Source organism: Aythya marila (genome assembly GCF_965140915.1).
Source record: "Aythya marila genome assembly, chromosome: 17".
In the NCBI taxonomy this organism is placed as follows: Eukaryota; Metazoa; Chordata; class Aves; order Anseriformes; family Anatidae; genus Aythya; species Aythya marila.
Window position 1 is genome coordinate 10,469,908 of NC_139058.1, and position 140,906 is coordinate 10,610,813.

Here is a 140,906-nt window from a genome sequence, read left to right on the forward strand (position 1 = left end):
TAACCAAAGCAAGTTGCTGTGTTAGGGGCGCACGACTTTGGTGGGACCACCCCCCGTGTCGCCCAGCGCTGCATAAACAGACCTACTGTACAATCTGACTGACTGTGGAGCCAGCTTGCTGGGAGTACGAGCACAATGTGAATTAGCACATAATGCCAGTCTGCCTTCTGTAGCATTTGTCTCACTTCCACGTTTTCCTGTTGTGAACTGCAACCCTGTTTGCTTAACGGATGGAAATGCAAACAGAACAGAGCTGTGCTTCTTGGTATTCAAAATTGCAAGGCCAAAGATTTGCTGGTAGATCACACACACAAACTCTGCAAAATGTTTGGATGGATTGCAAAGTATTTTCCTCAATCCAGTCCTTGCAGCTACTAGGTGGGAACGAGCCTTTCCCAAACTTCTGCTATGTTTTAACTTTGCCAGCGTTGTACTGAATGCGTGAGCCACGTAAGCCCGTTTCACCGTCAGGGGATGACGTGGTTGTGTAACCTGCCTGCGGTACCACCGGCACTCCGGGTTCCCGTGTGCTGGAGACCTCCATAGCTCGGAGGGGTTGCCTGCTGTAATGCTACTTGCCCTTTCTGCAATGGTAACACCAAGGCAGAACGGCTCTCCTAACCAGAAGGAAATGCAGAGATTGAAGGGAAAATAACAACAGTGTGGGTAAAACTGGCGCATTTTTATTATGTTTTGGGCAGAAATTGCTTCATGTGTGGAAGAGCCTTTGCAAACCAGGCAGGCTTCCATCACATGGTCACAGTCAAACGCCACCAAGTCTCAGCTCGGTGTCCCGTCCCTGTGTCTGTCTATTAACCAGTAATTAACTGAGCGCGGGGGGCAGCGCGGGGAGCCCGCTGAGGGCCCTGGAGGACCGCGGCCGGGCGGGCGGAGAGGCGCTCTAGCCCGCCTCTAGCCCGCCTCTCGCTCGTCCCTCAGCCGCGCCTCGCTGCCGCCCCGGGAGGGGCGCGAACCATAGAGCGGCGCGGACCATAGAGCGGCGCGGGAGGTAGGCGGGCGCTCCGCCGCGGGGGCCCGTGGGATGCTGGAGGACCGCGCGGGTGGAGGTGGTGGCTCGCGGCCTGGCAGCCCGGCGGCGGCGGAGGTGAGCGGCGGGGGCCGGGAGGGGCCGGGAGGGGCCGGGCCCGGCCCGCAGCCGCCGGGAGGGCGGGGGGGAGGCCCCAGGCCGGCCCCGGGGCCCCGCCGCTCACGGCCCGGGCAGAGGCGGCCCGCCCAGGGGGGGCCCCGGGCCTGCCCCGGCCGCAGGGAGCCCCCTGAGGAGGGGGCTGGGGAGCGACCCCCAGGGCTGGGCCAGCAGCGGGTAACGGGAGCACAGCGCTGCACTGGGGGCTTCTCAAGGGGCCGAATTAACTGAAATAGCAATAAGGAAGTGAGTTGTCTACAGTAATGTGTTAACGTTGAAGCGCACCCCTAAATAATTTTTTTAGGATTGCAGCTCTGGGTTCATGTGTTGTGTTTTTAAGACCAGAGCTGTTGCATCGCGCCTTCCTCCTATTTGCTTAATCCTTGCCTCGGCGTGCTGGGGCTGTGCGTGCTGTGGGGTCACAGCAGTGCACCAGGCTGCATTGGCAGTGGGAAACGTGCTACAGTGCTTGTTTTAACACCAAGAGGGCCTTTAAAGACACATAAATGTTACCAGTTGTGATGAACAGTGCTGCGTTCCTAACAACAAAGATAACACTGTTGTGTGCCATTGGTTCAAAAGTTATCATAAATAAAAGTCTGTAGAACTTCTGAACACTGAATCTGAATTGCCAGGCAAAGCAGTGGCAGACACTGAAGTTTGTCTACCTGCAAGTGCTGTAGTTGGGTTTTTGGTTATTTTTCCATCTGCTGTTACATTGTGAGCTCCGTGGTTGGTGGAAGTGATACAGTCATTTTCCTGAGTAAGGGTAACGCGGAATGTAGTTAAATTGTCACTGTGTAAAAGAGGATTGATTCAGTGGGTGGCAACTGTTTCGGATGAGGACAATGGCATTGGCTGGGGTTGCTGGCAGAGAGGGAGTGAGCACTTCTTATTCCAGCTTCTGAGGGGTGGGGGGTCAGCCACAGAGGTGAGGATGTGCTGCAAACAAAGCATGACAGCGGGTGGGTTCTGCTGGACCCACAGTTGTTTGATAGAACTGGGCAATTCATGCAAGACTGGTAACTTAAGTGACAAAAAAAATAACTGTTTTGTATTGAATACTCCTGTTTGCAGTTTAGAATACAGTGAGATAGTTTTTAACTTTTGCATAACTTTTGTTTCTATGTAAGACACTTTGAGAAGTTTGAGATTCTTTATTTATTTTAAATGTGCCTCAGGAGTTGGCTGTGCCATTTCTTTTGTGGGCTTTTGTGATAAGAGAGAAACCAGCCTGTGATATTTTATTGAGATATTCCTCTTTTCCTCTGTCTGCTTTAAGTCTGAAAATGTGGCTTCAGAAGGCTGGTGGTGTTGAAGCTGTTTTCAGCACTCAGAAACCCACTGAAGTCCTTACTGCTTTCTGTGGTTCCGTATTAGGTTATTTTATACTTCCTTTGAAAAGAGAATCGAAGTTATATAATCTCGGATGAAAAGAAAGTTGACTCATTGGATGAATCAGAAAGGCTGTTCTGGTTGTGGAGATGGTTGGGGTCACTGCAGAGCGATTACTTTCAAATGTTGTTAAATAGCCTTATATGGAAGCACGCCTTGTACGGTTTTCATAGCATTTTCTTTGTGCTCCCTACTGTTAAGAAACTCCCAGACTGCCTGTTCCTAAGAGTTTACTTCTTGCATCCTGACAGGAACAAAGGAAATGACCCATTTTCCTTCCCCTTTCTTTCTCTCTCGCTGGAATATTTTTTCCTAGCAGAAGATGGTAGGAAGGCATGGCCCGGGCCTCTGTGCTTGTAGGGGAGGCAGCTGCAGCTGCACTTAGTGGCCATCTGCTTGCCCTTACTGTTGAACAACACAGTATTTAGGGTAAGAACTCACTGATCTCCAAACTGAAATGTCACTGCAATATCTGTTGTTTAAACATTGAATTTGTTGAACATTCCTGTACTCTAGCTTGGCTTTTTTTTTTTTTTTTTTTTTTCCTGCTAGAGCCGCTAAAATGGGACCTACAAGTATTTACAAACAAGTTTCACTGCTGATGAATTTGTTAATAACATTTATCTTATCTTTGCTTTTCTTTTTGAAATACTTTGTATGTGTTGCTTTGTTCTTCTTGTAGCAGTTGGGATAGTCCTTTGAAAATCTAAAAAAAGGAGAACAACTGTGACTTGTATTTCCTTAAGCATTATTTTTTACTTATTACGGAGAATTGATGAAGTATCAACCACCACAATTTATCTATCCAGAGCGTTGTCAGACACTGAACTTCCAATGTTATTTTAATACTTGACTGAGCTGTGTGTGGACAGATCTCAGCGGTCATTGATGCGTTGTGCAGTGTGATTCCTTAGAAGTTAGAACTTGTAAGTGGTGTTTTAAGTGCTGCAGGTATTTCAAGCTGCAAGAAGATGTAACATACAACATTTAATGGCTAATTCTAAGATTTGGATTTGTAATGATACAATAAGGCTGCAGAAAGACAGCTCATGGGTTTTCAGGGAAGTTGCTTGATTGAATAATATTCTAGGAAACCTCATGAGGGCAGTATTATGAATTAGAAAATGTGTTGAGGCTGGAGGATTGAGGATTCGTCCGAACTCATTTAAGCGTTGTGGAACAATGCCTCGTTTAAGCATTGTGGAACAGGTCTTTTTTTTTTTTTTTTTTTTTTTTTTTTTTTTTTAAGAATGATAGGTACCTACGGCAGTTGAATTTTTGTTCAACTTGAACTATCCTAGCCCTTTGGGTAGAAAAAAATATGCCTAGAAAGGTGGAAAGAATAAGAAGATGAGGAAAAAGACTTTTTTGAAGCTGATTCTCTGACTACAGGGAGAGCATTTCACTTTTAGTTCTGATTGATGTTCAGTGCAAGCATTAATCACAAGGAAATAGACCTTCTAACCTAAATTACTAATCAGGAAAAGTGTCCGGTGCAACAGATTACGATCTCCCAGAAGACTCTGGAGGTTCATAACATGACACAAATTCATTCTAAATCCTTTGTTGATAAAGCAGCAGCACACACAGGTGTCACGTTGCATTTGTAGGATAGGACCTGAACTGAAAATTGCTTCAATTGCCTTAAACTAATAAGTACACCATCTTTAATTTAAGCTATCTTTAATAATAGAACCATGTAAAAGAGGATGTGAAAACCTTTGAAGGGAATTTGGTAATTCCTAGTTTTACAGATTTTTTTTTTTTTTTTTTATTCAAGTTATTTTATAGCTATTTTAAAAAACACCTGTAAATTTAATTTCCAAAAGTCCTGTGTGCTCATCAGATCGCAGTATCTTAAAATTAGGAGTTGATGAAACGTGATTGTAAATGCCTCTGCATTTTGTACTTTAATTGATTCCAGAGTACTTTATGAAAGATTAGGTAGATACCATGAGGAATAGAAATTCTGTTGGCAGCTGTTGGCCAGAGGGATGCGAGGTGAATGTAACTTGTCTGGTGGGATCTGGGAAACGGCAGAGCCTCGGTAATACGGGTGCCTGGGGCAGTTTTAAGATTAAATCATTCTTGTAGGTGACTGAGTTCATGTTTTAACTATTTATTCCATTAATAATATTTATGCAAGTAAGGGCAATAGCTCATTTCATAGCTTAGGCTGTTACGTTAGGCCTACGGTTGGTAGTTTGTGGGAAAACTGATCATTTGGAAAAGCAAAGGTTCATGTGGGTTCAATTTTCAAGTATATTTATTACCTGACTTCTCTGTTTTGACTACTTCCAGAAGTGCCAGTTGCATGAAGGCTACTTTATGATGTTGATAATTGCTCTCAGAAAGGCAAACTGAGTCCATCAACTCACTGGTCTTTCCCTTACTACATAATTAGGCCATGTTTGTAACAGTGGTGCAGTTTATTAGTGAGACGAGGGAGCCTCGGATGGCTTTCAGCCATAGTTTTCAAAGGTTTAGAAAACGGAGTTAAGTCTTCTAAGCTGGAAGGAAAACAGGCAGCTGGCAAGGGGTGGAAGGGAGGAGCCGGAGGTTGCCGTGCCCAGGGGCAAGCAGCAGCTACAAGTGCCAAAGCTGGCATTGGATGGAGCAGCTTTGTTCAGGGCTCACGCAGTACTAGATAGGGGGTGGTTCAACCACAAGGCACAAAGCCCACAGGAAACGGGCTTTGTAAGTTGTTTGTGGAATAATTTCTTGTACATCTAGTGTTTGGGGAGATGACAGATGAATTCTGAAGCCAGGTGTTTCAAATGCAGTTGTCAATTTTGACTCTTCTTTCTAATCGTGTATCTTGGGTTAATGCTTCAGGGGATGTGACTGCTGTCAGCTTAAAACTGGAGTTGTCAGAGGATTTGCCATACATATCCAAATCTGAGTTGCTCCCCTCCTTCCTTTTACCTCCGGCAGCTGCTCTGGGTGGCTCCTCTGCTTCCATTGCTGTGAGCAAACTGGCCAGGTCTGCCCATGTCAGCGCTCGGTGACACCTTGGGAGCTTTTCTGAGGCTTTTGAATTACGCTGCTGATTTTTTGGACAGAGGTGGGAACAGTGAGTTCCAAATGTGGAAACAAAACTTGGACAAAGCGATGAGTTGCATCTGTCAGTGAAGCTGTGAAGCCTTCAGGGATCTGCATCACAAGTTGGCCGCAGGCCTGCACGAGCCTTACGTCATGGCCAAAGAAAAATAAACTTTTTTTTTCAAAGTTATTCTTACGGGGTGTTTGAGGCTGTTTTGAGGAATGCCTGATTAGAGGCAGTCAGAAGGTGATTAGGATCGAGACCTCCTCTTTTCCCAGTGGTGGATGTCTTAGGCTTTTGCTAGCAAGCAAATGAACTGGGAATATGGAGAAAGTAGTTGGAGGAGGAAAAAAAAAGTCCTTGCTTGCGTGGTTGCAGGTGTCTACACACGGGCAAGATTTGAAATGCCTGCTTCAGGGTGAATTAAATGCGTGTGAGCTGAAGACGAGTTTTCTTTAAAACTCCAAGTAGCAATTTTGCTAACTTTGACTCTTCCTTTAGTCCAGAGCCTGGTATTTCTGTACGGGGGTTTGACTGTCAAGCGGCCGTTGTCAGAGCCCGCACCATATCCTGCTCCAGTGACTGCTGCTGCCCAACAGGAAAGCATTTATGTCTGAACACACAGGTGCCTGCATAGGTCACTTCCCTGCTTTCCAGGCCAAGAGCTGTGTTGTCAACAAACCAAGCTGTGAAGTGCTCCTTCCACTTCTTCATTTCCTGTCAGTGTTCTCTGGCTACTCTAAATAAAAGGGCCTCACTATTGCCGTGATAACTAATCTATAGCACAACTAACAGCCTCGAGTGAAAAGATAAAGGCTTGCCAAAACCCAGCTTTTCTTGATGTCTGAAACTAAAGTACAAATAGCTTTGGTGGCCCTTCAGAGCGGCGTGAATTGGTGTGTCCTGTGTGGATATGCCAAGGTTCTACAGCGTTCGGTTAAAAGTTAGAGAAAGTAATTTGAAGTGACTGAAAGTAACGTTACAACCTTCACCTGGAAAGCCAGTAGGTATCCTGTTCTCCGGACAATTTTTATATGCGGTTGCAATTTCCAAATGTTACTTTTTGGACAACAGTTCCAGTAAGCTATTTGTAAACCAAACTTTAAGGAAAAATATAATTCATATGTAGAAAGGGTGAAAATAAAAGGAAGAAGAACCCCTGCATAGAGGGTTGGGAGCAGAATATTTGAATTAAGTTTTATTAGCTTCACCACAGTGAACTTACAAACCAAACATCCGTAGGATGAATGCATATTCAGCATTAGCTTTCAGTAGATGGTTTTCCTTTAAAGACAGGATGGATGAAAGATCTTTAAAGATACTGAATTTTAATATTTTGAGTTTTTGAAGGGACTTTTTGCCCCTAAAGGAAGTATTTAAATGAAGTATTCTGATTTTGATAATCCTGAGTAGTTTCTTTTGTCTGAGTAGCTTCACGGAAGCAGCCATTTTGATTTTGGCTTACTCTGCAGCATATCTTTCACAGCGTAACAATTCATTCCACTGAAATAAAATGCAGTGATTATATGCAATTAATCAGTTTAAAATTAAAGTAATCTTCAAGTCGCCTAACATGTACTCTGAATTTTATTTTCCAGTGTCTGAAACTTGGAGTGACGAAACATGTCTCAGTCAGGTGAAAAAGTAAAGGTAAAGAGATGACTGCATAGCCAAAATTCTGTGTTTTGAATCTATTCGACTTCTTAAAATACTTGTGGTTTTACTGAAGAGTTAAATTATAAATAGATGATACCTTAATGCTCCAGATCCATTTTGTAAAAATAACTACTTAATGAAAACTGTGCTTATATGTGATTCTAGTAGTATGCTTTTAGATATTTGCCATACATTCAGTGCTTGATTGCATATTTAAAATGATGCCTTTACCTCAAGAAATTTCATTTTACAATCCTTCATTTCTAGTATTTTTGCTCGTCTGAGTGGGTTTTAAAAGGATTGCTAGAAAAAACTAATTGGCTTTTAAGTGACTTCCCCTCCACCCCAATTGGACGTATGGCATTGCATAAGAATTGTTTTCCTCCTAAGCTCATTTATGAAGAAACATTTGGTTACAGCTAGCTCATATGTCCTTAAATCAAGTGGCTGTGGTTCTTTTTTAGGCTCGTATTAGATATTAAGTCAATTTATAACAGATGGTGAAACAGACTGCCATTTTTATGGCTCAGATCTCTTATTTGATAAGTTTTTTCAGGCACATTTCTTTTTCCTGCTTTTGTGTTAGAAGTTAAGCATTATGAAGATAGGTGAACAGGTTAACAAGCAGAAGGTGGATGTGTGATTGTATCTTGGTTATCTCTGTGTTACTACAGTGTTCTTGTTTTTCTACGTTAGTGTATGCGTTATTTATTATAGGTGATAGCAGCAGATAACAAATTTGAACAGACATTTTTTGCCCTCTGGCTTAAAATGTTTGTGTCATGTTTTTTTTGTTCCTTTGTTTGTTTACAGTTCTAGATTACAGGAGTATGCTCTTGCAAATTTTCTTGTGTGTGTGTATTTATATTTTGCCTATATATACTTTTTTTTTTTTTTTTTTTTTTTTTTTTTTTTTTAACCCAAGGGGAGACTTCTGCTTAGGGGTGGCCCAAAGTTCTTTATCAAATTTCTAACTGTGTCAGACTGCTTGGTAAATGAATCTGTTTTACGGTCTGCTTTGCTACAACGGCAAAAAAATATTTTATTTCTGTTTTTCTGTGTGCTTTACTCCTGTGCAATTTATGGCATAGAATCACATGAACTCTGTTTCAACTTTTTGGAGGGGAAGAGGGTCTCATTTGTATTCAACTTCTCTTTGTCTTGTCAGTTTTCTGATGGAGCAGGCTATGTGGGATTTGCTAATCTGCCCAACCAGGTCCACAGGAAATCTGTGAAGAAGGGCTTTGAGTTCACACTGATGGTGGTTGGTAAGTCACTTCTTTAGATTTTTTTTTTTTTTTGACTGTTAAACCAGGAGGAAAAAAAAACAAAACACACATAGACAAGTATGTGTTCCTAGGTAGCAATTTGTTGGCATACAGAATTAAAAAGCTTCAAACCTCTGTACTCTATCTAGTTAAATCTCTATTTAGTAATGTTAAAGGGAATATTTGTAGTGATTAAAGAGGATGACTTTGAGCCAACAGGACATTCTTGTGTTCTTGACTCATCATCAGATGTTAGGGATAGTTGCTTAGTCTTTATTTGACTCCCATTTCCACACTGAAGACATGAATGCCTTTCCGTTGACATGGTGATACTGCTTTTGTGTTTTCCACTGTTCTATACTGACTCATTCTGATATCATAAATAAACTTTTAATTTGCCTTTTCCATGAGTGAGCACCTGTAGGAGGAGTCTTTGATGAAAGGACCTTTAGACACAAAGCTGATTTAAGTTGTGTGCTTGCACAGAATCTGTTTAGTGTTATAGAAATGCTAAGGGAGTACAATATACTACCTTTTTTTTGTAGTGGTAGTTACCTTGGAATTGCATGTTATTGAAAAATGAAAATGAGATGCATAATGCTTCCTTCTTATTCTGCGTGCTCTGTTGTACTGTTTTGGATTACTTGGTGACAGAGCGTTTAGCAATGTCTGTAAGATAAATAGGTAATTTGAGATGAGTGGAGTTTTTTTTTATTTAATGCAGTCTGATGTTAATTACAGACAATTTCTCCACCTCTAAGGTTAGGTCAGTAGAATCTAAAATAACATGGCCAATTGTTCTAAATGCTGATTCCTCTGATTCCTTGGGTTAGGAAAGATAAAGAAACTTTTTGAAATTCAGATTAAGCGATTACATTTACAGGTTTAACTTTATTACTTTGATGTAGGGCAAAAATTATATGACCTGAAATTATAGAATGATGGAACTTCTCAAGAGAAATTTGAGTGATTTTCTTATAATTTTCTTTGTTTCATATTTCGTAGGATGTATTTAGCCTAACTATGAGGGTGCAAAGCTCTACTGTTAATTTGGTATTGCTTTATTTACTTGCCTTCCTAACAATGTTTCATCTTCAATTTCTAGGTTAGGAAAACCTTAAATATCACAGAAACTTCCAACAGAAAAGCTACAGGTCCTGATTTCTTAAGTTTAAACAAACAAACAAAAAACAGCCTTTATTTCCATGAAGTAAGCTATCTCTAGATCTATATAGTTAAAGTGCTGTATGACTTTTCAGATTTTATTATGAAATCTATTGCAGTAAGCTTAGCATTTTCATGTAATATTTATAAAAACACTAAAGGCTTGTTTTTCCTGTGTTTTAAAAACTGCTTAGCTGAACCTTTGATATTTTTATCTCAAAGCTAGGGTGGATCTTGATGAACAAATTATTTTTCCTCTCTGATGTGGGTTTGGGAAAGAGGAGGTACTTAAAAAAAGCCTGGAGTAAAAGCTGTATATGCTTAATAACCTGAATTATTTTGTTTACAGGTGAGTCTGGTTTGGGAAAATCCACTTTAATTAATAGTCTGTTCCTGACTGATCTTTATCCAGAACGTTATATTCCTGGAGCAGCAGGTAAATGTGGTTTTGCAGTTTGTCCAACACATACATCTAATCCTATGAAATTTCATGTTCTTCCAGCTAGCACTGCTTCCTTCTGATAGTATTCACCCACGAGACCCTTTCTTCACACTATCTTAATGTGTTTTAATTCTCCCACTTGTAGCCTTTTGATATGTCACTTTCTCATTTTAATTTCCTTTCAAAGACTCATTTTTATTGTTTCTTCATCAATTTGTTCTGTTGTGTTTTCTTAATAAGAACACGTGTAGGTGTCATATACCTAAATATGGTTTTACTCTGATCCCTATTTCCTCTGTTTTTCACCTGTAATGTCTAAAAATCCCAATTAAAGGTGCACATGCCTTTTGACAAAGAAGCTAGCATGCTTCTAAGTATTTAAGTTTGCATTTTATCATGAATAAATTGATTTTTGTGTTCACTTTTTTTTTTTTAAACAAAGAAATGGTGTTAAATTTTGATTAACCTTTTTCTTTATGATATTCTATGTTGTGTAGGTTACAATACAGGAATTGCATTTTCTCCTCTGTTATTCTCTCCTGCAAGGGTTTCTGCAGCATTGATAGAGATAATAACAATTAAAATGTTCCTTTATTTTAGAGAAAATAGAGAGAACAGTTCAAATCGAAGCTTCTACAGTAGAGATAGAGGAGCGAGGGGTGAAACTGCGTTTAACAGTAGTAGACACACCAGGATATGGAGATGCCATTAACAGCCAGGACTGGTATGTGTGTAAATACTGCTTTGCTCGGTAGTTTGTATCTTACACAAACACTTCTCTACTCTGTCTGTCCATCTGTACTTAAGTGATTCAAGGTGGTGGTCTTGGGGAACTGTGATGTACTGAACGGAAGCAACAGGTTCATTGTTCTTAATGTTAATGCAGTGTTACCTTGAATTCATAGCTGAGTATCTCTTTAGAGACACTAAACGCTCTGACGCTCTGGATGTTCAACTTCATATAATAAGTGACACGATTGTTTAATTTGAGAGAGCTTTCAAACCAAGTTTCTCTTTTTTGTTGTTGTGGCATCAAGTACAGATCTAGGAAAACTGTAGTACTTAGTAAAACTTCCTGTTTTAGTTTTGTACCCACTTTTTAAAAAAGGTTTTGTTAATGTTCCCTAGACTATATAGGATTCTCCCTTCAAAATTTATGGTTTTATTCCCGTAAGGTTCTCTGTGAGAGCTGCAGTTAACTTTGTCTCCGTAGCCTCTCTGGTTGGACAGAATTCTACTGGAGAGAAACTTTTTCTTTGTCTTTTACTTCCTGTGTAAGGAAGATAAGTACTTTTCCCCCTTTTTTTTGTGTTGTATTTCTAGCAATTTAGGTAGAACTGAATTTTATTTATGATGCAGTTACTACTTAGCTCTCTCTGGCCTAAATGTTACTGATGATCTTTAATGGCTGAACTAAATGTGGGCAGATGCATTGGATGATGTACACAATTGCTTTAGTATAATTATCATGAAGAGAGAAAACGGTAAAGTAGCAATGAAGGAGCCAGGCAGTTTGTAGCATATGTTAGAATTAATAAGTTTGTTCACAAATCTAAGTTCCAAATCATCATACGCTTTTTAATAGAAAACTGATTTTGTAGTAACACTTTTTTCAAATAAAATGAGATGTATTAATGCACTTACTGGGAAGCCTGAATTATTCCAGTGCAACTGGAAGCTAAGCTTTGAATTGCCATGTGTTTGTCTTTGAGGAAGTTCTAATAATAATTATTTTGCATAGCCTTTTATTTTTGTTGACATTTATTTTGGTGGTTGGAATACTAAGGCAAATGGTGTTACTATGTATAGAAAAGGAGTGTAAAGTTAACAGTGGTATGATTAGAGTTTTTCAATTTAAGTTAAGGACTGGAGAAGAGGCATATAGGTGATTATGAAACATTTTATTAGCATTGTAGGTGCTTGTTTTTTTTAGCCTTTTTTTGACAGGATACGGCAGTAACCAGAGCAGAGTGCAGAACATGTTTATCAGACATGATTTTTCATTTCTTTCTATGGCATACTGTAGAAACACAGCAAAAATGAAGGAAATAAAATTATTTAATGGTATTTGCATTAGTGTGAAATAAATCACAGTTTGAAAGTGAAGCTATAGTGTGGGATCTTTATTTTTCTTCCACTTTTCCAATGTTATTAAGTTAAAAATAATCGAACTTTTTGAGTAACAGTGAGACATCTTTCTGGACTGTAATATGGTCTTACTTCTTTTGTGCACTGTCGACTAGAGCTTCCTTCCGCTGGAGCTAAGAGCTCAGCAGCCCGTGCATTGTGTTACATAGAGCTCTTCCTGTTGATTGTGTTCTAATGCCCTTTGTTTATTCTGCTAAGATGTTTCTTGGAGACGTACGTGTTCAGAGTTTTTCTTTTTGGAGGCTTGCTAAGTAGAAGTCATTCTGTGATGATTCAGACCCAGTAGAATAACCTGGTGTTTTATGCTTATTTTCTGTAACAATTCTTAATCATCAAAATATATTACGGGAACAAGCATTACTTACGGAATGCAAAAGAGAAATATGCAGTTAATTTTGGATTTCTCTCTCTAGTCCCATATTCTTGTGTCACGTATAGAGACTTCACCTGGGCTGTGGTGCATGTCATTTTGACAAAGTCTGTTCTTTACAGCATGTCAGAGGAACTTGGCTGGATAGACTCCTTGTTTCAAACTTTGATCAAGACTAACCCTATGCAGCTACCTTCTTTCAGAGGAAGCAGCAGGCTCGTGTTCCTGAACTCGTGTTTTTGTTTAGGAACATTTGCTGCGGTTGTTAACCAGTAGGTGGTGCTGATCCTAGTTCAAATTTCAAAAACCTTATTTTTTGAAAGCTGCAATTTATGCAGAGTACCCGTTTGTTAGGGTGATGAATTTTCCTGAGGTTATTTTTTGGACTGGCAAATCAAACTGGCACAATGCCTGTAGCAGGCAGCAATAAACTAACACAGCTTCAAAATATCTTTCTTCTGAGTAAGTTTCCTACCAGGGTTTGACTTTCAAGGGTGGGAGCTGGAGGTCAGTTTTTATGTGCTCTTCATCACAGAAGAAATGCTGGTAATGGTTGGGAGATTATTGGATGGGTGCCCTGGATAGGAAGCATAGCAGTATTGGATTGGAGAATGAGTTACTAGTGAATGTGTTATACCAAATCCATAAAATAGGCTTAAAAAATGTCTGGAGAAGTGCAAAATTCTTAATGGTGGGAGGATTGAAGCATAGAATGGGTATTCCATGTACTTTGGGATCATAAGAGAAATATGCTCTTGAAGTAATGTGTTTCATCAGACTGGAGAAAAATGATTTAAGGTGGGGAGGGAGAAGCTTCATGCACAGATTTGGGATTAAATCTGCCATCAAAATGATGGCTGACAAAAAAAAAAAATAAATCTGCAGATCAACTTATTAGATACTGGTGATGATATGCCTTGTTTTGTCTTTGTTACAGCATCCCAGGTCATTTTTGATACTGCTTTCTGGCTGCTGCTAACTATTTATTTATCTTTTTTCCTTTTCACTGGCTTATGTTAAGTTGTATTTTGTGGGCTTTGGCAGCTTGGTAATATTGTTCGTTTTCCCCCAATGGGCTTCTTAAATGCAATGGTTACGTTGTTTGCTGTTATAATACAGGATGTGCTATCTCTGAAGTAATGATAGCACAGTGGTATAAGCCAGGTGTTTCCCGGAAGCCAGGAGGTACAGGACACTGACACCACATTTATAGGGAAAATTATGGCTGTTAGAACTAGAAAACTGCACGTAAACTGATTACATTGCCAGAGAAATGTGTGATAGTTGCTTTCCCATTGTTTGTACTTGGTTTCTGTCCTAATATTTGTATGTCTTCAGTCTTGTTACCTTTCACCAGCTAAAAGGAGTGTATCTAAAGATCAACAGGAACATAAAACACGTTGTCCTTTTCCAACACACACAAATATTAAGATGCTAGTTCTTAAAGGCTCAAGTAGCACAAAGGTCAAAAAACGATTCCATGTTTTGCTGCGTTGTCTTATTTTGTGGCAATGAATTAAAACGGTGCAAATTTTGCAAAGATACAGACGTGTGTGGGTATAAATCCATAGTAGAATAAATATATATATTCCTCCCAGATCCAAAAGCTTACTCAGATTTGGAAAATCAATTTCCCTTCAGGATCATATCCATCATTCCTAGTAGTTTATTTCATTATATTCAGTAGTGCTGCATACCCCAGGGTTGGACTTCTCTGCCTGTCACAGTAATTGCCAACATTGTGTGTTTGTTTTCCTGATTAATAATTATTTCTGTGCTCTCTTGTTTGTTTCCTTCTTAAATTTCTTGACTCAAATTCACAATTTCTCAACAACACTAAGCTTATTTTTCAATATAAACTTTCTGCTCACTTCCCCCCCCCCCAAGTAGTTTAAGATATGCTCATGACACACAGTTATCTGCCTAATCTTATCTGCATCAGTGTGTTCATTTTCCTTCCCCTGCAGTACTTTATATTAAGTGTCCTTTTGTATTAATGTTGTTTGCAGGTGTCTACATGCTCTGGAATATCTTAAAACAAGCCTCGTAGTACTGCATCATATTTTCTTTTCTGTCTCTAGTTGCTGTTCTTTGTATCTGATTAATCTATATGATCAAATTTTGTGTTCCTTTACTTCTTTGCAGAGCATATTTTAATTTGCTTTGAACTAAGTAGGAATTATGTTTCTTTGCCAACAGAAAAGGGTTCTATTAGGTAATAAAAATAGCCTAGATCGTGTGATACTTTGGTGCATGACTTTCAAATGTAATCTATTTGAATTAAACACAAATAGAATGTTAGAATTTTCATAAGTAACTGTAGAAACCTAGCTCTAGGTCAGGGTTGTAAAGCAAGAGGATATCCAGGATATGTCAGTTTTCAGCTGGTTTAAAAACAAATACTCACCCCCTATTCCCAGAAAAAAAGTAGACAGTCCTTTGTTACTGTCCGTTGGCTCACCACTGAGTGCTTTTTTCTGAGTTTACACTTGACATTTTTTGTCCAGGTGGACTAAGTAACACCTGAAAGTAGCTTTAGGTATAAATAAGCATTTGGTGGCTGCTATGAAAATACCTTTTTGTTCTATCAAAATACTTTTACTCTGTAGTATATACAATAGTACAAAGTTGAACTTCTGCAACAGCAAAGGTCTTAAAAGCATAATCATGCTCTCCTGTCTGTTCTTATCTTTGCATAATTCATTTTTTGTTATTTTAAAACTGATTTAAGATGATTCTTTTTTTCCCCTTCCATACCACAGCTTCAAAACAATTATCCAGTACATTGACAACCAGTTTGAAAGATACCTTCATGATGAGAGTGGTCTAAACAGACGACATATTGTAGACAACAGGGTCCACTGCTGTTTTTACTTCATCTCTCCCTTTGGGCATGGGTAAGAAAAAGCTCTTGTATTTTAGGGTGTTAATGTTCATAAGTGTTCATTACTTGAAATGGAAACTTAACTTTTATGTTAACTGAGTTACTTCCCACACTGTCAGTTAGCCAATGCAATTAAAATGGTCTTTGGGGATTAACACTCTCCTCTGCTTTGTCCCCTTTTTGGCATTTAATATGGTTTTGAAGCAGCCAGTATTACATTGTTTATCGCCCAGAAACATAAGAGCTTACAGTACGGAATTTATCTTATAGTGATAATATTAATTGCAATTCAGCCAACCTAATAACCAAGTGCTCTGGTTTAATTTATTCTGGACGTACTATTTATGTAGATAGTTTGAAATAAATAATTTTTAATATATTACTTGATTTTTATAAATCCAAAGCAAACAAACTCCACTGCAGTTTATGTTACATGTGTGTTTTTTTTTTTCCACTTGTTGGCAGGCTGAAACCATTAGATGTAGAATTCATGAAGGCTCTTCATGGAAAAGTCAACATTGTCCCTGTGATCGCCAAGGCCGACACGCTGACACTGAAGGAGAGAGAAAGGCTGAAGAGAAGAGTAGGTCTAACACTTCATCCTGGAAACACTGTGACCCATACAATGTTAAAGTCAAATATAAAGTAAATTCACACTAAAGAGGGGTGAATGATACTGGCCAAGGAACTAATCTTCAAGAAGCATGGGGTGGGAAATCTTTTCTGAAGTTGGATGCACTTTACCAGTTACACAAGATAAGAATCTGGACATTCTTGGCTTTGTCTGTCTTAGCAAGCAGTGCACCCAGTAGAGAAGGCTTTTTGTATGAAACCATTCGTAATGAGGACTTGAATCATTCCGAAATACTTGTAGTGCAGATGTTGTTTCAGACTAGTCCTAATTTAGTGTAGTGGACTGAATGCCCTTTAGTGATGGGAGTGTGATAAGGATGTTCTAACAGTGTATCTTCAGATTTAATTTTATCCAAAAGAAACTTGCTTTGTTTGCTCTAACTGTGCTGTATTGTTTGTACTAAAACATGGTTAAGTTGGGGCGTCTGGAAATTTTCTTAGTAAGTGCACCCATGATACAAATGAGAACAGTAATACAGAGGTAGGATAGTTGGCTGATTTACTAGCAGGATGCTTTCTATAGCTTCATTACTATCAAAATGTGGGTGTTCTTATATGCATTTTTTCTAGTAGGCTATATGTTCACATAAGGTGGATCAGTAAAATTTATTGATTATGAGCATTTTTCAGGTTTATTGACTAAAAAGCAGAGCAATCAGTTGTAAAGTGTGACAGACTTGAAACCTATAAGCAAAATGATACCTTCTGAGTTTTTACATATTTAGTAACTTATGCCGTGGGTATAAAGATAATCAGTACTTCTAAAATGCCTTTATTATGCAAACTTTTTTTAATGGTAAGATTGCCTTAATCTTTTATATTATTTTTTAATTCATTTTTGTACTACCGCTTTTTGGTTCTGATGGGGGCCATGGCTAATATTTAGATTATGATCCTCTAGCTTCTGGTAGTTCTTTAGAATGGTTGTTTGATCTTTACTCCAAGTGCTTTTGTATGGGGGTATTTTTCTGGTTTGTGTTTTGTTTATTTTTATTTTTATTTTTTTGAGGAAGTACAGCTTTATTTTAACTGAGAAAATAATATAGTTAGATATCCTTACAAAAGAGCACACTAGCTGAACTGATTTCAGCCTAAATTTAGAGGGTTTTTCTTTTTGGAGAAGACCAGTGCCCCACAGTGAAAGGTCTGATTATGGTTTGTGTAGACTTGTAAGCAACCGTAATTTAGCAAAGTAAGGTACTACTAACGTTCCTGTTCTGTTTCTATAAAGCTTGGTGATGTAACAAAACTTGCCCAAAAAAATGAATATATCTGCTGTTTTTGAGAGAATTTAAAGTGGGGTCAGCTGTGGCTGCATGAACCTTGAACCTTGTCTGCAACATAAGACAAACATCCACTGAAGGGACAGAGGTGTTTATATGAAAGCAATCAGCTTTATGATGAACTAGGTGGAAGGAAGGAAAAAAAACAACAGCAACAACAAAAAACAGACATTCACCAACTTAAAAAGGATCTCTAGATCTTGCTGGAAGAAATTGTGCCCAGGCTCTTGAGCTTTTATTTCATTCTTCTACAAATGTCATGGGGAGATAACAGGTACTATGGGCAAATTGAAAGAACTCTATAGGGACATCACTCATAGGGAAATAACAAAGCAGATGTGTGGCTGCTTATTCCGTCTTTTTTTCTTTTTTTTTCTTTTTTCTGTGGTTGTACTGAGTTGGTGAAAGATTTTCATCTGATATCAATACTGTTCATGGAGCTGCTGCTACTTATAAAATTGTATTTGATCTTTCAGCAGCGTACTTCAAGCTCAGTTTTCATAGGTACTGATTTTCCGGTTCAGCATTTGGTAACAGAATGATGCTGAGAGAGTTGAAGCAGGCATTTAAATGGAACATTAAAGAAATATTTGACAATGTATTTCACTGGGAATGCTGAATGTTCTGCTTTGTGCCAGTTCAAATGCCTAAAATAAGTTGATATAAAATGGCTTCTAGCTGCATTCATCTTTCACAAAAACAGTTCTTAGGTGAAACGAAGAGGAACGTAATCTTACTAGGTTTCGTTGCTTGCTGTAATTATCTCGAGTTTTTCTTCTGTGCTCCTTTTATCTGCTGCTTGTTGGTCTCAGGGTCACGCACAGTAGAGTGCCCATGCTGTTAGACATTTGCTTCTGTGGGTTGTTAACACAGGGTTTTAGCTACAACATGTCAGTCGTTCAGGCAAATGCATTTCCTGATGTGAATTTGGAATTGGTACAGTTAGATTTGAGGGCTTTCAGTACTTGTTTATTGTGGAATATGGAGGTGAATTGCAATTTACATCCTTTGATAAACAGATTAATTTAAAAGCAGCCTCTCTTGAACGTATTGCTAGTCCATGTTGAGTTCCTTCCAGTTTAAAGCAAAGTTACTCTTAGTTACTCAGTCTAGTCTTTAAAACAGCCTCTGCTTACACCAAGCCACACTTATGCATGGGCTAGATCTAATGAAATCAACAGCAGTTGCGCTGTAGTCTGAGGGAGCGGTTAGGAAACAGGTAAACAACAGTCTTCGTTATTTTTGTTCTGCTGGTAAAGGTCATTCAACAAACTGAGTTTATACTAAGTCAAATGTATAATGTGGTTCCAAAGCTTTGAAAGCCTAGCTACTGTATATTGTTCTAACTCAAAGCGTCTCTGCTAACAGAATCTCTAATCAAGAATAAGAATCTAAATCCTGCTTTGCTGACGCAGCTTGAAGCCTTTTTTTTTTTTTTTTTTTTTAAGATCTCTCTGCCATTTGGCCGTCAATCTGAAGTAAAATGTTTTTGTTTTGCTGCTTTGGACTAAGCAGCAAAATCAGTTCGTGGTGCTTGCAAAGGAAACCCAGCTTGGAGTAATTCCTGTTTGGTCTTTCTGGAATTCAAAGTTATTTTTTAAAACTCTCAAGTGGGAAGAAATGCAAGGGAGATTCACAAGCTGTGCCATGCAAGGCTGCTAAGGAAACATGCTCAAAAGAATGACTTCATGAGAGGGGAACTAATATTTTGACTTTTTTTTTAATTTCCCATGGGAAGGCTAATCTTTAAGAACACAGAATCCTCTGAGGCCAATAAAATTGAGATTTGAAGAAGCAAAATGCTGTTTCATTGTTAGGACCATAAAATACAGTTTGTTTTTATTGCATTTCTTTTTCCTTTCAGGAAGGCACTAGGTTTAACAGCTGTAATATATTATTCTAGCACCCCTTGTTGTTGGCTTTCCCGCTATTGTTTCACTTGCATTTTATCTTCAAGATCTCAGTCAGGTTAAATGTGCTTTCTTATTTTATGCAGATACTTAAAGGCATCGCACTGCAGCACTGCCCAACCTATTCCAGATTTGTGTTTTACTATCATTTGGTGACAGTTTAGTTATCTTCCATTTTGCAAAGCAATAATAACATGTATTGATTTAAATGTAATGGAACTAACATAACTGTTAATTGCTTATTGGCAGGACTTATTCCCAATTCTCTCTTTTTTTAAAGTATTACTCTGTTTAGGAATGGGCTAATAATATTATATTGTATGTGCGCATGTGTGATTGTGGGGGATGTTTATACACCTGCCAAGAAAGCATTGTCATGGAAACAGCTGTGGTTCATACATGGTCAATTCTAATCTAATGGTGTGAGGGATTGTTTTGTTTTCAACAACTGTTTAACAACCAAGGTCTACTTGGACAGTTTTATTTATACTGTAGCTGTCAGATGCTATCACAGCAGAGGATCAGGGAACCCAACAATGCTATGTGAAGGTTCATTAAGACCTCTCATGCATTTGAAATCTAGTTTTAATTGTAATATCAAGATGGTGTGTGTTGTTTTTTTAACAGATGCAGCTATATATGTTGTAATGACAGCACAAGTCCTTACATAGGCTTTAAAAAATGTTTTTTATTACTATCTTAAAAAAAAAAAAAAAAAAAAGTGGGGAAAAAAGAAAACCCTATGCCCAAACTTCACCGCAGTAGTGAGTCCTGCATCCAGGTCATTTATGAAGACACTGAAGATAACTGGCCCTATAATGGAGCCCTGGGGTACCCCACTAGTGACTGGCCACCAACCTGATGTAACCCCATTTGCTGTAACACTTTGAGCCTGACCCACCATCCAGCTGTTCATTGTGTACTTGTCTAGCTGTATGCTGGACATTTTATCTAGAAGGATACTGTGAGAAACAGTATCAAAAGCTTCGCTGAAATCCAAAAAGGGTTTAAGATCTTCATCTCTATTACAGAACAGAAATATGCTAGTTAAGGTCATATGCAAACAAACATACTTTAGAAATGTCACAAAATGTATTTATTTAGTCAGTGAGTCTGTTTCCCTTTGAGTAGACAGGTGAGTTTGTGTTTAGCCATTTCTGATTCTGTAGATTGTATCACAAATGGATTAGTGTAGTGCAGAGGTAATCTCAGCAAATGCTTTGGCATTTTAAATGCCTGTTAGTAAGCTGTTTTTAAAGAGAGAACCTCTATGTTAGCAAATCTCAGCGATGTTCTTAAGATACGTTTTTTGTAGTAGCAGAATAAAATCTTTAAAATCCAAGTATGTAGTGTGGGTTTCTGTGCTCATTTTATGAGTGATTATTTTCTCACTCTCAGAACATGTAGGTTGCTGGATGGGTGTTTTTATAACTTGAGCTGTTCTTCTTAAGGTATTTATGGATTTGAGGTCTAAATCTGTCTGAATGAAGAAAAATGAAAAATGGTATTTTTTCTTCATAGGCAGGATGAAATTAATGGAATGTAATATAGTCAAAGAGTAAGTAATGATAATTTCTGTTAAGGGATTTTTAAATCATTTTCAAACTTAGAGCAGAAAAACATGCTTTGAGACTTCTATACTTAACAGTCTAGTAGATCTATTGCATATATCTTTAACCTAATAATATCTTTTCAATAAAATAAGATTTTATTATTTTCCTTCCTATTTTTTTTTGTAAACTCCTCAGGTTCTGGATGAGATTTCTGAACATGGCATTAGAATTTACCAGCTCCCTGATGCAGATTCTGATGAAGATGAGGAATTTAAAGAACAAACCAGAGTTTTAAAGGCAAGTATCACTATCTCTCAATTTATTATTTTGCTGCAGTAACTATGCAGGCCTACTGTGTGCTAAAAATACTTCATTCCTTTATAATATGTATTGAAAAGTTTTCTTACATTTCAATACATTGAAAATGTTTTCTTTGTGAACTATAATCCTTTTTAGTCCATTTGCTTTGTCAGAGTTCCAAATGTAGTGTTACAACTTTTCTTTTTTAAATGTAAGCAACTGTTCACCAAGAACTGTGAGTTGCTGTCTGTTTTCTGACTCAAACGTTTTAACATGTAAGCAAAAGAGAATGTGCAGTTACTATACTAATTAACAACTTTCCTCTTGTTAGAATAGATAATAAGGGTTTTAATGAAGTCATTTCCTCTTTGTGTTGTGATACTTACAAAGATGCTTGAAGAACATATCTGAAATTCTCAGTCTCCAGATACTTTAATCTGAATCTGAAGTATGTTTCTGTTGGCTGTTTTCCATGCATGATGTTATGTCAGATGACACATTATGCCCAAACTGTATTTCAACAACAGTCAAGTGTTCCTAAAGCAAAGCGTCATTTCCTTTTCAAGTTCTGTTAAGACAAACTGATCCTAACAAGACTGCAGGTATTAATAATGAGAGGTTGCATTGTTCAGAATAGGATTTGTTGTTTTTTTCACGTAGAAGGGTTTTAGTAAAATACGTTTGTCAACACTTCCTTTCCCTGTCTCCTGTCTGTTACTTATAATACTTCTGCACTTTCCTCAAAAGAAAAAAGCAAACAACTAAACCCACAAAAAAACCCATAGCCAATCAGAACTCAACACAGTAACTTGTTTTGCTTTGTCTCAACTAGGCTAGCATTCCCTTTGCTGTTATTGGATCCAATCAACTTATTGAGGTGAAAGGGAAGAAAATCAGAGGCCGTCTGTATCCCTGGGGAGTTGTTGAAGTTGAAAATCCAGAGCACAATGATTTCCTTAAATTACGCACAATGCTGGTGTGAGTAATGGTAAAATTATCCCATCTCCTGTGGTGATGTAATTCTGTTACAATGACTAGAGAGTCATAAGAACCTATATTCTTGAATTCAGTGGTTGTCCTGGTGACAGTGTAGATTGACTTTTTTTTTTGCATACTCCTGCAGCTTGATTTACTTCTATGATCCTCTGATCTGACTTAATGCAAAATTTATAAAATATTTTCTTGTAAGACGCATTTAATAGCTTTTATATCTTATGTTAACTGCTTTTATGGCTTTACATGTACATTGAAGTTTTCTTATAGTGCAGTGGGTGGGGCAGATAGGCTTCTAAAATACAAAAATGATTGATTAATCCATGAAGATGAGTATTCTAAAGGCAAAGCTCAGATTTCCTGCCAGCATGGGAAATCCTTTGTTAAATGTGATACCTTTCACCCTTTATGACTTCAGCTGATACAAATATTCTGCCAGTGTAGATAGCTTTAAGTAATTTTTATGACATCTCGCTATTGTTGCAAATTGAATTTTGTTGTGAATTTTTTGTGAGTTTTACTCTCTGCTGGGCAGGGATTGCCCTCTACTGGTCATCATTTCTAGCAAGCGTTTTCTTCTCTTTTGACAATTGAAAGTTATGCCATGTCAGCTGTTCTGTTAGCCAAGGAACTCTGCCTAGTTTTCAGTTACAAATTATAGCTAACAGCACTTAAGTGTCAAAAAATATTTTAGTAATTAATCTACCTTTTTAGATAACGGTCTTCACGAGGTTCTTGTGCTTCAGGCTCATGTAAAAAAAAAAAACTCCTATAAAGTAATAAGTGAACAAGAAAAGAACAGCACACTTTCTGTGTTTTAATAATATTGGTAAGACACCAATATGAATTCAAAGACCAGTGAACATGAAAGCAGTATTCTGCTTAGCTTTATGGCAGACTTGGTGTACAGTAATTAATGTTCCAGTGAATATATCCATTATATAAAATGAAAATGGAAGATAAAAGGGTGTTTCTCTTCCCTTTGACAAGAAGGACAAAATGTTCAATAGCCCTTTGCTCATTCTAGAACGCACATGCAGGACCTGCAGGAGGTGACCCAAGATTTGCACTATGAGAACTTCCGTTCAGAGAGGCTAAAACGAACTGGCAAGTAAGTATGTGTGTCCCTCTGGGCCCTGTTACTGGTGAGTCTCTTCTTTTCCTCTGTGGTATCTGACACTCTCATCCTCCTAACTAATCCTCCCCTGTATCTCATTATTTCTCATGAGATTTCAGTCTGTGGAGTTAGTGAAACATGTGATTATTTTCTTGAAGAGTTAAAACTTGCAAAGTGCCCTGCTAACAAACAGCTGGTCTTGTTTTGATATCCATTCCCTTTTCGCTATGCTTTCAGATGGAATTATGCATAGAGAAGCAATGGACTTGCAAGCAAGATAGGTTTTTATTTAATGATGTCTACCTGGAAAAACAATATGCCTCCTAGAGTTTGTTTTTATATAGGACACAGTCTATCTGATTAAGTAGAATGTTGCTTCTCTAGTAATTTCAGGACTGCCATGCTGGCTTTTTTCCTTATTCCTTTGTACTTCTTCATGTATAGCTACAGAGAGAAGTTGAGCCCAATTTTATGGTAGTCTTTTTTTTTTAATTATAAAGCTTCTGTCCTTGGCAGATTTGACGCAATAAAAAAATCCACAACTATTCATGCTACATCTTTCTTGATAGCAACTATTTCTTCTCTATGTTTTACTTGTTAAGTATTCAGCTAAGCTTTTTGATCCTAGAGGAAAGGAAATAGCTTAAGCAGTTATTTCACAGCTGCTTTTATGAATGATTTTGTAGTATTGACAGGTGGCAGAGGAATCTTGTGACTTCTTCATTGCTATAGGATTTTTTTGCTGTTTAATCCCATTTTAAGAAACTGAAGAAGAAAATTAGAGGGTGGAAATAACAGAATGCAAAGTAGGCAAAGAACAGATAGAAGGTGGCGTTTTTACAAAAGGGATGCCAGTGAGTGTAACAATGTCTTCTGTTCCCTGTAAGAAGGCATGCATGCTGTTTCATTGTTATATTAACTGAAATATGAGCCTTCAATCTGTTCTTGCAGACTTTTTCTTCTGTATCTTAGACCATCAATTCATTCTTTTGTCCAACAGGCCTGTTGAAGAAGAAGTTGTAGACAAGGATAGAATCCTCCAGCAGAAAGAAGCTGAGGTAAGGCAAAGCTTCTAAAACTTCTTGTTCTCTTATATAATATGCCATGCTCCAACTTCAGTGTTCTGCATCAACTACTGCCCAGAGAGTGTAAGATGAGAGTTGTGAAAAATAAGACCTAATCTGAACATACAGGCTGCCCATCCAAAGTTAATTGCATAATATGGACAGCAGGTAGTGTGTGGACTCCTGGTTGTGTAGGCAGGGTTTTGTTCTTTTCCAGTACATATGCTGATTTCTTCAAAGCATAATTTCTATTTTTTGTTAAGCGAAGAAGTCAATTTATACTTGTCAGCTACATGTGTTTTTTTGAACATATGTTGGGGTAGACTGGTAAACTAATGTCATTTCTGATGTGCATGATTTAGTACAACCATGTTAGCAATAAATTTCTCCATGCATTAAGTGGCTACAGAGTAGAAAAAGGTTACCAAGTCTTAAAAATCCCGTGATACAATTAATGTGCATGTTTTTTTCATTTCAATCTCAGCTTGCAGCGGAAAACTCCTAATATTTCTTTTGTATCAGTCAATTTATGGATTTGATCTTTTTAGTCCCTGATTTCTTACTCTGCTTTCAAGTTACTGCTAAGCCTTTCAACCTAATATTTTTATTCTGAAGTTCTAAAGATTCAGAGATTGTTAGCCTAGTATTTAAATTCAAGTAGTACACTGCCAAGGCTTATGACTGCTTTCATTGTGGCAACACTTTCTGCCAACTGGAAGATTTTGTTGTTGTTGTTTTTTCCTATTTATCCTTCTTTTGTCCAATTCAGCTTGGATCCAAGTCCATAAATGGAGGACTCATGATTTAAAAGACCGATGCATACATGCAGTGAATTAGAGTAAGAAATTATAAATAAAAATACAGGCAATTTTGTGTGTTTCTGAGATGAAACATTCAGACTCCAGTACACGCAAGCTAATGGAGCATAGTTACTTCAGTCTATGCATTTCCTTTTTCCTGTGTAGCATCCACATTTAAAAATAGCTAACCCTGGTTACCTGGCATGTTGACATAATCAGCTGCTTCTGCATTTCCTTTTAGGATTTTTTTTTGTATTTATCACCATAACTAGTAGCTAATAATATGAATTATCAGAGAATAAATACGACAAACTTGAAATTGTGCAGTGATAAAAATGCAGCTATATTGTTGAAATGTGTTTAGGGCAGTGGAGCTTCTGCAAGTGTTCTGTACACAAATTGACTGCTTTGGATTCACTGACCTATGTGCAAAACAACAGCAGACCATCAGTTGACAGCAGAGAGTACTAGATGCTTTGGAAAGGTCAAGAGCACGGCTTGGAAATACTTTTTTATAATCCAGTGTTTCAAAGTTTCATGTGACACACTTAAAGAGTTTAAGTGATAACTGTTTCCCCTTATTTTATTTAAACTGAATTATACTTGCCTAACAGTTAAGTAGAAACTTAAGTATCTTTCTAGAACTATTTGTCTTCAGGTTTACACCTGAAAAAAAACTGCTGTCACTGTTTCTGCTGGAAACTGTTGATACAGTAAGCACATCATCATATACTGTTCTATGCTGACTGCTCCATGTGAACGAATATGTAGTATTTACATGCATGTATGTAATGTAATTCTTATATATTATGGCTAAGCAGGGGAAGTCTTGAATTTCTTGGAGGATGATCTCTGCATGTTCCCTCTGGGAGTAATCATCTCTGAATAACTGCTGCTGAAGTTGCAGAGGATTAGGATAGAACTTGAAAAAACAAGTAGATTTTTTAAGCTCTGCATTCTATTGTCTTGAAGAGATCAAGAGGCTTTGCTGAATCTTCTGTAGATAAGCTGGTATGAAATCCCTTCATCTCTGTATCGTCCCGATGGTTCGGACTGGGAAAAGTCTGTGGAGGAAAGAGGCACAGAGGAAATGGGTTTGCATTCCATGGCCTTTGCAGAGAAAACAAATATCCATTTCCCCTCCTGTTTTGCATTCCCATCAGTAACGGTGCTTGAAGTTCTATTTACAGTTTTTTAAGGTTTATATAACCTTGGAAGGAATGAATGCTTGGGTTAGTGCCAGGATCATCATTATCAAGGCATCACTTTTAAGTGATCTTTTATTATGCCAAAGGAAGTGGTCCCCAGTTCAGCAATTTGGAATAGCTAATCTGTCATTTTGGATTTATTGCTCAGTCTGGTTGTGCTTTTTCTTCATCTGCAAGTGATGATCTGTTTTTCTGAGCTGGGAAGTGAAAATGAGACTAAAGGTATCCACATTCCTTCCTGTAAACACGCTGCAGTTCAGATTATTTTGACATTGTGGTGTAAATGGGCGCCCAAACTTAGGAAAGTTTATAGTGTTGTGCAATACTTCTCCTACCCTGCAAATATCTTGTAATGAGAATCTTTCAAAGTTTTTTGAGAAGGAATGCTTCCAGAAAAATGTTACGGCTGTGATTATGTGAAAACAGCACGGAACAAGGTTTTTCTCTTTCCTCCCCTCCAGTGAGCTACTCAGAGACTTCAGGCTCCAGTGTCTTCAGAGGGGTTGGTCAACAATTGGTTGAATATGAGAGAATTAATCGCCATGTTAACATTTTCTTTGTCCTGCTTCCTAAATTGTTTTTAGCCCTTTGGCAGTTGAGATCAAGAACTCTGCCATAGGTTTAGTATGGGAGCCCTCTCGGGGGCAGCCTGCAGTGCCAGGGTCTCGCAGCAGCCCCGTGGGCAGGTGAGGGTGTGCCAAATGCTTCCATGTGTCGGTAGCTGGCTGGAATTGCAGGTATTTGCGTAAGTATTTTCATGAAAGATAAGGTGAAAACTTTCATGTGGGGAGGCAGCGTGACTGCTGATAAAGGCCTCCAGACCTGACAGAAATAGAAACAGCTCTAATGTTTAATTTGGTTTTGTCGACCGTTATTACCCAAGGTAGGGGGAAGGAGGTGCACCTTATGCAGACTTCTGTGAAGTGAGTCCTGGGAGCACATCATGAGAAGATGGCCCTTAGCAGATGATTAGCAGTGGGAATCCCTTGGAGGCTGGAGTGAAGAAGATTTTTTTTGAGTAACTGCGTTTTTTGTCCTTTTGAGCTGTTCTTTGAAAGAACAGTCCTTGCTGCCCATGTAGCATGATGGCTGTGACCATAGTGACTTCTGTTATTTATAGTGTTAGCACATGCTATGAAAGTATACGTTTAGCTTTCTGTTAGCCGCTTTTCCAATGTGGCAACCTTATCAGGAGTATTTTTCTTGTCCTCAGTTAACAAGTTTAGTTCTACTCTTTGGTACTGAAAGTATTTTAAACCAACAGCAGCTATTGTGGGAACATCCTGGTGTATTAGAAAATTCAGTCTGCAGCTTCATTTTTCCATCTGGTCCTATTCTCGCAGCCTCTTCTGTTAGGAGCTTTTTATGTAAAAGCATGGACAGAAATAGTCATACTTGGTGTGGGGAGGAGAAGCGTGTCAGTGGGAAGTAAATAGTGTTCAGTTCTTAACATTGCTTTTCCTGTGATATCTGTGGGGTTGTCACTGAAGAGACACCTTGTTCAGACAGGAGCAGTGCTTGTCTGTATTCTGGGCAAAACATTACAGATGAAATCTTGTTGGCAAAGCTGTTTATTTGTGATTTGTATTAATGGTATGGAATCCGTTAGGAAGCTGTGTGATTCACTTTTAACTCAGTAACTTTCACTCTCATTTTAGAAGCTCGTGTCCTTTCTGTATTGCTACAGCAGTTGCATGTAATAGATACCCAGTAGTTACACAATAGATTAAACTAAGCTTTAGTCCTGACATAAAGAGTGAGTAAAGAAGGAAGGCACAGAAGAGCCAGTTTGTGAATTTTACAGTTGAGCTGCCAGGATTCATATAGTGCAAATGATTTTCTTAAGATATTTACGTGCATTCTCTCTGAACTCAGTTATTACTTCAAACTTCAGCACGGTCAGGTTTTAGTGTGCGGTATCAAGCATTACTCATAGGTTGCCTGTTAAGCATGCTGTTACGAAATGCATAGTTGTTTGATAAGGGCTCTTGAGAAGCTCCAGTTTAAGAACAAGAAACCATTCTGGATTGTTTGCATATCAAATGCTCAACAAAAGCCAAAACAAAATGCAGTGAAATACACTGGTTGTCTCTGGTAGATAGGTATGCTTAAATGTCTTTTTATTTTTCTTTATTTTTGGGCCAGCTTTCTCTTATTAAAAGGAGACATTAATGTCTTACTATGAACTAACAGCCATGGGATACAACAACGTGTTTAGTTTAACAGGTTTGTGTGTGCCTGAAGGTTTTCCTACTGAATTATGCTGAAAGCTTCAGCAACCTGCCATTATTTAACTAAGGGATAGGACTAACTCTTCACCAGTAGATCTCAAGAGCTCTACGTAAAAATGTAAAAATAAAATCTTACTCAATGGTGGAGCAGAGCAGATCTAATTTTTTGTCCTGTCTTAGATTTGAGTCTTCCAGCGTATGATTTCTTTCATGGTGTGGGCATGTTTGTGTCAATTAAGGTTAAGAAAATGTGAGACTCGGTGATGTAATCAAGTCTAAAAATATGATGTTGATTATTAGCAGAATGCTGTGTTTGAGCAAATCTCCATAATACATGTGCAGCAGTATCTTTCACTGTGATTACTGAATGGCTGCTATTTTGGGAATATTTCAGGGCTCAGTTTCAAGTGCTCTTGGGAAGGAAAGTAGGCGAGCTTCCAATAGGCTGGTTTTATTCTGATGGTAAAGCTGCAGAGGGGAAATGCAAAAGACCAGGTGTCTTACATTTGTACAGGTTCATCTATGAAACTTTATTTTCCTGAACCAGGGAATCAACGCAACCCTTCATTTCTGAGACTTTCTGCTTTTCTTCCTTCCTGCAACAGTGTCATCTTTTTGATCAGAGGCCTTTTGACTGTTTAGCAGAAAGAGGTAGACGGATATATAATAATCACTACAGACTTAACTGTACCACGCTGTTCCTGTGTGAATCTTCTTCTGTCAGGGTGTATCTGTGCTGTAGTCACAGGAACCTGAATTAGCCTTTCTCTGTGCTGCTGCAGCAAGAGATGTGTCCCAGTCTGAAGCCAGCTAGTTCTAGGCAAGCTCTGCTACCTCCAGCTATGCTCCGATCCCTGCACGTCTTTTCTCTTACTCTTTCCCAAACCCACATCTGAAGTAAGGCAAGAAAAAGTGATAGAGGCACCTTTAGCTTATTCTATCCCTGTTCCATGATGTTTCTTTGTGTTTAAAACAATCAAGACAGCTCAACACTGCATATATTTACTTGCACGCACACTGCAGGTCATTCTGGATTGAATGTAATGAAGTAACTAGTATCTCTGTGGCTATTATGATTGCCTGGATGAAAATACAGTATAGTTGTTTACACAGTGCATTGTGAGTTGAAATGTTTCATCATCTTCCTCCCCACCTCCCCCCTTTCCCCCCCCCCCCCCAAGAAGATTATCCTCTAAGTATTTATTCCTGAAGAATAAAGCTTAATGGCAGAGTATTAAAACAATACAATTATTCTTAGAATAATAAGCATTTGCTATGCAAGCAGCAGATCCATTATGTGATCTTCAGTTTGAAATGGCATCATTTTATACAGCGTGCATGGAAATTGCAGCCTATTTTTTCCAATTTGTACGACAGAACACCTGTTTATTTGTATACCAAATTAGAGGTATTTGCATATGCATTTTTAAAATCTGCCTTAGTGTTTCTTATTCTTTCTTAGGAATGTTAAGAAAGAAAAAATGAAAAAAAAAAAAAAAAAAAAAAGCATGATATATATAAAAAAAAAAAAAAGGATAAAAAAGGCATGATACATAACAAGCATTTTTTTATTACATGGAAATTAACTTGTCAGCATCCTAAGAAAATGTCTTTATGAAAAACAGTTATTTCCAAGAAAATGTCATCATTTAGATACTAAAAAAAAAAAAAAAAAAAGTTTAATATGTTTATCCTGTCTTTCCAAATTTTATAAGCATCTTTCTGTGTTGCCTTTGAAGAAGTTTTTAAATTCTGTTGGCAATTTTGGCTGTTATTGTTTCTAAAAACTTGTGTAATTATCTGGTTAGCCACAAGATGAGTATTCATGAAGGATAGTGTGCTTTGAGTGCTTGTATCAGAGCAAAGCTTCTTCACCTCACTCAAGCATTGTATCTCTGTACATACATGATGGGAATGTTTTTTCTTTATCCTAGAATAAATATTAATTCACGGGTGCAAACAGCTGCAAACATTGCTAGCTTCAAAAGATTTGGATTTTATTGATTAATTCTCTTAAGTATTTTTACAAAACTCTTGTGAAAGTTGGATGTAATGCTCTAAAGAATCTGGGATAGGAGAAGCAAAGTGTTCAGTTATGTGATTGAATTTAACATTTCTAGCTTAAAAGGATGCAGATAGGATCTGCTTTGTACTATGGAAGAAAAAGATGTAAAATTTCCAGGATTTTGGACTCCATGTTGAAGTTTAAGAGAAATTGTCCTAAACATGTGGGTGTTTTTCTCTTACAGCTGCGCCGCATGCAGGAGATGATTGCACAGATGCAAGCCCAAATGAGGATGAAGCCCAGTGATGATTAAGATGTTTAACATCTGGATGTATCAGGTATGACTTTTCTGACATTTTACTCCTCCTACATAAGATTTTTGTAGTGACTGTTGTCAGTTTTGCACTTCTGTGGCACATCAGAGTGAGTGAAGAAATCTTGTAGCAAATACGGTTTCTTCAGAAATTCTGCTTTCTACAGCTTTTCTGGCATAATTTCCCTTTTAAATGCAAGAATAAAACATAGAATATGAGGAATCTTGTTGCTTAATACTTCAGTTTAGTACTCCAGTTGTGATTGCTGGTCTTCTGGAATGTAAAGCTTGAATAAAATGGATTATATTATCCCGTATGACCTTGTGGCAGCTGCCAACATTCCAAGCCTAAAATAAGGAGATTTTTGTTGCCTTTATTTGAACCTTCAGTCTTCCTGTTTATATTAAATAAATAAATAAAGAATCTCCTAAGGAACAAGATTACTTACTGGATTCCTGTTTAAGCAGAAGTTGATGGTTTTAATGGTATGTGTACTGTGATCTTTCAGTGAAGTAGTTAAGGGAAAGAAGTAATTCAGACTTAGGTTTCTTACTCTTACAATTCCAAATCTTGTGGGCAGGGGAGTCTTCACATCAAGTCTTCCAACTTTCATACTAAGATATATATTCCCACAGCTGGAAATTTAAACCCTGAGGTTAATTTGTGGCTGACCGTGCACCGTATGTGATATCAGTGTCTGACATAAAGCTCTCATTTCCTCAGACAGGAGCTGGTAATTATGCAGACTGTTAAATATTTTAGCTTGAACTGAAGGTCCCAAGATTTCTTGCTGACTTTATCATAAGGCCAGACTCTGGCATCTTGTGAAAAAAGCTGTTTGATGCAGGAAACCTTATATAGTGTAAATTACTATTGCTATTTGCAAGCAAGCTCAATTATTTCTGTGACTTACAAATCACATTTAATAACATGCATCCTTTAAACTTATATTTGGTAAGAAAAAAGCACCCTAAGTCTAATTGCCTTGTCTATAGTTGCTTGCAGAGCATAGGATGTCTGAAATTGGCATCTGAGGGCTCACAGTAAGGGTTAGCCGGCAATGGCACCAGATTCCATGTGTTTCACAGCTTCTGGCAATACTGAATATGGTATTTATGAAAACAAATTGCAGCATGGTGTGTCCCAAACTGAATTCGCAGCCATGGCTACATAAGTAAACAAAGTTCTGAGCATGCTTATGTGTGTCCAAGTGAAATGTGATTTTTTAGATAGTTTACTAATCTGAAATACATCTTGGATCACTAAATATATTAAGCAGGAAATCTTTCCAGGTTAGGCTATGTGATCTTGTAGTGATTTAGTTTGAACCAAATAATAAGTTTGAAATAGTCAATATGAAAAAAGTTGAGAAGGATTTGAGTGACATCTTCATGTGCAAAGGTCCTCCTGTTTTTTTTTGGAATCTGCTAAGCTAGATTTCTGCAGCTGCTAGGGAAATTGTATTGTTTGATAGATTGCTTTCAGGAAAGTGTTTTGAAAACTTCTTGTAACCTTTCAGATATTGATTGATAGACTTTAATATAACTCGTTGGCTAATATGCACAGTCAGAACTGCAGCTGCAGTCCTGCTAAACTGGAGTGTTGCTGTATGAGCCCATCAGTACGCTGAAGTGAATCCTCATCAAGAACTTATCCCTAGGGAAGTTTTCTCTCATGTATGTTAACTGGCTTCAGATAAGGAGGAATGATGATTTCAACCTCCACTATTCCCATCAAATCTTATTTGTGCTGTTTTATTGAATACATTATTTCCAGAGAAAGCAGGAAACCTGTAATTAACACAGTAGTTATCAGAACAGAAATGTCAACACGTATCAAAATATACTTGGTATCTTTTTGTTCTATCTCAGCTTATCTCGAGCATCTCTTAGGCTCTAGTTCTACAAGAATTTAAGTATTAGCCTCTGACAGCACTGCTACTGGAAGCATTCTCTCTCTTCCTGTTGCTTTTTTGCACTTATCTTTACACTGAGAAAAATAAGTAACTTCGTGGACAACATGTGAAGTCACTGTTATTATTTTGGGCAGATGCATATTTATACATTTTCTTCAGAAATCCTTTAAATCTCTGTAAAGCTTGCACAAAGGTGTTTTCAGGTATTTTTGGAAAAAGAACATTGTGGTCTAAGTGTCTTCATGGGTAAGAGCTGGGCAGTGAACAGCTGGAAAATTAAATGCGGTGATGTCCGAATTTGTGAAACACCCACCCACTTCTGGCCTTCAGATGTACTTTGGGATGGGGTGGGGAAGATTGCTGAATGTTTTGGGGCTTTCCGTAGAGTCTGGCATTGCACGATGATAAAGGTGAAATCAGATCTTCGCCCCGAAGACCAGCAAGTCTGTATAGCATGAAGTGCTGTAAAGAAGGGATGACTGGAAGGAAGGTCTGGTTTATCTGGTCATTATTATCATTATTGTTATCATTATTTGAATAGAGGTGTCTTTAAAGGTTTATGGAAGGAGTGAAGGGAGAACTGACTTCAGGCAGTTTCCTTTGGTTTCCTTTGCTTTCAGGCTAGTGTAAGAGAAGCATGGGGGAGTGACATAGGTGAAGGTTGTACACAGTGGGCTGTTTTTTTTTGTTTTTGTTTTTTTTTTTAAAGTAGACATCTGTGGGGAAGTGAAGAAAAGCACTGGTGGAGACTGAGGAAAGGAAGATGATTTTGTGGACAGTAGCAACCATAGTGCCAAGTGCAGTTTTTTACACAAGTCTGAGAGTACTTACTCTACATGATAGTGGTGATTAAGAGCTTTTCAGAGCAGTTTTCCACGTAAATATTTTCTACAAATTGTGCACGTAGAGCTGTTTGTAGCAGGCAGTGAGAGCACAGCCAGACGTGAAAATAAAGGTAGAAAAAGCAGGAACCATTTTTCCCCTAACTGTTGATATGTTAGTCTTATGAGTCCATGTGAAGCACAATAAAGACTTCAGGACAAGTTTAATTTCCACATTTCTTGCTTCCAAAATGCAAGACTGCTGTAAAGTGGAGAGGCTTATTGCTTCTTACATTAGGCAGCTCAAATGAATGCTCAGAGAGAAAGGAGGTGAAGATCTGAAGTTACCAGAAAATAAAACAAAAAAATGCAGTTTTATTTGTTGGTTCCAATATGAAATGCTTCTTGCCTGTTGAAGTAAGTCTGCAGTAACCCTAACAGCATATTTACTAGTTTCTGAACCTATCTCAGATGAGCAACTGTTATGAAAAGCTGCAGTTATTTTTGTAAAGTGAGATGTTTATTGATGCTTTTTTTTCCCCTTCCTTTTCTGTTTCTGAAAGTGTGGGTCTTTGCAATCTGTTTTCCTCTTGTTATTCTTACAAATCTGAATCGTCTGTCTGGTACACAGCTTCAAGATCACAGTGGGACAGAGCAGTAACAGAAACCAGGCAATGGAAAACAAATATAGCCAGCTGGAAATACAGTTATGGTTAGGGAAATGTATTTTGGGGGGAAAAAGGCATTTTAAAATATCTGTAGGATGTTAATTCTTTAGTAAAGCTCGTGATTTCCATGAGTACTTTAAAGCGTTCTGAGCTCCCTAACACTGTTCTGATTCTAGATAAGAACTGCTCCGAAGGCCCCAAATAGCCAGTTCTTTAGTTCTTTCAACCTATGAATTGACAGCATTTAACAGAGCTCCACAAAGCATTGTCATAGCAACCAGCCTTCTAAAATGATGCTGCTGAATGCCGAATTGATCTGATGAGAAATGTCATTTGAGGAAGTAAAGATCATGTTGTAGTTTTTGGCAGCTGAAATTGAAAGCCTAGAGAATGTGGAGCTTTGGCAAAGTTGTACTATTTGGAACAAGCACCTGGCACTGCCGGGGGATGTTTCTCTAGCCAAAAACTGGCCTAGCGGAGCGCTGTCATTCTCCAGCACTTTCCAGCTCTCTGAACTTTGGAGTTGTTCAACAAACCCTGCATTGATGGATTAGCACAAATTTTAGTTTCCTTTAGACTTCTGATTTAAAATCAACATTTTCCCCTTGCTATTATACAGCACTGACTTGGTGTGGCTCTGCAGGACCTTGATGTTAACTCAGATACAGAGATCTCAGCAGTGTCCGTAAGAGCTGCCTTGGGGCTGGTGCCTGCCCACTTGGAGTTGGTGCCTGCCTGCCCTTGTGCATAATGTGGAGACAGCTAGGCATACTTACAGGTGATGGACATTACATGGCTTTTAATCCTCATCATAGAGAATGACAAAGCTTCCATTTGAACTCTTTCATCTAAAAATATCTGACACCTCTCTATTAGTCCATACTGCTCTCAACCGGTAGATCAGTCGTCTTCCACTTGCAATCCAGGAATTTAAGAAGAGGTGATGTTGTGCTTGGATTGTGACCTGGGCTGTTCTACACTATCTCTGCTTGTGGATTTTGACAGAAAATAATCAGTTCAGCTCTTCCCAGTAGGAAATTAGGTAGCACTTTGTTGAAGTGGTAGTCTTCAAAGCACTGTACAGAAAAAATACGTATTGTTAATATGGTAAGACTGAGGAGTTAGTCAGGTCGGTAAACCTGCTGTACCTAAACATGGTCTATTTAAAGAACCTCGCTTGGGTTTTCTTCTCTGTACAATTTCTGTATGCAAAACTTCCTGGAATTTGTCAAGACCTATTTCAATAAGGAATAGAAATGATGTCTCATTTCTAACTCTTAGGATAGATGCATCTCGAAAATTGCATTCCCATTGAGACCAATTTCCAGAACTGCTCTGTTCCCTCTAGAGAAGAGCAGAGAGAGAAACGACCCTCCCACCTCCCCAGAACAAAAACAGTCTCCATTTTGCAGACTTAAAAGCTTTCCAAGGAATACGATGAGTTTGCAAAATGTAAAATGAAAACAATTGAAACACCCAAAAGCAAATTTTCTGATAATTTCACATAATTACACAAAACTGTAAGTAAATAGATTAATGCAAATTGCCTTGATTTTTGCCAAGTGATCCCTGAATAGAGAGCAGATCAAATCAAATTCCTAGCGGGTCCCTGCAGAAATCCTGTTTTTGTGGGGAAATGTCAGAGTGGAAATGCCTTTTATTATTATTATTATTATTATTATTATTATTATTATTATTATTATTATTTTTACTAGTATGTACATGCCCTGGGAAAGATTAAGGCCACAGTGCAGTGACATGTACAGTTCCTGTGAATATGCAGTGGTACCTTGCATTCCTGCCTCCGAAAGGCTTGATTTCTCAGGAATGATACAATTTAAGTATTTCCACCTTTTATTATATCTCAGTGACACTCTGCACTGGATGCAGAGGGTGAAGGGAAGCACTCACTGCTGGAGTTTTGTAGGCACTAGCAGGCCAAGGAGGGGAGCACGCAGCCTTACTAGGGCTGTGCCAAGGCCTGACGTGTTATCGTGGTGGGCCTCTAAATGCTTCAGGCAGCTTTTTACTCTGTAAGCATTTTCAGAGAAACTTTTGTAATAGTTGTGGAGCTTGGAGCCTCATATATATGTGACTCAGTGCACATTAAGCCTATTAGCACATTAAATTAACTGATAAATGTTGGAAAACAGTTCAAAAGCCAGTTTTGTAACTGTATAGTTGGCTGATGGCATTTATTATGGAGAAATAAAAGGTGTTGCTACAGACTAGCAAAAGGAAATGGAACAAACTTGAAGCATGAGACTCACCAGAGAATGACAAATTTAACTATAACCCAAACTGAGGTTGTAACAACATGAATCAAAAGTAGCAAACAACAGGATATTGGTTTTATCTAGTACTTAATGGTTTTTTTTTTTCCAGGAGTTCTAATAAAGTTTCCAGATTTTTTTATTTTTTTTTCTGATACAGAAGCTCCAGGGTTTAACTATAAAGCACAAGCCTTGTGGAAAGACTCAATTTCTCAAAGCTCTTGCTAGGGGTTGGAAAGCAAAATGGTTGTAGCTGCAACATAAAATGGGTGATACTTGAATAAAAAGAATTTAGGTCAGTAAGAAAATGTAACTGGTTATAAAACTTCCCTCCCTGGGAACTGAGGACTCTAGGGGGAGATGTGTCAAGCTGCCCTGTGTTACAGTGGTGTCCTTTGAAGCAACCGAAGGGGGGCAAAACAAGCCTGTTCCTTCCAAAGTCTTCTGAAACCTTTACAAATGTAGGATAATCAGTGTTCTGAAGACGTGCATCAGGGTGCATGTGTATGTAGTGCTGGCTAGGCTCCTTTCTGGTTCTGTTTTAGTGGCATACTGCAGAAATGTGTTTATTGCGTTACATCAAATAACGGGGCTTCATGTTGCAGGTGGAGGCATTTAATAAAGATACGTATGGGGGAGTCTTCATGCATAAAAGTGGAGATAAAATCTGTAATGAACACTATCAACCTAATGTCTCATAAGGTATTGCATCATGAGGAGATTAGGAAGAAAGCAGTGAAGTGAATCCACACTGAAAACACACAAGCATACTTCGCCCAGTGATGTTGCACAAGCATAATAACAAAAACAGATGCTGCATTGCTGATGTTGGTAACACCAACACGCTTGTGCTTATAACCAGAGCCTTCACGTTTATTGGGAACTCCAGTCTTTTTGTGAAATCAGTTACCACCTCCTCTTGATATGCCTTCTATATCAGGAATTTAGTTTCTTTTTCATATTTGACCTAACAGTGTAGCATGAGGGTAGTTTTGCATTTTAATATCGAATATGGTTAGCAATGCATGGACTCTGGCTTTAAAGCTTACTGCTGGCTTGCTTGTTCTGGTTACGTGAAGTGATGGCCTACTTGAGATGTTAGGTAACTGCCATTCTCACAGTGGGAATTTTTTTCAATACATAAACAGCAAAGGACCCCGATTGTCAGCTTCCTTTCCTTGTTATCCCAACTGTAATCAGCAAGTGCAGTCTGGATGGGTGTTGCACCGTACTTTCCTTGGCACAGCAATGTTTTCTAGGGTATTTCTTTATTTCCATCCAGATGAATGTTTCAATTAAGCTGTTTTTTCCTCTTGTGAATAAGTACTTTTGGGACTAGAGAACCAGAGGGGTCTCCCAACTTCTAAACCTGCCACGGCTTTTTTAAGCAGGGCTTAATTTTCAGGAGAAGCTGGAATTCTGCTTTCTTGGTAGCAGCCTTTTCAATTGGCAAGTGACTGCAAAGACATCCAGAACTGGTCATTTCTGAAGTGATAGCTCAATATCCCTGCCTCCAGCCACATCAATCAGTGCTGCTGTATGAAGCCTTGGGAAAATGGTTGCTTTCCTGTTTTACCTAAGCAGTGTCATAAGAGTGTTCATACGTAATATTAATCTTGCTGCTTATTTTTAGCCATGTTTAGATGATATTTTTTTTTAATTCAGTTTTTGTCATCACGAGTAATGCTTCACATAACAGGCGGCAGGGGCTGATCTCTTGTGTTACTGTTTGGATGAGCCCTAACAGTGCTCGTGTTCTCACAGGCTAGAGGGAGTGTGGGTGCCTAAGAAAGTATGCGACTAAAAATAGATTCTTGTTTGTGCTTTTATTAGACATTTGTGATAAATATCTGGGGCCAAACTGCCTCAGGAACTCGCCGTAGTCATCAGCCAGCTCAGTCGATCCAGTCCTAGCACAGGTCTCTGCAGCTGCAACTTGGTGCCCTGCTCCCTGCGTTACGCTGCTTGCTAGGAGGGGGGTCAGAATGCCAAAAACGCTCCGGTGCTGAGAATTTGTCAGTTCTAATGCTCTTTGTTTTCCACTTTCGTTCACAGCAGTATACACTTCTCAAAGTGGATGGGTGCTCTGTTTTCTTTGACCAAGTGGTAACGTTCAAATGCAAGATGCCGCAGATCAAGACCTGCGTTAAAACAAACACAAAGTCTGAAGATTGTGTTGTAAAACTGCTTGTTTTATATATTCAATGTTAATCAAGTTATATTGTATCTTTTTTGAGTACTTTGGTAACACTGTCTTCATACTTATCAATGTGTTTTTATTATCCTTCCTATACCTTTTGATACAGAAATGCATAGAGTACGCTGTTTGGGCTAGTCATTGTGCTGGGTTTAAGGAGTTAATCGTGTATCTGCTAGATTCTTCTGAACCGTTTTGTGATTAATTCTAAAAGACTTTGTGGCCTGTTTACAGTAAATGTATGTGTTTGCACAGTATCGTAACTTTCACTTGCTATTTTAAGCCATTCTGTATTGTATCAGTTTCTTCATAACTTTCTCTCTGATCCAATTACTTTTTAAGCTTCCTCTCTGGTGACTTGTGTTTGTGTGATGTATGAGAAAATATACAAACACGGACCATACACCAGTGATGCAGAGAAGCTGGCTCTTCTAAATCATCGTGCCTTAAAATATTGTGAACACTATGCATGCCAGAGATTTCTGTGGATGCCTCTGAAGATGTCTTCAGGTCTCAAGTATTGCTTGCAAGAATTCCTACCACAGGCATTTTTCTCTCAGCTGAGTGATGGCATGTACCGAACCTTTTATATACCATGACACTAATTTTCATTGAGGTTTTGTAATAAATGTATGGATGTGGAAAAAGTTGAATTTTTGCGGTGTTTCTTGTTGTTTTTAGCTGTTTTTGCAAAGTCCATTAGGCATCTTCTGACATTGCTTAGGTCAGTAAATACGTTGGAAAATCTGATCACGCACCTTCGTGTAGGAATTCATGAATGTTGCTGTTTCCTGTATGTCGTTATAGCTCTTTTGCATGCTTCTGTAGTCTTGTGTGTATTATACACGTAAGTGTAAATTATCTTGCAAATGTGGGATTAAGGTACTTTGTCTTCTGTACTAAATTGGAGCACCTTTCATGTAGGTATTAGCCCTAATTCTGCTGCCTAGTGATGACTGTTTCATCAGGATAGACTTAAAGTTTGCATCACAGGGAAGTGTATCTGGCCTGTGTTCAGAGTTAAACTGCATAAAATGGACGTAATGTTGTTATCTTGGCTACTGTATTAAGTTGAAAGAAGAACTGAGGTGACAGCTTTGTTCTGAGATGCAAAGCCTCTGCAGGACTTACGGAGATTTGAATTTTAAGCATGTCTGTCAAGAGGGCCAAGGTGAGAGATTTAATTGTGAATTTTTTTTCTCATTAATTGTGCCCAATTATGTTTGCCTTTCTTGGTTTTCTTCCAGAGTTCTGCATCATATTTTGCAACCTTCTTAAAATGATGCTGTCCATTTGTACTTGTGAAAGCCAGGACAGCCACACCCTTCCTGAGAAACCAAGACATTTAGCTGCAGACTGCAGTAGTTTTTTAAGCAAAGGTAACATGAAAGGTTCATCTTTCAAGAGAAACTGGCACAGTAAGGAAGCAGGCTTTCAAAAGCATCTTGTCTTTAATTTTATTAAAAATTGAGCTTTTTTCCCCCTCTCTTTTCAAAGCAAGGCACCTAGGATCAGTGTCACAATTCTGGTGTGGGAAGCCTTACTGACCAGTAGCAGCCACTGATCCTGATCAGTCTGTGCCTGCCTCTGGCTTGTCCATTCCAGCTGGAGCATTTTGTCTCAAAACCAGACTCAGTATTACTGATACCTTACCTGAGTGTTTTCCTTTCTACATGGACTTAATTCTTATGTCACTTCTTTGATACTGTCTGATGTTAATCTTCAGTTACTTTTGAACTTGGTTTTGTTAAAATACTTCAGAGCTGAAAGGGGGATGTGTTTGTTAAGCTGTCTGCTGCTGTGAAGATCTCTGGAGAGATGGCTCTGACAAGAGCCTAATTTTGGACCTTCCATTTGCACTCTGTTGGCGTTGGCAGTGCCCCGGCTGTGGAAGACAATCCCATTTTCTCTGTGAATTCCATCCAGGCCTTCTCCAGGCAAATATTTGCCAGCAGTGGGACAAAGTACCCGCAGGTAACTGTTTTAATGACTCTGTTTAGGAGGATCAAGAAGCAGGCAACTGCAGTCCTTTCAGTCTTCATTAGTTTTAAAGCACTGTGGCAGACTATTATACAACTCATGAAAGGCCCATTGGATTGTTGGTGCCTTTAATTGTGGTGTGGAGTCTCTAATGGTCTGTGGCTGTCTAGTATTTAAAATAGAGGAAATATGCTAACAGCTACATGAAATATTTTCTCTGATGCTTTGAATCAATGGCTAAAAGCAAGTTGGGAACAAACTAATGAGTTTTTAAAATATCCATGCCTCGGACTGCCAGCTTCTGCTTTGGGATGTGAGGTGTGCTTTCAATGAGCAGGTGGAAGACATGACAATATAGATGCTGGGGTGACCATGGGGGTGTGAAAAGTTAGTGTTGTGGCATCGGTGTCAGGTTTGTGTTAAGGCAGGGCCCTGTCCTTGTGCAGCCATCACCGTGCCAGGGCAGTCCTGTCCTCTATTTAGAAGTTTCAAGTCTGACTACTTACCTGACCTCGAAAGGTGGAAGAGATGAGCCCTCCCTGCAGCCGTGGAAGGCGCTGGGTTTCCTGAGCCTTCCCCTCCCCACATTTGCACCCTCACGGTTCAGCTGAGGTCCCTTGGAGCTGTTAAACCGTGGGCTAGTCCCGCTTTTGGAGCATTTTAGGTTCACTCCAGCTCTCTCCTGCCTCCTCTTAAAGCTGTACCGACAGCTTTCACCTAAAATAACTCCCAGCCTTATTCTTACAAGGGCTCAGCAGAGAGGGGCCGCGCGTTGTGCATCTTGTGCGCATCGCCCCGGCTGCGCTCCGGGAGGTTCGCGGCGGGAGCCAGGACTTCCCCCGGCCCTGGGCTGCGGCGCCGCCTCCCCTCCGCCCCCAGCAGCTCCTCTCGCTGCTTTTCTCCTCTTCCCCGGTGCCCGGGAGCCGGCACCGTTCCCGGGGGGGCCGGGCGCGGGGCGTTCACCCGGGGCGGGGCCGTGCCGAGCCGAGCCGGGCTGTGCCGGCCCCATCCGCGGCAGCCCCGCGCTGGTGGCGCTCCCGGCACCATGAGCACCGGCATGCGCTACAAGAGCAAGCTGCTCAACCCAGGTGAGGCGCCGGGGCCGGAGGGGGGGGGACACACGAAGCCATCCCTCACCTCACGGCCCCTTCTCTCTTCTTTTCTCTCCCCGCTGCCGGGCATCCCGCCCTCGCCTGCCCCGCTCGCATCGATGCGCCCCGCAGAGGAGAAGCAGGTAGGTGAGCTGGGTCCATCCGGGGAACGCGCCTTTGCTTTGCTTCATCCCCCTCCCCTGCTTTGGATGGGGTCTCCTTTTTTCCCTTTCTCTCCTTTGGGTGCGCCCAGGAGGTTTGGATGCAGAAAGGCAGCGCAGGGGCTGGAGGAGGCTCCTCAGCATGAGGCTCACGTCGCCCATCGCTCCCTGTCCCCTCCGCAGCACAGATGCGCAGGCACTGACCCAGTCGCGCCGCTCCTCGCTGGCGCAGCACATCACCTCCTTGCTGGGCGTTAGGGAACATCTGCCTTGCTTTGCAGGCATGTCTCCAAGTCCCCGAGAGATAGAGGGGGTGATGCAATCAGATGACATTGGTTGTTTTTTGGTTCATCGTTTTGTATTTGGAGGGGTTTAGGGTGTTTCACAGGGAGAATTGTTCTCTGCTGGGCTTGAATGTCTGTGTAAGGGGTAAGCAGCAGAGTACCGTGTGCTCCTTAGCACCCGTCATCATGACTGTAGGCAGCGTCTGCTGTAAATGAGCTTGGAAAAGCTTTTGTGCCTCACAAAGGTAGGGATGGAGGCGATGCTTGACACAGCAGGGCAGTGCAGTGGGGCTATGCAGCAGGAAGAAATCCACCCATTCCCAGCCTGGCTTGCACTTGTTTTGGGGTCTGCTTTATTTCTGTCTGGGGCTGTAATTCCTCATGAAGCAAACACCTTACCCGCCGAGGCAGTGGTACTGCACAGCCTTTCTGGAGCACAAAGAAGCAGACTGATTTTGTAGCAGCTTAGGCGTTCACCCAGGCACTGCAAGAAATGGTGTTTCCCTGTAGCGCAGGCTGGGGCGCTTGTCTGTGAAAAGACACGTGTGTGGTTTTGTGAGCTGCTGATTGCAGTGGTGAGAGGAACAAAGTAAATCTAGCGGTAATGGGATAATGGGGTCTTATCAGGCATGTTTTTCTCAAGCTACTGGAGCTTTACTAGCATCTTGTAGCTATTTGTTAGTATATTGCTGTTATTCCACATTTTTTTTATTTTGGAGGGGAACAATGCAGGCTGTGTTCTGAAATTACAGAAAAATCAGGGTAAGCTGGGAACTGAAGAGGAGATTTGTGACCCAAAAATCACGCTGCTCTTTAGCTTATTTGTCCTTAAACAAAGAGGGAAGCAGGTTATATATAGGGCTCCGTTCTGCTTGATCCCCAGAGTAAGAAGTGCAGTAGATACCAGAGTACTTTGGTGTAGATGTTATCGTAATTCCTAAAGGCTTTTGTCACGCTTTATAGGCAAGAGTGGGCTGGAGACTATACCCAAAAGTGTGTGTGTTTGCAGGATAGCATAGGCTCTTCTGGCACAGAATTGGTCTTTCCTCAAGTCCGGAGGTGTGTGCGTGTGTCCCTGTGTTTTCTGCTGAGTGTAGAGCAGGTCCTGGTGACAGCGCATGGTGAATTATGAATTTGTGCCAGCTGTATTACTTGCGGATGGTGGAGGGAAACCAAGCTGTGAATACAAAGCAATCTGCTGAAACGAGAGTGAACGTACTAAACCACAAATGATAGCCTTATTTAGCATCCTTCAAGAGCAGGGATTTTCTTCCTGTGCCACCTTTTTCCAATCCTCTTGCATCTGGCAGCAAGTACCAATTTTAAAGGGTTTACTGAAGCTGCAATTCTTGGCTGAACCATTTAAAAAAAAAAATGTTATAGAAGCTAAGGAGACGGCAGTACAATAGGTTGCATGTAAGCAGGGTAGCTGTTAATAAAGTAATAATGTTAATGAGTTGCTGAGTCAAAAAAACAGGAACAGTGTGGTGTCAAAGAATGTGCGTTCATCTTCCCTCAGATAATAGTCAGGGCTGATGCATTGTCTGGGTCCAAGGGACTCTGATTTGTGGGTTTGGCTCCTCGTGGCTACCACTTACGAATAGAAAATAACAGTGGATTGTCCCTGTTTTCTGGTTTTCTCAGGTTCTTCACCTTTGATTTTCAAAGTGTGTTTGGCTCTGAACTCGTGTGCCACTGAAGGCAGGGGAGGTTTGTCCGTGCGCAGAGCACCCACGTTCCAAGGGGAAGGACCATGCTTTGGGACCCTGGGCTAGGAGAAATCAGTCTCTGGTCCAAAGCTCTACAGCAAGGAGCTTGGTGTCACCAATCAGCCTCGGTTCAGCACCTGTCCGATTGGGATGGTTTCTCTCCTAGGAACTCACGGACTCTTGGAGAGCTTCCTAAGAGGGAAAGCCTCTCGTGGTGAAGGTGGGTAGGCAGATGAGGCAGTGGCTAATAACCCATATGCATAAGAGTAGGCCATGGGTAAGGGAAACCTAGCAATTTGTCGCAAGACTGTATTGACTTGTGTACCAAACAGGGCAGTGCAGCTTGAGGACACCCTGCCCAAGCCCAGGGTATCGCTGTGGGAGGAGTACAGGTGAAACCTTCTAAATACCCAGTTAAACTGGAGTCTCTTGGCACGCTCCTGCAGAACGTGCCTCCTAGCTCTTGTTGTTGGCGTGTGTTTGTTTGGGGTGTTACCTTGCCGTGTCTCTGGAGCTGGCTCCTGCTCACTCAGGCCCGTGTCTCTAAAGTTCTTTGAAGTCATTGTTTCTGTTTAAATCAGGAGGATGGGAACCTCTCCTTCCCAAGTTGATCTCTCCACCCCATCAACTTGCAAAGCTGTTTGGGTGTGGGAGCAGAGACTACCTGGTGGATCCAGTTCTTTCAGTGGGTTTGAAATTACAGGGCTGTGCCTTCTGCATTCAGCTTGGTCTTTTTCTCTTCTTAAGCGTATGTTGAAGTGATCTGCTTGTCACTAAAAGTATACGTAGGGGGTACAGTGTGTAAAGAGGATGCTGTGCAAAAGGTTGTTTGGCTAAGGAATGGTTTCAGTGCAAGCCTGGGTATTGAGAACTCCTGAATTTGTTGCATTTGTCTCTCTTTTTGAGATTCTGGGTTTTATGTCTTCAAAATGCATAACTTCTTTGCTTTCTTCTTAGGGGGAAAAAAAAAAGAAAAAAGAAAAAGAAAAAATCAGTGATTTCCATTGTTACTGGAGTGTTGTAGATATATTACAAAAGCAGAGATGTCTCATCTAAAATGGTGAATGTACCAACACGGAGCATCAATTTAAGGTCAACCTTCACCCTAGTCTTGCCTACCAGATACCTTTGGCTGATGGAAATCCCCCAATCCCTGCTAATATGAGCTGTCGCCTTCTCCTTTTTTCTACTGTGTTTATGGAGAGAAAACCTCATGTGGGCTTACAAGAACTGTGTAACCCCCCTCCGTGTAGTGCAGAGGTACCAGAGACACTTCTAGATGCCGCCCGTGACACGCTGCAGGTGCAGGTGCTCATGACAAAGAGCAGATTAGGAGGAGGGAGGAGTGGTGACTCCTGTGTCTTGAACTAGTTGAGGATGACCTTAGCGTGACTTCAGTTTCTGTGTACGTGTATGAGACGGAAATAGATTAGCTGAATTTTGTGCAATACCTGATGAAATGTTCTGCGCGAGGATCAGTTCCCATGTGCAGCAGCTTGCTGCTGGGCAGATCTTGGCCTCCAACTCTGGGCTGGAGCAGCCTGTAGGATTCATACCTGTGTTACATGGCTGCAGCATTGTTATCTTTCACCTCAGTATTTTCCTTAAAATAACTCTTATCGTAGTCTTGTGATGTGGGGCAAGCTCTGCTTTCTTGTGCCTGAGCTTCTACAGAAAACAGAACCTGGAAGAGAAACAGTTCTACAGGCTTTTTTAATTTTCTCCAGGTTAACCCTATGATTTTGTAGTTGTGATTCTTTGAGTCATTGGGAATGGTAACAGGGATCTGTGTTCCTGTGCACAAGTCCGTCGTGATCTGTATCGGTTCAGATGGGGTGGTTGTGGTGAGGGTTTTTTTCTCTAGGAGAAAGCAAAATGATGTTTGCATCTGGCACATGGCCGTTTCCCCACAGCTGGATCGTCTCTCACTGTGTCATTGATGGCTCTGGGTGAGGCTGCTTCACTGTGACTCTCCATGTTAATGCTTCTTCCAACCTGTGTTTTTCAGTAGTGGTCTTGCATCCTGGCCACCAATATGTGCCTGCCAGAAAGGGAGTAGCAAATTAGTCACAGCATCTAGAGCTAAACACTGGAAAAGGCCTTAAAGCAGCACATCTCTGCTTGTGGTTCTGCTGGCCCAGTGTATCTTGGCCAGACGTAGCATAGGGGTGGAAACTTTTACTTCTCTGTGAGAAGCCTGGTGTGTTTCATTCATTGTTTTTGGCCCATTTCAAAAGGCAAGCTTGGTCCCTTGCCCTCTGCACTGGGCAAGGGCTCGGTGCTCAGCGCAGTGTGTCAGGAGCTGGGTGGGACTGCAGCAGGTCGAGAGATTCAGCCCTACTTGTCCTGCTGGGCATCTGGCTAAGCAGGCCTGCTGCAGGAGGCCCCTGCGTCACACAGATGGGCTATTCTGGGCTCTGGAGGGAAGTCCATCCTGGGCACTTCAACTTCTTTTTTTTTTTTTTTTTTTTTTTCCCCTTTTTTTTTTCTGCCTGCCCTTAGAAAAGGGCTGTAAAAGCAGGTCAGGACATGGGCTGCATGGTGAAACAGGGCTGCTGGAGAGCTGGGCACAGCCTGCCTCCTGCTGCTGCTGTTCTCTCTTCAATTATTTATGCTCCAAATGGATGAAACGGGCATCAGTACAGGGCTGGGGAGGGGTCCGGCCCTGGCCTTCTCAGTGCGAGTAGCAATCTGCAGTTCATGAAAAGGAGAAGTAAATGTTTCCTGCACGGGGATTTTTGTCCCTTGAATTTCCACGAACTGCTTGGCTACTTACGTGTGTGTCCAAAATTGTTCTGCCCTTACGTGAATTGGGCAGGGCCGTTTTGGGCTCGTTAGCCCAATGTGTGGCAGTTGTTGTGGTCTGATCCTCGCTGATGCTAACGAGGTAGCAGTTCGTTTAACCCCAAGAGATGCTTGTGACACTGGTGCTCAGCTGCTGGGTTGCAGCCTGCTGGGGCCTTATGAAAGGCAGTCCATAGGTAGAGGTGAAAGCGTTGCTGCTGCCTAAGTGAAGGAGAAACCCAGTCCCTGCATGCTTTTAGTCTTCAAAGTCAAGGAGTCTCATCCAACCTCCTAATGCTCTCAGGAGTAATACCAACTGCACACCAGTGCTATCCTCTGCAGGACTGTCCCGGCAGGAAATAGATGCAAGGCTGTTGTCACTGCCCTGTCCTGCCCTTCGAGCAGAGGGTGCTTTGCTGCAAGATCTGAGGGAAAGCAAGGCTGGAGGGGAACAGCCTGAGTCTGCCGTCTGCTGGAGCCCGTGCAGCTGCCCTGTCTCGGCCTGAGTTGCTGTTCGTTACGTTCCCAGTGACACGGACATCTTGGGAACCTGGGGAGGATTCTGTGCTCAGCCAGCTGGTCGCTCACTGTGCCAGGTTGGGTTCCTGCTGCGTTAGAGCTCTGCTGAATTAGTTTTAAATACTCAGTCCGAGGGGTTTCCCCAGCAGTCCTGCGTCACCCCACTGCCGTAGCGGTGGCTGCTGTCGCTCTGCTGCTGCTGTCAGACAGAGCCCACATGTGCTGAGTCCCTGCCTGGAGAGCTCGGCTCCATCTTTAACATTTCGAGCACTTCTTGCTGAGGTATCTGCTAACTAAGCCAGGAGGGTTTCTCTCATTGCTCTTCCAGTTCAGGTGACTGCTGTGCTACTTTTTTTCTGGATAACAGAGTACGAACTGGAGGGCACCTTCTTTGCTCACCCACACAGAGTTCTTGCCTGACCAGCATTAGGTCTTTGTACCCTTTCTGCCCCAGGCAGAGATTTCCTCGGGACAGTGAAATCTCCCAGAGCAACCCTCGGTTACTTCTGAAGGAAATATGCGACGTCTCTAATACATTGTGTGACTTCAGATTTTTGTGAGGCATATGCAAGTTGTTTCACAGCATACTGGAATAATTCCACATGGGCTGGATTTTGTCTCTGTGTGTATGTCTACAGTGTGGTTAGCCTCGAAGCACAGGAAAAATGTTTGTCGGCTGTTACGCATTCCTTTTGTCCCAAAGAATCGTCCCTGGAGCAGTGAAGAGATTTGCAGTCATCTCGTTCCCACAGGGATGTTCAGGAGCTGGATTTGTGTGTGGTGTATCAGAAAGGCTGGGATCGCATCCCAGAACATGTGCTCCTCATCAGCGTGTGTGCTGCTGGTCATCCGTGACTTGCTAGCCCAGAAAAATCGTTTAAAATGAGCAGTGGAAGGCGGCACTGGGTGTGCTGGGGGGAAGGACTTGTTTGTGTGACGCTACCCAGAGCGGCTGGACCGCAGAAAGCCAAGGACATCTGCTGCTGCTCCCAATTCTAGTAGGAGCCCTTTATGTTTTGAGGCCTGACTAGATTAGCATTCTTAATTCCCCATCTTCTAGTAGTGTGTTTCCAGCTCATTAATCGGAATCTTACGGCTTGCTAACACTCAGCTGCAGACTGCAGTGCCTTCCCTCGGCCTGTCACTCCCGGCCCCTACCTACGTGTGGCACCCCGAGCGCTGCCACAGTGGCTGCGTGCTGGGAGGAGAGCACCGGAGGGCTGCCGGGCCCGGCTTGCTGATGAGCAAAGCTTGGCCAAGCGTTGGCCAAGAGGAAGTGAAACCCTGCGCAAGCATCTGCAAGGGTGTGATGCCAAGAGTGGGAGGAGGATTGTTTAGCTTTAGTACAACTGTCTGCTCCTGAAATCAAAAAAAAAAAAAAAAAAAGAGAGGGGGTAGAAGTTAAAGCTGAAGTTAATGTCTGGAAGAGAGGTGCAGCTATGCCGTGCAGGACAGCACAACGCAGGGATGCTTGAGATGGCAGAAACCTCGCTGGGTGCAGCTGGGCAGTCTTCAGCTTGCATCCGCCCGGTGCTGTGCCAGCAAGGGCTGAGGAGGCTCAGGGCAAGGACTGCACAAGCCGGGTGTGCCGGAGGATCTCCTGCTGCCGTGTGTACTCGGGAGATGGAGGTGGCAGCCAGGCAGCAGGGGAGCTGGGAGCCAGGCAGAGATGGGCAGCCCCTGCTACAAGCTCTACCTCCGGCTTTTCTCTCGCATCTTGTGCTTCTTCTCCGCACAGCTGGGCTTGCTGACAGCACCGAGAGCCTGCGGCAGGACTGGAGTGCTCGCTGAAGTTAGCTGGTGGGGAGGCGGGAGCAGGGTGGTGGCTGACCCGTCCCTGCCTGCCACTGCTGCAGCCCTGTGGGGTGCTCGGAGCAGGAGAGCCGAGGTCCTGCGCTTGCCAGCGTTGTTCATCTCAGCTCTTTGCTCTCCCTGGGAACTTTGGGAGTGCCCCGTCTGTTTTGAAGCATGTTATCAAGAGTGTCCAGGGTGTGTGCACGGAGCGGGGATGGCCTGCCTCCTCCTCACCCCACCCAGGGCAGCTGGTGCCGTTCTCCCAGAATGACTCCTGGCCCCGGGGAAGCAGGAGCTGGGAATGCAGGCTGAGCAAATAAACCGCGGGCTGCTGAGTGCTAGCTCCTGGAGAGCGGCCACGGGGAGCGAGCCCGTCCCGCTGACCTCTGGACGTTCTCAGTGCAGAAGCAAGGGAGGGGAAGGAAAGATCCCCTCCGCCTGTGGGAAAAGAGGCTCCAAGGGCTCAACATCTGCCTTCTGCTTTTGGTGAGGCGAAGCCCCTGGCAGTGCAGACATGGGCTGTGCTCCGGTGACTGTTTCATTTTGCCTTGCAGACCCCTGATGCTCAGAGCTGTGTGAGCACACATGAGAGCAGACCAGGCCTTTTAATGCTTCAGTTTGTGTTACAATTATTTTTAAGATCGCTTCCCAGACGAGTCACTTCACTTCTTTTTTTTTTTTCCACGCATTCTGTAATGTCTCCTGGCTTTTCCCTCAGTGTGGGAACTATTCTAATCCTGCCTGCTGTGCTGAGCTCATTCTTGCCGTGATACACGCACACGTGAAGTCTCTTTAAAGCCTGCAGCCTGCCATCCGCTTTTATTTCTAAATAAATTACATACTACATAAAGTATATGTCCAGGTGAAATATGACTCACAAAGCTGGGCAGCTGCTGTCTGCCTGTCCTACCCACGTTGTCCCCCGGTTGTGTTTTCTGTGTAGTTTAGAGCTCTCCTGAGTCTCTGCATTGGGAGTTAAGTGGTGTGAAGTGCTGGAAATGTAGATGGACGGTGTTGGAAATGTCCATGTGGACCAATAGGAAGTTCTCTCTGCTCAAGGCCTGCCATAAAAAATGTCAGAGAGGTTTCAGGCTTTTAGGACCCTATAAATTCTCAGAGCTTCATGCTGCTCAGAGGAGCTGGTGCCAGCTGGTCAGGCAGTAAGAGAAGAAAAAGAACCCAGGCTTTGGGGAGCTGGTGTTCATCCTGCTTTCTGGGGAGCGGGCTGAGCCAAGGCTGAGGGGGTTAAATGGAGTGATACAGCTGGCCCACAGAAAAGTCCTGCTCTGTGACTGTACAGCGCTGAGAGGGGAGCAGGAGTGTGTCATCACGGCAGAAAGAGATGCTGAGATGCTCTCTTGTCTCCGAGAGGCTGCACTTACAGTCCTGACACTGCCTAGGTGGTTTCAGCGACGTGGCTGGAGCAGTGCTCTGCCTCCCTTGGCTGCAGCACACAGAAGGGGAGCTGCTCATGCCTCGCTCCTGAGGTTAATACCGTTGTTGTTGTCTGCTTACTTTCAAGAGCTCTTCTTCCCTTGAAAGGAGCCCTTGGCAGAGCACATATTTATGAGGGAAGCGGGTATTAGAGAGGACAGTTATTTAACAGGACTTGGTGCTTCTTCTGGGCAGTTAATCCAGGCACATGCTTGGGAAGGACTCCAGGTCCACCGAGCAGCCGAATGCTCTGGATCTGCTCTAGTCTGCCAGAAGCCTGATGCTTCAGAAGCTCACACCAGGCCCACAGAGGTGAGAAAGTCAGAGGTATGTCTTCCGTGTGCACCCCAGCACTGGCACACTGACCTGTTTGGGATCCTCAGAAACATCATTCCTATGAACAGGACAGGTTTTTGACTTTGCTGTGAGCAGAAGCGTGTCCTCTTGTCACTTGCTTTATCTGGCCTGCCCCGCCACGCTCAGCTGATGCTAGGTTCACAGCATTCGACTTCAGAGGAGTTTAAATAAACCAAAACCAACTGGATGGAGCTCAGGGTTCCTCTTCCTCAGTGCCTGCTCTGTTTGGGCTGCTGGTCCTCGAACAGAAAGGCTGCCTGCCATCTCCTAGCTGTGTGGTGGCATTATTTTCAGCAGCTCTCGTTAACGTCAGTGAAAGCCTTTCTGTTTGAGCTGGTAGGGCCAGTCCTCAGCAGCTGCTGGAAGGCTCCAGGCAGTGCCAGGCGTTTTGCTGCCTACTTTGAATGGCCGATGTGATCTGAACATCTTCCTGCTCCTCCCGTGGCCATAGTGTCATGGGCAGGTGTCGGTCAATAGCAGAATTGTTCTCTTGGTAAACAAGTGCTGGTGCTGGTGGAGTTGTTCTTCGTGTAGCAGCAGTGCAGTGTGCATGGGGTTGCTAATGAGGGATCTCATGGGACTGGTTGGTCTGAAAGCTTCCTGAACCATCTTATTTTTCTCTGCAAAGCTCGTGGATGTTCCTTTGTGCAGAGAATAGGCCAGCATGCGTTTCCTCTCGTGGAGAAAGCAGGTCTTGCTTTGTATTCCTGAGGCAGTGGTTTGTAAATGAGCCTGAAAAGAAAAATATTTCCCCACTTAGAGCAAAATTACATCAGGGAGGAGTGCCATCACGATTTCTTAAAGCTGGGCCCTGAATTTGGTCATGCACAGTGGGAACAGTCCGTTCCAGAGACGAGCAGGTGAGGGGGCATTACCCTGTGCATAGGTCAGGAATGCTCTCGTTACAGATTTTGCTTTCCTCTTATCTCCCAAGACTGTGGGATTTGCTTGACTTTGTGTAGTCTGAGAGCATGTAAGGGACAACAGGAGGAGATCCCACCACAAAACATGCCTCGAGAACCAGTTCCAGGAAATAAATCCCAGGAGACCTCTGTTTGGCCTAGGGAGTTGAAGCTGGGCTGGGAGCCCAAGGCAATCCCTCCCTGTTGGGCATGTAGCATTGCTTCTGGGATTTGCTTGGAGATGTTTAGCCCTGGAATCTGACAAATACAGAGCTTTGACTTTGTGCTGTGCTGCAGGTCCCAAGAGCTGTTCATGGCCATTGAAAGGCCGTGAGTGACTTTAGCTCTTGGCCTGCTGCGGCCTTCCCTTGTGCTTGTGTTGCACAGGGCGTGCTGTGGCTCTGAGCTTACTGCCTGAGCTGAGCGTTGCTGGTCTTGCCCCACTCTTCCTTCTCACCCGTGTGGCTGTTTCCATTGCTTTTGGGTTGCCTCATAGGAAAGCACAATTTAGCAAATGCAATTTTTCCTCTTCATTGCCTCAAAGTTCTTTCTAACGTTGGGTATTGCTGCGCTTTGTGTGTCCAACAACCGCAGCGTTTACAGTCAAATGACTTTGTCTCCTCTAATAACTTCTTTAGTCCTGTTTCACTTCTCTGGCTTCCAGAAATCCATTGTAATCACTTCAAAGGTGACATTTCCACGAACTCTGCTCTTCCAGTGCCCGTTCCATTAAAGTCCCCCATCTTCCACCTCCTGTACTTTACCATTCTGGTTATTTTCAGGTGAAGCCCAGAAAAAAAATGAAATCAACAGTCCATTAAAAAAATAAAAATCCGCAGGAGTGAGGATTTCACAATGAGCTGTTCCTTCAGATCAGGACTGTATCAGTGAGTCACTGCTAACAGTTCTGCTGCAGGGCAAGTGCAGATTATATTGATGGCTCTGGTTGGATAAACTGCAAATTAGAGTGGCAGTCAGGACTGAAATAGCCACAGTAATGTTATCTGGAAAGAACAGATGCTATCGAGAACCCTGATTATTCTGTGCGATTGGGTTGTATCACTGATAGAGTGACATTAGTTATTCAATTTGGGGTGCCAACCTTTTTTGATTGCTTTTTCACTCAATTTTGGGGGAAGAAACTGTTACCTTAAGGTGGAAAGAGTTAGAGGAGGAGTGGAGCAGTGTGTTTCAGACTGTGTTTCCTTTAATGACCCTCTGCAAGGTTTAGGCCTTAGCTCTCTGTCTCCTCCAGTCCAGTTCTGTGCTAAGGTTTGTCCCTAAGGCCGTGTTTTTTGATGATGAGAGAGGAAAAATGCCTTTAAATCTGGTAGAAAATACCATTCCTGAGATTTTCTTGGAAAAATCCCAGTATTCCAGGTCTATCCTGGTCAAAGTAAGTTTCTTGCTCCAGCCGTGGTATTTTATACTGAGTTACCTCTGCTGAAATCTGCCAGAATGGCCGGGTTGGGTTGTAACCCCCTGCCTCTGGGGGAAGAAGACCATAAGAGCAGCTCTGATGTTCTTGTTCCCAGGGCTGGGCCTTGTGGCACAGCGCCAGGGCTGCTTGGTGGCCGTGTGGCGGTGCTGTCTGTGAAACCCTGTCCTGGGCCACAGCCCGGCGCTGCGATCCCACTCGTGGTGCCTCTGTAGGCGTATTTGGGATTAACCAGGGGCTGACGTGTTCCTCTGGTCTGCGCTGACGTAGAGATGAAAGACAATAGGATGAAACAGCAGCTTTTCCACAAAGGCCACTGCCAAATAGAGTTATTTTAAAGGCAAATCTTTGGGGGAATTTGCAATAAAATACAAATCTATGGCCAGCTTTCTGTGAACGTGGATGAAAGTGCACAAGTCCTTTGAAACTGAGAGGGGCGAGGGACCCCTGGAGTTTTACAGGCTTGGCCTCGGTGAGCTGTCTGCCGCTGTCTCCCCCCACTGCTGTAGCTGATCTCAGCTGCTGTGTAGCAGGAGCTCTCGCCATCGCCCATGAGCAAGCTGCTGCTGAGGAGTTTACACACCTGGTGCCAGGCTTACAGTTGCCTTTCATGCGCTGTGGTCCCCGGATTAAATCCAGGAAAGGGCTTGGTGGAGGAAAATAACTAGGAAAATACTGCAGGAGGCGGGCTCCAGGCTGCTCTGAATGGCCCTTTCATCTCCGCCTGAAAAAAAAAAATAGTAAGAGCCCTAGCTCTTGGAAAATGGCTCTGAAGGGATCAATCCCCCCATCCCCACCCTACATGTGCACAATTCCATACAGCTGGAGGAGGGAAGTGTAGTTATTTTGTGTGTTTCTGATGGGATAACCCGTTAGTTTTCTTGTGTGCTTGAGACTGCAAGCCATTCGGGGCTGGAATGGCCTTTGTGCTCTGGCTCAGGACCCTCTTCATGGGGCTGTGCTCCCCAGGAGCATGTAGCTGGTTGCAATCCGCTCTCCAGATGATAAATTCTGGGCTGCAGAGCTCGGCAGTGCTTTGCCCTGAGGCTGAAAGCTTCCGCATCCCCTGTGCCTGTCCCTGCTTCACCTGACTTGTCACAGCAGGTAAAACACTTGTAAGCTTTTCTATTGCAGATCTCCTCTTACCTTTTGCAGTATTGATAATTGACATTTTTTGCCTGGTTGAACTCCTCCTGTGCCCTGCTCTTCCTGGATAAGGAAATGACATCAGGGGTGGCTGGGCAAAGAGTCTGAGAGAAGTGCAGCGAAGCAGCTGTTGCTGTAGCAGCTGTACTGAGCGGGCTCCCTGCAGCTTGGGAGTAGGTGCTTTCACCTTTAAAATCCAGTTCTAAGGCTGTGTGTAAACAGTGAAATAGGATCTGCTCCAAAGGGAACAGTTTGTATAGTTAAATATAAGTATTACTGGAAAAGGAAAATACAACCTTCGTCATCTCTAGCTCTGCCAGGGCACTAATGTCCTCGAGCCTGTGGAATTCCTTCACAGAGAGGAAGCCTGGTTTGCCTGGGAAGCGAGCTTTTTCTGGAATTAGCTTACTTTCTGTTGATCTTAATAGACTAACGGTTCACAGCATCCCTTTCCTAGCCTCAGATCTTGCTGCCCAGAATGTTCAACCGTCCACGAGCTTAGGTTTGGAAAGTACAGGGTGTGTATTTGTATGTTAGCCTCTTATCCGTGAGTTCCTCAGGCATGGCACTGTCGGGTTCTTATTAGGCTGCACTGAGCAAAGCCTTTGCCTTCAGTCTGGATGGCGTTTACCTGTATGTTGAGTGAGTGTCTCTCCAAAATCCCACCAAAACAAACGTGTATGAAATTTCTGGATCTGAATTTAGTGCATGCCTGCTCTCACTTGCGGAGTTATTCATGTACAGCTGCTTGGAGGATAAAATGACTGCCTGGTCCTGCACACGAGGAGCAGCTGAGTACTGGAGAAGTGGGAAGTTTACAGGAAGCAGGAGGTCTCTGCAACCAGCGCTGGTGTGAGTGCCTGGAGAGCTCTCCAGGGTGGCTGGGTGTTGGGTGAAAGCACAGCCCTTCCCGGGTGCCTCTGAGCCCAGGATCCTTGATGGCTCGGCAGGATCCCTGGCACACCAAGGGCAGGTGCCACGTGGGTTCTCAGAGGTGGCAGAACTGAAGCCCGGGACGTGATACCTCTGAGCTTCTGTCTGGAGGCTGTGATTTTTAGGGATATACAGCAGCTGCTTTGGTGGAAGAGTGGCTCCATTCCTCTGCAGCTGAGTCAGTCACACGGCAACTGAAGCTTCCTTTGAGCCTCAGGAGTGCCCTTAGCCCAAATGTTTGACTTCAGGCATGTTTCTGCCTTGCACTGGTGCTCCTCAGGGCAGTGGGATGTGGAGCACGCTCGGCTCACTGCTGCTGGAGCTCTCCTGATGGGAGCCAGCAGGCACTGCTGTGTAGGAGGGCTGCAACTGCTCATCTTCCCAGCGAGGTGACCCGGCTGTTGGATATTTGCTTCCCCACCAGGTCCTCGCTATGTTGATGGCTTCTGCTGGCATCTTACCAAGTTACAGATGTGAGGCTAGAACTGGCAGGAAGAAACTGGTGGGAATGCAGCCAGGTGGGAACATCTTGCTGCTTCCTGCACCAAAACGTGCCCATCCCATACTGTACTCATTGCTAGTCTGTGCTGAAGAAGACCAACGTGTACAGCCCAGCTCTCTGTGCCTGGAGCCAGAATTTAAGAGTTTTCTTTCTCTGGTGCCCACTGCTTCTAGAAGGGCTGAAGCCCCCAAGGGAGAAAGCTCTAGCTTTCAGCATCTTCTTGGCTGGTTGGTATCCAGGGTTGGGCTCTGGAAGAAGTTTATGGAACAAAGGAAGAAGCAGTCATGCTGTACTTCTCTGGCCGTTCAGCTCCAGGGACGTTGTGTGAGCTAGAGACACCAGCAAATGGTCCTGAGTGCCAGCTTTTTATCTGCTTGTAGGAAATCCGAAAAATAAGTGCCATGTGATCCACAGCTGTGCACACGACATACCGTGCCCTTTGCGTCTCTCTCATTTGCACTTACTGCAGCTTCCATCACTTTGTGGCAGCAAGAAGTTCTGCCCAGGGCTGCATTAGGCTGGTCACTGCTGTGGCACACGTTCAGGACCAAGGTCTTGTGTGTTTTCATGCATGGGCTGGAGCTGGTTTGGGCCCAAACAGCACATGGCTTGCAGCGTGGGTATTTGCTCACAAAATGGCCCCTTCCACGTTGTGGCTGCCACCCCAATGGCAGACGGGGAATTCTGGAAGGGGCTGACAAAACCTCAGAGCCTCCCTCTGCAGGGCAAACTCTGGGGTGAGGGGACAAAACCATGGCCTTAGAGGAAGGAGCTGTGTGACCATGACGTATCCTGGCTGTTACTGCTTGAGGCACTGTTGGGCACTGTGGGAAGCTCAGCACTTCCAAGGCTGAGACGCTGATCCATCTGTGGTCAGTGTGTTTCTAAATGATGCCACCAAACAGTCCCTCTGCTTGCTGCTGCCAAGCGTGGCTGTTGCAAGGCTCCTGTCCTGAGGATGCCCCCGTGCTGCCTGGTTCCTCAAGGTGCCTGAGCTGGGCGTGAAGTGAGAGTCCAGTTGTCCCTGTAGCCAGCGTGGTGGCTCAGCTCACATGCGTGGTGGTGTCCCAGTAGCTTACTGCAGCACTGTCTGTCTGGAGGCCTACAGAAGTTTTACAGCCTGGTAGATCCTCAGCTGCTCGTGTCTGCCACCTCCTCTAAAACGAGTTGGGATCAGCCTGTGCTGTGCTCGCTGCCCAGGTTCCCAGCACAGACCTGTTCTGGGATCGAGTCTGGCCGTGTGTTCTCCATGGACACTGGAGAATGGGGCTGTGCTGGAGAGTCTGCAGGACTTTGTGCTCGGTGCGGATGGCTTCGTTAGCAGTACGGCTCACTTCCCACCATGTGCATGGGGACGAGGAGTTGGGCTGCTGCAGGGCAGGTCAGCATTTGGAGCTGGGCACGAGGTGGAGCAGTGTGGCTGAGCTTTGTGGCAGCACTAGGCTGTGATTAATCCTCCGTGCCCTGCCAGGGTGGAATTTGGGGAGCTGGGGCTCAGGCACAGACCCACGCAGCTTGTGCCATGCCCGGCTTTAACTCAGAGCGGCCCCTGCCAGGCTCCTTCCTGCAGGGGAAGGAGGGAGGGGAGCTGGGGGGTTCGGGTGGCAGCTGACGGGGAGGCAGAGATTAATGAAGTGTTGAGCTCTTAATGGGGAACATGCTCTGCTGATTTGGGTTTCCCTCCCCACCCATCCCACTCTTTTCGTTCTGTGGCACAGTTTTCTGAGCAGCTTGAGAAAGGAAGTGATTTCAGCCTGGAGGTGACCTCATCCGTCTCCAGCTCTGAGGTGGAGCGGTGTTTGGAGCTCCGACCACAGCTTCCATCGCTCTTTGAACATTGCAGACGGGAGACTGAGTGTCTGGGGAGAGCCCGGTGCTCCCCGCTCAGCGGAGGGCTCTTGGCATGTAGGGGGTAGGATCTCACATCCCACAGCACGCCAGCCCCCAGCCCCTCCTCTCCTGAGGACCTCTCCCTGTGAGGTCCTGGCATCTCACCCCGTTTGCCAGGATTTTGGGCTTCTTGGCACCGAGCTGCCCTGCTGCTTGGGGCAGGGATGTAGCTGGTGCTGGGCTGTGGCACGGGGTGCGAGTGTGCTGGGAGCTGGGGATGGCTGTGGGGTGTTTTGTCATTCTGGAAGGAAGAGATGACAGCATAGAGTCCGAAGACAGTTGGAGAAGAGGCCCAGCTAGAAATACCATGTATCAGGGCAGCTCCTGGTGAAGAGCTCGGCCCCGTCCTGCAGAGCACGGGGTGGGGGCAGCCAGCTGAGCGGTCACCACCAGGTCCCAGGTGGTGCTGGGGAGCTGAGGAGAGCACAGGCAGCCACTGCTTGTGGAGACTACAGCAGGATTCTCCTTCCTGACACAGAAAAGTGCCCTTCTTCCTCCTGCCCTGACGTCTGCTCCCCTGAGACAGCCGGGATTTTCTCTTGCACAGTTGGAGCCTGAAGTCCTTGGACCGTGCCGGTGTCCGGCGAGGCGAGGCCAGCTCCACCCCGGCTGCTGGGGCTGCCCTGCCAAGCGCAGCTCCTCCTGCAGCGAGGGACCGAGTGCTCCAGGAACAGCAGCCTCGCAGCGCCGGCTCGCCAGTCCTGCGGGGGAGTCCAGCCGCTTCCCCTTAAGCCTAGTTGTCTGCTGGCTCCAGCTCCAGCGAAGAGATGCTGGGCTGTGGCAGACTGCGGCTGGGAAAATAAAAACAGTGCTGTGTCTCTGTGGCTGCGTGGCTGCAGAGGAAACTCCCTGTGGCTGGGTAGGCAGCACTGGAGGGGGATAAGTTCACTGGAGGAATTTGCTTTTCTCTTGGCTTCATCCCAGGTGGTATCAAGGCTCCTGCCTGGAGATAAATTCCCTCCCACCATTGCTGAATAGAGAGAATTTAACCCTTCTTGGGATCCAGCAAAAGCCTTCCCCCTCCCCTCCTGCCCCTCTTGCACTGGGTGGGAGCAGGGGCTGGAAGCAGATCCCGCAGTGTCGCTGTGGGGATGGCAGCTCACGGTCCTGTTTTCCTCCTTCCTGCCTGAGACAGGTCTCCGTGCCCGTGCGTGATGGAGCAACCTGAAGGAGCATGGGCAAGCGGGGGTTGTGCTTTAAAACGCCCCCTTTGTGCCCTCTGCTCAGCACCCCCCAGCTCTGCCCGTGCAGTGGCAGGTGAGTGCGGCCAGCCGGGGGGCAGAGGAGCTCTGCGTGCCTGTGACAAGGGCTTCGGGTCAGCAGAGCCCCGAGGGAGGCTTGTGCTGCTGCTGACAGAGGCCCTGCAGTGCTGGTGCTCGCTGCCTGCCTGGGCTCAGCCCCCCGGCACCCCGTGAGCCAGCCCCAGCAGCAGCCAGAGAGCAGCCCCCGCGCCCTGCCAGCCGCCCGTGTCAGGAGGGCACAATGCAGGCGGTGTGTCCGGGCGGCAGCCTGGGCCGGGCTCGCGTGGCAGGAACAAAGGAGCTTTTGTAGCAGGCGCTGCCGGCAGCACGAGGTTTGTCGGCTCTGGGGCTGCGGTGCTAAGGCAGGGCGCTGCCTGCTGGCACGGCCCCGCGCTCTGCCCTCGCTCCTGGGGCTGCTGGCCTCTCGTGTTGGTGTTCAGCAGCCAGGCTGCCCAGTGCCACGTTCAGGGCCCTGCGGGCTGCTGCATGGGGACCTGATGCCTGCCCCTGGGGTCCTCTCCCCTGGCTGCCCTCCCATTGCTGCTTGCAGCTTTGGTGTGGCGCTGGCGCACAGTTTGGCATGGCCGTGGCTGCAGGAGGCACTTGCCAGGGCGTTGAGAGCTGCCCATCTCCTGCAGTCAGCAGCTGGTACACGAAACCACCACAAGTGGGCTGAGAGCTGGCGGTGGGCTTGAGACGGTGGGACAAGATCCCGTTGGGAAGGATCCCCTCCGTGAAGCTGTGCTGGATGCTCCGTGGCTTTGATTCTGGGTCGTTTTGTCCAGCAGTTGTCACTGCTGCGGCCTCACAGAGCGCTGCTGCTGCCCGCGGTGCTCATGCTGTGGCCCTGGCGTTTCGTCCTTCCCGACCAAGGAGAGCTGCTCCCCCAGAAAGCTCCGTTCTGCTGCCTCTGAGCGAGACTCTGGAGGTTTTGTTGAGAAGGAAAGGAGAGCTTAGAGCGTGCCCTGCCGTGATGGCCAGTCCGCCGCAGACACGGCTCTTCCAAAGGGAGGAACGGCTGAGGGCAGTCACGGGGCCTGGGCGGGCAGGCTGAGGAGCACGAGGTCTCTGCTGGCTCCAGAAAATGCTGTGTGCTCAGAGAGGAAGCAGTAACCACAGGAAAAGGATAGTTGCTGAACCCAATTTGCCAAGAATTAAGCAATCTGTTTCAAAGCATGAGATGCGTTGAGCAAGAGGACTGGTGCTCTCTCCTGAAGCAGGTGGAAACGGTAAAAGGAGGAGGCAGAGTCCTCCTGCAGCTCAGCTGCCAGACAGGGCCAAAGCTTCCCTGCACGCAGTTTTTCTCCCTTCCCTCCTACTGATTCTGTTTTCATCCCTGTGCCACTCACTGCTGTTTTTATCACCACTCTGCTCTGAGCTGTTAATTTTGGGGATCCTGGTTCATCAGTGGCAGATTCTTTTGGGCTTTGTAGGGGGCAGAGCAGGAGATGCGGGAACAGCTTGGTCAGCCCCTGCTCTCTGCAGGACACCGAGTGCCTCGTGCAGTTGTGCTGGGTGCTGGGAGCAAGGCCTCGGTGCCTGCAGGGAGGTGGCCTGGGTGGGTGGGTGGCAGAGCCTGAGAGCAAAACCAAACTGGGAGGGCTGCCGGGCGTCCCAGGTGTGCCTTGGCACAGAGGGATGTGTGAGGTTGCTCTGGGGAGACAGACAGACAGACAGACTGGCTGCTCGGTCCCTGTCCGCTCAGGAGAGTGATATCTCTGGGGTCTGTTGCAGCTGCCCCTGCGAGCCTGCACGTAGGTGGGAACAGACGGGGCCATCTCAGGGGTCAGCAGGAATCTGGCCGTGCTGCTGAGCTGCCCTCCCCGTGGCGGTGCCTCCCCTGGCAGCCCCGGGCAGGGTGCTCAGCGGGGTACCACAGAGCCACCCGGACCTTGTCGGCGTCTGTCAGGCTTGGTGCAGCCTCCAAACAGGCATCCCGACTGCGAGCCTCACACCTCGCTTCACTGCGTGATGGCAGGGCGTGGGGAGTGCTCCCCTACCCAGCACGATCTCTGCTCAGGTTCGGGCAGAGAGCCTTCTGCTCCGTCTCACTGCACTCAGGCTAACTCCTCATATTTTTCCCTAGCGGTCAGCATCTCTGGGAAGGAGAAGCAATGCTCAGCAGTCCCTGCCTACTACTCTTAAGGCTGGAAGAAACTTTCCTTAAATTCTCTCTGACAGACAGCACGGTTTGATTTAGATTTTCCGTGACTTGACATTTTCTCCCATCTCCACGTTTAACAATGTGTAAATCTCCAGGCACGCTGCAGGGCAGAGGAGCGGTGATGTGTGCCACAGAGGTGCATCCAAGCTTAGTGCCTGCTGGAGCAAGGTGACGGGGAAGAAGGGGACAGCAGGTGTGGGACAGCATCTCCTTGTTCCCCTTGTGGTTATTCTGATGGCATCGTCCCGAGCTGCAGCCTGGTGGGGTGCAGGGACCTGCGGGGGGCACGGGGTGGCCATGCAGCTGTGGGTGGCAGCCAGGGAAGGGAACAACCCTGTTCCCAGCCTGTGTCCATTGGGGCTGGAGCTGAGGAAGCCTCGGGCTGTCAATGTGACTGTCTTTAAAGCGTGGACCTAGCACAGGCACTGCTGCTTTGCAGCCCCGACCTTCTCTTCTCTCGTGCAGCCGACTGCCTGCCTCTGTGCGCTCTGGTGCCGGGGATCTGCGGGGAGCTGTAAATCCCAGCAGGGCAGCTCTGCTCTCTGTTGTCCTCTGTGGGGCAGAGGTGTTGTGTCTGTGCCTCTCTGCGGGTCCTGGGGATGCTTTAGCAAACATCAGGGCTTCAGGCAGCAGCACTGCCTCCCGGAGAGCTGCGTGGTGGCAGGGCAGGGCAGGGCAGGCGTCCTGTGTGCTCCGTCAGAATCTCAGTGGGTGCTCGGAGAGCTGCGAGCAAGCTGTGCTGCTTTACCCAGTGGTTTCCCCAGTTTTCAGGGTTCCTCCATCTCTTCAGCTTTTTGTTTCCTGCTGTCGTGTGCTGTGATCCTCTCCCGAGCACATCTCACAGCTCTGCTGACAAGCAGGTGTGCCTCCCGTGCCTGCCCTGAAGGAGTTGTTTTGTGCCACTGCTCAGAAACCGAGGAGCGCTGCAACCCCGGCCTCGCTTGTTGCTTATTCCCGCTGATTAGCTGATTGCTTCCAATTGCCAACACCATCACACGGGTTGTAATCAGTCATTTTCCGTGCCACTCGGGGAGAAGGAGCAGGGTGCAGGTGTGGGAGGGAAAGCCGCGTTTGCCAGGCTGAAAAGGACAAATGCTTCTGCAGTGAAATGCTCCAACTGTTGCGCAGTTCGCTCTGTTGTTTATATTGAACCAGAAGAAACATCCAGGGGAGGAAGGGAGCAGAATTTCCCTCTGACTAATGCTGCTGGATCATGCAGGGCTGTGGGGAAATTGCCAGGCAGAGAAACCATCAGGAGGAAAAGGAAATGGAAAGGGAATCTAATTATCCATCTGCAAAGACAAACCTTAGTCCTGACGCAGGGCCCAGCCCGGGGCAGGCTGATGTGGGCTGGGAAATGGGGAGTCCTGGGGGGACAGCAGGGGGAGGGGGGAGGCTGGAGCCAGGGGGGCTGGGGGCTGGGGGGAGACCCCCGGGAGCCCCCCTGGGAAGGAGGAGGTGCTCTCCCTCCTTGCCATGGCACACTGCAGTCTGTCTGCCCTTGAAGGCTGCAGGCTGCGGTGCTTTTTGGGGGTGGTTGCTCCCACAGGCTGGGGCTGGCCTTCCTCTTGCTGTGTGCCTTCCACGACTGAAGGTTATTTCCAAGCACTGCCTTTTCTCCCTTTACTAATGTAATGGAATTAAAAATGATCTGGTGAGCTAAGAGTGGGCTCATCCTCCTCTCTTGTGGGCATCAGCTACTCCTAAAGTTATGTTAATTGTAGCTGGGAGACCCAGACAGGGGTTGGGCACTGGCCCAAAGATAGTTGGCTTGTGTTCTCCCAGTGCTGTTTTGGGAGCCTGCAGGAAAGGCAGCGTGTTCAAGACCTCCTTGAAGAGCTGGGAGTATCCCCGAGATGGGCGTACCGGGGATGAACCAGGAGCATCCCCGCCTGGGTAATGCTTTTTCCAGCAATGTTTGTCCCCTGCCTGATCCCTGCCTGGCGTGCCGTGCTGCCCCAGCTGGGACTGCCTTCCCTGCTGATGCCCTGTTGGGCCAGGCAGGAGCGTCTCATGATGCTCAGAGGCCCTGACACCCTCTCTGGTTCAGGATTCAGCCTCTTTGGCAGGCAGGCCTGATCCTGCATCCCCTAATCACGTGAGCAGATGTCTCTATTTCAGCGGGACTTCTCTGAGTAAGGATGCAGGACTGGGAGCACTGCCTGCAAGTTGAAAGTGGACCTCCTGTAGGGTCCTCTCCCTACCCTTTTGCTGTTCAAGCACATAAATGTGCATCGACAGCTTCCAAAGCTGCTGATGCTCTTGGCCTTGGGGCGGACAACTTGAGAGCTGCAGAAGCAGTGCCTTGCTATTTCTGAGCATAAGTCACCTTTGTTTCCCACCCTGTCTCTCCAGAGAGCTGCCAGCCCAGCCAATGTCTGTGCCCTGGGACGATGTGTACCTGGTTTTCTCCCAGGCGTGCTTGTTCCTGGCTCTCCAGGGCTGGCAGGGCTCCGTGCCGCCTCTCTGCCTTTGCCAGCCGTGGCTTCGAGGTGGGAGGGAGGGGATCCATTGAAGCCCGATTCGTGGCTGGAGCAGGGGAGAGCTGAGGAGCTGCTGCAGCCCTTCCTGCACCACCTGCTTTCTCCTCCGGTCTGAGCAGCCCAGCTTTGGAAATTCCCATCCTTTGCTACAGTTTGGAGTGTGCCCCCAGCTGGAGGTGCTGCTGCCTGCGACCCTACCTGGGGCAGGGGCAACGAGGGCTGCGGGTCTGCTCCACGGCCTGATTTCAGCCCCGGTCAGGGGCAGCCGCAGTGGGAGCTCCCTGCTCCTGCCGGCTGCGACACCCAGGGCAGGCAGACCCCAGCAGAGCTGCCTTCTGCTGGCCGGCTTCTCCCTCGCGTGGATCGTGTCGGTACCGCAGCAGGGAGACTGCCTGCAAGGGGCTTTTCCTCTGCTTCTCCTCAGAGGCTGGTAACGGAGCGTTTTGTGGAAAAGTTCCAGCCAGGGACCGTGCCTGTCCAAGCTCTTACGTTTCACAGATCACCCTAAATGAAGAGCAGAGGAGCTGGGTGTGACAAGAGCTGTCAGCTCGCTCCAGAGGGAGTCACAAGTTGAAAGAAGTGGGAGGGAATTTATGGGCCCTGGTCCTTTTTCAGAGCTGGAAGCGGAGGCACCTGGTGAGTCACACAGGGCCGCCTGGGGAGCCTGAGGTGCTTCAGGTGGGAGCAGGGAGCACAAATACCATTAAAATGCAATTTAATAGATTTCGGGAGGGATTATGTGGAAAAACAGCAGTGATCCTTCAGCGGAAATTAAAACTTGACCTGTGGAGGAGGTAAAAGAAAACACAGGAGATTTGGTTGCTGTGTTGATTGTGCTCGCGGCCCGGCATGTGCAGGGGAATAATCCCGTGTTTGGGGATTTCGGCAGAGCTCTGCTCAGCTGGCTGCTTGCTTTTTTCCAGAGCATCAAAGAATGAAGCCTGACTGAAGTGTCAGGGCTCTGATGCTGCCAGTGACCACTTAGAGCCTCGCTTACAAGCTCAAGGTTTAGTTAATCCTCAGAGTTGAGATCAGCCAGGTGTTTTCTCTTGGCTCAGGTCAGCAGGAGCCTCGGGGTGGTTGTGCTGCGCTGCTGCTGTTGGAGCAGCAGAGTCTAAGCCTCATGACACCCGAGGGATCTACCTGTCCACAGCCAGCACCGATTTGCCATGCAGTGAGAGAGGAGAAGGCAGGAACCGAGCTGGGAGCTCGCAGTGGGGGCTGGGGGCTGGTTGCTGTCCCTGGAGCCCAGCCAGGACGGTGTAAATTTAGCCAAGGGCAGAATTTCCTCTCCCTGCCTCCATCTCTGATCTGTTCTCTCCTCGCCCATCCTCATGCTCGCAGCGCTGGGCTCCGCGTGGCCGAGCTCTGCCCGTCCCTGCCAGGCCCCGAGCGCTGCCGGGGCTGCAGCGGCTCCGTGCTCCCTGGACGGGGGTGTGGTGGGGGGGTGCAGCGTGAGGCCTTTACCCCCTCCAAGGCTGATGCCCTGATCTCAGGGAGGTTTTCTCTTCTCTGGCCAGCTGCCTAGGGGTAGATTTTGCCTTCTGTGGGTTTATACCTAAAGCCATGAATTAATGTGTTTTCTCTCCTCTTCTCAGAGACCGGCTTCAGCCCTGCAGGCTAGAAATCTCCTTTAACAAAGGCAGAAGTAGGACATGGCTCCCTCACCGCTGGTGCTCAGCCACAGCTCTTCCCTCACAATTCAGCTCCTGGGCTGCAGCCGCCCCGAGACAAAGGAGAAACCCCGCAGAAAGCAGGGCACGTGCCTTGGCTCTTGCCTGGCCCCCTTGCTGGCAGGCACGTGCTCAACGCAGCAGCAACTCGGAGAGGTCAGGCTGTGCCTGATGGCACCGCTTGGTGACTTTTTGTCTTTTCTGGTGTCAAGGCATGACAAAGGAGGGCTGGTCTGTGAGGTGGGGCCGGCTTGGGGCACCCCACAGCTGTGTTTCCCTTTCTGCTGGTGGCAGAAGACACTTTGGTTTTGGGCTATATTTTGAAAGGGTGAAGGTGTGTGTTTCTCTGCTGAGCTCCACTGCATGCAGCATGTGAGATGTCCCGTGTGCTGTGTTTCTCTCTCAAGGCTGTTGTACATCAGGTTTCTTGCTGGAGGAGCAGGTCGGAGCTTATACTGGGCACTTCCAGGGCCTGCGTGGAAAGGGAGGGGGGAAATGAGAAAGGGCAGAGGCAAAATAAGGTTTGGCCTGGCCATCTTTGGAGGCTTGCACATGGACCAACCTGGGCCTCTGGGTGTGCCCTGCAGCACGTCTGTGTGGCACAAGCCTGTCCTTGGCTCATGGCTTCTGCTTTGGTGCCTCTGGGTGGAAGAGGAGCCAAGATGAGCATCTCTAGGAGGGGCAGAGGAGGCCGAGTCTGAGACCCATCAAACCTTCAGCGCTTTGGAAGCCGTAGCGCTGGCCACACAGTGCTCTCTGTAGCCAAGACCTTCCCTTCTGGGTTTCTTTTCCCAATCTGCTCTCTGCGTTCCCAGGCGTGGCCTCCTGGCTGGAATTCCTCCCTGGCTGCCAGTCCCGAGAGCCGTGTGTGATGTGAGAGCTCAGGGCGCTCAGGAGACAGAAGCTCCTTGTTCCTGGCTGCGCCGTCAGCACGGTTCCTGGGGCCATGAACAACACTGTGGTTTTGTCGCAACCAAACCATTGTTGGCTTCGTGGTGATCCCAGCTCAGAAGAATGCTCCCACTGGGTGCAGCGGGCTGGGGAGGACGCAGCGTGCCTCCCTGTGCCCAGGCACATGCTTGTGGTTGGTGGCCATGTGGCCTGCGGCCTGCAGACAAGGGTTGTTCAGGCCATGAGAATCTGTGGAGGTTGGAGAGGGTTTGCTTGCAGCTGTTGTGGTTTATGGGGTGGAAGGACTGGTGGAACCTCAGTGTTATTGCAGCTAAGTCTGGACGTGTTTCTTGTGCACCCCCAAGCCATTGCTCTCGCTGCCTGGTGCAGACAGTGCGATGCCTTCAGCACTCCTCGGTCGTGCACAAGCTGCAGACCGTGGTGGTGGAGACCTCCAGTCAGGAAAGCAGGAATCAGACACTGGGAATCTTGGAGGGGAAAAAAAGTGTCGTGAGCATGGCCTGACCTACTGCTGAGCTGGGAGGACATTGTAAGTGTTATCTACCCCCTGAAAATGGAGCTGCCTTACAGGGCAAGGAAAAATGCCTTGTTCTGGGAAGTGGCAACTCTTGGCACACCTGGATCTCAGTGCAGACCTGCTTGGCCACTACACTCAGAAATGGCTGGGAACAAACCCCAGTGAGCAGAACTTACGGATGCTACTGGTAGGGCAAGGTCATTTGGAAAAGGGCTTTGTGCATGTGCATGTGATATGACAGCTGCCACAGGGAGGGAGTTTTCCTTCTCTGGGAATGTTTCCCAGTTCTCCCTCTCATGTTTCTCAGCCTCCAGAACCTCATGCCTGTAACTCCTCACCTTCCCTCAGCTTGCAGGATGGCAGTGTAAGTAAAGCATCATTCTTTGTCTGTGTCCCATCTCCCCCCGGTGCAGTCTGTGCAGAAGCCCGGCTTCTAAGACCTTTCTACTCCTGCAGCTGCTCCCAGGCTCCAGGCCACTGGAGATCTCCTGGTGTCTCTGTACCTTGCAGCACAATCTCCTACCAGCTGGGGTGTGCAGCTGGGGGTTGCAGCCTGAGGCTGAGCAGGGCAGCCCTGCTGATCCCATAATATACAAAGTTGCTGCTGGAAATCTGCAGCTCCCAGAAAGGCAGCGGGAGCTGGGGCTGGGAGAGAGGCAGGAGCGTAGCGGGGAGCCAGCACCCTGCCCTGTTCGCGGGCAGAAAGCTGCCCAGAACCCGTGTGTCGAGCTGCAGGTTCCTCCTGCACCACCGGTGTTGCCATCTCGTGTGGCTCTATTATAAGTGCCATGACATTAACCCCCAGTTCCTGGGATTGTGTGATTACATGAGATTATAAGGGTTTGTTTCAGATAAATTCATGCTCAGTTTCTATGGCTGCACAGAAAAGCTGAAGCGTAGGTCTCATGTGGGTTCAAATCCTAAACTTGAAGCTTAAGTGATTTTTCTGTGAGTGCTAAGCTGTTACTGGGCTGGATCCTTGTGCTTAACAAATGCACGGATACTTCTTTTTTTTTGAAATTTCTCCAAAGCTGGAACAGTTGCTATCGGGTGCAGCCCAGCCCAGCTGCCTGCTAGGTGTGGATTCAGGTGAAGCGCCAATAGCTCCGGAATAGCGAGGGACCGGCGCTGAGTGGGGGGTCCCCGCATCCATCAGCCCCGGGGCCTGGGGGTTATGTTTGGAGTCGGCTTTTGGGGAGTTCTCTGGACCCCTCAGTGTTCCCCGCACACGGCCAGAAGCAGCACATTTTTGCCCAGAGCAGTTCCCTCGCAGCGAACCTTTGTCTTTGTATCAGGACGTCCAAGAAACCCTCCAGCTGTCCCGAGGAGTCAGCCTCGGAGCTGGGGCAGCAGCCGGTACGTGCAAACCCTCTCCGCGGGATGCTGGCAGAGCGAGAGACATCGGCTCTGGCCTGCAGCCGTGGTGGCTTTTGTCCTGTCCTGGCTGGCAGGCTCCTCCCGCGGCACAGGCGGAGGCAGGAAATCCCAGGCAGCTGCCGTGGGAGCCCGCTTGCCTCTTCTCTCCTCTCCTCTCCTCTGCTCGCCTCTGCTCCTCGCCTCGCGGGCCGCCGAGGCGAGCCGAGCCAGCCCTGCATGTGTGTGCATGCGTGGGCGGGGGGGCTGCCGCATGGATTTAGCGAAGGCTGGGAGGGAACACATGGGTTGGGTGTTTTTTTTCTTGGCCTGCGGTGGCTGTCCATCCTGCCGGCCGCGGTTATGGATTCGATCATTATCCAGGAGCGGTTAGTGGAGAGGCTGCTTTCCCCCCGGACGCAGGCACAGCGAAGCCACCCGGCCAGGCTGAAGGTACGGGGATGTATTTATAGCGCCCTGCGAGCCGGGGAGCAGCGGGGACAAGCAGGGGGAGGATGGTGCCCGAGCAGATGTGTGCGGCACAAGATGAGATCTCCGAGGAGCAGAGCAGCGGAAGGAAGCTGGTAACGGGGACACGGCCGGGGACAGAGACCCAGCGGGCAGCTCGGGGAGGGGAGCAGCCCCGCGGGTGCAGGAGCAGGCTGGCCAGCTGGGAGATGCGTGCCTGATTTCTGGGCGGTTATCTCACGCGGCGATTCCTGCCCTGAATGGCGTGTGTGTGCGCTTGGGGGGCTCGGGGCACGAGCCAGGGCTGTGTGTGTGCCCCAGAGCAGCCTGGTTTGCGTTGTGTTAAAGCTGTGCTTCGCTCGCCGGTTTTCTTCCTGCTGCACCCAGCGCTGGTGGGCGGGCGGCTTTGCTAATGCTCCGTACTCAGCCCCGGGCCTGAGGAGGCAGATGTACATGGGGGAGCCCCTGGGGGTTGTTTGTGTCATGAATTTATGCAGCTTTCTGAGAATGAGAGGATGCAAAGGTCTGCCCCTCCTCTGGGAATGGGCCCTGCTGCTCCGTGCAGATGCGGATGTGGCGGCCGGGAGAGGGCCGGGCAGCTTCTGCTGTAATGGGCACAGGGCCCCGAGGCAGGGAACTGCAGCCCCCCAAAGTGCTGCGGCTGGCGTCACGGTGGCTTCATGCTCTGTAGGATTTGGAGGAAGGGTCTGAACAGAATATTTGGGGCCTTGGTGGACACAGGTTCATCGGGACCCCGGCACAAGCCTCACCATTTCTGGGGTTTGCTCCAGAGACAGGGTAGGGGCCGTTCTTCAGATTTTCTGTAATCCTATGGTGTTTAATTTTAGCACTTCTGAATGCACTCCGCAAGCCTCATTTATCCCCAGAATAAGTGGCAAAGTCACGTGAGATCTGGATTGCTTTGAGCAGCTCATGCACAGGGGAGGTGAGGAAAGGATCAGGAGCGATGGCGTCCTCGCTGCCTGCCTGCGTTTCTCCGGGGCAGTACGGACAGCCCCCAGGTACCTCTGTCGTGGGGATCTGTAGCCCAGACAGGGACAGGACCTGAACCCAGGGCTGCTTTGTTCCTTGGCTTGACCTCACTGTGTGCCAGGGAGCCTCAGCACCTCGGCGGGGTGGTGGAGGATGCGAGGACACGGCGTGTCACCGTGATGTCCAGCGAACCGCGGTGTGTGTGCTGAGGGAGGAGGGCACAGACGTGTTTTGCTTGGCTTGGGAAGCTTTGGTTTGTAACAGGGCCCCAGAGGTCAGCCACGTTTTCGGTGGCCTCAGCTGTGGTGCTCAGGGCACGTTCCCAGGAGCAGGACGCCAGCGGGAACAAAGGCAGCACGAGGAGGGGTGCTGGGGAGAGGGGCTCCGCGGAGCAGAGCGCTGCTGGCACTGCTGGCGGGGCTGCGTCCTGACAGCTGGGGCTGGTGAGGGAAGCAGAGCCCTGTGCCCAGCTGTCCTGGCCCCTGTCAGCCTGAGGGGAGCTGCTCTCGGGGGTCAGCAGCACATGAAGGGCGCTGTGATGCCTCTTGGAGGCCCCTCAGGCAAAGTCCCTCATCTAATTAATGGATTTCGGCTTCTCACAATGCAGGAAGCCACCTGCCTTCTACCCCCAGCCCTCCCATCCCCCTTTGCCCCCCTGGGGCTCTGCATCCTGAGCACAGTTGCCGTGCCAGCAGCCGTGCTGCGCGCTAACGAGGGCGGTGAGGGGCGCAGAGCCTCCAGGAAGGCAGGCACCGGGCTCGGGAGGGCACCTGGGCTCCTCACACGCCACGCTGATGTTGGCACGCTGGTGAAGGTGGCTGTAACCCAGGTGAGTGTGCCTGTCACGAGTGCCCGACACGGCCAGGGTGGGAGCACACACAGGGTGCCTCACAGCCAGGGAAGAACCACGGGACAGGCTGGCTGTGGTGCAGGGGCTGTTCCTGAGAGCTGGGCTGTTAAAGGATGTGATCACCCCACTGGTGGCCCCACGTCTCTGGCCTCTCCCTTCACGGACACGCTGGCTGCCACCGGGTCTCCACAGTGTGTCTGTGGCTGCTTGCAGGGAGGCACGGCCAGGGACGGGGCCCTGCCCCTCACGTCCCTGCTGCCTCCCGCTGCAGGAGGGAAGCCCTTCCCTTGACCTTGTGCTCAGCCCTGCTCTGCCTTACTGCAAGGGAAATGACCGCATGAGCCATGGGAAAAGGGCAGCATCCTGCACCAGCTGGGATTTGCTCGCTTCTTGCGAACTGTCCGGACTCCACCAAGCTATGGGGAGGTAACCGGAGCTACAACAAATCCCCATTTTCTTGGTTGGGCTGAACAGAAACAAGAGATCAGGTTCAGCCAGTTGCACTTGGCTGAAGTAAGCAGGGTTGCACCAGAGCTCAGCTCCCCAGTATCTCCACTGTCAGCCTTTAGTCACCTAGCTTAAAAAGCAAGGAAACAGAAACACGCCCCAGTCTCAGCCACGGTTTTACTGTGTGTGCCTATTGCTGTTTGGCACATAAAGTCACTGCAGCGGGCAGGTAATCGCTGCCTTTCCAAAGTCTGGTAAAGGCTGGTGAGGTCTCTTTCCTGCTCCTGAAGCACAGCTTGGCTGCACGAGAGGTGCAAGGGGCAGGATGCTGTGTATCTGTGCCGCTCGCTGCTCCGTGTGCTGCGAGGCACGGGCTGTTATTCATGCACCTGGGTTGTGCTTGTGTTTCACCAGGAACCAGAGCAGCCAGAAAGGATGGAAGGGGAACGTTTTATCTTGTTTTCTTGATCTTGCTGTTAACACATTTCTCACCCTGCCTTGCACACCTTGTGTCTTCCCTTTGCAGAGCCTTTTGGGTGGCCGTGCAGTCTCCAGGCAGATGTTGCTTTCCTGCAAGTGGCTGCCATCACTTTTCATCCTGGGGCCTCACTGCTCGCTGCACTGCTGCTGTGGGATGCGAATGTGGGCACTCTCTAATTCTCTAATTTGTCAGGGCTAAAGAGACCAATTCTGAGACCCAAACCAACAGTGAATTTCTAGAAGGCAGTGACAGTGTCCATCCTGCCTGAGTGCAACACGGGAAGAGCTGAGAGCCAGCACTGCCCTAAGCTTGACACGCAGGGCAGTGACCTATGTGAGTGTGTGCCCAGGAATGGAGCCAGTGAACCTTGGGAACCTGGGGAACCTTCCCCACTGTGCCTGGAGAACCAGTGCCAGAGAGCCGCGGGGAGGGTGGCTGGATGGTGTCTGACCGGGTGGGAGCCAGGGCTGGTTCTGAGGAACTCCTGGCTCCGGAGATTTGCCTGTGGTGTGAATCCCAGGGTGTATTTATCCTAAGTGATGTTGTCTGGGATGTCGTTAGCTTAGGCATTTGGGTCTAGCTTGGAAATTATGTGAGTAGGGAGGTGTTTGCCAGGGTCTGTGCCCACCCTTCAGCTTCAACGGGCCCTGGGGAGGGGAACACGTTGCTGTGGGGGGAGCAGGCTGTGAAACCCTGGGGTTGCTCAGGTGGAGCTGGCTGGAGCCGTGCAGCCCGCAGCTACCTGTGGCCACCCGAGCTGTGGGCGGAGGACTGTGTGCTGAGCCTAGCGGGGAAAGTAGCTGGAGCAGGGCTGTGAACCCCACGTATGAGCTGTGTTCACCTTTGGGGTGCACCCCGGGACACGGCACAGGCTGTGTGTTTGCTGGTGGCCGCAGGATGTGTGCTGTGTGCAGGAGGTGCCGCTGGACATGCTGCTCCTTGAGTGCGCTCGGTGAGCTTGTACGGAGCCCACAGCGGGTGGCTGCGGCTTTTCTGTGGTGAGAGAGTGCTGGGTGACAGGAAGCGGGGTCTGGGCGGTGGTAGGGCAGTAAGGAATCCTCCAGTAACACCGCGTGTAACACGGGCACCCATCGCACCTCTCCTAGGCAAAGATCCTGCGCATCTTCCCTCATCTCGTGCGTCTTCCCCCATGCCGTGCTCCTTGAACTTCTGTCTCTTCAGAAATAACACCAGAGATTATGCAGGATTTCCTCTTACTCAGCCAGGAGTGGCTGTGACACAGCAAGAAATAATCCCCTCCCAGGTCACGCAGAAGCCAACCACCGTGCCTTCATCGGGCCGTGGCTCAGGACACCTCCAGCCCCTCTTGCTAATTACACCGAGCCCTCCGCTGCGTGCCGCACGCCTCTGCTGGGAGAGGTGCCCGAGTGGCTCTGAAAGACCTGGGGAGCGGTGACTGTGCAGGAGCAGCAAAGGGTTATGAGGTGTTTGTCAGCCCAGCCCTGTGCTGTGTGGGGGGGAGGCAGGCTGTGCCTGGTCCCTGTGTGGGTGAGAGCAGCCGAGCCGGGCAGTGGTTGCACGGAGGTGGCTCTCGGTGCCAGCAGGCACCTGCAGGGAGGGCAGGAGTCCCTGAGCCTAGTCCCTGAGTCCCACGCTGCTGCTGGGGCAGGGACCCAACCTTCCTCCACCCCTTGGCTCTGCCTCGGGGCTTTTTGAGTCCTTTGAACCCAGCTCCGTGTTGCTTTGTAATGCTCAGGCAGGAGTGGTGGCACACCCTGACCTCCTGCCCGCCTCTGCCCCGCAGGACCATGAGAAGCAGTACGTGGGCTTTGCCACTCTGCCCAACCAGGTCCACAGGAAATCCGTGAAGAAAGGTTTCGACTTCACCCTGATGGTTGCAGGTGAGGCTGCGGTGCATGGAGGAGGCTGGGCCGCACGGTGTGTGTGTGGAGGGGCCCACCCTGAGCGCTTGCATCTCTCTCAAGTGAGCACTGGGCTTCATCGGAGCGGCTGGGTGGGCGGTGAAGGCAGGGCCAGCCAGGACCTGAGGGAGAGGAAGGGAAGGGAGGATGGTTTTGTACAAGGATTGAGATTTCTTGCAGCAAAAGGCCTCCCACTGCTGGAGAAACGTAATGCCCATAAACAGCTCCAGACAGCTCATATCTCACACTTCCTCTGGCTCAGGATTCAAAGCCTTGTTCAGCGTTTCATTTGTAAGTCAATTAGTGGGTCATGTTGTTTGCTTTTCCCTCCTCCCCTTTGCACTCTGTCAATTAGGAGAGTCGGGTCTGGGCAAATCCACGCTGGTGAACAGCCTGTTCCTGACGGACCTCTACAAAGACAGAAAGCTCCTCAATGCAGAGGGTAAGTTGGGGCAAAGGGGGTCAAGTGGGATCTTGCATCCCCAGGTCTGTAGCATCCTAAGGACCAGTCCTTTGGCGCCTTGCTTCAGCAGCAGCTACAGCTTGGCTGGATCCCAGCCCTGGCTTTTGTTGCTCTGCTCTCCTTTGCTGGCTGCAGGGGCACTAGGATCCAAGCACGAAGGGTCTGGTTGTAGGGTTCTTCTGCCCTATGAAGGGGAGGTGAGGCTGCAGAGCAGCACTAACCCTTTGGGTTGAGAAGTTGAGATTTGTCTTTTGTTCTTGGGTGCCGGTGTGTGGTAGGGATTCCTTTTCCCAGTGACTGGACATGTTCAGAACAGCTGGGCTACAAGCAGTTGGAAAGTTTGTGTGCCCTCTCAGAGGCCTGTCTGCCTGCTACCAGTCTCCCTCACCACCCCTCCCCTGAGGCTCCTTAGAGGATGATCAAGGTCTTCTGAAACCCGTGTTAGTCCCTGTGCTGAGTGATAAGGGGGGAGCATCTCATTGTGGGTGTGAGTTGGGATCCCCACCATTACCTGGCCTTAACTCGTGTATTCCTGTTCAGAGAGAATCAACCAGACAGTGGAGATTGTCAAGCATACGGTGGACATAGAGGAGAAGGGCGTCAAGCTGAAGCTGACCATAGTGGACACACCAGGCTTTGGAGATGCTGTTAACAACACTGAGTGGTGAGCAGGCCAGCGCTGCCTTCCTCCTCATCCTCGGCCACATCTGTTTTCTGTGGCAGCTTCACAGGAAGGGGTTTGGCAGTGGGGACGGGATGCTGCTGCCTTATAGTCCCTGGAGACAGTGTCCTGTTACACGTGATTTGGTTTTGATTGAGTTCTCCTTCCCAGCTGGAAGCCCATCACCGACTACATTGACCAGCAGTTTGAACAGTATTTTCGTGATGAGAGCGGCCTGAACAGGAAGAACATCCAGGACAACCGAGTGCACTGCTGCCTCTACTTCATCTCGCCCTTTGGGCACGGGTGAGGCACCCCGCTCCGGGGATGGGGAATGACTCAGGCTGGGGGGGAAGACCCTTGCGCCCCAGGATTGCCTCACAGCGTGTTGTACAGTGTCCAGGCTGCTGACACAGGTGCAGAGCCATCAGCTGCTCCCCTTGCTGAGCACTACACAGCCTCCCTCCTCGCTGACACGACAGCCTGTGGTCAGGCAGAGCTGATCCAAACCAGGCCACAGGCCTGAGAGAGAGATCAGGGGAAGCAGTGCCACACGGACTTGTATCTTCCTATCTACCTAAGCCTGACTGATAGATAGGAAAGGGAGTTTTAAGCTGCCTTCAGTCCCTGCCAGACCTTGCTGGCTTGTGTCCTAACCTAGCCTGGAGCAGCCGTGCTGGCACCCTGCAGCACAGGGCAGCCAGGAGGAGGTCTGTGGCCGTGGCCTGGGCAATATTTGTTCTGTAAGGTGAATGCTCAGCCTGTGTCTGCATGACATGTCTCAGCATCTGAAATCTGAGATGGCTTTCCTGCAGATGCAGCCCTAGCTGAGGGCTGCCCCAGACTCTTGTGACAGTGCTGTCCTCTTCCCTTCTTCCTGGGGCTGATGGGTGAAGCGGGAGAGGCTGGAGGGGGAGCTGCCCGCTGTGTCCTGGCTCACCTTGCTAACCATGTCTCTCCTCATTCCTGCTGCAGGCTGAGGCCTGTGGATGTCGAGTTCATGAAGGCTCTGCATGAGAAGGTCAACATTGTGCCACTCATTGCCAAAGCTGACTGCCTGATCCCCTCTGAGATCCGGAAGCTAAAAGAGAGGGTGAGATGCTGTTTCCCTACAGGGGCATACCTGATGTGGTGGCGGGGATATGCTGAGAAAGGAGAAAAGCAGTATGCCTGCAAAAATAAACTTGTGTGTGTATGTATTTATAGTGTCTGCGTGTGTGTATGTATATATACACACACACATATATAGTACCTGCAGATCTAATTGCAGCAGTGCTACGTGATACCTGTGAGAAGGGAAGTGGTGTCTGCAGTGAAGCCAACTCTACAGGATTCATGGCAGTACAAACAGGGAAGAGACTCAGCATTTCTGTGTCATTCAGTGCTGCATTTTTTTTGTTCTTGTCTTGCATGGACGCAGATCCGGGAAGAGATTGAGAAATTTGGCATTAAAGTATACCAGTTTCCTGAGTGTGACTCTGACGAAGACGAGGAGTTCAAGCAGCAAGATAGAGAGCTGAAGGTAAGGAGTCAGTTCAGCAAGGGACTGCAGAGTCTGTCCCTTGGGTACACTGGTTGCTCTGGAAGGAGCCGGAGCTGCCCTGTGCGTGCCACAGTCCCGTGCTGTGCTGTGCTGCCGATACGCAGGAGGCAGCCTGTATTGGCTCATGTGGTATGTGGACTGGAGAAGAGGGCTGATGTCCTTGCTGGTGCCATGAAGTGCAGCATGAAGACACGGGACTTCAGGTGTCCTGCCAGACAGTGCCAGTCTTTCCTCGGTCTACCCCAGCCTGTGTGGTTAAGATGGAGGCTGGGCTGTATGACACTTGTGAGCACCCATTTCTGAGTGAACACTTTGTGGGTGAGGAGGCCTCATCCCCACTCTGATACCTCAGTTGTGTGGGAAACACAGCAGGGTCACACAGGCCTGGCTGGAGGCCCCAGCAGCCCAGGCCTGACCCTTTCCTAAGCTGAGCCAGCCATGCGTGTGTGTGCAGTATGGCTTTGTTTCTCCTGCCAGATGAAGGCAATGGGCTCTGAGCAGAGAGGAGCACAGCCTGTACCTCCTTGCCTGGATGAGCTCTTGACCTCCATTGTCCCACTTGTTTGGTGTCCCAGCCTCTCTGCTCTGACTTCCTTGTAGTGTTTCCCCTCAAAAAAGAGATGCAGGCACCTGCAAAGACACAGCCTCCCTCAGGAGAGCTGAGAATGTCAAGCTGGGAATCAAGCTGCCTTCAGATCCCAGTGCCTGAGGCTTTTCTCTATAATCATGTTGTGCTGTCTCATGCTGTGGGATGTGTGGATATCCCTGTGCCTTTCCTATCAGTGCCTTCATCCTCCCGTTCTGCTCTGCCTGAGCTCAGCCCTCAGAGGAGGGATGCGTGGGCAGCCCCAGGCTCAGCGATGCCTCTCGTTCCAGGAGAGTGCTCCCTTTGCTGTCATCGGCAGTAACACAGTGGTGGAGGCAAAAGGCCAGCGAGTCCGTGGACGGCTGTACCCGTGGGGCATTGTGGAAGGTAAGCACAGTGCCTGCAAGCTGGCACTGAGCACGGGGCAGGGACAGAGGTGGGCACGTACAACAGGGACTGCAGTGGGGAGTTCACCCCTGCGCAGCCTTGAGCAGCTGTTGACCAACTGCACGACCTTTGGCACATGGCAGGGGACAAAGTAGGGTACAGAGAGGTGCCGGGAGCTGCCTGCTCTGCTGCTGCATGCAGAGCAATCACCCTGCCTCTGAAGCCAGGGTGCATTGTGCAACACACGTCCAGGGAGGAGCCTGAATGTGGTGCCACTGCTGTGGGGATGGAGCCGAGGCTGTGAAGGTTCCTGCAAGCCGCAGTGAGACCTAGAGGAGAGGGCAGGAGGGCTGCCACACAGTGTGTTTGTCTCCTTGTAGAAGTTCTCCCCTTCTAAATGAGAAATTTCATAGGTAGAAAAAGCCTGCAATGTTTTTTCCTGCTGTTGCTGACTCCCCGTGCTGGCACGTTGCTTTAGATCTTGGAGCTCTCAATCCCCAAATCCTCTGCACTTGTGGGTTGGTGTCAGCTGCTTGGGCTGCCCAGCTGCTGGCTCTTCTCTCTTGCTGTCTCCTGAGTGGGCTGTACCTGTCAGAGTGCTGGTAGTTGGCAGTGAGATCAGCTTTGTGAGACCCTGGGCTTCACACAGCCAGCTTCCCCCAGCCCTGCGGAGAGAGAAATGGAGATTACCACAGCAAGTACCCAGCTACCAAACACGCTTCCCCCCAGACTCCCACAGGGCTGCCTGGGGCCTGGCTCCCCATGGTAACAGCAGCTTTTTCAGCTCTCTAGCCCATTGCTTGCTAATGGCTCTGCTCCTCAGGGGCTGATTCAAGATCCCTTGTGGAAACCATCCTGCCTACAGCGGCCTTTCAATCAGTGCTGAGTTCTGAGGAGGTGGCCGTTTTGTCTCCAGCAGTTGCTGTTTTCACTGGGGTTATAATAATGACATCCACTGTACCTGGGAGCAGCATCCTCTCAGGGCTCTGCTATATGTGCTTAATTAATCCTCTTACCCAGAAAAAGTCCTGGGAACGCAGTGACCTCGGCAGCCTGGCCTCAGGGTCGAGGAGCGCAGAGCTCCATCAAGGCCTGTGCTGGGGCCAAGGGGGGGAGTGGGGATGGATGGGGAAGGGGCCCTTGGGGGAATTTTATTTTTGGTGCAGAGGAGGGACTCCCTGGATGTGGCCGATGAGGTGTGACATCCAGGTGCTCTCCCGGTTTTGCTTTGCAGTGGAAAATCAGGCGCACTGCGACTTTGTGAAGCTGCGGAACATGCTGATCCGGACACACATGCACGACCTGAAGGATGTCACTTGCGATGTCCATTATGAGAACTACCGAGCCCAGTGCATCCAGCAAATGACCAGGTGGGTCCCTCACTTTGCCTGCAGGTTGGAGGGGTATCTCTCTGCCTCTGTGGAGAAGGGACCACTTTTTCAGAATGGCTTCTCTGGGGAATGGCACTGGGAAGTAATACAGCACATCCGAGCTCGTCTCCCACAGCCTTAGCTCACGGTGAGGATGCTTCTCAGAACCCGTGTTCCTGTGCAAGGACTCCCCACACAGATCTTGGGAAATAGGCCTGGCCGTAAATGCTCTTTAGAAGAGCTGTTCCTAGCACTGGGTGAAATACATCCAGCCTAAAGAACCACGAGATAAACCATTTCTCTGGTGGATTACTGCTGTGTGCATTGCCAAAGAAGGCATTCTGCAATCTGCAGTTCTGTCCAAAAGACAGCCTGACCCTTGGGATGCTGCTGTTTCTCAGACAACGGAACCCAAGCAGTTAGCAAGAGTCTCATCACATCTCCAAAGATTTCTCTGCATTATCTTGCTGTTGCATTTGATTCTCTGTAGTTTTAATCACAGAGATCAGAAAACAGAGAGCACTCACGGGCTTTTCATTTGAAAGTCATATCTTTTCCTTCTCCCTTCCATGACTGAAATATTGGTGACACATTTTAGGATTAAATAGATTTTGGCTCTTCTGTTGTAAACCATCCCCTTCACTTCCTGCCTGAGCTGGCTGGGTGACCGCGTGCTGCCACGTTGCAGAGCAGAAATAGCTGCACTGCACCGAGGAACAGCCCAGCGTGTGTGCAAATGTGCAGGTTGGCACGTTCTGCTCACACACGCTGTATCCCAGTACTTTTGCATAGCAGATGAGCCTGTCTTTTTCAACAGTGATAATAGGGAGTCCCAAAATAACCATGTGAAACACTAGAGATCTGTCAGAAGTGTCACAGTTGCTATTTAGACAGGCTGTGTATCTATTAAAAGAACAGAGTGGTGAAAAAGCAATTGCTCGGCTTAAAACTCTGGTGCTGTTGCTCACGCCATGGCTGGTTCTTTCTCAGAAAAACCAGTGTGGCCGTTTCTAGCAGTGGGATACGGGTTCTTCTCTGAAGAAACTTTTGGGAGGAGATACCAAGCTCCAGAGCTGGAATTGACTCAATAATGAGGAACTGGTGACTCCAAGTGGTGAGAGCCAGAAAGTGGCAACTTGAGTTCCCAGTTTTTCTATGGAGAGCTCCTCCAACTTTTGGAAGTCACCTCCTTCCTCTGTCCCCTGCCAGCACTTGTGCACACCCCCAGCCCTCATCACAATGCTGCTGTGCCATGCCTGTTGTGCACCATGCCTCCCCTTGAGTACAGGGACCAGGCTTTGTTATCAGACTTGCAGCAGTTAAACTGCTCCTCTGGTTTTATTTTCCTTAAAAACAAACAAATAAAAAACCACCACAACATCGTGAGCATGTAGTGGCTTAGAGATGCTGATAGATAGATAAAAATTGGCTGTAAATGTCCTTGCTAAATTTTCCAGTGCTGTTACATAAAGTGCTCAGAATTGCCAGCTCTTTCTGGCTGTTTTTTTTTGTTTTTTTTTTTTTTCCTTGGTGTAATCCTGGTTTGGGTTTTCTCAGGTAGTTTCTCCGAGTGCATCCTACACCTACATGCCAGATTGCCCCCATAGCCCTTCTGTGTGGCTGGGTGCACGTTCCCATGTTGCTGGCAGGTCTGCCATCGTGAGTGACAGCCATCATGTGGTGACACCAAAGCCATCTAGCCCGAAGCATAACTGACTGCATTTCTTCCCTCTCTCTCTGTCTCTCTAGCAAGCTGACTCAGGACAACAGGATAGAAAGCCCCATTCCTATCCTGCCTCTCCCAACACCAGACACTGAGACAGAGAAGCTGATCAAAATGAAGGACGAGGAGGTGAGACCCTCAAAGCTGTCCAGCTTTAATATTGGAGCTGAAATCCAAGGTGTTTCCCCAGGATTGCCCCACAGAGGCTGTTCTGGGGCTTCCCACTCCCGCTTCCCCCTGGGCTTCTCCTGGTGCGTAGGGCAGGACGTGGACGTTGTGCCCACCTTCCCCTGGCAGGGAAACGTGGCTCTGTTCCACTCCAGACACTGATGCTTCTGTGCTCAGGCAGGAGTTAGTCTTCTCTGAAAAATCCCTTTTGCCACCCCCAAGGGTCTGCCCCGTCACCCCAAGCCCGTCACGCTGTCAGTCAGCACCACTCGGGGCTCTCTTTGTCCAGGCCCTCTGCCTTGGCCAGCCACTGGGGCTGGCAGCGCCTGGCTGTCAGCGGCGTGATGCAGAGCCTGGGACTTGGCCCTGTGGCTTTGTGCGGTGCAGCGGGGATTTACTGGGCTCCCTGCCCAGCTGTCCTTGATGGACTTGTCACCTGCTGGCTGTGGCTGGGGGTGGGGGGAGCCAGAAACTCATCTCATGGTGCCAGCCCCCAGTGCAGATCCCCAGCCCCAGCAGATCCGTCTTTGATCACCTCTCTTCTGTCTCATGCAGCTGCGGCGGATGCAAGAAATGCTGCAGAAGATGCAGCAGCAGATGCAGGATCAGTGAGATGCGGGTACCTGGAGGGCAAAGGGAACCCCTCAGCGACCAACCGAAGCCTGGCAAGAGCTGTGGACGTTTAAAAAGAGGTTTCCTGTTGTATAAAGACTTGTGGGCAAGAGCTGCACCCGCAACTTCTAATTTATTAGCAGCAGCGCTGGCTTTGCGGTCAGCTGGGTTGTGGAGAAGGCTGTTCACTTAACTGTTTACTGATGTGTATTTCTTTTTTTATTATTCTTTCTTTTCTTTTTTTCTCATTTTGTTTTTTCAAAAGGAACTAGCCTGGGAAGTCTCTAAGGCATCCTAAAAAGGGGGGAAAAAAGGAAAAGAAACAGATCTCCCTTTCCCATGTACTAATCTCTTGTTTGGGAATGCTCTGGTATTTAAAGTCCTGGTTTCTCTGGTGTACGAACTTGAAGAATATCTGTGTCAATGCACGTAGATGTTTACTCCCACCTGAGGTGCTGTGCCCCCTTCCCCACTCCCCTTGTCCAGGGCCAGCACAAGCGTTGTAAAGGCAGACCTTCCCTCCTGGGAGTTCAACCTGCTCCGCCAGGGGCCAGCTGTGGACCAGAGAGCGGGGACTGGGGGGTTCTCTGTGCACTGACCTGCCCGGGGGCCCGCTGCTTGTCTGGTTTCCTGCCCAGGTTATTTGGTTTGTCTTTGGTTGGTGGTTGGTTGGCCGGGGTTGTTTTTCCTATGAACTCCAGAACTTTGCACTGAGTGGCAGGGAGCTGAGTCTGTCAAGGGGCTGGTTAGATGAAAACAGCTTCCACTGCCCTCAGGTGTGTCTTTGTGGCAGAGAGGATGAGTTACTGAGGATTACCAGCAATGATGGGAGCGGACACCTCCCCAGCCTGCCAGCCGTGCTCTCCTCCCAAGGCAGGCTGGAGGGGCTGACAGAAGCACGACAGCGGGGCGCTGCGGTGGCTGGGAGAGGCTCTCTCGTGCTTTAGCTCTGGTCGCTCTGAGCTTCTCCCGAGGAAAGGGGCAGTTTCCGAAGGCTCGTTCCAGAGGTCTGCAAGCTGCCCGGCCAGGCAGACCGCTGCAGGAAGCCCAGGGTGACGGGGGGCTTGGAGAGCTGCTGTGGGTCAGTGTGGCAGGTACAGGAGCGTCACTGCGCTGAGCACAGCCCAGCAGACTTGGCGCTTCCTCCCCTGCCCTTCCCCTGAGCCTCGGCCCTTCTTCCCCTCCCCAGTCCCCCTCTCTTCCTGTCTCAGTGCTGGGAAAGCTGGTGGATCTGCTGGGCAGAGATAAGAGCGCTTTTTTCGTAGCAGCTTCTGTCCTGTTTCTGCTTCCTGCAGTATTTTTAACTTCCAGTCCAGCCAGAGGAGAGCCCTGGAGCGTGATGTGCCTGACAGGGCAGGACTCACCAGCAACGCTGCCATGTGCAGAGCATCAGGGGCTGCTGGAGTGAGAGACATTTGGCTCTTCCCTCCAGCTCCACGGAGTGCTGCCATGGGCTGGACCCTTCTGCTCCTTTGGCTGCCAGCCCAGTTGCCCTGTCTCCCTTCCCCATTTGTATCAGCTGCTCCATCTCAGGCTTTTCCCAGCAGACCTCCCTGGGCAGGAGGCAGCATCGGCCAGGAATAGCCAAGCCCTAAACTGTTGTTAGGTGCTGCGTTTATCTGACTCCCCCTGTGGGGCTTTAGAGCCCTGATCAGGGCTTGTCCAGGAGGTGCAGAGGCTGGCTGGGTCAGGTCATTCTCTGTACAGAACCTCTGTTTGACTAGATCATGGGCTGTAGGGGCAGGGGAGGCACCCCGACACTGTGCAAGACAAAGCCCACTGACAGAAACGTGCAAGCTGGGCAAGAGCAGTGCCCAAGGCAAACCTCTCCGAAGTGCCCTTCTGCTGCCTCAGAGGGGTGAGAGGTGGGGCAGGGGCACTGGGGATGAGCTCAGCAGGGCAGGGGTGAAGGCAGCTGTTCTGTCCCAACAATGTTTTTTTTCTTTCCTTCTCCCCTGTATCAGGCTCATAAGTGACATTGGGCAGTGCCAGCCTAGGAGAAGGAAAGGGCTCAGCCTGTCTTCAGTAACATGCCAGGGCCAGGTGCTTAAGGAGGAATTACAGCCCTGCTTTCTGCAATGCGTTTGCCTGAGCGATGGAGTAGCCTGAGGTAGGAGCTTCCTCCAGGTTTCCTAGAGCTGGTTTGCTGGAAGCAGGAGAACTGCTGAGGTCTCAGCTTCATCCATGGTAGTGTAACTGGAAACACCTTGCAGTACCTGTCCCCTCTCATTTCTTACAAGAGTTTTGTCTGTTAGGAGGATGTTCTGTTGCAAATGAGCACTTTTCAGCTAAAGATGTTCCTCTTTCAGACAGATTCATTCCCAGAAAAAAAAAAAAAAAGCAGACCTTTACCCTGTAGCATGGACGTAAGAGGGCAGACAGCTTTTATCCTGTGCTGCGTGCTGGTGAGAGCACGGGGTACTGTGGTCACAGGCAGGCAGGATTGCTGAGCGTGTATCTGCCTTGTCCCTCTGGGTGAGGAAGTCTCCATCAGCTCAGTGCACATGGCTTCTAGATCAAGTTGATAGCGTCAGCTCTGTTCTTTACAGAGCTGAAGTGTTCAACTACCAGCTGCAGATGGCTTGAGCTGCACCTATTCAGAATGCACAGCAGTGAGGCACCAGAGACAGCTTTTACAGAGGGCAGGGGTGCTGCAGAAATCCACATCCCTGTGTCAGAGGTTCCCTGCCCAGGGCATCAGAGTTGGGGGCTGCCTGGCAAGCGATTAGGGACTGACTTTTTGGGGCACCAGGGATCCGGACTCTGGCCTGGAAGGTGACAACAGTTTATAAGAGGATGAACGTTTTGTGTTGTTGCATGAGCTGCACAGTGAGCCAAGAAGAGACTCCCACATAAATGCAGCTCAGCCGTTGGGCTTTGGCAGTGAGAAGTGGGAATAGGCAGGTGATCTAACACCTCCCCTCACACAAACCCTCCGCAGTCTCAGGTGTGACCCCTGTGCTCCCAGGCCCATTCCCACGCCTCTGCCAAGCCGTGCCCTGCCGAGCTGGGTGCAGCAGGGGCTGCGTCCCGCCGCGCAGCGCTGTCTGTCCCGGGCTGCAGCTGGGGTTGTTGGTAGGTCTCAGACCTTGTGCCTGACTAGGGAGGGAGCCGTGGCATGAACTCCGTGTGTGCTGCTGCTGTGCTGGTCCTGCCTGTGTGGAGCTTCCTGCTGCCTCCCCGCATGCCTCCCCCCAGAGGAGGGGGTCCCACGTTTCGTGCTGTGCAATGGCGTTCCCTGCGCTTCCTCACAACCCCAGCTGTGCTCTAACACTGTCTTGCTCCTGCCATGTGACTTCCTCACCCCCCACTCCATTCCTAAGCTCTTCGTTTCCCATCTGTCTGTTGGGTTATTATAATATATATTTTTTGTAAATTTCTGTTGGAACATTTTGTCATTGTGAACAAAGAAAAATGAAACCTTTTAAAACATATCCATTTTATTAAATGATTATTATTGTTATTATTAATAATGTTTACTACCTGAATTGATCAGTGAAATAAATACATTCAAAAAAACAACCTTTCTGTTTGTTTGTTTTTTTTTTTCAGTCCCCTTCAGCAGCATCGGTGATACGTTATGGACAGGAGAGGGCAAAATTGTCTGTCCTTTTATCCAGTTCCATCAGAGCAGGCTCCAGGCAGGCATGGGATTTCTGGACTGTGTTTATGTCAGAGGCTAGACGAGATGATCCTGAAGTTCTTCTGTCTTTAAGCTTCCCCTAGGAGTGGTGTCTAAATCAGCAGTGAGCAGCTGGGCAGGATCCAATCCCAGGAAATCCACTTTGTGAGTAGCCAAAGAATCACTGCTGTCTGCTGCGTGCACAGCCAGGCTGGGTCTGGCTCTAGATTAGCTCCATGCCACCCCTGGCCTGAACACCTGCCTGTGAATAAAGTAGCACCCAAACAAGCGAGACGTGGCTGTGGCTGGGCAAACTTACCCTGCTGTAGTCAGGCTGCTCCCAAGCGTAACGCAGGAAAAAATGGGTTAGTTTGTTAGCCCAGGATCCCTTTGCCCCTCTGCCTGCCTGCCACAGTGAAATGACTGGAATGATCTGCTCCAACCCACTAGAAGTGTAAAGCTTAATTGTTTTAGAGCATCACGAAGAGTGGTTAGGGACAAATTCTGCTTCTGCTTACACCCTAGATTCTCCTAACACCAGCACATTCAGGGTGTTCATTGTTTTTGCTCTGAACCAACAGAGCTCCTCCACATTATGCTGAGTACTGTACACACTGCAAGGCAAGGGAGAGTTGGGCCCAGTGGGGCAGCAGTGTCACAATGCAGTTCTGGTGGCCTTAGCCTTTAGCATAGCCAATGGCCTAGAGCCAGGCCCATTGCAGAAAATGTCCGTGAAGGTGTGATGACCACAAGAAGACAAAATTATGCCTATATTTCCTGAGAATATTTTTGACCCTTGTACTTATCTGTTCAAGTATGTGTGTGATGCAAACTCTGAATGAAGGATGTGGTCAGTTTTTCTCAGTAGATGCAAGCTCCACTTGTTGAAAGCTGCCAAGTCACTTGGCTATCAATAGAGCAGTCCGTTGGAACACTGCGTTCCCCGGTCTGTTGTCCTTCCTGTGGAGCCAACCAACTTTATTTTGGTGTAGACAGTGAAATGCTGAGTTGTATTTTACCTCTAACAATCAAGAAAGGCTGTAAGCACATGGGGGTCTTCTTCCTTGGCTTAACCACTGACAGCAATGAGATCTCTGGAAATCCATTTCTTTCAGCAGACTTTCCACTGCTGATTAGGAGTAGATGTGTGTCACTGCTTCAAGAGAAACCTCAGGGACAGCACACTGCGAAGTGCTAGGGCTCACCACTCTGCCAAATAGAGTCTTCCTGGTGAGCTGGGAAACCAAAGGGCACGGTGCGCATAGACTGTAGAACAAACCGGTAACATCATCTTCTGTGTTGAAGTACGTTTTGAGTTACTACTTTGCAGTTGAGAATTCGTGATGTTTCTGCTAGAATGGTGTTCTCCTTTGTCTCTTTGTCTGGCCTGCTTGGTTCTGTGCACCAGGTGTACAAACCCTGGCTCTATTCACAGTGAATCATCTTTAAAAGAAAAGGCCAGAAAAAATAGTGGAGAAAAGGGATGTCATGCAGAGGAAGTGACTCTGGACTAAATAAAAATGAGGTGCTTCCTCTTGCAGGTATTTTCTCTCCTTTAGTTCTCAAACTAGTGCTATTCAGGGATAAAAGACTACAAGTAAGGTGTGTTTCTTGAGCTTACAGCAAAGAGAAATAATTCAGGAAGTTTGTGAAACTTGCATAAAGTTGATGTATTTACATGTAAAGCATACGGAAATTATCATAAGGCTTCACCCAGAGTTATTACATTCCAGCTGATGCTGAGCTCTATAAGGTCCCCAAATTCCATGGCTCTCTACAGAAATGCTGCTAGATTCAGCCTGATCCTCTCTTATTTCAATGCCCCAACTTCCTCCAGAGTGAAGGGAGGGGAAGGGTTCTCCCTGCTCACCAAACTGCACGGGAGCAAGGCTGAACAGCTGGCGTTTGGAGCAGCCAGGACTGGAATTTCTGCATAGATTTGTTGCTGCTCTACATGGCTGTGAGGCCAACTTGGCACATACAAGATGCTGATTGTGAGTCCTGAGGTGCTCAACATAAGAAATTAAATTGTCTTGTTCCAAAGGGCCAGAGGAAAAAGCAGAGCACTTGGACCCACAAGAGGATTCCTCAAGCAGTCTGTGACTGTGCTGGCTGTTAAGTGGGCACGTGCTAACAGCTATGCTTTATCTCTTTTGTATTTCCAAGAGCCAAAAGCTCAAACCTGAGAAAATAACATGGAGGAAGCTCTTCTCATCCACTTACAGTGGTGAAAGGCAAAGTCTTCACCCTGCAGGTATTTTGCCTGTACAAGAATAACAAGGAAACACTTGGGCAGTATATTTTGCTGTCATCATCCTCAGCATACTTGAATTCATTGCACTGCTGGTCTACTTGTTACCTAGAGCATGTGGGCACAGAATCAGAGTTATTGGTGCTGTCAGCATCTCTGCCAGCAAATGCATTCTTGCAAGCAGTGCCAGCTCCCATTTCTTGGCAGACTTGCTCAATGAAGACTTGGCTTCCGGTGACATGCAGCAAACTTGCAGGAAGGCCTCATGTGGGAGGTGTCCCTGGGATGAGCCTGACCCTTATCTTGTGAGCCAGCTGTAAGGGGATTATTCAGGGGTTCAGCTATGCAGCTGCAAACACTCCTGCATTGACTGGACTGCCTTAAGACCTTTGTCTTGTGTTGTAAAGCCAGCAAGAAAGCAAGGATTGATCTGCCTTAGTAAGTCAACAAAGCTACATTCTGCCCTTTCTCTCTCTCTCTCTCTCTTTCTTTCTTTCTTTCTTTCTTTCGACAGATTGCATGAAATAACAGTGCCTCATTGCAGGCACGTGTAGTATTCTCTTAAAGAAGTTACAGCAGGCTGTGTTCAGTGATGGCATGAGACTGCAATACAAAGACATGGGTCAATGAGCTGTCTCTCAGCACGGTCTCAGCTTCAGATTATGCATCTGCAGGAGCAATGTCTAGTGTGAAAAGCTCCACAGACCTCCTCCCAGTAGTCAGCACCCTCTCTATTGCCTGCAGACTGTTTTATCGTGTCTATGCAAAACTGGAAAGACTATTTTTTTACTTGTGGTAATAGTAACTTTATTTCTGAATCTCCTCTTGCAGTTGACAACAAAGTTTTGCTTACAGATGTAATTCAGTGCTATGATAAGGCATGAGCAGTTTCATATTCTATTTTTTTACTTCCTGACAAGAATTTTCTTGGTTTCCCTATAAATTGTTCTGTAGTAATGCTGAAAGTACCAGCAACTCTTGTATGCTTCTGAGGACTAGTGAAAATTAATTTGATGGCTGCAACTAAGCCTCCCAGCATTCATCTGCTCATATCTCTGCCCAAGTTCACATTTGGAAAGACCAGAATTATTGCCTTTCTTGTAATGAAAGACCAAGATTTTTCACACCTTTTTAAACTCTGTTCTTTTCAGATCTCTGTAGTCCTAAAGTCTGTGGTGTCTATTTGCCCGATCTCCACCTCACCCACTCCCAGTGGGGGAGTGTTTGCAGGTGAAGATGAACAGAGGGATTCTCTTCTTGCCCTTCCTTGGCTTCTTCCCACTCGTGATACCTACATGCCCTCTGCGATGCAAGTGTGCCACCAACATTATTGACTGCACGTCAAAAGGCCTAACTGTAACAAAACTACCTGTTGCTTTCCGGCCATCAGCTGAAATTATCAACCTTGCTCACAATAGTCTCACCTCTATTCCCAATGGGCTCTTTGACAACCTAAAGAACCTCCAGATAGTCTACTTGCAGGGCAACCCTTGGGAATGCAACTGTGACATCCTCTATTTGCGCTCCTGGCTCCAGTGGCAGCAGAACCGGACCTTTTACAGGGATGTGAGATGTGCTTCCCCAGCTCACCTTCAGGACCGGATCATCGCTTATCTGACAGAAGATGAGATCATTTCCACATGCCAGCACTGGTACTGCACGCTGGCTCTCCTCTCTCAGCTCTTTCTGTTAATCTTCCTTTTAGTCCAGGCTATCTTGGTCATCTTCATCATTTGCTACCTGCGGAGATTTCAGAGAATGACTGCCAAAACCTGGAGTAACAGCCAAGATCTACACCAGCATGCAGATACCTAGCCCCTACAACAGTGATTAACATCAGCAGAGTGAGGGTCCCACTCCCCCTTGGATGTTGCTATGCCAAAGCCATGTGGGTTGTGATACCCAGAGGGGACCGTTTAATGCAGCATCTGATCCTGACTGCAGACCAGAGCAGGACTTGGAACTGATCAGACACTTGCTGTGTTTCCAAAGAGCTGATCTTGTGCTTCTTAATTAATGCTTTTTTAACTCTTCAGCATGATCTTCACTGCTTTGCTGAACTGGAAGTAGTTCTGGTTTGGTAGACTATGGAAACCATAAACTACAGCAACCAGAACTGACTCAAATGGCTCACAGGCTCTTAGGGGCTGCAGTGCTTGGTCCCTCCTGTGCTGGCGTATTTCAGCTGTGCTTGGTCCCCCATGTGCTGGCGTATTTCAGCTGTGCTCAGTCCCCAATGTGCTGGTGTATTTCATCTGTGCTTTCCACATGCTTGTGGTTGCACTGGGTCAGGCCAGGACAGAGGTGGAGGGTGAACTGGATACTGGACTAGGACAGCAGAAAAATACACTTTCCTTGGTGCTACCACTGAACGCTTTGGTAACTTTGGATGAGCGATTTAAGTCTTCTTCTGCCTCAGTTTTCCCTCAGTAGAACAGAAAGGATGTTTGTTTCTTCTTGCTTTCTTCTTGCCTCATGCGTGTGTTTTATTTTTCTTCTGTGGGAGAGAGGGGGAACATTTAATAGCCTACCCATTTACCCCATCTTCATTCTTTTTAACCTCCTGCTAGTGTTAATACTGACTTCAGCTGTCCTGAGTCAGAGCGGGCCCCAGTGTTCCCGAGACCCCCCCTGGCCCGGGGCTGTGGCACCAGATGCTCCTCGGGGCCATGTTGGTGCCGCCCGTCCCCACAGAGACCCGCGCGTTGGGGCCTCCAGCTGCAGAACCCTCTAACGTGCCCGTTGCCGGTTATTATGCCTCAAATATTTTTTGTAACGACGCAAAAGTGAAATAAAACAACGCTGACTGATGCTGTGAAGGGCTTTTTATTTTTAATTATCTTTTCACCCGCCCTGCAGCGCCGCCGCGCCGTGAGGCGGGAAAGGGCGGGAAGCGGCGGCCGCGCGCGGCGCTGAGGGAAGGGGCGCCTCGCGCCCAGCCTCGGCGGGCGTTAACGGCTCCTAACGGCCCTAACGGCCCTAACGGCTCCCTAACGGCTCCCACAGGCCCCTAACGGCTGCTAACCGCCCCCTAGCGGTCATGGCCGGCCCCGACGGGCGCCGCCGGCAGCCTCTTCGCACCTTTGGGCTGGGGGCTGCTGAGGGGGAGGAAGGAGGGGAGGGCGGCCAGGAGCCGGGCTGGCCGCGGGGCCACCACAGCACGGTGCATGGCGACAGGCGACCCCCCGCGCTTGGTGGCCAGGTGTGGAGGTGGAGGCTGAGGCGGGGAGATGGAGCCAGGAGCGGCCGGAGCTGAGGTGAGGTGAGTGCCATGGCGGCCTCTTCCCGCCATTCTCCTGGCTGGGTGGAGTTCCACCCCAGGTGTGTTTGTTTTTTCTTCTGGGGATTGGGCATTGATGGGTTTTGTAGCCAATGCACCTCCTGCCGGGGACTGATCAATATCACCAGCAACCACTCTGGCCCAGGAGACATGCGGCTCTGCTGGGGGGGCTAACCCTGAGGAGATGCCCAAACCGATGCTCCATGAGGCCCCATGACACTTTCAAATCTCTGGGTTTTAAGTATGCTAGCATTAATATTATTATTTTTCCTGAGGAACAAACTTTCCACAGGAATAGAAAGCCTGTTTTCCTGGCTTGTTCTTCTCTGGTGTCTTTCTCCTAGAATCAAGACGCAGATGTGTAAAGTAGTCACACAACCCATTGTCTTCCCTTCAGCCCTTCTTTTTTTTTTATTTTTATTTTTTTTTCAATTTATTTTTTTTAGGTCAATTATGCAAATATTTTAGCTGCCTTGTGCCTGTTGTCAAAGTCCCATTTCTTTTCTGATCCATACAAAATAGGTAAAAAGACCCTTGCTTTCCTAATGCCACTGCCAGGCTTGGTAATGAGGCAGGATGAATCCCCAGTTTTGCCTGCAGATTTTCAGCTGAGTTTACCTGGGCTGGAGGATGTTGATGGTACATGTGGGCAGGTACTGACAGTGCTGCACGAATGGGCTCAGTTGCTGGGAGAGGCTGGACTGGGAGCAGACACGATCCCAGCGCTGCGAGTGCTCAGCTGCCTGCCTGTCAGCACTGCCGTGGGGTGCTGGAAATCCTTCAGGACTTGGTGTGCCCGCAAAGGCAGAACGATTGCCGACTTTGGTTTCACTTCCCCCAGTGTCCTGACTATGCCTCATTAAGTCTTGGCACATGGAAGGTAAAAAGCCTTTTTGGCATCTTTTGCACCTGTGAAGAATGTGAACAGCCATAGCAGTGTGATAATGAATGGCACTGAGCGCAGAGTGATTTGTAGGCCATGGCAGCATGTCTACTCCATAAATCTAGAGCCTGCATGTCTTGTCTTCTCCTGGCTTAGAAAGCTGCATGTCACAGATGCTTTCCTGCTCCACTGCCCTGCGGAGGATCTGCTGTGCTGCTGCTGAAGGAAAGGACTGTCCAAGGCTGCACAGTGGTCTTGAAGGGGAAACTGTGCTGAAAGAGGGCAAAAATAGTTGCAAAGCTTCTTTCCTGGCAAATTGTTTCCTGGTATTAAAGCCAATCCTGGCCAACATCTGGGTATGCAGGGTTGGGCTGTCAGGCCTGCTGGACAGGCTGCTGCATTGCCAAAATTTCAGGGTGCTGTGAAGCAGCATCTTTCTTTGAGAGACACTGGCTGAAAAAAATGGGAAACTGAACCAAAATGTGTTTGCAGCCTTCATGGTGCAAAACTCTAAACCTGCGGTGCCTACAAAGCAGGTCAGTACTATCTAAGGAAAGGACCAAATGGCTGGTAGGTGACGCAGCGGCTGTTCTTTGTTTCCAGTGTGCCGTTTTTTAGGTGTCTGCATGGTGATACTTACATGGGTTGTAGAGTGAACAAGTCCTGAAAGCAGAACAAGCTGATTTTGGAGCCTAGAGAATTTTAATTGAAAATCCCACAGAAAATCATTTTTTTTTAAGTCCCTTCTCCTTGCAGCAATAAGTTTTATGTTTTGCCTCAGGATTGCTGCAGGCATTTACAAATTGGCTGGGTTCACATGACACCTGGGAACTTACCTCTGTTGTTTTAAATAGACTTTGATACTTTCTGCACCCCTCATTTATGGGATAAAAATACCACATTTGTACACACAAAGAACAATCTGCTAACATTCACTGCAGGGCCTGGTCATTGAGACAGACCAATTTTGTGTGACAGTCAGGAATTAAGCAGTGCTCGGAGATCTTGTGGAGGCACGTCCTGTAGAAGAATGGCATATTCCAGTCACACATAGTCACAGCTGTGTGCTTTCTGTGTGCCCAAGTGGGAACATTTAATAGATGCCTTGGTGGCAGCCTGGTCTGGGGTTTGTTGCATTGCTTACAAATTGCAAAAGACATTTTTCATGGTCATTAATTTGAGGCTACCTGGTCTTCTTCAAAACCCTGACTCCCCTTCAGGATTGAAGTATGCAGGGCATCCCAGAGAGTGCCAAAAAAAGCAGTGGTAATTCAACATCATGGGACATCTCATCTGTCCTAGGGTACATGGGAGAAGAACTATTTCAGATATGTTTAGAAGTGGCTTTTACATTTTTGTATATTTGCATATGAAAACTGAGGCTCCCTCAGCTCACAAGTCTTTTTATTATTATTATTTTTTTTTTTTTTAAGGCTTGGAGAGGAATGGAGAGCACAAACTCTAATTTAATAGGTTTCTGTGAATGATTAGCAGTATTGAATAAATGCTTTGAGAGCATCAGGTTGCAGTGTTAAGGTTCTTTTTGAAGATAATGTGTTTATACATACTGCATATCTAAATAAAGACATTTATTCCATGGAAGGATATGATAGAGCTCTGCTGGAAGACAGAAGATTTGAGTGGTTTCAGTCCAAACCAAGCTAAGCAACAACAAAAACACCAAATCACCCTCTTTAAATCTACGAGTTTTTTTTTTTTTTTTTCCTTGTGTGCCTTATGGTCTGCTTCAGTTCTGAAACGTTTGTGCCTATGGGAACAGAATACGCTGGGAGGTATTTCTTTATATTCCCGTACCACAGCGTTAAGCCGAGAGCTACAAACCAACATGCCAAGAACGCCCTCTATGGATAACTGTCGGGTTAGGCTGCGGATGATCTGCCGGCCCCATCTGTCATAGCTGCTGATTGCTCCTAAGCTGCCCCGTCACAGCTGCGTGATGCCATCCAGTGTCATCTCTTGCATGGAAAGAGGGCTCTGCTCACTGAATAATGACTTTCTCGAGCAGATACCCATATCGACATGCAGTCGGGGTTTGCTCAGAAGAGGGCAGCAGATAGCTTTTAATCTCCTGTTCGCTTTTATTAACAAAACCAATGAGATGTGGGCTAGGAAGAGGATGAAGGCAGGTGCAGTGTCCAAGCAGCAGACACTGCATTTTCAGCCCGTGACTAGTGGTTGCAGCAGTCCCTTTCTTGCTGGCATTCCTAAATACCAGACAAACTGTGGCGGGGAAATGCAGGTGTCACGTTGTGGAGGCTGTGATGGAAGTAGTGTTGATTCTCTGGGCTGAAGTACCATTAGAGACTGATAGCACCTGTTGTGAATAATAGCCCTCAGTTTGGTTGCCTCCCTTGTCAAAAGCTCTGCCTGAATTCGGGGAGCTTTTTCCACCAGGGGCTTTTACCTCCATCGCTCTCAAACTCACCAAGAGGTGCTGCGGGTGCATCTCCATTACCTGATCTTTCAACACAGTGTTAGCAAAATAGTTTTTTTCCCAGGATGAGACTTTAATTCCCTCCCATTGATTGTGGCCAAAGTAGAGAGCTCAAATGGAGATTTTATTCCAGAAACAATGCCCTCCTTATGTGCTGTGGCGTGATCTCTGTGAATGAACCTGCTGGTGAAATGAAGCCTTTTCCCCAGGCCATTTTGTACCTTTCTCAGGTGAATCTTCATATTTGATCAGCTGCCCGGATTCCTGCCGGGAGAGAGAAGGGAGATAAAGCACCGAGCCTTTGTGTTCCAGGGGATGTGAGACAAAGTGGCAGTCACTGGGGTTGGGCTTCAGACTGAGTTTGCAAAAATCACCTGGTGCTGCAGCAAGAGTGTCCGCATTGAAACCTGTGAAGTGGAGGGCCGCTTCCCCGTGCGGCTGTGCGTGGTTTTCTGCCTGGTAACACCTCCCTCCAGGTCCAGTCCAGAGCCTCCACCCTGTGCTGGCTGTTCCCAAACCAGCACTGTCGTCATCCTTCTTGCCTCATCCCCAGCCCCGCTGCCTATTCTGTTGGTACCTGCTCTTCCCCACCCTTCCAAGTGCTGTCAGCATTTCTCAGGTTGTACATGAAGTACAGCTCGCTACTTTGCTGTGCTTGGTACTTCATGGGCCAAACTGCACCAAAACCACCACAGTGATTAATTTGATTATCCAGTGCAGAAGGCTTTGAAAGCAAGACACTGATGAGCTCGTTCACTTCCTCTCCTCCCATCCCCTCTGCCACCATCTGTCAAGGATGACATTTTAATGCTCCCTTCGCTTCCTTTCCTCTTTGCCTGAGACCTGCAACAGTGCAAGAAGCAATGCTGTACGTTCTGTGCTCCCTGCCCCGAAGTGAAGGGAAGTTCCCTCTCAGCCACGTACCTGTACCGCAGTCTGCAAATCCCCCTGTGATTTCCCACGGTACTTCAGGTAGAGTTTTTAGCATCTGCCCATTGTAATTTGAAAATAGATCATGCACCAGGCTCTGCATGAAATGCAGCACAGTTTGAAATGTGTGGTGGTGTTCACACTGGGGGAGAAGTCAAGACACTCCTTGGGCAAGGTGCAGGGGAAAAAAACAATGTGAAGCTGCAACTGCTGAAAATGTGTGTAACTCAAAAGCAGGGGAACTAGGGAGGGAAATCCTAGCCCTGCTCTGTGCTGCCACTGACTTCAACAAAGCCAGGATTCCTCGAGCCTTTGGAGGGTGCCAAAGAGGTGTGCTAGGCCCTGCTCACCGACTGCTGCCGTGGCTCTTGGTGAGACCCAACACGGGAAGGCGCAGCTGGGGGTGAGGTCTCTCGGTTATGTATGTGTTGGTAGTGTGCCTTCAGTTACCTACAGTAAGGCAGGTGTTTCTAAAACCACCAAAGCTTACAAGGGCTGTCAAAATGAGAGGAAATTGGGATGAAAACTGGGGAGCATACCCCCTAGCCTTGTTCCAGCGGTTAAGTAGCTTTCTTGTGGAAAAAAATGCATGTAATTGTAATCACTGCTTGTCTGTGGGCTTCCACATTCCTGCCTTGCCTTGCCTCTATCTGTAGGTGTCTGCAGGGCCCCACGTGCCAGGCACTCTGTGTTCCCAGGGATGGGAAATTGTGAAATCCTTGTGGGATGGGAAATTATCTGGGATGTTTCCCACCTTAGCAGGGAGGGGGAGGAGGAGCTTCAATACATGTGAACTAGAAAACAGACATTGAACCTTTCCACAGGCTTTTTGGTCCCCTGTTTTAAAAATAGTTACTTCTACCAATTGTTCCTTCATCTGGACAAGTTGGTGGGTTCTGATGAAATAATAAATCAGTGTATGGGTCCAGCAGCGTTTTACCTTGTACAGTGAGGAGGGTCTGTCAGCTGGGGGGTGTTCTCTTGTGCCTGGTGAGACAGCAGAGGAACAGAAAGTTGAGGATGGGGTAACTGATCTCTCCTGGTGGGACTGCCAGTGGCCCCAGGGCCTGGAGGGCTGCTGCTGTTGAGGAGCTGTGGCTTGTGGTCCCACCTGGGGCGTTAATTCCGTGGAGTTACCATTTCTGAAGGAGGCTGGATCCGGCCTGTGTCACAGCTTTGTTCTGTTGTGCAGGTGGATCCACCTGATGGAAGCAGCGCAGGGCTGATGGCGTTTCGGGTTGCTCCCCTGGAAAGCAGAGGGCTTTTGCTGCTCAGATGCGGAGAATTTATTAAGCACAGCAATCCATCCACTGGTCTTGGAAGGAGTCCCGGCACCCCTGGAGGTGCTGAGCTGCACGTGTTGACACACTGGGAGTGCAGGACCCACCGTGTTCCTCCTATTTCAAAGGAAACAGCAGTCAGCGAGGGAACATCTCCCCTGCTGGGGAGCAGCCGAGTGCCCGTCACACAGCAGCTTTTGCTGGGGCAGGAGGCACCTGAGGGGAGCCGAGCGGGCAGGGGCTGCGCACCTTGCTGGGTACAGGGTGCAGCCCCCCAGGGGCTGGGGCGAGGGCTCGTTGGGCTGTGTGATGCTGAGCGTGGTGCCGTTAGCTGCTGTGCTCTGCCCTCTGTGCTGGCACCAGCAGGGCGTGAGGGGACTGCTGACACAGACAGGTTTGGAATCACGTCGGTGCCCAGGACAAAAGGCACGTGAAGCTGCAGGAGCCTTATGTAAACTCAGCCCTGATTTTTCACGACTGCCCATGAGGAAAGGTGACGCTTGGTAGAGTGCAGGGCACTTTCCTGTACCCCACTTCTCCTGAATCCCTGGACCACATCTGGGCTGCCAGAGTTCCCTGTACCCAGCAGGACAGGCAGCACCCCACCTGGCAGGGTTGGGTTGGTGCTGTGGGGAGCCCACCAGGGCTGCAGGAGGCAGCCTCAGCAGCTGCCCGGGGTGGCCAACACTAGCCCCATCCTCAGGTCTTTGCCCTGCGCAACAGAGGTCACTGCTGGCCACTTGCTGCTCTGAGCTGCCTGGAAGATGTGCCCTCGCTCAGGTGGGGAGCAAAAACCTCACTGGAGTATTCAGCTTCAGAGCTAGCAGTGCTCAGAGCCTGCAGCCTCAGGATGAAATCTGTGCGTACAGACTTTTGGGTAAACTGTGAACCAGAGGGAGAAGAAAAAAGGTGTTTCCCTGACAGTGAGGAGCTCGGTCTGGGCTGATTACAGAGTTGCCTACTGAGTTGGCCTTGCTGTATCCTCAGCAGTTCCTACAGATGGAAATGAGTGGCAAGAATAACAGAGGGGGAAGGATCTGGTTACAGACTTGGAGAGGAATGCCAGGATTTCCTTGCCTCTCCATGCTGGTTCACCTTCCTGGCTAATTCAGCCCTGGCTGAGTCCAGCACAGCAGGAAAGGGAGGTACTTTGTTGGGGCTGCTGCACGCTCCCAGATATTGTCAGTTTATGTCAAGTTGTACATAAAATAAAGCATAAACTCTGTGGGAACTGCTGCATGGGAGCTTGCAGTGGAGAGAAAAGCAGTGGAACTGACTTGTGGGCTGCCACGAGGCATGCCTCAGCTTCACAGCAAAGCAGCTTTTGCAGGGACTTTGTGAGCAAAAGGAAAAAGCTGAAATCCATTGTATTGAGTAGAGTTATCAAGAAAATTAATCTCAGAAGTATGCTAAGTTTGAACATCTGTAAGCGCTTTGAGATTGGTGAGTGAAAAATGCTGGGCAGAGGGAGAGGGTGTATCTGTGGTTCAGAGCAGGGGCAAGGGTATCCCTCCTGTCTGCAGCCTGGCCATACAGGAACTTCTGAAAAACTCTTTCTTTGCTTTTAAAATGTATCTGACTGCACTAAGTGGCATGACGTTCTCAAAATGTTTTCCTTGGCTTGTCCAATGTCTCTTGGCCTCTATTTCTTCTCTCTTCTTTCCCTATTCTTTGCAAATAATTCAGTTTGAGCCTTACTTTACCCTGTTTAGGTTTAATATTTCCCTCAAATATTTAAGGCTATGATACTTATCTTGAGCAGCAAGCCAAGGAATCACAGAAATTCTGTGTTAATGTCTCACCCTCCTTTTGCTGCATGAAGGCTTCCCTGGGCAGATTTGTAAGCTCCCCAGCTGCTGCTCATTGCATCCTCACTCAGGATAGAGGATTTGGTCTGAGTACCTTTTGGATGGTGAGACACTTGAAAATTGCTGCAGCGCTGTTCATCCTCTTACCCACCCTGTGATGAATGTTTTGGGAGGGAGTTCGGGGATGTGCCTGCTCTCACGGTGTGTGTCAGCAGCAAAGCTGGGAGGGAACACTGCTGCTGCTTGCATCCCCTTCCTGGGAACTGGGAGGGAAGGATGCACAGCCCAAGGTGGTTGCCTTGCATGTAGCTCTGCCTCAGCTTCTGAGTATCTTGCACACTGCAGAAGAGGGGCCGTTCCCCTGTTCTTCAGGTAGGTTTTCCCATCTCCAGACCTCAGTGCCTGAGGTTAATTTAGCCTTCAAGTTCCCTTTAGGTTTTGGCGTAACTGGGGTTGGAAGAGTCGGTGCTCCGTGCTGGCACCAGCGTACGAGGGGCACTGCCTGTATTCAGGGCTTGTGCATGGAAGGGCACCAGCTGCCACCTCACAGAAGTTTCATAAAAAGCCATCATGAGTTTTCTCAAAGCATTCATATCCTGGATGTTACCGGAATGACAAGGGAACGAGGGCATTTCTCAGTGTGTGCTGTGGTTGGGAGCTGCTGTGTTGGGGTGAGATCTCTAACTTTGGTCCTGCTGAGCATGAAATGCAGCCTGCAGTCTGGCAAGGCGCAGAACTAGCAGTGGGAGCAGAGATGGCACAGTGTCCTCTTTCCGTGGGCAACGGCAGCCGGATCCTGCTCTCAGCAGGTCTGTTTGGCCATGAAGTAGCTTTATTTCTCTGCTATGCTGCAACGACGTGCACAGCTCCACGGCTTCGGAACTACACCACCTGCTGAGGGCTGGGTCTTCAAACCTGTCTGTGGCTCGTTCTTCCTCAGCCGCTCTTGCTGGAGGCTGAGACACAAAGGCACTTGCAGAGCTCAGAGAAGGGAGGGCAGAGCGCATGCCTGCCCCATAAGATAATGCTTCTCCACCTACGCCTGGCATGGCTGTGTTTTTCTAGCTCTTTTGTGGTTCTGGTGTTCTCCCCCTGCACCCCGCGCTGGCTATAGCAATTGGCCAAGTCAATCTTGTGTTCCTCCCGCAGGACCCAGGCACAAACCCGGCCAAGCTTTTCCTACATGTTTGCAGATGGACCTTTGCCCTTATGGTTTGCCTGGCCCCCTCTCCACCCGTGGATAGGCACTTCAATGCATGAAGTGGACATTTTCCAGCCCTGAGCTGCCAGAATTAATTAACCTTCTGCTAAGGCCAGGCCAGTCTTTCTGGGAAACAAGATCCACTGGGCTGTGCATTCCACAAGCCTCTCTTTGCCTGGCGTCTTGTGTATCTGTGCAGGAAAAATCCATGTATTTGTGTTCTGGGATCCGAGGGCGCAAAAGCCTGGGGAAGAGGGAAGGGATCGAGTTCCTCAAATCTCCCTGCTGTCAGCAGCTGCCAGGAACTTGCCACGGGAGAAAACCCACCAAACACTGCTGGAGATGCCTCGGCTTTTCCTGGGTGGGCGTGGAGGCCTTGTCTGTGGATGCACACACAGAGTTTTCCCCATCTCCTCTGAGAAGGAGCCGAGTCTTTCCTTCCCCGCAACAGAACTGTCCTTGCACAAGCCAGCTGCCAGAGCTTCCTAGGAGTGCTTGGTGTGACTGGGCACAGCCCTGCTCTCCAGCTCAGCCCTTGTTCCCTCTCTTCTAGCTAAGAGGCTCCCACTGCTTTCTGAGGGGGGCAGGAAGGCCCAGGGTTTTCCTCTGAGCTCTGTTTAATTTATGTAGTCCTCCTACTGCTCAGACCCCTGGAGAATAATGTTATTCTGTCATTGCCCTTCTGGGCCATGGGGCCCAATTCCCTTCTGTGCCTCAAGGTTTCTAAGGTCCTTGAGCTAAACTACTCCAAACGACACATGGGGACAGAGGCTGGGAATTGCTGAAATATGCTGGGCTCCAGTGGCCCAACCCCATCTGGGAAGATGAGTGTTCGGTTCTTCCATGGTGGACTCTTCTCTTCAACCAGAATACCCCCTTTCCACTGTGCCCAGCGCCTCTGTGTGTTTTCAGGCTCCTCCAACCTGCGTCCCTGTGCTTTGTCTCAGGGCGGGTGAGCACTGGTGCCGGAGGGAACAAGCGCGGGGTTGTTCTGTCTCCTGACACATACGTGCCTGCCTCCTGTTGCTATCATGCTGCAGGAGGCCATTTGTCTCCTCTGTGGGGCAAACTGCTCCCTTCCAAAAAGCCCTAATCAAGCAGAACGCTGGCCAGACCCGTTCCTGTTAACTGAGCCTGTCTTTCCTTGTAAGAAAAAGGAGTCTAATAGTGCTGTCTTCCAAAAATAATAATTAAAAAGTGTAAGCTTGCATGAAAGCATGTAATGCTCCACAGAAAGAAAGATAGGGACCTTTTTGACTTGTGATGGGGGCAGGATACTGAGCTGTTTGCTTAACGTGAGGAAAAAAAACAGAATTTACCTGTATGGTCCACTCCTGCTGAATAGAGGCTGCAAATCCTCCCCCCTCCCCATCTAGTACTGTGAATTGCAGTAAATCAGGACAAGCTGAGAAGTTTTTTTTTTTGAAAGGGCCTTGGTTGTCCAGCCATTTTTCTCCCTTGGTGCTGCTTCACGCCACTTCTGACTTTGATTAATAGGTCTCTGAATAAAATGTTAATCTAGCTAGGGGTCCTTGGCCCACCCCCCCGCCCTCCATGCCCCGCTCCAGAAATATCAGAGAAAACACACAGAGGTTTTGTCTCCCTGCAGAGCACTTGTAGCTTTTGATTAATGGGTGGAAGGGCCCAGCTCCAGGTTCGTGGCATCTCTCCCGACTGCAGAAAAATAAGCAAAAAGTCACCAAACATGACACAGAGAAGGAAAGTCCCAGGAGCTGCAACAAGAAGAAAGAAAGGAGGGAGAGCAGCTTATAATTCAAGATGTACCCCAGTGTAAGTTTTGGTATTTGTGAGTCTGAGTTCAGACCCTCATCTCCACTTTAACCTTTCTTTATAATGAGCTCAGGCCGCATTGCTGGATTCAGCAGTTCCCAAGCTCTGGGATGTCTTAACTTCTCATATTTGCATCGTGAACCGCCCTGCACGTTGCCCTGGGCTGACACTTCACGTGCACGTGGTAAGAGTGGCTAAGATGGCTTAATAAAAAAATCAGCCCTTACACTTCAAACAGGACATGTGTTTCCCCTCTTCTCCTTCGAACTCCAGCCCATTCTCTGGATCAAACATCTTCGGAGCTTCTGAAATGATCAGCACCACGTGTTTCATTCCTGTTTTCTGGCCAGTATTGAACTCCGAATCCTCTCGTATTGCTTTCATGCGGAGGCCAGACCTGCTGGGAGCTCGCTTTTTCTTTCAAGGTGGGTGATTTGGTGGAACTACAGATATTCGAAGCTACTCACATGAGGGCTTGTCTACACTGGGTGATGAGACTCGAGTGGGTAGGGAAGTTGAAGTGAGCTGGCTGTGTTAGTCTGGAATAAGAGCATCCAGCTGGAGGGCCTCGTCAACAAAGCTGTTCCTAGGGCTAGCCTTAAGTAACGGTGTGGGATATGTGTAAAGTATGAAGGAAAGCAAGGACTGTCACGTGTACCACCTTACAGCTCTCTTCCTCTGCATGTCTTCTTCTCTAGCAGGCAGTGCCCCACTACATTCCTCGTTTTGTCATGAAGTAACTGGAGCAAAGGTTGCTGCATTTAGCTGCCAGTCACAGACTGGGCTGTAGGGCAGGTGGGCTTTCTTGTATGTCTGCTCAAAGTTACAACAGTCTAACTAGGGAAAAGCTCACACTGTTGAGAAAAGAAGGGGGAAAATCCCATTTTGGTGTTCCCTGAATGTTTTGTGCCTGGATTTTTGGTCAGAATACATAAAGAGCTTTAATTTATGCAGTTGTAATAATCCCTTGTGCTAAGGAAAAGTCCTGCATCCTCAGCTACTGGAGGAAGCTTTCAATTAAGAAAAATTGATCGTCATACCATGAGATGCTTCCTTCACCTGGAGGGAATCTGTGAAGCAGCGTGGCCTTTCCTGGCATGGGTGCAGGATCAGGACAGTCCCTGTATGGCTTTTCTTCTCTTGGCATCTCCCTGGAGGCCTTGTCAGCCCTTGATGGGCCTGTCATCCAGCTCACTCAACAGCTGACATGCCTGGAGGATGCGGCCGTCCCTGCTGACAACAGCTTTGTTTGCCATGTGATGGATGGCTTTGTGGCCCAAGCCTCGCCATTGTCCGCTCGCCTGTGGCCTTGCTTGAGTGATTCTTATCTCTGCCCTGGGTATCCACTCCCTGCAGCGAAGGTGAGCAGTCGCCGCTGTTGTGCCTTCTCCCTGGGTGCCTCTCCTGGATCGGGGGTGGGGGAAGAACAACGGGCATCCTCTTGAGGTTGAGTGAAGCCAAGCTGTGCTGTTTGCCTGGGCCTGTGTGGCATTCGGCTCTTATCGGCGACGGGAAGGCAGATACAAGGGATTCTTTTCCTTAGTCAAACAGTGGGTTGTATAGGCAGTGTGGAAGCGCTTGTGTAATTACCATTCTCTGGCTCTCACACCCCTATCTTGTAAATCACCAATCCATCACGGCCCTCCTCCTTGTATTGTTCTATAATTAACTGGACAAACTACAGGAGCATTGTCATAGCTCCCCATTTACAGAGGAGGGACAAAGGCTTGAAGGAGGATTTCAGTCCCCTTCAGCTTTTTTCCTCCTCTCTTGAACTCTTTTTTTTCTCTATCTTCTGCTCCATCTTATGACTCTAAAGATGTCTCACCTGCTTCTTTGAATGAGCACTTGTTTGCAAACCCATGATCAACACAGAAGGAGTGGCCACAGAAGGACGGACAAAAGGTTTTACTCCTCTTGTTCCACTGCAGATACGTGCACGTGTGCTCAGTGCACTCCCCTGTGCAATGAGCAGCTCCGTTCTTCTGAGCTGTTTTAAAATTATTTCCCATCACAGGTTTTGGTTAGTGAATCTAGCTTCTTGTCTGTGGGCCAGGTGAGTGAGACTGCAGGGCAATGAGTAGAGTTGGTTAAACTGCAGGAGATGAAGGCAGAAGAGTTAACTGAAACTTTCCCTAAACTGGGACACGTTGCTTTGTTTTTTGGCTGTTCCCATCAGCCTTTGGAGAGGGTATCCTGCTCCATTGCCCGGGGAGAGAATACTGGGACGTGGATCCGGAGAACTGGGCTGAAGTTGTGCTCGTGCTGCTCTGTCTGCTTTCCCCTTCTTCCCCTCTTGCCTATGTGAGGGATTTCATCTCTTCAGGGTGTTTCTCTCACGTTGGCGTAAAGCACCTGGCATGCTGTGGCCCTTTATTTGGACTGGAAGCTTTAGACACTGGAGCACCACAAGTAATAATGCTTTACAGACCCTTTGTTCTCTTCCTCTGCACTTTTCCAGGAAAGGTCACAGCTCTCACGGCTGCTGCTTTAACAGCAGAATTTAGTCCTCTTTGTTGATGGTGTCATGCAGCCAGCTTTGCTGACCCTGTGGGCAGCTCTCGGAGCAGATTTTGGCTCAGAGACTAAAAATTTACTTTTCCTCCTAATTTGAGGTGTCAGGTAAATCTGTTGGATGCAATTTGTGTCTCTGTCTTCTGCTAGGCCAGATCTTACAATAAAAACCAACCAAGTTGCTTATTTAACCTCCATCTCTAAAATCCTCATTTCCAGCTCTTATGAGCTGCATCAATGAGACCTGTCCATCCCATGGAAGCTCCGGAGGAGTGACCTGAAGCTGACCTCCAAGCCATGGGGCACCTCTTAGTGCTACCCACATCCCGGTGACCTGGTCACCTGTATTAATACCTGAGCACATTGGGTTCCCTCTTGTGAGGCCAGTGAAGCACAGGGTGTCTGAGCTCTGCTTGGAAAAAGCCTTTGCCACTTCAGTACATTTGAATGGAAAGGGGAAGAGCTGTTCGTGTTTATTTTACAGCCCCTTTTATTGACTTGATTTATAGCCTGAGGCTGCGAGTTAATTGAGGTCTAGGCCAGGAGACGGCACCTGTGAAGGGGAGGTGCTGCTAGTGCCACCCAAGGGAGAGCTCACGGGGAAGTGCTTTTATAAAGCAGTGTTTATTGTGAGCTCCAGCCCGTGCTCTGTGACAGCCAGCAGTGCTCTTGCCACCAAAGCTGGTGACCTGGGCTCAGGGAGCATCCTTAGCTCCCTGTGGGTGGCAAGGACTGGGGGCAGAGGTTAACCAAGAGAAGGTGCTTCTCCTTGGCGTGCCCTTTACTGAAGCATCCTGCTGCCTGTCTCCTGTGGGTGAAGCCTGGTCACCTGTGGACGTGCGACTGGCATCGCCCTCTGTAATGCAGCCCTGACTGTTGTTCCTGCAGCCTGAAAGCAGTTGCCTCTCGGTGCACACCGCCTGGGCCTGCAGAGCAGATGCCAAGGCCTGCTCTCCTCTTTTGCTGCATGCCACACTTTAGGTGCAGATGAATACAGTTACGCTTACATGCAGAGTGTGGTGAGACAGGCAAGGAAGCAGGGCTCTCAGACAAGTCAGCTGGCTCCAAGACAGTGCTGGGAAAGGGCCTCTTCAACCCAGTGCCACCCAAATGAACAAAGAGGAAATAACTGCTGTGGGTGGCTGAGGGCTAAGCCTGCTGTAAGCTGGCGGATCTCTCTAGAGGGGCTGGTTCACTCCTTTCTATGTGGGTAACAGTATTGTGGCTGTGAGGTTTTGCAAAACCCCTTGTGCAGGTGCTCTGAGCCAGCTCTGACTGCTCCTGAGCAGTTGGGGACAAGAACAGACTGGAGCTGAAGGAAGCCGTCATCTCTGCTTGTTAGTTTGAGATGCTGGGGCCTGAAATCTGTGCATTGTCCCTACTGAAGCTTTGCTAAAGGAGGAGTATTTCCATCCTGCAAAAAGCCCTCAAAGACCAGGGAGAAACTTACAAAGCCTTCTCCTGCTAGGATGGCTCTGCCACAAATGCCCCTCCGTTTCCTTCCAGCTGTCTATAGCATGCCTGGATGACAAATAGCACCGTGCAGCCACTGTTTCCTTCCCAAGGAGACTCTTTCTTGTTCTAGAAGGGCCCTTTTTTGCCTGGCTTACTGCTGGGAGGGCAAAGCGAGTAGATAAAGGTACTGCCAGATGAACCAGGCAGCTTCCTCCCCTCCCAGACTTGCATGGAGCAGGTACCATGGCTTCATTCCTAGCACCGTCACTCCTTGGATGCCCGGTTCAGTAAATTCCAAGTGAATGTGGTGGGACAGCCGTGTGCTGAATGCATGGGGATCAAAAGAAGGCGAGCTTGTTGAATGACAAATGTCCCCATGCCCTTACATCCCAGTGCTACTGGAAGGAATCAGCCAGCCCATCTCTCTCCTTCCACATGCTGCTGTCTGAAAGCTTGGCTGGGTTTCTCGAGAGAGGCAATATCCTTTTTCAGATGAGCTGATACAGCCAGGAAAAGCAGAAAAGCTTTGAATGCATGAACTCGTCTTAAAATCTGAATACAATCTCAGTAAGCTTTTTCATCTGTAGGATGTGCAGTCTCATTTCTGGGCCTCAGAGGAATAGTTTGAGGATTACTTTCTTTGTCTTGCACATACCAAATCCCCTTTGCTCCAGGAAGCCCTGTGCTGAAGGAAGACACAGCTCACAGATGCCCCGTGTTCTCGGGGCTGTCCTTGTACTTGCTCTGCAGCCCTGTGCTCAAGTTGTTCGTTGTTTTGGTTTTGTTTGTTCTAAACTCCTTTAGGATGCTTTTCTGAGGAGTCCCTTTAGAAAGTGGCCTTGCTGGAAATGAGAATGGATTTCGTAACTTAGAATTTGTCTGAATGGTGGAAAGAAATGCTGAGATCAGCCAGGCCAGTGCGAGCACGGCATATTGATCTTGGCATATCGCTGCACTGCCTCTTTCCCTCTTTACCCCAGAGGAGAGGTCGAGTTCAAAGGCTGAGACACCTTTTGCAAAGAGCCCCTGTTCCTGTCTCCTTGTCCCCTTCATCAGCCTGGGGGGGGGAAGCTGCCCTGCCAGGCACAGCAGCAGTCCCCAGGCACCTCCCGGCTGCTTCTCCCAGCTGCAGGAGGCTGCTGCTGGGCAAGGCAGCCCAGTGTGTCCCTGCAGAGCTGAACCTCCCAAATTCTCGGCCGGTCAGCTCACTGGAGCTCTGCGGCAGGGATCTGTGTGCCTAATTCATCACCAGCTGACACAGACAGGAAATAAAAAGAGCAATTTACCCTCCATTTCTCTCATGCAATGGGCCTTTTTCATTAAGCCATCAGCCCCTTCATTTTTTGCCATCAGAGTGGCCATAGTACGGCTTGTTTTCATCTGTTTCTGGACATCGCTTGAACTTCCAGGGCACTTGTTTAGACCTAATCAGATAATTCAATCCCCTCTTTCACTTGGAACAGAGTGCTCATGGGCTGCGCTGCTTCTCCCCTGTCCTGTTGTAGTGCAGCACCGGAGGGGCCGAGGCACTTCAGTAGGTGCTGAGGGGGCTGTTCCCTGAAAACAAACCCAAAGCGAGTGGTTTGGGACACGGCTTCGGCTCAGCCCTGCCCGTGCTGACTGGGGAAGGGCCGGGAGCAGCAGTGAAGTTCAGGAAGGCACTTGCAAGTCGTCCCTCGTGTGATTTTGTGGCACGTGTTGTCCCTTTGCTGCAGGGAACATGGCCAAGCGGGAGGAAGTTTTATGTGCTGAGGGCTGGGCTGAGGCCTCTGCCATGGGCTGGCACACAGCAGGGGCCTTCCTCCCCTTTGCTGCTCCCACCAGGCTCATCCTCCTCCCGGTGGTCGGCAGGGGGCACCCACAACCTGGAGAGTCCTCGCGATGCACTTGCTCGGCTGTTTCAAACAGCGAGCAGGGGAGGAAAACGGGTTTCCTGCTGGGGGGTGGATTTCTGCCCGTTGGGTGCCAACTGCTCCCAGCCAGACCTTCCCCTCCGGCTGCTCCCCGCAGCCAGCAGGGCTGGGGAATGGCCCCAGGGGCTGCTCCACAGAAATGTCACCAAATCCTGCTGCCCGCCTCGCACACACGCGGCTGTCCCCGCTCATCTCTGCTGCCAGTGACCGAGGCAAAGGTTGTTGTTGACAGGGTCGGTGGCTGGATCAGAAATAATAGGTGCATGGGGAGCGACTGCTGCTTCTGCCCTTCCTCTGCTTCATCATTCAGGTGGTCTGGAGATGTTTGGCAGGGAATATAGCTCAGGGTGTGGCTCTTCTGTATTTCAGCCCTTGTGATCAAGAGCCCGGCAGCTTAGGAGTTAGTGCTGCCTGTGTTAGAGCTTCCTACGAAACCTTCACGGGGCTGTTTCAGACTCTGCTCCAAATTCAACTAGAAAAGCAACAGAGGCTTGAAAGCTACAATAGAGCCATTCCTTGGAGGTTTCTTTTCACACATGGAGATGCGGAAAAGAATCTCTATTACAAGCTATTTCTTTCCACTCCTCTGGAGAATTCTTCCTGAAGCAGTGCAAACACAGTGTAAGTGACTTTGAGATACATTGCCTGAATAAAACCAGGAAGATTTGGCCCAGTGTTGGAAAAGGCAGACAAATTTGTATCTGTATTTAATTGCTATTGACACAGCCATGAAATTTAATTTGCATAGGTAGAGAATCTTCTTAGCAGCTAGTACAGAACTGTTTATCTCAAACTAATTATTTTTATATAAATGCTGGATATCACTAGATGTGCTTTTCTGAAACTGAATGAAAGAGGCTTCTGTAAACTGCAGAAGCCAACAGTGCTTCTGGAAACTTGTAGAGCCAGTGGGCTGGGAGCTCTGTAGTGTGGTCTGTATAGATCTGCTGGATGTAGCTCAAGCTATGAATGTGTTTGTGGATGGGGTACGGGACAGGAGAACCAATCACAGGTGGATTAGGTTAAGGTAAGTTTCTCTGCCGTGATTTAATTTCATGTAAGTTCCTCTGAACAGCTTTGTTTGATCAGGAGAGCAGGCCTGACGTTCATATCTTCAGTACGGCACCAGCAAAGTCTGTCTATACCTCTCTTCAACTCTTAACTTACCATTTTTATTTCTGGGATCAATTGTCCCAGAACAATGTAGGTTCTTCCCTCATTAGTGCCCTGATTTCTTTGATCTCCACACAGTTGTCACTGAACAGATTGCCTATACTGTGGAAAGCTAAATAATGCAAAGCTTCATGCTTTGGATTTGGCTGGTGAAGAGCATGTGAGCTCAGAGCTGATATTTTCTTTTGGCACCTGCTGTTCATCCACATCTGGCTATTGCTAAACCTCTGACACAGGAAAGTGGTTTCAGCCTCCTGGGTTGGAGTTAATGTTTAGATTTTACAATTTCTTCTTCATGGAAAATCTTGGTGTAGGAAAAGATTTCCAGGAAATGGTATTTCTTCTAGTGCAACCTGGAAAGAAATAGCAGCATACTACCTTTGTGGAAACTGTGTTTGCCTCCCAAGTGAGACTCTACGACATAAGGTGCCTTTTGCAAGGTAAATACTTCCCAGGACGTGATGCTGTCAAGGCAGATGGTCCTCTTGCTGTAAAACAGACTTACTGGATTTATTAGTACATGGTTTAATGCTCCGCACACCAGGATCCTTTGGGCGACATTTTTTTAATCACAGTTTAACTCAAGACCGTGTTAAAAACTCAAAGGATTCTTTGCTTTTACCATCATCATTGTAAATGCTGAAGGTTGTCTTGGCTTTATTACAGTTGTGGGAATTTTTAGGTTTAGGTGTTTTAATTTGTCTGTCTCAACTGAATGCCAAAGGGAGGTTGTGAAAACGCTCATCTGATGTCCTCATGCTGTCCTGTTTTCACAAGTGGCTGTGCTAGGGGATGGACTTGTTACACAGGAATGACAAGAGCTAAGATACTACATGTTCTGCAGAAACAAGGAATCATAAAGGATGAATTCTCAACTCCGTTGCACTTGGTAGCTTTCCACAGGAGCAATTCCAGTTTGTGTGGGCACTCCGGTCTTAGAGTGGATATTGCAAGAGAGGAGTTAAGACTACGTATGGTGTTTCTCCTGGTTCTGCCTGATTCCCTGGAGCTGTGATCTGCCAGGTACAACAGATGCAAGGCTTTGGGGAAATTTTGAATCAAATCCTGTGAACCATGTGGCTTCCAAGAGCGTATTTCTTGGGAGAAAAGTCTTCTCTGCTGGCCTAGGATTGATGGGGTTTGGGGTTGCTTTATGCCCAAAGCAAAGATCTCTACGTTCAGTTTTACCCAGCTTAAAACAAGCCGTGTTTGTTTAAAACGGTGCTGCTGATCTAGCGGAGGGTAGGGAATGCAGAGCACCGGCCCAAAGAGAAGCCCAAAACGAGGGCACTGCCCCAGAGGGACTGTGGGGAGCGAGGGCAGAGAGGGGGAAACAGCCCACACAGCTAATTGAAAGCGCATCTCCCCGTCAGTCATGGGGCTTGCCCATCAATCATTCTGGCACCAACAGGATCTGACATCAGTGGGGAATTAAATAAACTCCTCTCTCTTTAGGGACCTGCTGATGGAAACCCGTAGGGGGGAAGTGAGCAGGGAAGAGCAGGAAGCATGTGCGTGGGGGAAGAACAGTCTTGGCTGTCCCCTGGGATGGTGCAAGTCTGTGTCTTTCCTCTTTCTCACACCAGCATGTACGGTTGAAGGGATTTTTCAGTGAGTCCCCCAAAAGGTGGATTTAAAGCCGCTAACAGGCTAGACTCACCTCAGCTTAAATAAACAAATTACATTAGCGTATCCCATGGTGAGTGCCCTGGAAGCTGAGCCATGCTCTGTGCAGCTGAAAGGCTGCTTATGCCTTTGGGTGGAATCGGTGTGGGTGGACTGCAGTGACTGAGGGCTGAGCCTGGACCAGGGCGGCACAGCAAAGTGGGAAGAGAAAGCGGATTAGAGCACGGGGTTACAGGTCAAGACCCAGGTTTCTATCCTGCTGTGGATCTGTATCTACAGTAAATTAGGATTTGATATGAATTGGAATACCACACATTGGGTCTGGCTGAACTGGGGCAGACGTGGTGACTGGTTTGTGTGCTGGCAGGGCTCTCACCAGTCGGTGGGCTGAAGTGGGGACGCGTTGGTGAGCACACATGTGCTTGTGCAGGGGACTGCGCAGCAGCTGGAAACCATTCGGGCACTGACAAGTCCCCTGATGGACCTCTACTGACATGGAGCGGCTTTGGTTTCAGGAAAGCCAAAGGGAACCTGTCACTAATTAGACACACAGCTAATTAACGAGAAGCAAACAAAGAGCAGCAGCTTGTGTTTTGGGAAAGCTCAGCCTTAGTAGCCAAGGACGTCTGCTCCTCCCTTTCAAACCATTTCAAAAACAAACAGAGCGGGAGAGACTTGCATTTCAAAGCAAGGCAAACACAGCCAACCTCAGCAAGCCTTCCAGAAGGGACGCCCAAAAGTGGGATTTAGCAGTGAAAGGAGAAAGGGCTCTCCAGGTGTAATGAGACCTTCCCTGTCCCTAGACCGGGGCCCTCTGAATCCCCAGTGTGCATCTCTTATCCATTAGCTTTTAATTTGTCTTTCTTCAAATAAACACTCCTGTTAAAATTTTGGGTGGGTGGATGGGGAAGAAAGGCAGGTGTGGAAACACGAGCTGCCATTTTGTGCTTTGCTGCTCCCCCGGTCTTAGAGGTGTGTAGTATTTCAACTTAAAAACTGTTGGTACGCATCTTTATTGCTGCTGTATGATGTTTTGTTATCATAGGGCTGGCTGGAAGGATAGGTCAGTAATGGAAATAGGTTAAAATTACCTAGACCATGTAAACAGATGCCCCAGAGTGGATCATGCTCTGGCTGAGTGCTAATATCTTTTATAAGGGAAGTGTGCTTTCAGGACAGGAGGAATTCAGAGCTGTAATCCCAGTTATGAGTCCTCCTATGACCCTGAGACAGCTTGCTTAGGGCCTGATTCTCCAATGAGTCCTGTCTGGGTCCCAAGACCTGCCCAGAGCAATAATTTTTGACTGCCTCCAAATACACCAGTGGCTGCAGCATTTGTTAGCTGAGGTTTGCAAAGTGCTTTGAACATAAAACACATTAAGAACGCCAAGTTATGTGATATTTGCTGTATTTCCTAGGGCCACGCATGTAATGAGGGGAGAATCTCAGCTTCCAAAAATCAAGGCAGTTTCTAGCCCTCTTCATCATACCAAGAAATTAATACAAATCTGTAAAACAGAACTCAAGGCTCAGGAAGTAGGGGGTAAATTTAAAAGAAAACAACAACCCAGCTCACCATGTTATGCTATTTTAATATTAGTCTCGTGGGTTGGGGACTAAATCATAAACTTGGGTTTGACACTATATGAGTACGCCTTAAATATTTATTAAAATAAAATGTGTTGTGATCTTCCTGTACATTCAATATAAAAATTAAATCTTTATCACAACCATCTAATGTGGAAATTCAGCCCAGCATTTGTCCTCAGCTCAGCATATCAGCATATCTTTGTCTATTTTCTTCTTACGCCTTGGAGGAAGGATGCTATTCCCAGTTAGAGAAACAGGCTGGGAGTGGAGGGTTCAGTCCCACTGCTGTCAATAGCTTCCTGAACAAGCATCCTGTGGTCCTGCTGGGATCACAGTCCCCAGCCTGCAGCGTAGCACACGGGAGACCTCCCTGCTTCCATGGGATGCTGCTGTGTTTAGCTCAGGAGTATTTGTAAAGCACTCAGCTCCTGGAGCAGGAGGAGTTACCACAGCACCTGGCGTTACACTGCACTAGTAGATCACCACATGCATTCCCGTTAGATTTTTTGTGTTTTGTTCAGCATTCATCTGGCTTTGCGTTTTTACGGCTTGAATTGAAATTGCCTTATCTTCTGCTATCAGCATGGGTGTTTATTGCTGGCAGTGGACCTGTTCAAAGAACAAACAAAGCCACAGCAGGATTCCTTCTGATATTATTTTGGCTCAGGTCTCAAATATGTATCAGAATTTTATTTCATTTTATTTTATTAAAAAAAAAAAAAAAAAAAAAGAAAGAAAGAAAGAAAGAAAGAAAGAAAAGAAAAAAGAAGTCAATGGCTTCGGGTTACAACAAGTAAGGAGCATAGCAACTTTTCCAGATGCAGATGTATTTCTCTGTGCCCCATCCCAGGAGTATCCTTAGCTTCTGTGTAAGAGTTATTGGAGGCAGATACATGAACCACTTGATAAAGAAAACATTGTGTGACACTTCGATGCGTCCTTCTGGGATGCTGCTTAGCTTTTTTATTACTGAGACACTGCAAAAACCCAGCAAGGTACAAAGCAGGATAAGAAGATAATGAGAATTTTCTCTCCAGTCTCTGCACACTGACTGAGGGCTGTTTCAGATGGCGTCGGGTTTCTTTAGCCTACTCAGAGCTTGAAAATATGCCCTTGATTTCAGCCCACAGGAACGTGGGCTTGTGCTGCTTTATTGTCTAATGGATCTTTCACTTGATCTCCTCATCCAAACACGTTGAGCATGTGCTTGGGTCACTTAGAGAAAACTGAACCCCGCTCATGTTCTTAGAGTGTAATCCCTTAATATTGATTACTGTGTTGCACAGGGGCAACAGGTAACAAAATCCATGTGGATTCAGGCTGGCAGCTGATCGTCCCACACGCACAGTTCAGCTGGTGAGCTGCTTGCACTGTTGGGGCTGCTCTGCCTAATCGCTTTCCGCTGATGTATGAAACACATTAATATGTTGGGATAGAAATGCCGGATTGCAGCAGTTGTTCATGTGAAGTGAACAGATGCAATGGAGGATTGTACTATGGCCTGCAAGCCTCTTTAGATTTATCTTGTAGGCAGCTCATGTTTATCTTTTGCCAGCTCATGTTAGACCAGAGTATGGTAACCTTTAAGCCAGTGCTTGAGAAAAATATTTTGCAAAATGAAAGCAAGCAACTAATTATAAAATGTAAGGGGGCTGATCTAATTATTTCTAAAACCAGATTTCCACTGAGCAGAGCAACCCTTGGATTAAATTTCACTTGAGGCTAGGGCCATGTCCTCTGTTTCCTGGCATTTTTCCTCGCTCAGTGGAAGCCCCATGCTCCCCTGTGGCTTTTGCCACTTGTATGCAATTTGTAATTGTATGCAATTTGTAATTGAAGTGATTTTCAGGGAATACAGCATATGCTCGAGTCAAATGATAATTAGGAGTCTCAAGACCTGTTGTAGTTTGAGGCTGATTTCTAAATATAAAGTATCCTGAGCTGATCTGTAATGTCTGAGTGTCTCCTTGGTTCATTTTAATGCTCAAATGCTGGAGGTGTGAATCACAGGAGCACAGACTAATGGGAACCCTTACAAACACTTGGGTCAGGATGAGTGACTGGCTAAAGGTATGGTCTGGTACTTGGTGACTGCTGGCTATAAAGGGGTATCTTGCAGGGGAAGGGCAGATGTCAGCTGGCTTTCTACTCTGCCTCCAAATATAGTAAGTGCAGATTTTACGCCCAGATGGGTAGAGCTGCACATACAACACTGCTCATGCAATCACCATGCGCTAGACTATGAAGGTGCAATCCAGGATACTTAGGGGAAATGTGTCCCTTAAGATCACTGTATCATGTTACTCCCAACAACAACAAAAAAAGAGAGAGAGATGCTCTCAGGTTCATCTTACATGAAGCATTTGCTAGTTCTCTACTGTTTGATAATTAAGAGTATTTTTGTTATAAGAGTTCTACACACACTCTTTAAATGAGCCCACATTTTCTAAAAGTTGTGTTCCCAGCAAAACAACTCATATGCTTTTGACACGTTCATTTCCAAGCTAGACACTGTGAGATTGGATTTTTCACAGCAATTTTATCTGGGGTTGTTTTGGCATGAATTTCAAACCTGAATGCACCAGTATCCTTAGGCTATCTCGAGGATCTGATCTAAGAGGCATCTTCACACTTACCCTAAAAGGCTGGAGACTGTGTGCGCTGTTAGCTCATTTAAGACCTCCAGGTTTGTGCCTTGCACTTGCAGGTCACTACAGATCCCTTACAAGCTAGTGAAAAAATGACCTTGAGTGTAATGCCAAATGCTGCTGAGAATCTCTGTGCCTGTCTGGATACTCATGGCTTGCACTTTATAATTGTGGTTTCCTTTGATGATCATTTCCAAGATGGTCTCAGGAACAAACTGGTTCCAACATGACAGTAAGTGATCAAAATGTAACACACTGGAAGGGCTTGCATAAATGGCATTTAAGGCTGACATATTGGGAAGCTGGTGTGTTTGTTGTTGCTTAGGATATGACTTACTCATTGTAAATGATTAGTGCACTATTAGCTGTAGCTAGCTCTTAACTGATTTCTGTTACATTACATTCAGCGTGTAATATTTGGATCTTCATCCAGATTTAAACTTTCCCCCTCTCCTCACCCCCTCACATTGGGATAGGTTATGACAAGGTTTTTTCCTGGTTCACATACTAACTCTTAGGTGTTTAAAAGCTCCACTTGTCCAGATGCCTAGGGAGAAGGGAAGTAAGACACCAGCCAGCTGGCCATCTCGGCTGCCCCCAACATAAAAAGGGGCACTAGATCTCATCTATTGACTCTGGCATCAACCCCCTTTGGGGATATACTCTTTTAGCTAACCAATTTTCAGCATCTAGAGAGGAGGAATTTCTCCATATTTCTGGGGCAAAAGCCTTCTTTGCCCAGATTTATACAGAGAAATTGTGCCACTTTTTTACTATTACCTGAGCAGAGCAGTTACGGGAGAGCATTCCTTTAGATTTCGTTCTATTTGAGACATTTGCAAGATAAATACATACCGCCAGTGTTGCAAATGGAGAATTTGCATCTTGCTGCATGTTCCCTTTCTCCCTGCCTCTTTCAAGCTTTGGCAGGTGTGGTCATACCAGGAGATTTGGCGTCTAAGTGACCTGGTTTACATGAGAGCAGCCCCATCCCTGGACATTCAAAGACTCATTTCTGCAGCTGCAGTCATGTTTAGAAGCTGCTTTTTGATACTTTGGCTCCACTGTCCCTAAATCCTGTTTTTCATACTTTATTCAGATAACCATAGTCAGGGGCACAGATTACAAGGATTCAAGCTGCTACCTTACAAAATGTTAGAAGAACTCAGTGGGACATACAGAACTCCAATGATGCTGGAGAGAGCTGGAAGCAGAATACAGGAGGTGGATTTTGTCCTGATAGGGTGTTGATAATTCCTGGTAGAAATCAAAATGAAGGACAGTGGGGTTGGTTTTGGATGGAAAGTGGCTTTGCATGAAGAGAATCTTTCTCCAGTCACAGGTTAACGTCAGGAGTTTCTTGCTTTCTGGAGGACGTCCCCTTTCCTGTTCTGCTTCTGCCTGGGAAGTGTGTCTGCAGGAGCATGCTCTCCCGAATACACACCACCTGCACACAGACTTGCTTAGGCCCACAGGGCAAGCCGGCTCTGAGGGAGATCCCAGGAGTGATTGGCAGTGCAGCCGGGGTAATCATCCCCCCAAGGAGTCCAGCACTGCCCCCAGACTCCACTGCACCTTTGTGCCATGCCAGCTTGCCTAGGAGTTAGCAGGACAACCTAACCTGGGTGTGAGAGCTAGCAGAGCTGGGCCAGTTGTTCCCTGCTGGCACCACTTCTTGCTCCTGAGCTTGGGGATCACAGCCCTGCTCCCAAGTGAGCGGGCCAGTGGCACTTTCTTTCCTCACTGTCTTGATACTCAAGAGCATTTATAATATCTCCTGTTGGCCGTGGCATCTCCTGATCTGTACATCTCACCCAACGCCTTGAACCTTTCTGAGTTTTGTCCCTGACTGCTCATGCAACTCTTTCATGCTCATCAGCACTGCTCTGCCCTGGTGCCTGCTTTCTGTGTGCTGCCCATGCCTGGAGACAGGGATGCACCAGCCCCAGGAGTTGCCAACAGATTAAAGCTGCAGCAGTCGCCAAACTCTGAGGCAGAAGATTTCACCCATTGGTGCAGGTATCGAGTTTCTCATTCAAAGCCTGACAGCTGAAAATCTTGATTTACCAGTGCTGCCAGCTCAGCAGTGCATTTGGGCATGTGCTTAGCATTGACATTGTCCTTAGAGGGCCTTAATTACATGCTCCAACAATTTTCTCTACGTCTGTGCCTACGGATGGCACAAATGACTACCACACACACCAGTGCATTGGACAAATGGCTCTACTAGATGGGAAGGAATGGGAGGTCTGTGAATCTTATAATAACCTTTAATCAGCAGCAGGGTGGGGAAGGGAAGAACACTTGAATGATTTTTACATTAGCTTAAGTAAAACTATGTGAATTGGTTAGGTTTCTTGCAACAGAACAATAGCTGGGTTTGCTGCTGGAACTCTGATGTTTCCCAAGCAATCTCTCTGGCAGCAAATACAGCAGGACTGTGGTCAGGTGTGAGCATGCACACAGCCTGGATAAAGAAAGTACAGGTTGCAGGATCTGCTATGCAAATGTTCACCATGAACAATGTCAAGGAGACCAGAACACTGGGGATTCCTCTCCTTTTCTTGAAATGTAGAAACCCTTTTCTTACGGAGATGAGAAAGCCCAAACACGGAAGTGTGTACTGCTGTACACTGTGCATTAAGCATGAAAAACACCCCCAGCTGGAGCTCATTTATTTTCCTTGCCCAGGTTGTGCCTTTTCTAATGAAAAATGTAACCAAAGCTCACAAGGTTATCTTGAGTTAAGGGGGAAGAGACTGTGTTTATCCTTGCGTGGGGTGCAAAGATGAGGAAGCCATTCCCCAGTGACGACATTGCTTTAGGTTCAATGATTTTTCTGCTTATTACCTTGATCGCATATTGTACCTTGTACATGTCTACAGTGTAGATTAACCCCTCTTCACATGCAGGGTGCCTCCAGCAGGCTGCAAGCCGTGGAGGTGCTCTTGCTGGGTTTTAAGTGTAGCTATCGAGTGTGTGATGCAGGAGGAGTCATTTCACTGCGCTTCTTTGTCTCTTCCTGTGGTGAGTGCACTCTGCACCAGTGATGCCTCAGGAGGGTGATAACTGCAGGGTCTCTGACACGCTGAAATTCCCTTCAAGTGCCCTCCTTCTCCCAGTGCTGGTTCGCTCTGAGAGAGCTGTAGCAGATACTATCCAACGAGATCCATCTAACAAGGCAAGTCCTTTTACCCTGTTATTCCACAACGTCCTTGTATATTGCTAAACAGTTGTTATGGTCTTCTCCACTGAAAACCAGACATTTATAAAGAACTTGCTGGAACTTGCATTTTGCCTTCTGAAGTTTGATGAATGTCAGGCTACCCCCTAGTGTTTCCTTCCAGAATATCAGGGCATGTGGGATACAAGGGATGTTTCTTCTCCCTCACTATCTTCTGTGTGGCAGATACTGCTCCAAAGAGGTTCACAAAAGTAAGCCTCCTTTTTTCTTACAGTTCAGCCACTTTCCTTCAAAGAATGGAAAGCTGTAGTCAGATATAATTCAAAGTTGCTCCCCATTTTGATCAGCCTCAACATTTTGACCAGCCCCCTGGAATTTTACATACATTCCAGGCATATTCAGATGACCTGTTAGGTTGGTTAATGTAATGCAAATACCAAATGCTTGTGTGTTTACTGTGGTGTCCTGGTTATTTCCAGTTCTTCAAAATACCTGATGATCCGTTGGGTTGTATTAGAGCTAGGAGCCCCAGAATTTCATTTTCCTGCAGCTAAACAAACATATCACAACCTACCTGTCAAGTACAGCACGTGCTTCTTGGTGTGTAGTGTCTAAGTACTTACGGAAATCATCTGTTTGCTCTTTACTCAGAGAAGATACTCTGAGAAGTTTTGCTCAGTTCTGTCCCTTTCTAAAGCCAAAGGAAGATTGTTTGCTTGTCCTTCCCAGAAAAGGATCACACTTTAAACCTGTAAGTTTTTCTAATTCACTGATATCCATACGAATTTTTCAAGACGGTATGATGATTATGCAGCAATGAGGATTTCCATTTTCGTTGCAGAGGGCTTTTTGCCAATTTTTTTAAGCCTTAAGAGAAATTTTTTTGCAGGGGCTTGGTAAGAAAATGTTCTTTATTGTTTCAACATGTCTTGGGACAAATAGAAACTGGTCCTGAGGCAAGACAGCATTCAGAATTAAATTAATTCTCTTAAATATGTTATTCCAAGATACTATTGATATTGATGTGTTTCCCAGAGTGTGCATGGAACTGCTGGCTGTGTCCCCTCTTTTAATTGATATTGCCTTATTGACTAAAAGTGACAGTAGAAGAATTTTCCCTTGATTTTATTCCCTTCTGACAGTAGCCTGGAGATAATATATTTTGTATACTTGGTATTTATTCTGCTGATTGTGTTTTGTAAGCTTGGATTCACCTAGCCCATGCAGCAGCATGTTGTTATCGCTGGGCTCAGCGCATTAATCCGCAGTGACAAGGCACAGCGGTGCTTGAGCTTACCAGCACGTGGAGGAGGTGAGCGACTCGCCAGGTGCCAAGAGGTGAGCGGCAGGAGGAGACTGCAGGGCTGCCCAGCTGGCTCAGAGCACCCCGTGCCTGCACTACACGTCCTTCTGCTGAGCAGTGCTTATGCTGCAGAGTAGCACCTGGGGCTTAGCATCCCTCGCCGGTTAATCTCTGGGCTCTGTGCGTGCAGCTGGGATTCCTCAAAAGCACAAAGCACTGAGGAACCCCGGGCTCTGCCAGTGTATGGGAGAGAAAAACACACAGCTAGCTAGGAAGAGAAAAGAGGTGTCTGGAAGAGCAAGAAGAGAGGCTGGGAAGTTTCCAGGAGGCAGTTCCAGGCTTGCTAACGTGTATTCTCCAGTGTGCCAAATAGCTCTGTAGAAGTCTATGGTTGCAGCAAGGGCTGCTAACAGATATGGCTTGTGGCTCTATTCACCTGCGATGCACAAATGTGGTACGAGGTGCTGCTTTGTAAATTGGATTACAGGACTGGGAAGGTTTGTTTGTTGTGCACTGCCAAGTCCCAGCTTTTCACTCTCTTTGCCTAGAGCAGCGAAGCTGTTCTGTGGGGACAGTGCGAGTCAGCTACAGGGGTGCTCGCTCCATGAAGCGCTGAATCCTGACCCAGCCGCAGCCTGGCAGGATGAAGGGATGGGGAGGAGAAGGTTAGCTGTGCGGGTTTAGTTGGCTGTGTCTAGAGGGACACTGCTCTCTGGATGGGCATTTGCAGATTGATGGAGCTAGATAAGCATCGGTGAAGATGAGTAACGATGCCACACAAGGTGAGGGAAAACTGCTTCCAGGATCGTGAGCTGTAAGAAGAACATTGAAAATAATGTCAGAAATGGTGTCTCTTCCAGCCCTGTAGGTATCTGGCAGTAAAAATGTATTGATTAGCTGACATTCTTGCTAACAGATGCTAACAAAGACAGCCCGTACTTTTGTACTGAATCATGGCTTGTACATTGAAGACTACTGGAAAGAAATTCTCAAAGCCTCATGTTCATGTGGGCCCTGCTCAGGTTTTTCCAGCTTACCTGGAAGGGCAAGTGGGGGCAGCACTTCCCTCTTCTGCCGCTCGGAAATAGGGATCTACGCTTTTCTCTGCAACCCCTGGCTCTGTACTTCCTGCTCTAGCTCTTCTGTCTTTAGCGGCCTCTGTGGGATATACAAGCTTGTGTGTCAAAGGAGTGCCTGTTCCTGGCACTTCCTCTGTTTGACTTGTTAATGCTTGCTTGTGCTCGGGTGTCACAAACCCCAGTGACCTAATGAGTGGTCACATTGCACCGCTGTGGGCCCTGCTCATCGCTGTGCACCAGGAGCAGCAGGTCTGCTCTCCGGGCACAGCTGGGGCTGAAGGGAAGAACCAGAGAGAAGTGAGGCCAGGAGTGTTGTAGCTTCCCTCCTGCCCTGTGGCTCACTGCGGCATGTTTGCTCTGAGTGGCATCACGCAGAAGTGACCATGGAGCTCCTTTAATTCAAATTTTGGCTGTATCCATCTCTGGGTGACTGCAGATAAAAAGCTCTTGTACAGAAGTCGTCTTTAGAGGTTTTCTGACTTCTTTCATAGAAAATGAAGAACTTGCTGTTGAGATGCACTTTTCTGTCAAAGTTCTGGAGTTTGTAGCCAAACTCTGCAGCAGTTCTTCGAATTAAATCCCCATTGCAGTCACTCTTTACTTTATCAAGGGGTGTGAAATGGTTTGCTCTTATTCACGGCAGCAAAACTGCCTAATCCCTGGCTTCTCAGCTGATATTAATGCTACTCTTTCATTTGCATTCAAGACCATTTTGACTTTAATTCCTCTGAGAGATCTGCCTCTTAAATGCCTGAAGTAAAAGCCCAATCCCTGTGTCAGGTGGGCTTCTGGTGTTTTGTGGGCTTGATGAGAAAAGCAGTTCTTTATGGAGAAGACAAATCAAAGCTGCTTTCTTGCCAGGTGTAGATGAATTGGATGGGTAGAGAAAAGTGGCTTTTTAATGCGGAGGTGTGTGTTAGCTTAAACAAACAAACAAGAAAAAGAACAACTAAATCTGGGCATGAATTATAGCCTGTTTCAGATTTCTGTGTGTCACGTTTTGAATTGAGCTGGAGTACCTATGGCTTTTTTAAATTGCATTTGAACAAAAGTAAATACAAAGAGAAAGAAACCAGGACAGCAAAAGCCTGCAGGAAATTCCTCTACTGTAAACAAAGTCACCTTATGATTGATGTGAATGTACAGCCCCTTGTAAACATGTCTGTTTACTTGCAGGAAACCAGAAAGAACCCACATTGGGTGCTGCTGATTTTATCTAGCTTTGCTTAAATGCTTTTGGCTTCCAGTAGTCACTCTAGAGAGAGCGCAGGAATGATGGCTGCTCCCTGGAAAACTCAAGTCCACTGTACTTTAAATTCTCTGGTAAATACTGCAGATGGGCAGGGCTGCACGGGAAATCTTGGTAACAGCATTTTGTGGCAATCCCAAACCGCAGTGCTGAAAGCTTATTAATAGTGGCTGTGAAGTATTAATCCTTTGCAAAGGAGCTCTATTTTTCAGTGCACCTAGTGAGGGAATTTTATGCCTCTAAAAATGGTGTAATAACCCTGATCCTACACCATGAGCTTCCTGTAGGCTCCCACCAAAAATTCATTGCGCTAACAGTGTCAGCACTTCTGAGGCTGCCGAATACTGTGTTGATGGAAAACACTGTAATTGTTTGTGGGACACTTTGTTTTTATTTAAAGATTTGTTCCTGTCTGAGAGTGAAATCTTGTCTGTGCTGAAGTCTGTCAGAAACTGGTTATGGCCTTCAGGGGGCTGCAAGTCATGGCGAGCAAAGCTGGATTTTTATGATGGATATTTCAGAGAAACGATGGGGAAATACGCATTGTCTCTGCTGAAGATGTGACACATAGCTACTGCAGAGAAGCCCAACATTACAAAGTGAAGGACTTGCATGGTGATTTGGTTACGGTCTAGAAATCCCCCTTGCCAGCTGGTTGTACTCTGCCTCCCAGGGGTGAGCACATTGCAGGGTTCTTCCCAAAGACCTCGTTCTGCCTGTACACAGGCAGAGCTCTCACTGTTTTGCAAAGGTTTTATTTTCCTCAAATAAAAATTGCAATTCTGAGATGCTCTCCATTCTGCAAACAATTACCAGTAGCAAAATGCATTAAAATCTGCAGATCTGTTCCCATGGGGAAATGTTACACCTGGGATTGTTCACAAAAATGTGTCTCTGGTTTGCAAAATGCCTTGCCGTAGAGTGTTATATAGAGGCAAAACAGGGAGGGCAATGTTTTTTCCATTTGTGCATACGGATGTGGAATTTGAAAGAAGCTTTACAGATATTTTAGGCCAACAATCATGTTGTACCATAAAGCATCTAACAACATGTTGGCCTAGCAACATCTGTGCCTTTCACATGGATCATTTTTCAATGAAAAGTATTTACGTGGGTAGAGCATTCCCAGGCAGTGTTAGCCATGTGACATTACTGCATCGTGCTACAGCTCAACAACCCGTGCACGAAAGCGGGCTCCTAGAAGATGCCAGGACAGCTCCTTGGAACAGTGTCTCAGCAACCCTGCTCTGCTATGAGAAAGGAGTTTACTCTCTTTCATCAGTTACTAATCTACAAGAGGCTGTTTCTTCTCACCCCGTAACAACATTAAGAATCTTTGATAAGGGAACTACTAGAAAATGTAAGCAAACAAACAAGCAGACAAGAACCTTTGAAGAATATTAGCTAGATCAGCCTTATCCTTAGCAGTTCCCACTATTTTGCTTGGTAGAAAGTCCAAGTCTAAGTACTCCAATTCCAGGATCACCCCTAACTACGTGTTTAGTGAGCAGACATCTGTGATGTCCAAAAATTTAGTTCTACATCTTGATTAAATGTGACATTTACCCACTCTTTGTGAAGACAATCAGACTGCCCCTACAACTGTTTTCTTTTTTTGCTGCTTTTTGACTTTCTGAACAAGTTGTGATCAGGGTTGTCATCTTGACTGGCTAGCTGAGAAAATGGTCCTAAAGAGTCCTATTTAGGAGTAGCAGTGTTTATAGACTGAGTTGAGATAAGAACAAAAATGGGCTTAAAGTTGCAGCTTTAAAAGGAAAATCCAAGGCCTGAATATTGGCTCTGAGATGTCTGCCAGGCACAGGAGCCACATCAGCCAGTCCTGGTTCCCTTCAGGGTAACACCAGGTGTGAAATCCTGGCACTGCCGAAGTGAAAGATGTCAGTAAGAGCAATGAGCTGAAAGTAAAAGGGGAATTTGAGCTAAATACAGGGAAAATACTGCACATCACAATTAATGTAGATGGTAGCTGGTTAAACAGTTGTCTAGAGGCTGTTAGAGATTTCCTACTTAGAAGTCAAAGCCACACTGAAGTCACAGTCCTTCAATTTGGGGTGAATTTGCTTTCTGTGCTGAGGCAGAACCAGACCCTCTGAGCAGGAGCTCCTTGGTTCTGCTGAGGCAGCATCCTCACCTAATTAGCCAGAAGTGTGCTGTTTTCTGACTACTGGAGCTGCTGAGCAACCTTTTACCTTCTTAATCACGTCCTCTTTTGGTTTGTTAAGCTGGAGAGGACAGAACAAGAGGAGAATTTTTGCCAGACTGAGAACAAACATTGCCTCATGTGGGTGGTTTTATACCTTGGAGGCCAATCCCTCAACTTTCTGATTTGTTTGCCCCCTTCTTTATTTCTGATGGGAAAACAACCCAGCAGGATGTAAATCATGATGCAACTCTCTCCACCCCATGAAAAAGTGAGAAACTGGAGCAGGAGGGGCTGTCACATGCGTGCAAAGAGAGCAAAGAGGAGAGACGGCAGAATGAATTTCTCCTTAATAAATTTGACGTGGAGACTGGAAGCGTGTTTATAAAGCCTAACTGAGAGTAGAGGAGGGTTTGTATCTTTGTTTTTTTAAAGTGCAAAATCAGGGCTGCTTTATTGGACCCATGGGATTGGACAGTGTGTAGAAGGCCACCCATCTGGAAACCAGCTGATCGCTGCCGAAACTTTCTTCCCAGGCTCTGGCCCTTCTCTGACAGGGTGCTAGGGTTTTATGAGAGGCCGACAGCAAGCCTTTTACAGACCATAACTCCTTGTCTCAACAAAAATTGCTATAAATTAGCTGGAGAAAGGACCTGAGGGGATTGTCCCAATCTGGCTTGGGGTCTCAAGTCCAAAGTCAGCAATTTTAACAGAATAATCTGAGGTTTCAAATCAATTGTGTCTGGAAACAACCTTTATGGGAAATGGGTGAGTGGGAGGCAGCAGGCAGTAAAGGGGAGGCAGGGAGTGAGAAGAGGTTATTTCTAGATGGTGAAAATGTAGACCATGTAAGTCTCTTTTCCCCAAAGACTTTCCAGGGTCTATAAAGGAAATCAGTCACAGTTCCTCAGGAGTCCTTATTTCCTTCGAGCATAAGGCAGCTTCTATACAGAACTTGGAATTGCTCTCTGAGCCTGAGCATTTAAAATCTTGGAAGCATTCAGAAATTAAGCTTGGATATGATCTTCCCAGTGGTTCCTTTTTTCATAATAACTTAAATCTAACACACTTCAAAGCATTCCATTCCCGTATGAAAGATGTGGCCAAAACTCTTTCCTATCCAAATCACTGACCTGATACAAGGCTTGTATACCATAGTGGTTTCACAAAAAACATAGTTTTAGGATGGAAAGAGATTTTCTTGAATTATGCATTGAATCCAGTTGATAACTGTCTGGTCCTGTTGTCTCTTCATGGAATATGGAATCAGTAGGATGATGCTACAGAAGACAAGACAACTCAGGTTATGCTTTTCCAAAAAAAAAAAAAAAAAAGAACAAGTTAAAACTTCAATAAGTTCTAAACATTGTGTTCAGGAAATTAAGTAAATAATTACATGCAATGTAGACGAGTAGTTGCCTATTAAATACCCAAACAGTGTTTCCAGGTAAGTAGGCTGGATACTTTCTAATTAAAACTATGCATACATTTGTTTTGGGATTTCTGAAAATATCAAAGAAATAGGAAAAAAAAAAAAAAAAACAAAAAAAGCCCCACCATCAATAGCAAAACCAGCAAGAAACAGTATTATTTTAGTCATTTGCCATTAAAAATGATTATGGAGCAATTTGGTTGGATTGAACACAAAAATTGGACTAGCAAACTTTTGTGGTATTGTCACATTTTCTAGTAATCTGGGTGTGGTTTTACACAGATCTCATGATCTTGATTTTTGCTTTCTAGGACGGCTGAGTGGCTGAGCCAGGTGATTGAGGAAGAGGATGGAAACCAATTTGATGACTTTTGAATTTGAATCTTGGAGGCAGGAGGATGTCTCTGAGATGATTGGGAAAATACTACCTGTAACCAGGGATACCTGCAAGAAGCACTGCTAAGCTGGAGGACAGAAGGAGAGGAACCAGCATCTTGCCTGGATGTTAGCACAGCTAATGGCCATGTCCTGCCTGGAAGAGAGAGCAGATTACCAAAACACGATCATCAGGAAAGCACTTTCTCGTCCTTCCAGACCCAAAGACAGCACCAGGTAGGCTGGAGAAGGCTTTGGATGGGGACATGGAGGGAATGGGGCTTTGGAACTTCTCTGTGAACTCTGTGGATTCCCAGTCATGTCATGCGGTGTTTGAACTTAGCCTAGTTTATGGCATGGCGAGGCCAGTCTGGTGTAAGCTGCCCTCGTGGCGTTTGGATGTGCTAATTCTTGGGTTTGGCTTCATATGAATCAGTCGTAACTGGGGCACGTGGCTTTAGGATGCTTCTTTCCCCAGTCACAGCAGTAATGCCTATTCTGCTCTTAGCTAGAATGTGTTTCACTTGTGATTCCAAATGCTGCTTGAACAGCAGTAATTAATGATTACCAGGTTCAAAAAAGAGTTTGGCTTACAGAGCAATGTGTCCAAAGACCCATGTAGAGCATAAACCAGACAGGCAATATCTCCATTTGGTGCTGTCCTCATGTTACCTTTTGGGTGTTCATAGGTGTATGTGCCTTCTGTGCGTGTAAGCGCCCAGGACCGCGTGCCTATGCGCTCTCTTCCACAAGCTACAGCTGAGGAAAGGCAGGGCTAGTACCTGAGCGCACAATTTTGGATATACAGAAATTGCAGCAATTTGAATGTGGAGTAGATTTCTTAAGCTATTCACAGGAACACTTGGGAACTTTCAAAATGTCAGAGAAAATACACACTTCCAGTATGTGAAACATGATGGCAGAAAGCTTAGCACAAAATTCCAGAAAACAAAACAAAACTTTCACCAGCTTCCACCAGCTGGAGCTGTTACTGTAGCTGCCAGTCTGCCTTGGTTCAGAAATCACCTACTGCTGGTTGATCTGTAACGCTGCGTTGGTTGAAAGATGTAGTGAAAGGGAACTCTTTATGTTCTCAAAATGTATTACATGAGAAAACTTCGAAATATATTTTTAATTTGAAACAAAACTGTTGAGAATCAGTTCTTTTGCTGTTTGCTCACATGCCAAGACCTCAGCTTTCTCCTGCAATAGTTAATCCTATAACTTTGTCTGCCTGGGGCTGGTCCAACTCCTATCAAAACCAGTGGAAAACTGCTGGTGGAAGCTGTATTGGGCTCATCTGGTGCCCTGATGAAATTTGTGGTGATATACCAAAGCAGAACAAAGATAACAGCCGCAGACTGTAAATTCATTGGGGCAGGGACTCTGTGTTTGTATGCATTGTATAGTGTTGAAGACATTTGTCAACACCTCAGAAATAATGAATAATGCCAGTGTGAGGAGGAAATCTCTCCACTCAACCCTAGGTGTTTCTGCCGCTAAGTGTTGAAAGAAGAACACAGAGCCCCGAACTTTGAGGACTTGGCAGGTGAGGAGAAGGAAAAATCTTTTAACTTCCTTTTTAAAGTTAAACTTAATCTGCATTTGTTGGGTCTGGTTGAAATATTTGAGCTTTAAATTTAATGTTGTTGGTTTTGGGAAAACTTCTTGGGATGCATGGCATGAAAACACCTTAGATATGTGGTAAGGTTTTGATTTAATTTATACTTTCATCTGCTTTCCATTACAAACCAGACTAATTGCAGTAACATTCTCTGTGGCAAAAAAAAATACTGTGAGAAGTGTGAATTTGGAAGTTTTCTCACTTTACAGTACCTGTAAAAACATTCAGCAAACAGGTTTTAAAATGATAGATTATGGGAGGGAGCAAAGACTGGATGTCTTCACAGTAGCAAGATTTCACTGACGCTATCAAGTTTTCAAAACTGTCAAATTCAATCTATTCCTCTTTATAGAAAAGCTACTTTGCACACTTGAATTGCATTTACTCCTGTTTTAGAGACCTTTAAAATTCTAGCACAAGTTGAAATGTCACTGGTGTTTGAAGTGTCCACGTAAGCATCCACATTTTGCTCTTCAGCAGCTGACTGATGGGTATGCTCATGAAAGAGAACTGCTTGCTTAAAGAAAACAAAAGAACAAAAGACATTTCCAGGGGGATCTAAGCAGTGCTTGTGGAGGAGGAATGAGGAGGAGCAGGACGAATCTCTTGGCATGGTCTTCCTGCATGCTGTGTCAATAGGGTTTCCCCAGCATGCTGTTGGCTGGACTCCCTTGCACTGCTGTAGAGGAAGGCTTGGTGTTCGGCAGCATGTGTATTCCCCCTGCTCCCCTCTCCCTAGCTGGTTGGGCTATAAACCTCGTCATTGAATGAGCCTGATTTTAAAACTGCTCCTGTAATATCACTGTGGGAACAGTATGAAGCACCGAAGGCAAGGATATCTTCACTGCCAAAACCGGTGTGCCACCAGCATACCACCTTGGTGATGCTGCTTTTCGGGTACAGACTTGCTGCATTTTTTGTTCTGTTTCAGGTAGTGTCTTGATGGGCAACCCCAGTTTTTTGAGTTGTCATAACATGAAACTGGCATTAAATGTACCCAACACAAAAAATAACTTTGGTTTTGTATATGGGCTTTATTTTGCATTTTTGTTGTTATTGCTGTTAGAGAAATGTTCGAATCTACTTTTCCACCAAGGAAGATAAGAAAGTGAAAGACAAGTAACCTCCTGAGAACATGATAATTTTGTAGGGAAGGTCTAATAGGACTGAGATAAGCTATCACCGTGCACAGGTTTGGTAATGTATGCACATGCAGAATTCTGGCTTGGGGTGTAAATGCCGTTCTTTCCACTAGAATTATTTATTCTACCCAATTTGTAATGCATGCAAGTCTGCTTTTGGGAATCACCCTATGGACACAGGCTCCTGTGCACTTCATGCTTATCTGCTCATGGTAGACTACTGTTCTGTACGTGTTGACAATCATTTGTGTAGCTGTTGAGAGAAGCAGGAAGGAAACTGAAACGCCAAGTGAATTTCAAAGTCGTTATCACCATGTGGAAGAGGAACAGTTGTCAAGTGAAAAGTGACAGAATTGGCAGGGCTGGATCTTGCTGCTTGGTACTTCTGAAACACCAAGCAAGGGGCAAACGAGCAGTTAAAGGGAGATGCTGAGAAATGGGATGTCACATTTACTGCGTTCAGACTGACTTGGGATCCAGGCTCCCAGTCTCACAGTTGGCACTGCTGACTCTTGAGAGAGCAAAATCTGTGCTATATTGCACGTATACTGACATGCTGCTCCTGCTGCAACATCTGAATTGGTGTGGCTGCTTGAGCCTCAAATTTGTATGTTAAAAAGATGTTTGCTGATCCTAGTGGATTACTGGTCCTGGTAATGGAAAGCTGGGCCAGAATTGTGAATCTGTGGCTCTGTCCAGATTTGGGATTTTGTAATTAAGAGGTTTTGGTCTGAGCATGTCTCTAACTGTAGCTAAACAAAAACCTCCTCACTGTAAACTTTCTTCCTCAAATAAAAACCCCAAAGCATATAAGCCACAGAAAACCTCTCCGGGTGACCTAGCGAGTTGTCATCAGGAAGTGATGCTTCGCCATTGGCCCTGCTTCTTGTATGGCTTGGACTTAAGCTCTGTCAGAAAAAAAATAATGATTCTGGTACTAATTCCTGTATCCTGAAGGACAGAGCCTGTCCTTTGGGTGGATGTTACACCCTTCTTCCCCTGAAGAGTTAGTCCTCATACAATAGGGAGTAATGCTGGTCTGGCAATGAACTAGATCAGCTGATCGAGTTAAGTCCTTTCTGAAGTCAGTCTGTGATACTGCTCTACTGGAATGTGCAGAAGGAGCCAAGAAGCAGTTATGGGAGAGTAAAATTGCAGTGTTTGTTCTGGAGATGGGCAGCAGTAAAAAAAACGCATACAAAGTGACCTTTTTATAGTGTACATGAGAAAACAGAAGACTTCTTAAGTACATGATGCATTTGATTACATTACAAATCCTTGTGCTCCCTTCGCTTCCCTTACTTTTCCTGTTGGGTGTTCTTGCTCCTGGGATGAAGGATGTATGTAGGTGCGATGTTGTATTTCCAAGCCTTCTTCAGAGCTGAGCAGGCTGATCAGCTGCTTTTACATTTGCAGCTCCCCAGGAGCTGCATGCTACAAATTTTGAAATCCTCTGCTGATCACAGGACCTGCAGAGACAGGAGCTCTGCTCTGTAACATGTCTCCCTGCTCCGTGCCCTTTCCTGGGGCTCCACTTGTCTGTACAGAGGATGTGGCAAATTATTTCCATCCTCATGGGGAGAACTGCTTGTGGTTAAGATGATTTGCAAGTGTGGTGTTGTGTGGTTACATTATTGCTTCCTCCTATAATCCTACATGCTCTGGTGCACAGGGTGTTTAACAACATCCTCAGGTTGACTCCACACAGACTAATTTGGACTGTTTAGATACTTCTGGTGAGCAGAGTGGTCAGGTCTGATTGTAGGCTTTAGTGTAGGCTTCTGAAATGCAGCCTTCACTTTGTGATAGAGCAGGTGTGTGAGAGCAGACATCCTTCAGATGAAAGCAGCAAAACCATTCATCTGTGCCAAGCAGTGACCTGCTCAGACATCTCCAGATTGCCTAGCAGCCCACCATTTTTCCATTTCTGGATTTAACTTGTAGCTGTCGAACACCTCCTAAGGGACCTTCTGTTGTTGGTGGTCATCACATTGGCCACTCTCACCACCGCAAACACTGGTCCTCAGGTGGCATTCTGAAAACCACTGGTAGCAGCAGCCTGAACAAGCCCTCAGTCCTTGTCATCTGTGCTGTGAGTCCAGGAGCTGCTGCAACTCTTTTCAGGCCGGGGCAGCGTGGCTCTAGTGACATTCGCAGTGCCTTCAAGCAGAGGAACATGCACTGGTGCCATCAAGCTGTATGTGTTGCAGAGCGTGTTTGTACTGGCTGAGTGCAGAAGTCAGCCTGTGCACACAAGTCAGCTGTGTCACAAGCCAGTATGAAGTCAGTTGTTGTGCTCTCCCCGGCCTGCCTAGGTGGAAAGAGGAATGCAGCCAGGCTTACTGCCTGTCCGCTTCACTGCAACAACCCCTCGCTGGCAAAGTGCAAGTACAACGCCCACTTCTGCCTGCAGTTTGCCGAGCAGCCGAGCACGCTCCCCTGCAGCAGCCCAGCCGGAGCCCTTCCTCTCCCGCTGGCAGATTGGTAAGGAGCGACTTTCTTCCTCCCCTGCGAAGTGCTGCTCTGATTTACTGCAGCTCTTCCTCGAGCACTTCCGGAGGTCAGAGGGCTGCAGACATTAGCCCATAATGGAAGACCTGAGGTCATCTGTAACCAATACGAACGAGCCCGGGTGCTGTGCAGTGCAGCTGGGAGTAAATAAACCTGTCCCCTGTCTTGCTTTGTAAAACCTCTCGCTGATGTGATGCAGAGAGGAGGATGGAGGAATAACGGATGGTTCTCATCAGAAGAAATATAGTGCCCAGTGGCTTGGGAAGCGTGTGTGTTTATCTGTTATTCTTGTGGGATGCTACCTGGCAATGCAGCTGGACTTCCCGTGGAGTTTCTGGTGGCTGGAGTGGAGACTGAGGGCTGCACTGCTTGTGCCCAGGCAGCATTTCCTCAGCCTACCTTGCTTCATCGTTGTTATTTACCGTTTACAATGGAAATTTAAAACGCCTCAAAATTATAAGATTACTTTTTAGTTCAAAGAGCACTATAAAAATCCTGTACTGCAGTAATGTTGGTCTCCATTGGAAAACCTGGGGTCAATGCATAATCTGCACAAATTAACCCGGGTTGGGTTAGCTGTCGTAAAATTGCTGATGGTCCTTGCTCCAGTAGCATTCGGAAACTGCCCAGCTGCGGTGACTGCTGATAGAAGGAATTAAAAGCGTGGGTGTCCTGCAGGCAGAGGTCCTGGTGGAGGTAACTGAAGGACTGAGCACCATGTGCAGTGGAGCAGACCCAGCCAATACACACTGCTCTATGTGCAAATGCAGAGACTAATCCTAAAGGCAACGAAATTTTCTGCATTTCAGTGCAGTAAATCCCACTAAAACCCATAGCAGGGCTCTCAGAGGCTGACTGTGGGGCTTGGCAGCTGCACACTGTTATTCCTGATCAGCTGTGGTCTAGGCTGGCCGTGGGGCTGTGCCTCTGAAGGGGAGGCCTGAGAGCCAGCCCCTCCTGTGCTCGATCCAAGAGCAGAAAGTGCCCAGTCAGAGGGGAGAGGAACTCGAATGGGGCCGGAGGTACCGCTGGCAGTACTGGTTAGGGCTGGTGCTCCGCAAGTCTGTGCGTGGCGGTGCAGCCACCATCAGACGGCCTCTCCTGGTGCGCTCCCTGTCGCCTTGTGATGCTCTGGAGCTGACCGGCTGCAGCAGTCATGAAGCCAGCAGTGGGCAGTGGGCCACTCGTGGTGTGAAAACCCGCAGTGCAGTGCCACCGTGAGAAAGGCAACTGTTATTTCTGGGGGCCTCCGGGAAGTCATTCCCAGTAGCGCTAAGGAAACCTTGGTGCCATCTAGGAGACATGGGAAATCCCACCTTTCTGTTGTGTTCAGGGTAAATACCAGGGAAGCGGATGATGTACTCACACAAGGGAATGATGCTTTGTATTTTAGTTAAAGTCTTCTTCAGGGCACATAAGAGAGTGGTGAACATTCCCCTGTTTGTTGTCTTCTGCCCAGGTGCTTCTTTAAAAACCTGGCACAGGTTCTACTGAATTACACCCCCCTTTTGTAGAAAATTTACAGAACTGAGTAAGGTGGGATGCCATCCCCTGCGCATGGAGCCTCCAATGGGCTCTGTGTTGAGTATGTGATGCCAATGGTGGTCCAAAAATCCTGTGAAAATGTATTTGGGTCAATTGGGTGAGGTTTTACATCTGAAGATGGGAGCTCAAAATATGGGAAAAAGTGTTTTTGGAACTTAGGCTTGAAAACAATGGCCATGCTTAGCACCTCCATTCACCCAGTAGTACCATAACAGAACCTTTCATCAAGTGCTACTCAGACCTGCTCCTGTCTACTCCAGCTTCATTACTAGAAATTAGGTCTATTTATTCTGCTTTGAGTACTCCATGCAATTCAAGTCCTGGGGAGAAAGACAAGCTCAATAGGCCGAGTGGTGTTTGTTTGCCTGCGTTTATCACCATCAGCAAAGGAAGCAATTTTCATAAGCAGCAGGGAGCAGGGAGCAGGGAGCCCCCCCGGTGTGGCTGCTGGCCGTGGCGGTGGCTGTGCCGCGAGTGCCCCACGGACCGCTCCGCACCTGAGGGCTGCCCTGCGGCACGGAGGTGATGACAATAGGCCTCTCAGATAAACAGAATTACTGAATAAAACGTGCTGAAAGCCAGCAGCAGGTGAACTGCTCAGAACAAACCCCGCACACCCATCATCCTGCCTGCAAGGCAGGCTGAGCTGTGGCTGGGCACAGCTTATCACTTAGGTTAACACACGGTCCTGTTTCCCCCTCCTGCCCCAACACCTCCCTTCCCAACTTTCAACAACTGTTTGATTACTCCTGTGATACTGCTAGAGAGAAAAAATGATCAGCTGCCCCTCGTCCTCTTTCACAACAAAGCAGAGGAAGCAGCTCGCCCGGGCTTTGTCCAGCCGCCAGGTGCTGCTGGGTGCCTGCTCACTGCGCTCTTCGGGAAGGTAAATATTGGGCTAGAGATTATTGCAGCTCTGCTCAGAGCAGCCCAGTGCTCCGGTGGGCATTTGCATGTCTCCTGCTGAGCCAGCCCTCGTTGGTGCATCAGGAGCAGTAATTGGCTCAAACCTCAGGGAAATGTTCAGCTCTGTTGGTTGGAAAGATGGTGCATGTATGGAGGTACTGTTAGCAATGGGGATGGACGTTTGTCTTCTGCTCCAACCTGTTTAAAGGCAGCTGCATTGGGAAGTGAGTAGAAAATCCAGCTGAGGTGATCTGTGCACCAGAAAGCGTGGTTGTCACTGGGAATCTGCTCACTCCGGCACTCTCTGGAGCATGTTCCTCTTCTGCCACATGCTACCACTTGTTTTCTTCACTTACAATTCCTAGCAAGAGAAAGAGAGAGAGAAACTCTGGATGGATTCCCCAGAGGAATGCACTTCCTAATGCACCTCCTGCCTAAGATGCCAATCGCATCTGGCTGCAGAGGCACTGGGCACCAGAGAAGGTCTTCCCTGAGAGGTAGAGGCAGTGATTCCTAGGGATAAGATGTCAAACATTGGCAGGACGTGTGTGTCATGCAGTCTGTGCTCGTTGGGCGATGGCGGTGTCTGTACTTGCTCTCACTGGGTTTCACGGTCTGCAGTGGAAAGACAATCCTTCGCTGGATTATGAGGAGTCACGCAAAAGCTGCCTAGCAAATGCTAGTACTAGTAAGAGAGGTATCAGGGCCTGTCTGTGTCATCCGCACCAGACTCCAGCAGGCATACCCAGCACAAGGAGCTGGCAGGGGAAACGGAGTGGAGGGAGTGGTGAGACGGGGAGCGGAGGCACAGAGATAAAGTAACACGGTCATGGGCACGCAGGGGGGCAGAGGTGGGCCAGGCTCTGGGTCTTGCGGGCCCCAGCTCCATGCACCGCCCAGTGCAGCAGGCAGCTCACACGCTCTGGTCTACATCAAACACATCCACATCAGGGCAATGCGTTGCTGTTTTAACAGCTGCAAACTGCACAGGATAGATTCCGATTGTGCGACGCTTTCTTCCAGCTTTTTAGTAGTAGAATCAAGGTGGCACAATGGAAATTCCGCATCTTTTTGGAACAGCTCGGAATGGTGTTGAATTATGTTTCTACTTGCACAACACTGCTCACACAATCCAGAATTTCCTGGGAGCTCAGCAGGGTCACTGCATCACAACCCTGTAGCTACACGAAGAGGAGAGTAAATCTGGGAGGCAGAGAGGGAGCTGGGGCTTCCGTCACTCCAAATGCACCTCGGGGCTGGCAAGGCACGGAGACCTTTTATACTTCCTCCCTGCCAGATACCTGGGTGGTATTGCCCAAGGATGAAGGGAGCAGAGCGGGACTCATTTATCACCTTTCCTGTTTTCTCTTTGTATTTATTTTTCTTTTAAACACTTAAAAAAAATTAATTTAGTGCTGGAGAAAGGTGACAGATTAACAACCCCAGAGACTTCAGCCCTGTGTTTATCCACTGAATAGAGAGCTGTAAGCACATTCCCAGTGCTCTTACGGCACCGTGCCCCAGCCCTGACCTTGGGGACCAGCTCCCAGGGGAGCAGCCACCCCAGCCCTCCGGCCCACCCGGCCCACTCGAGCGGGGCCTGGGCTGCAATCCACCCCATTGCGCCGCGCCGGCTCACAGCCACCCTGGGGCTGTTGCTCCTGATGGAGCAACACACTTTGAGGTCTTACTCTTTTGGTGCTTCTTCTCCAGAGGGGGAAAAGGGCTGTTGTGTGAGAGCACAACTGAGAAGGCCTTTGGGCTTCCCAGGTGTCAGTGGGTGGTGCGTTTCACCCAGCGGAAGGGCACAGTAGTGATGTTCTCATAGTAGCATGTAGAGCACGACAACCATGTAGCTGCCATGTGATTTGAAAGAGGCTGGGCATTCACAGCTTCTGGGGAATTTTTGGATGCTCTATAATCTAAACATGCCACACGGATCCTAGCATTATGTTGCTGACTTTACAAAAGTTATTTCAGTTTGTTCCTTATAGTAAAGGTTGGTTCCTTGGAGTAAAATCCATCCCCTGTTCCTCCAGCCTTTCTCAGTGACATACTTGGTGGATTTTGTTTGAGAATTCTCCCTGGGGGTCATTCCATGTTCTCACTGCACAGGCTTTGTGCATTACCTTTTTCTTCAGGTCTGGTGCTTGGAGTAGCCCTTTGCAGAGTAGGTACTTCCCTCTGCCCTGAAGCTGGAGAGTTTGGGAGCGGGAGCATCCTTCACAAAGCAGTCAGCGTGGGTTGGGCTGGGGTGGCACTGTGGGGGGCAAGGCTTCCCAACACACACGAGAGACCTCCTAGCAATTAGGAATGCCACTGCTGCCCTCTCCCCTCACTCAAGAAGTGACATTCCCAGGCATGTATTTGGTGTTTGAACTACTCCGGCTCCTGGACCTAAGGGACAGGGGCCGGGACGGCTCTGTGGGAGGCCCTGGTGTTGAATCCATTTGGCTGGGGTGCCCAAGGGGCCTTCCATCATCACCTGCCTCCGTTGCAGCGAAGGCGTCTCCATTCACTGCGCCAGGTGGTACTCAGGAATTTTATCCAGCGTGAGTTGCCCAAAGAACCCCCTCCTTCTGTGTTTCTGCCTGTGGTACTGCAGGGCTGACCCCCTGTTTGCTGAGGGGGCAGAAATTTGATAATGGCCATAATTATGTCTGAACGTTAAGCGAGTGCTCTGGATCGTTGTGGCTGTATCCACTTGTCCATAATTACCAGCAATGGACATGGTGGCTTCAAAGGCCACCCAGTTATCATTTATGTTTACTATAAACACAGCAGCTGTTTGGGGTTACGAGGGTGGCCGTTTTCCTGCAATCTGATGAGCCAGACCCTGAAATTCTCACCTGACACCAGCTCTCTCCTTTCCTTGGGAAGAAAATTCAGCTCAGGAGTGGCCCCAGGGGCTGTGGTTTCCCCAGGCTGCCTCCGAACCCCAGGGAGGCTGCTCTGCGTTCCTGGGGCTGCTCGGAGTGGGCCGTGGGGCCTCACCCAGCAGCACTGCCGTCAGCTCGGGGCTGCAGGAGCACAAGGCGGTGATGTGAGGACAGCACAAAAGCTTAACGAGCACATGCTGGGTGACCGGGGCCTCTGCCTGGCACGTCACAACCCAGGGTAGCTCTGGCCGGGAGGATGGACCAAGCTGCGCAGTTTGGACTTTGCAGAAGCGGGAGGCAGCTGGGGGTGCCGGGGTGGTGGGACCGCCGCTGTCGGTCCCAGCTGCTGCTGTGGGGCAGGGCAACACCTCCTGCGGGCAGGCAGGGCGGCTGCAGGCTGGGGGGCTGGAGCGCAGCGGCGCTAACCGAGGGATAAGCCCAGCAGCTGTTGCACTGTCTGGGGGGAGAGGATTCATTTCTCCTCCCATGGGCTCCACAGACCCGCTCGGTGCAGAGCCTATTTATCATGCTGTGCTCTGGGCCAGGGTTTGGGATTCTGCCAAAGTCACCAAAGAGCAAATTCCTTCCTTGCAGACATGGATCGGTACGCAGGAGTGTGACACCCTAGCGCAGAGGGGGACGTAGACCCCAAAATGGAGGGCGACCATGAGAAACCGTGCCCCACCAGCTGCGGGGGGAGCGTGGCCGCTCCCTCCTGTGGAAGCAGGGGGCTCTGCCTGCTGCTGGGAGCTGCGCCCTTGGGAATGAGCCAGACAAGTCCAGGCTGCGTAAGCCAGGGAGTCTCTGGGGAGGTGTGAGATAGGAACTGGGAGGCTGCTGTAGCCAGGAGGAAAAATGTGGAGGCAAATCATATCGGGGCAGGCAGCAAGGAGGCACTGGAAAATCTTTTAGTTGCATCAGAGTCAAATCTTTGCATCAGTTAGTGAACACTTGCGTAATCTGTGTTTGCCTGTGAAAGTAGAATGGAGCAGAGCAGTTGCCTAAACTCCTGCATCAAGGACCAGTCTTTAACCAAGTGGCCAGTCACCTAGAACTCAAAAAATGGAGGGCTGGATTGGGCCAAACTTTATTAAAATGTTACAAACGCCTGGTAGCTATTTTTATGCACTTTGTGGAGCAGTGAAAATCCATCTTGCACTCATACGAACTGATGTGTCTTATGATGTGTAAACCACAAACCTCATGCGAGGCAGAGGTCTGAATTACAGTGTGTGCTGTTCTGGGGGACACACGTTGTTACCTGTGCCACCAAGCATGGGCCGTTTTGGAGACTTTGCGAGCTTAGCCTGTCGGCTTACATTTCCCATGACTTTGGCATAATCTGTACAAAATCACAAGTCGGTAACTCATGCCTGATGGCAGGAGCAGGTTATAATTTATGAACTGCATGTCGCTGCCTTTCCTATCGGCGGGGTGGAACGTACAGTTGCTCACAGTCATTCGGCCAAAAGACAGGATGGGAGTTTTCCAAGTTTTTCTCCTAGTTGACAGTCTTCCATCTGGCACAGCCTTTAGAAAATAACATTGGAGTGGGTTCTTAAATTGTTATTTAGTTGTTTATTTATGTATTTATTTTGCCAGCGTGTAATCCTTCTTGATTTTTGTTCTTGTGTCTTTTTTTTTACCAAAGGAAGTTTCAGTGACTACAGGCTGGGTTTAAACACTGATGCACTGAAAGTGAATGAAATGAAGGCAAAACATTTTGTTCCTCTGACAGAACCATTTACAAGATCTGAGCTATAACATGGGGAAACACCTGGGAAGTGGAGTACCTGGGAGCAGAAAGGCTTACTTAGCGCAGCAGCCGAGGGCTGTGGGCTAGAGATGCGTGGCAGGTAGGCACCTCCATCCCGACCCCAGGTAACGCGGTCTGTCTCTGCTATTCATCTTCACTGGAAAAAGATGCTTCATCTTATCTCTAAAGGAAAGAGCAAATTGGCTGGTGTTTGCAGCAGATAACACGTATCAGGGTGATGTATTTGTAAGGGGAGGAAAGAACAACACAGTCAGCGCCTGTTTATTTATTGTTTCATGAATTACAAAGGCTAAATAGACTGAACACTCCTTCAGTCCAGAAAGAAAAGCAGTGCCAGTACGTGCGATTGAAAAATTAGCCTTCCAATAACGTTCAGACCATAATACTGTTCTCCTCCCAGTCCAGAACTGAGATACATCATAGCCTCAAACAATAACACGCACAGAGCAGCCTGGAAGCAGGCAGTTACGAAGCTAGCCTCGTGGTACAAAACCCTTCTCTAAGACTTGCTAACAGAAACATTTGCTGACGCTGTCGTGCTGTGGCATGTGTGTATGGTCTGTAATGCGTGGCATGGAGGTTATCGGCACTTTGGGGGTTGTCAATATTTGCAGAAGAACGTTTCATGTAAATTGAGAAAGATGTGTTACACATCCCAACGCTGCATCAGGTCTCCTGTACCCTCCAAGGCTTTTCGGCTGTGCCCTAGACCAGGGACAGTTCACATTTTTGTGTTCTCAGGGTGCATATTTGATTCCCCAGAGGACTAGAGAGGGCTAAACAGAGCCAGGCTCTCATATACAGATAAACGTGCGAGGACTACAGGGAGCAGGGAGATGAAAGGATTGGTTTGTAAGACAAGAAAAAAAAAAAAAAAAAAGCAAAAGCAATAAGTGTCTAGCAACATTGTACTGAGAAATGAACTTACAGTAGGAGAGAAACATTGGGGAGGATAGGCTGCATGGGGAGAACATAGCACAACAGAGAGAAGGGGCCAAGGGGGAAGTTCTTACAGAGGGAATTTTAGTCTGTATAGCAGGAGATGTTCAATACATTGAGGCACCTGAGACTGGAACCGGGGAAACATGCTCTGCCTTGGCAGCATGAAGGAAGGGTTGCCCAAATGTTTGGGCTTTTTCATTTTCAGCTTTTGCAAGAGCAAAGAGCCAGATCAGACACACGAAATGTTACGGTTGTTCTCAGGACCTGGCCCACCTCCTCTTTAGCCGTCAGCCCTCCAGTCCTGTCAAATTGCAAAGGACCAGCTGGAGCAGGTGTCAGCAGAGATGTATCAGTGCAGGGTTTTGCTTGGGTTTCTCAGAGCAAGTGGCAGGATCTCTTTTATCACGCTGAGCCTTCTCCTGTCAGCAAAGCAGCCGGATGAAATTTCCTTCTCTGGAGACCCCCTCTGTGTGGCTGTGTAGCCAAAGGATTTTGTAGGCTCCTTTACTGTCTTAATTCTCATCAGATTTGCACCATCATTCAGGCCTGGAAAAGAAAACAGAACAAAACAAAAACATAAAGCCAACTTTAAACCAAAAATCTCTCCACAGAGACCTCACTGGGGACTTCTGACTTCACCGTGTTTGAAAATGTTTTGGGATGTTTTGCTTCTGAGCATTTGGAAAATCACTGGGCTGAGCTGTTTCGCCTTCACTTTTATAAATGCTAGACATCTGCTGACATCAGCTCAGGTATTAATTCCAGGTCATTTAGTAGAGAACGTGCTTGAACTCAAAAGGAGCAGAGGTGTTCTCTGTATTTCAGTAGACATGCTTAAAATGCAGAACTGCATCTTATCTCAGCCCTCTGTAAAAATGAGGCTGCTTGGAAACTTTGAGCCGTGTTTCAGTTTGCTTTCCGAGCACTTTCATTTTGGGGCATTTTAGTCTGGATCACTTCATTTCCTACCCTCTGAGACTAGGTCAGAGGTTGCCCAAGTGTCCGCATGTCTTGAATGCCAGGTTTAAATCCTCGCCCGTGACCTTCGTTCTTTCTCTCAGGTGATTTGTAGTTGCACAGCTCACATGGCACAGAAAGTCCAGGTGTGGGAGGGACAGTGAATTACGATAACGGATCCAGCAATCAGCTTTCAAGAGGGAATGAAGGAGACCAGAAGATGCCGTGTTGGTACTTCTGAAGTGCTGCTGCTTCCTTGGGGTGCTTTTCTGTGGTTCTCATTATCATAAAGCAAAGTAGGTGGTTTTGGATTCTGCCTGTTCATAGACATAGTTAAACACTAATGAAAGGTCAGAAAAAGATCCCATAAATCACAAAGCAAAGCATCCTTGGTGCACTGCAGTGGTTAGCTAGCAGGACCATTGTGTTTCAAGGCTGTAAAAATAATTATGAGACAGCAGGACTGAGCTGGTGTTTCATGGATTCAGCCGTGCCGTGCTTTGTCTGGGATGCTGGATCGCACGCTCGTGTCGCAATCATTGCAAAACCGTGCAACCAAGCATATCAGCTACTCGACAGGACATGAGGCCTGCGTGAAGGGAGTCTTGAAAGGAGAAGCGCCCATCCCCAGCCTGGACAGCTGGCCCGGCCTGGCACACGCCGAGGGATCCGTACAGGACAAGTCCAGCTGCGTGTCACTTGTTGCAGCCCACACAGCCTTGCTCCAGCATTACTGTTGTTTGTAGAGCTGTGGCCCAGGCAGGAGGCCCTGCTCTGTGGTACCTGTAGTGCATCCCTGGCTGCAGCCACGGAGGTGCCTTTGGTTTGCAGAGGGCAGTGGATCCCGCAAGGAGAGGAGGACTAGAGGGAAGGCTACAACGTGCAGGCAACAGGGATTGGCTGGCATCCATTTGATTTATTGTCTTTTCTTCCATAAATGTAAGTTAGGAAATTCTTGCATAAATTAAAAAAAAAAAAAAGAGAGAGAGAGAAAAAAAAAAACAAAAACCAAACACCAACAAAGACAAGAGTAACAGCAAAACAAACAAAAGACCGCCTTCACCTGTCTGTCTTGGCATCAACAACCACAGGGCTTCCTTTGAGAAGCCGTTGTGGGGGATTCAGCCTAGCTGAATCCCCGTCTAGAGCTGGTATACCAGGCTAAAGAATTGGCATTTGGTATATGGAGGTGTTTGTTAAATGCTTGTGATGGCCAAAAGAAAATTAACAACAACCTCTATCTGTTAAAAAAATGGGTGTTGTACTGTGAACATTGTGAAACATCACATAAGGGCATAGCCCCGCAGCCCAGCTACAAACACCTTTGCAGCCAAATGCCAGAGTCATCCCTTGAAATGCCAGGGTTGTTAACGTGTGGGTTTCATTTAACGTTTTAAATGTAACTTTAAAAAAAAAATCTCAGGTTACAGTAGAGACAGTAAGGATGCAGAAAAGAAAGCACAATTAAAAAGAAAAAGAGAAAAAAAAAAGGTTTAACTGGAGCATAGGATTGAGGTTTGTTTATTGGGCTGTATGAGACCTGTCCAGCTGGAATCGGCATCAGCAGTCACAGTGACGGGTGCTATTCGAGTGATGTCTCTATTCAGCTGGGATTAGACGGCTGTCTGGCTGCTGGCTGAAAAATCGTTATTTTTAGTGCCGTGTCCCTCTAGTCGGTTTTCGTTGTCCTGACAGCGTGCAGTTGGGATACATTTTAACCCCCCCCTCCCCTTGTACCCAGGTTTTGACTAAATAGAATTCTCTCTGGTTGTTAGGCAGTTTTCTCTGGCCCTTTTTTCTCGTTTCCTACCAGAGAATGATGGATTTGGTCATTTCTAAGGACCTTCCCAGCTGTTTTGGACATGAAGACAAAAACAAGCTTGGAGAGATTCATCGATATTATGGAAGATTAGCCTGGGGGCTTAAGGCTTTCTTTCAAAAAGAAAACTTTTTTTTCACTTTGGCTCTTCCCTGGTGTGCATGACTAAAACACCCATACTGTGGCATCAGTGCGAAGACCCAGGGATCTAATTCTCAGCTGCTGTATGCCAGCAGTGCCCAGGAAAAATCAGGAAGAGCTACCCAGGGTGCTGGCAAACCACCCGCGATAGATGCTGTGTGCTGCTCAGGGGCAGGGTGACACACACGACGGGGCATTCGCTGCCTGATTTTGCATGGAGAGCCAGCAACGCAGAAGAAGACAGCATCTTCTCCTTACGAGGCAGGGGTCCGAGCGTGGCTGCTAATTGGTGGCACTTGTGTTTTCCCTCTTCCCCCTCCCCTGCTCCCCGCAGAGCCGGGCAGACTCTCCCAGCAGCACTCGGTCTATGGTTGGAGGGCATAGCTGTCATTCCAGCAGGCTTGGCTAGGCCTGCGTTAAAGCGTGTCATACAAATTGAGGGGATCCAGCATATTGACAGACAGATATTTAGCATGTAATTGCACTGAAAGTGCTGCACAAAAGCTCTGGGAGGTAGGAGAGCAGAGGATTTGGATTGCATGAGATCTGGTTGGAGTGAGGTTTGGGCTCTTTTTGCAATGTGTGTTTGAGCTCCAGAACAGCAGGTGTGATGGCAAGACACAAATACATCATCCGGCAGCCACTGGGGCAGTGTGATAGTGCTCCCCCAGCCCGCTCGTGGCCCTGAAGCAGTTCTGTTTGAGGCAGTACCTCCCGCAGAGCAGGCAGAGCCGTCCCCCAGGTTGGTGCACAGCTCCC

The 140,906-nt window shown here is 47.2% G+C and overlaps 3 protein-coding genes across 12 annotated transcripts; all 3 read left to right on the plus strand.

The window, feature by feature from the left end:
* Nucleotides 1-1,003: 1,003 nt before the first annotated feature.
* Nucleotides 1,004-39,452, plus strand: LOC309884736 (septin-2). 5 transcript variants are annotated; one of them, XM_082773979.1, is made up of 13 exons: nucleotides 1,004-1,105; nucleotides 7,181-7,232; nucleotides 8,407-8,506; nucleotides 10,020-10,106; nucleotides 10,713-10,836; nucleotides 15,393-15,527; nucleotides 15,980-16,097; nucleotides 21,089-21,190; nucleotides 22,026-22,171; nucleotides 23,214-23,297; nucleotides 24,304-24,361; nucleotides 30,856-30,949; nucleotides 38,658-39,452. In XM_082773979.1, exons 2-12 carry the CDS (start codon nucleotides 7,206-7,208, stop codon nucleotides 30,922-30,924), a joined length of 1,050 nt encoding a protein of 349 aa, XP_082630105.1. In that variant the 5' UTR covers nucleotides 1,004-1,105; nucleotides 7,181-7,205; the 3' UTR covers nucleotides 30,925-30,949; nucleotides 38,658-39,452. The 5 variants fall into 5 exon arrangements, with proteins under 5 accessions (XP_082630105.1, XP_082630109.1, XP_082630107.1 ...); XM_082773983.1 differs by having other exon boundaries at nucleotides 38,661-39,452; XM_082773981.1 differs by lacking the exon at nucleotides 1,004-1,105 and adding an exon at nucleotides 1,320-1,390.
* Nucleotides 39,453-41,842: 2,390 nt separating this feature from the next.
* SEPTIN5 (septin 5) lies at nucleotides 41,843-84,215 on the plus strand. 5 transcript variants are annotated; one of them, XM_082774197.1, is made up of 12 exons: nucleotides 68,212-68,519; nucleotides 70,135-70,356; nucleotides 73,071-73,167; nucleotides 73,544-73,630; nucleotides 74,192-74,315; nucleotides 74,484-74,618; nucleotides 75,288-75,405; nucleotides 75,733-75,834; nucleotides 76,732-76,828; nucleotides 78,063-78,198; nucleotides 79,948-80,050; nucleotides 80,645-84,215. In XM_082774197.1, exons 1-12 carry the CDS (start codon nucleotides 68,307-68,309, stop codon nucleotides 80,699-80,701), a joined length of 1,491 nt encoding a protein of 496 aa, XP_082630323.1. In that variant the 5' UTR covers nucleotides 68,212-68,306; the 3' UTR covers nucleotides 80,702-84,215. The 5 variants fall into 5 exon arrangements, with proteins under 5 accessions (XP_082630326.1, XP_082630327.1, XP_082630323.1 ...); XM_082774200.1 differs by lacking the exons at nucleotides 68,212-68,519; nucleotides 70,135-70,356 and adding an exon at nucleotides 41,843-41,867; XM_082774201.1 differs by lacking the exons at nucleotides 68,212-68,519; nucleotides 70,135-70,356 and adding an exon at nucleotides 60,182-60,193.
* A 248-nt stretch (nucleotides 84,216-84,463) lies between these two features.
* GP1BB (glycoprotein Ib platelet subunit beta) lies at nucleotides 84,464-89,366 on the plus strand. Of its 2 annotated transcripts, none has more exons than XM_082773923.1 (3): nucleotides 84,464-84,488; nucleotides 86,490-87,012; nucleotides 87,726-89,366. In XM_082773923.1, exon 3 carries the CDS (start codon nucleotides 87,811-87,813, stop codon nucleotides 88,387-88,389), a length of 579 nt encoding a protein of 192 aa, XP_082630049.1. In that variant the 5' UTR covers nucleotides 84,464-84,488; nucleotides 86,490-87,012; nucleotides 87,726-87,810; the 3' UTR covers nucleotides 88,390-89,366. The 2 variants fall into 2 exon arrangements, with proteins under 2 accessions (XP_082630049.1, XP_082630048.1); XM_082773922.1 differs by having other exon boundaries at nucleotides 87,788-89,366.
* The last annotated feature ends 51,540 nt before the right edge of the window (nucleotides 89,367-140,906 follow it).

Coding starts and splice junctions, on each gene's coding strand:
- LOC309884736 (XM_082773979.1), top strand. CDS start 7,206: ATGTCTCAGTCAGGTGAAAAAGTAAAG. Junction 8,507..10,019: donor GTTCACACTGATGGTGGTTG/GTAAGTCACTTC, acceptor TTTTGTTTACAG/GTGAGTCTGGTTTGGGAAAA. Junction 10,107..10,712: donor TTATATTCCTGGAGCAGCAG/GTAAATGTGGTT, acceptor CCTTTATTTTAG/AGAAAATAGAGAGAACAGTT.
- SEPTIN5 (XM_082774197.1), top strand. CDS start 68,307: ATGTGTGTGCATGCGTGGGCGGGGGGGCTGCCGCATGGATTTAGCGAA. Junction 70,357..73,070: donor TGAAGGTGGCTGTAACCCAG/GTGAGTGTGCCT, acceptor TCTGCCCCGCAG/GACCATGAGAAGCAGTACGT. Junction 75,406..75,732: donor TCCGGAAGCTAAAAGAGAGG/GTGAGATGCTGT, acceptor GCATGGACGCAG/ATCCGGGAAGAGATTGAGAA.